The sequence below is a fragment of the Tauraco erythrolophus genome, chromosome 6, assembly GCF_009769465.1.
Source record: "Tauraco erythrolophus isolate bTauEry1 chromosome 6, bTauEry1.pri, whole genome shotgun sequence".
NCBI lineage: Eukaryota > Metazoa > Chordata > Aves > Musophagiformes > Musophagidae > Tauraco > Tauraco erythrolophus.
In genome coordinates, this window is record NC_141470.1 from 39,511,082 (window position 1) to 39,655,260 (window position 144,179).

A 144,179-nucleotide genomic window follows, 5' to 3' on the forward strand; every position below is an offset into this window, starting at 1 on the left:
CAGCTGCATAATCTGGGTTCAGGCTCTTGAGAAAAGGGTTGTGTAAGAAAGAACCGTAAGAAAAGGGATGGTTGTCCCCACCTTGCTCAAAACCTGCTTTCAGACCTCTGTCCTTGGTCTCTCCCAAGGGTCCCTGTCCATGCCTGGTCATGTTCCCCACTGGTCCAGATCTGACTCTGACCCACTGACTTGACTTCCCACCTTTCTCACAACTACAGATTTTTCTGGAAACCCCTGGACTGTTGGCTGACCCTCGTTACCACCATGAGGCTTGCTCTGCTCTTCTCCTTTGGGTACTACAGGACTGGACCTTTGTCAGTGCAATCACAGCCCTGCGCCTGCCTTGGGTCCTGGCTCACCTTCCCTTACAGGGCATCCTGCTCTAGCTGCTCCCTGACAACAACTTTAAATGCCATAAAAAATCCAGGCCTAACACACCTCCGCCCCTCTCCTCGAAAAAAAAAGAGAGAAAAATTAGAAGAAAAACAGGCCAAAGAATAAAAATCCTTTGCAGGTCACCTTAGGCATTGCTTTTTGACAGAAACCAATTTGAGTATTTATAGCCAAGCTAAAACCTATTGAAAGCACAGGTCAAAATGGAAACACTGACCCTTACCTGCTGCAGGCCAGTGAGTGCCACCCCTGCCTAAGTACTTGTAAGCTGCTTGCAATAAAAAACCCTCTTACCGTCCTCTGTACTGGTTAATATTATCGAGGGAATCCTTGCCCGACAGAAAGTAATTTAGGATCCATTAAATATGATTACTTGGCCTTGAAAATGATGGATATTGAACAGAATTATAGGATCACTTTACAAAAGAAAGGTCTCTTTTACATCCTTTCTTGTGGGGCATTAAATAAAGTCTAAGAAAACTCCTAAGGGATTCCTGGCATTTATAGGTTACATTTTGAAAAGAAGGATTGATATTCATATTAAAAACTCTAAAAATTGAACAGGGTGATGTGGCAAGCATGTGGACACCTGTGACATGTCTAAAAAGTGAGTGACATGTTCACCAACTGCTTTCCTTGCTTCAATTATACTACAGATATGAAAAGTGCCTTTAATTTCAGACTAATCTTTCATGTTCTCTACTGGAATACTAACCCCAAGTGGTTTCCTGGATTGCCCATAATTCTCACTATATCTTCATTTGTAATTGAAGTATTTATGCCAGAGGTTTTTCAAAATTCTCAGGTCACTGTTTTCATCATACCCTTTAGTAGCTATGCGTTGAAAGCGAGTTTATATAGAGACTTTATATGTTTATGCTGCTTTGAACTAATTGAAATCTAATCTTGAGAAGACTGTATTTCAGGTACAGGGGAAGTTTCACTTCTTTATTACCAAAGGATTTTCCCTGAAGTTCAAACATACAATGAAAATTGACAGACAGTTTGATATTGCTCACTTTTCTCCCACTTGAATTTCTGATCAAAATTGATAAATGGAAATGAACTAACATTTCTTTTTATTGCTTTTTCCATGGAGAAGGTGGGTTGGTGTCATGGTTTTAGGCCAATCCGGCAACTAAACTCCACACAGCCGGTCTCTCACTCCAGTAAATGGAGAGGAGGAAAATATAATAAAAGAGCTGAGGGTCGAGACAAGAACAGAGCAGCACCCACCAACCACGGTCCTGGGCAAAAGAGACTCAGTTTCCTTAAAGCAAAACAGTTTATTAACAGCTACCTAAAAAGAAAAAAGCATACAAAAACTGTTACTTGAGAGGATAACAAGAAAAACAAGGCCAAATCTTAAAAACAACACCACTCCCCACCTTTGCCTTTTCTTCCCGGCTCTACCTCCTCCCCCCAGCGGCGCAGGGGGCAGGGAATGGGGGAGTGCAGGTCAGTTCATTCCAAGTTGTTACTGCCGCTTCTCGTAAAGGAGAAGGAGTCCTTACACCATTGTCCCTTGCTCCAGTGGATCTCCTACTCACAAGGAAAATCCACAGACTTCTCCAGCGTGAGTCCTACCCGCAGGATGCAATCCTTACCTCATCGGATTGCTCCAGTGAGGGCTTTACTACAGTCTCGGATTCTTAGGGAGTTGTAGCCACTCGCTCTGGCGTGGGTCGTCATATCGACCTTAAACGCGTCTCCATACAGACTTTAAATGCGTAAATGCGCCTCAGCCTGTGCCCATGATTCACAATAGTCTCAGTCTCAGGCATCTCCTCTAAACAAAACACCTCCCCATCGGCGGGGGTCATCCCACGGACTCTAGATGCGTACCGTGCTCAGGCTCTGGCATCTCTTCTCGACGTGGGTCCTCCACGGGCTGCGAGTGGGTCTCTGCTCCCCCGAGGACCGCCTTTAGCTGCAAGGGGGAGCACTTGCTGTCTCACCACTGGTCTGCAGGGGAAACTCAGCTGCGGCACACATTGTCCCGTTCCATCTTCACTGACCTGGTGTCAGTGTGGCCGTTTCTCTCAGATCTCAGGCCTCTCTGAGTGAACTCGGCCCGGTGGGCACCCTGGGAGCAGGGCTCTCCCCGAGTTCCCCAAGCAGTTCCGACGCTGCCATCCTCAGCGGGTGGCACTGGCCCAGCCCGGGCCGCTGCCCAGCCGGCCGCCGGGGAGCGGGGGGCAGCGCCCCCCTCCCTTCTCCTTGCTCCTGGGCAAAGGCACACCTTTCCGGTTCCTTTGTCCCGACGTAAATAGGGCAATTCGCAGAGGCGCTGATTGGCTCAAGCCCCGAGGAGGATGGGAGTCCGGTCTGATGGGCAGCTCCTGCCATCAGAACCTCCCCCCACACACATCAAACCATGACAGTTGGCTAATTTATCCTATGGAGAAGGCTGTAAATATGGCCCCAAAAATTATAAACGTAACGTTTATGGATGGCTCCCCCTGCAAATGGAGGGAGAAAAGGGAAAAATACAGAAAAGAAAATGAAGAAAAATGAGGTCTTCTGCTTTGATCTTCCTCATCTCACTCTGTTTCCAGATAACAAGCTGTCCTAGTAATCACAGTATCCTGGAACACCCATCTTCACTCTGATCAGTTGAGCACATACTCAGGCAATATAAGATGGCTGATGCATACTTTGAACCATTTGCATACACTGGTACCTAAATCTTAGTAATTTTTAAAATTTTAATATATCATCTCAATGACATTAAATCACCTCTCTGGTTTCTTAGATCTGACTATATGCAGCGCACACCTGAAGCTGGACCACTTCCAGAGGCAGCCTTTCTGCTACTGCACATTATGTGTGATCGTTTGTACCTGTGTAAACATGGCACAATATTTTATGGGACTATAAGGCTTTAATTTATACTGACAACAGCTGCTACATAGCTCAAGAGCTGGGAAGATTTCAGGAAATCTCTGATTCTCCAGAAAAGTAGGTTAACTCTGAGCTGTTTTTTTAAACTAGTAGAACAGCGACACTCAGCAGCCTCATGCCTCAGGCACACATCACATACACACACAGGGGTTTAAATTCCAGTTTTGCCAAATTCAGAGCAGAGATCTTCCCCTATGAACACCTTAGCTCTTTGTTTGTTTGGGAAGAGGGGCAGGCTCACTTTCCAGTTTCAATCAAGAAAACACGTGCTGGACATGAGATAACTCCACTAAAATAGGTTGCATTAAAACTGATAGATGGCTCAAAAACATTACAGTTTTAGTGAATGAGCATTTTCTGATAAAAAAGGTGGTTTCACCAAGCAGTTTTTGACCAGTTCCACCTATGTGAGCTTTGCATTAATTTTAGTGACTTTATAATATGTAAGGAAATGGAAAATAAAGGCCCTACATTGCTAACTAAATTTATATAAAAACATTTCCTGATAGTATCATTATAATTTCATAATCCTTAGCATGCAACCTAATGAAAAAACTTAACCTCTCCTTTTCTTTTAAAGGAATCTATGATTACATGTCTGGGAATATTTAGCAACATATGAAGGTATGTTTGTTTTAATTTTTCTTTTCATTATGTAACTGGAATATTCTTGGAGATAATGATAACTGAAAAGTTATATCAGCCAAGTATAGAAGGAGACGCAGAGAAAAAGAAAGATAGATGTTGTAAACAGAGGACCACTAGGAAGCCTTTCACCTATGTACTAAAAATCTTTATTAACTATGTTCCAATGTATGGAAATGCACATAAAGCTGTATTTTAATTACGCATAATATAATTATTCCTTAGACAGCAATCTTCAGTAGCCAGACTAGGTCAGAAGCACATTTTAATGGTTGTGACATAAACCCTGGCAAACAGGAGCTTATAATGGAAGTGCTAACACAACCTTAGCACTTCAAGGGCAAAGGGTATAATCAAATTTAAAAATAATTGTATCTCATCCCTTAAGTATATTGTAACAAGCTGTCTGTACAACAGGAAAGCAGACAACCACAACATGCAAGCAAAATAAATCCAGATTAACTGATGTTGCTTGTCATATGTATTTGGTAAGTTTTAAGAATAAAATATATGACACAGTTTTCAGTGTTGTATTTTTTTTATAAATGCTGCTAACTATGATGCTGAAGTAGTCCAGCAAGTTGTATTGCAGCATACATCTTTCCTTTGCATTGTTACGATTACACTGATCTACAGTGTTTTTTAAAAAGGTGCTGAACATCGTGGTCATTCATTATACTGCTCTGCTGTGTACTGCAGGTATTGTGGGATTTATCATGTCATGCACTGTTGGATCCCTATCAGAAAACCACACAATTTCAGACCAGGAGCAAAACAAAACAGTTCCTATAACTTCTCTTGTTTCACTCCACCATTCTTTTTTTTTTTTTTTTTTTTTTTTTTCCCCTAAACAGTGCCATTTTCAAAACACTGCTAGGTGGCATGGAGAAAACACTGAAGACTTGTTATTCTTTACTGTGGTTAATATAGACAGGCTCCTGAAAAAATATCCAAAGTTGTACTGTGACATTAAAACATAGAATCATAGAATCATAGAATGGCATAGGCTGGAAGGGACCTTAGAGATCATCTAATCCAACCTCCCTGTCATGGGCAGGGAAGTCTCTCAACTAGATCAGGCTACTCAAGGCTCTGTCCAACCTGGCCTTGAACACCTCCAGGGAGGGGGCATCCACAACCTCTCTGGGCAATTTATTCCAAAGTCTCACCACCCTCATACTGAAGAATTTCTTCCTAAAATCTAATCTAAATCTGTTCTCCTTCAACTTAAACCCATTTTCCCTTGTCCTATCAGTGGACACTCTTGTAAAAAGTCCCTCCCCAGCCTTTCTGTAGGTTCCCTTCAGGTATTGGAAGGCAGCTATTAGGTCCCCCTGAAGTCTTCTCTTTTCAAGGCTGAACAATCCCAGCTCGCGCAACCTGTCCTCGTAGCAGAGGTGCTCCAGCCCCTGGATCATCTTTGTGGCCCTCCTCTGAACACGCTCCAACAAATCTATGTCTCTCTTATGGTGGGGACACCAGAACTGGATGCAGTATTCGAGGTGGGGTCTCACAAGAGCAGAGTAGAGGGGGAGAATCACCTCTCTTGACCTGCTGACCATGCTTCTCTTGATACATCCCAGGATGCGGTTGGCCTTCTGGGCCGCATGAGTGCATTGCCAGCTCATGTTGAGCTTCTCGTCTATAAACACCCCCAAATCCTTCTCTTCAGGGCTACTCTCAACCCACTCTGTGCCCAGTGTGTATTTGTGCCTAGGATTGGCCCGACCCAGGTGTAGGACCTTGCATTTTGACTTGTTGAAGCTCATGCAGTTTGCACTGGCCCATTTCTCAAGCCCATCAAGGTCCCTCTGGATGGCATCTCTTCCCTCAAGTGAGTCCACGGCACCACACAGCTTGGTGTCATCAGCAAACTTACTGAGGGTGCACTCAATGCTGTCATCCATGTCACTGACAAAGATGTTGAACAGCAGTGGACCCAGAACAGACCCCTGAGGGACACCGCTTGACACTGGTCTCCATGTAGACATCGCACCATCGACCACAACTCTTTGAGTGTGACCATCCAGCCAGTTCTTTATCCACTGAGTGGTCCATCTGTCAAATCTGTGTCTCTCCATTTTAGAGACAAGGATGTCATGTGGGACAGTGTCAAACGCCTTGCACAAGTCCAGGAAAATGATATCTGTTGCTTTACCAGCACTGTAGCTTCGTCGTAGAAGGCCACTAAATTAGTCAGGCACAACTTGCCCCTAGTGAAGCCATGTTGGCTGTCACCAACCACTTGGTTATTTTTTATGTGCCTTAGTACAGCTACCAGGAGAATCTGTTCCATGATTTTTCCTGGCACAGAGGTAAGGCTGACTGGTCTGTAGTTTCCCAGGTTGTCCTTGGTCCCTTTTTTAAAGATGGGGGTTATTTTGAAACATGCACTTTAAAAAAAAAACATGAACTTCTAGGTGCTGGGATTGTCTACTTCATCTGTTCATTGGCTTAACTTCTACAGGTTATGAAGTCCTACTATCTTTTTGAAGTTACTGAGTTGTTACTATAGAAAAGAAGGTGGTTTTATAACAAACATCCCATGTAAACTCAGAATTCATCATAGGATGGCAAAATTGTGTCACGCTTTTGCCAGAACAAAGTCAGACTCTGAAGAGTGAAGCACCTTCAGCTTTTGACTTAATGAAACAAGAGTTTGAATCGAAAGTTACCAAACTTAGACCACAGAGCCTAGGAAGTTGTTCATAATATCATTTGCTTTCTGACTAGGAGATAAAGAAGAAGAAATAACAAACTAAGGAATGCATCAGAGTTTTCAGAATTTCTGTGTAAAACCCATACATACCTATAAATCACACTACTGGGCAGAAGCAGTCTCAGTGTCATTTTCGAAGCCAAACATGTCACTTATCCATACTGTTTGACTACTGGAAAGCTTTCAGGGTTAGGTCTGGGCAACCTACTCAGCACTACTAGCAAGAAAGCTGCTTCTTATAGCTGACTTAAGAATGTATTTGATGTGAAGACAGGTCCTGGAACTTCATGCCTAAGCCTGACAGCTTGCTTATGCCATCGATCTGTGCAGTGATGTCAGATGTCTGATGTCAATCAAACATGGTAGTTTGGACTTTGTCCTAGAAAAGCCCCAACATCTTCACTAGGGCAAGGTTAGACAGGGTTTGTGAACAGATGAAGTTCAGATTGCTGAAGAAGGAAATACGACTGCTTCCAGATTTTAAGAGGACCCTGGATCACATGGAGCTCTTAGGATTGACCAGACATCTAAGCTATATCCCTTTGCTTAAAGGGCTTCAAGAATACTGAACTACAAATAGAAAGCTGACAACTTCAATAACATATGGTAAAAGGTATACAATCTGTGGAAGGGAGGGATGGAACCCTGAAGAATTGGCATTTTCTAGCTCTCAAATGCAAAGGGCAGTAGACAGCTGCAGGCTGGTATTTAAGTGGAAAGGTGTTACGCTCTCATGAAAATTCTGGAGTTGTAGAGGACACACAAGTAAATGTGCAAGCTGACATGAGTACCCATAATATATTATGACAACTGGAGGACTTGGAGAGTGTGTAAAATTTACAATTTTTTTTAAAAGTATTTTTGTTACTTATGTTAAGTAAAAGGTAATTTAAAGCTGAAGTGAAGCACAGTGAGATGAAAAATATCTTTTACCTTAATATCCAATCCTACAGACCTTATGCAAGTAAAAAGTTATCCCTAGAAACTAAATGTATATTTTCTCCAAGTTAATGAATTTATGCACCCTGCACTATTACTTTAACTGACATTAAGCACATCTATTAAATTTCAACATATTACTTGATTTATGACATACTTAGGCTACTTGTAACTCGGTGTGAGACTCTAAGTTCTTGATTTTGAGAGCAGATTTATGATAAAAACACTTGCACCTGTGAAGAGCCCTACTGACTTGTAAAGGATCATCTAGTTCCAAATCCCCTGCTAGGGACAAGGACACGTTCCACTACACCAGGTTGCTCAAAACGTCATCCAGCCTGGCCTTCACCACTTCCAGGGCTGAAGCATCCACAACTTCTCTGGGCAACCTGTTCCAGTGCTCCACCACCCACAGAGTAAAGAATTTCTTCCTTAGATCTAATTGAAATCTCCCCTCTTTCGGTTTAAATTCATTGCCCCTTGTCCTATCACTACACGCCCTTGCAAAAGTCCCTCTCCAGCTTTCCTGTAGAACCCCTTTAAGTACTGGAAGGCTGCTATAAGATATCCCCAGAGCCTTCTCTTCTCCAGGCTGAACAAACTTAACTCTCTCAGTCTTTCTTCATAGGAGAAGTGCTCCAGACCTTGGATCATCTTCATGGCCCTTCTTTGGACTTGCTCCAACAGGTCCATGTCCTTCTTGTGTTGGGGACTCCAGAGCTGAATGCAGTACTCCACATGGGGTCTCACAAGAGCAGAGTAGAGGAGCAGAATCACCTCCCTAAAAGTATGATGTCCTTTAGATGTTTAGATGTTTAGAAAGTATGGTGTGTCCATACTTTTTAAATTACAAGATCAAATCTAAACAAAAATATTTATATTACAAATCAAGATAATTTGATTTGTCAAGATTCTCTGCAATGTAGAAAAAACTAACTATTGATGGACAGGAGTTCTTGTGCAAGTCAATACAGGAGCACTGCAGTTTAAGAACAGAAAGCATTTCTTGGCTCATAAAATCCAACTTCCTGCTGTCACAGGTGGCCATATGTTTCATGTACTACTTCCATTGTACTTCTGGAAAAATAAACATATGGCTTTCCTAGCTGACCCACATCAAGCTTTAAAAGTTTTGCTACTACTTCAGATTTTCAGTCCCCCTTTCCTTTCATCTATCTTGTGATCCATATTGAAAACTGAGGCAAAATATTCAAATATATTTTGAATCATGCATAATTTATCCTCTGTTGCTCCTTTGTCTTCAGTGCCAAGAGATCTCACTTACTGTTCTCTTAAATTTACGTGCTATATATTTTTTAAGACTAATAACATTTGACTTTTGGAAATTCTTATTTCACCACTACACTTCTCATCACTGAGGTTTAGCTTTCCTTGCTGACCACTCTTTGATTTAGTTAATTAATTCTCCTAATTTCTTGCAGTTCGTCCTTCCTTTTGAAATTAAGAAACCTTAAAACCAACTTCTATTAATCCTCCAGTTAATCTAAATGTAATCTATATGTGACCACTTAAAAGAAGTTTGTTTTTATGATCAACCATTCTTTAGTGCACTTATCGCTTGCCAAAAACAAATGCAAATCAATTCTAAACTAGAATCAGCTATAATTGATTCAGTAATCATTAAGTATTGTCTACTACATGCAGGAATAACAGGCTCCAAATATTATTGATACTTGTTTCCCAGGGAGTAGCACAGAAACTGGTCTGTCTGTCAGTACTGTTGACTATTGTGTTCTCAGCTCATTTATTTCTCCTTAACCTAAGTTGTGGTCCCGCAGAACTATAAACCAGATTAATTTCTAGCTCCTTTGGGGTTTCAAGGCTCTGTCCGCTCAAACTGTGGATTCTTTTCTTCTCCCTTGTACTAGCTCCAGTGCTTTTCAAACCTGTCATGTTATGAGGTCAGAAGACCAGTCTATCAGTGTCCCAAGTCAGGCAAGACCCTTGGGTCCGACTGCCCCTGCCTTCCCTTTGCAGCCCGCTGAATTGGAGGGTTGTTTGTCTGGCTTATCATGGGACCCAACACTAATAGACGAACAGGAGGTAATTTGACCAGTATACCAGTTTCCCAAGTCAGGCGAGACCCTTGTGTCCGATTCTCCCTGCCTTCCCTTGGCAGCTCAGTGAATCGGAGGGTGATTCATCTACTTATTAGGGACCAACAAGCAGTACTATGGGCCAAATTCCTTATAATAATTCAAAAGTTTCTGGAAACTTATACACAATTTTATTCATGACAGGATATAGATTCGAAGACGGTGATAGTGACTGACTACGAAAACAACTTTGATTAAAATACTGCAGTGATAATACTAAATAGCTAGCAAGATGTTAGTAATTAAATGCGCATAACACAGAGTTCTTACCCAATAGGCGTCCCTAGTGGTGGTGAGAGGAGAGGTTCAGCCCGTTGACTGATCCCAGATGTTTCGATGGGGGTCTTCTCCCTAACATCCCCCTTCTCTTTCAACATTTTATATTATTTCTTTACTTCCAGGTAGAGCTTGAGTGACTTTAGTCATACATACCTTTATTAGGATTGGTGTAAATTTTTCTCGCTTTGATTTAAAGGTCCACAGAACTTTTAACAAAACCACTTCAGAAAAATAAATGACAAATAAAAAGCTCTACTGTGAAAAAAAGTTATAAAAGTTAGTCACTTCCAATGCAGGAAAATTCAAGTCCTGTGGAGACTTAGATCGAGATTCTCAGTGAAATGATAGGCTTACGAAGTGATAACATAATATAGCTGGATTCAGTGTCTTACTCTAAAAGTGCAGTATTAGGTAGGTAGATGCTTATGCTTCCTTGAGTACATAGGCCTCAGAAACCAACTATCTATGAAGATGAGAACCCGCACACTTCATGACTAGAAAGCAGTTTTTAAAATTAAATATTACAACAAGTCCTTTATATGTTAATCGTGTTAACAATATCCACAGAATCACAGAACAGCTGAGGCTGGAAGGCATCTCTGGAGATTATCTAGTCAAAGCCTCTAGCCAAAGCAGGGTCAGCTAGAGCAGATGGCTCAGGGACAGGTTCAGCCAGGTCCTGAATATCTCAGATGATGGAGACTCCACAACCTCTCTGGGCAACCTCTTCCAGTGTTTTACCATTGTCAAAGCAAAAAAGGTTTTTTCCTCATACTTAGGTGAAATTTCCTATCTTTCAATCTGTGCCTCTTGCCTCTTGTCCTTCCAGTGGCCACCGCCGAGACGAATCTGGCTCCAAGTTCTTTACTCCCTCCCATGGTGTATTTATACACATTGATAAGATCACCACTAAGTCTTCTCTTCCTGAGGTTAAACAGTCTCAGCTCTCTCAGCCTCTCCTCATGTAACAGATGCTCCTTAATCATCTTAGTGGCTCTTTGCTGGACTCATTCCAGCATGTCCATCTCTTCTCTTGTACTGGGGAGCTCAGCACTGGACACAGTACTGAGGAAATGTTTGTTTTCTCCAGCTCTGTTTTTGTTTATGTTCATTTTACTGGTTCCATGAAAGGAATTCATTTCCATTTTACTTCAAGTCATTTTCAGCTCCCCTCCTGCATACATACATGTACCTTGGCAGATACTGCACAGTTTAATGTTTCAGTGTTGTGAGGAACGTTTTATCACTCTGAGGCCACCTAGGCTAGCAAATGGCACCAAATGTGCAGAGTCAGAAACAAAAACTTATGTATTATATACAGCACATGCAATTCAATACTTTTGAATTTTTCACTTCTGGATCATCAGAAATTCCATTTAAATTGAAACAAATGGATCTACAGGAAGGAGGTGAAGAGAAGGGGAACTTTCCATGGAGTATGTCAATCTGTAGATTAATTAATACATTGATTCCATTTGAGAGCCTGCACGTACCTGTCTTCCCACTGAGATATCCACTGTGCAATCAGTGGTAATTTAAAAATCAATTGCTCTTCTGTAATTAAATTTGTCCATTTAAACAGATATAATTGATAGAGTCTGCAACTAATTTCAAAGCAGGGATTCTTAAGGGATTCTAGAGATTAAGGGCTGTGAGCCAGAAATTTGTGGAGTTTTAACTCAAGAAATGAACATCTAAATAAACTGGTTTGTGTATCAGTTTTAAATACACTATACCAGATGCAAAATTTATCTTGACATATACTGCTAGACAAAGCAAAATACACTTCTAGACAAAGCCAAAAAGTTAATGGAAGTGATTGTAGTTGGGCACAACTATATCTTAAAGGTATTGAAATATAATTATTCTTGCATTTCACAGAACTAAATGTGTTCCCTGTAAAACTTCATCATATTCTTTCAAAATTTCTCTTTTTTGAGATGATGATCTAGTTTTTTATAAGTCTAGTTGAATAAAGTTTACTTTTCTCAAAAATGTCATTAAAAGTTGCCTCTTGTTTTGAGCATATAGAGTGAATTCATGGAGCTTTTGCCACACATAGTGCTTAATCAAATAAAATAAGATGCTTGCACGTGTAGAATATGTATTGCTGAGATTCATTAAACAACTATCTTCCCTCAAAGCAATTCATTGTTATGCACCAGAGGGCTTTAAGATGGACTGTTTAGGGAAAAAAAGGCAGAAAATAGGACAAGAGAAAGTGAAACCTAAAACTAGCACGAAATGTGTATTCACAGTTTTAAAAGTCTTTGCAATATACTTCAGCCCTGAGGTGGCATTAATTGGCACATTAGGAAGTTATATACTGTGTTATGTGCCTATTTAGCCTAGAAATCAATAAAAATAACACCAGGGAAATTGCTGTAACACGTTGCGTATACAGCATGTGTTTAAAGTACAGAACACCTTACAAAAGCAGACACAAAATTAATGATAACATGTTGCAGTTAACTCAGACTGCACTTGCAACTCATGTAATTGAACTGCCAGCTGTCGATTTGCAGAGGCATTGTTATAATATTTTAAGGGAAATCTTATAGTTCCTAAAAATTAAAGAGAATTTAAATTTATTTGAACAAAATCTGGTTTTCCGTATCAATATACTATAGGGTACACCCACAAGAAGAGCAATCCCTCATTTTTTGTTAACATTAAAACTAAGATGTTAACACCTGCTCCAAAAAGTGTGCCTTCTGTAAGAAGCGGAGTTATATGCATTTAGAATAGTAGGGTAAAAGCGTTACACAGCTTTTGTGTGGTAGCAAGTGGCAAATTAAGTTTACTTTCCGAAATGAAGGGACAATACAGCATTTCAGGATCTTGACATTCAGTTCTAGCCTTGTCCATTTTTTCTTTAAGGAAAGTTTAGGGATTCTTTCATTGTTTAGTCTTTATGCTTTCTTTTCTTTGAAAAAAATGAATTAAAAAAAGAATCTTATATGTAACACTGTGGCTATCTTTAGAACCATATCTGTTTAACCTCTTGAGTGCCAAGTCAGATAACGATAAAGTGGATTGTTTCAGTATGCTCCTTTTTTATTTATCTATTAAATATAACCTAATCTAGATAAATGAAACAGGGATAACGTGTATACCAAAACACACGCATTCTGCACATTCTCAGAATGTAGAGAATTGTTACAGAAATGTTAAGATTAGCATGTATGGAGGATGAACAGCAATATCTGAGTGTGGAAGCATCAGAAGGAAAAAACAGCTGGAGAACAGTTACAAGAATGGCACGTATTCAGAGTGCCTCGATTAGCAGGTCATCAAGATCCCAGCACATCTCTACCTACAGCTTCAAAGGACACTCAGGTGAGGAGGCAAACGGCAGTGAGTAAATCCCAAAGACTTGCCAGTGTGGAACAGGATGGTGAAAATAATCATGGTCAGGTTACAGAAAGGCATATCCAAAACCAAAATATGTGATGAAGATATAAATGAATGATTGAAATCTGTTTAGATTTAAAATATAACCGTTTTCCACTCCTAGGAGGTCTTGCATTGTTGCTACAATGTTGCAACATTATTTCCTACATACTGTGGATATTTTATTCTTTAGCATCATAAAAGCAAATAATTGATTCCCTGTGTTCACAAAGTTCCCTACAAAAACATATTGAATGAATTCACCTGTTTTGTTATAATTGAGCTATAAGATTGAATTCAGTATTTTTGAATTACGCTATCTGCTAACTCCCAGAATTATACAAGCAGATCCTCAGCTGGTATACATTGCTACAGCTTCATTAAAATTAAGGAGCGCTACAACAATCTACATCAGCTGTGTATCTGTGACATTAATTTGTTATTGGGCACAAGCTAAACTCAGCTGTTTGCATTCTTGCTTCAGACCAGACCAGAGGTTGCATGAAGAACAGAATGCTAAGACTGGATATACTTTAAAATCAAAGAGATGCTTTAAAAACAACAACAAAAAAAATAGATAATTGGGTGATCTGCAATTATTAAATGATTAATTAATGTTCTGAATAGCTTTATAAGAACAATGTGTCAAATATTATGCACTTTTTATAGCTGGAAAACTGAAACGTAGAAGACTAAGTGACTTGCCTGTGGTCATACGGTGTTTCCAAGCTTTCAGCTACAGGCTGTCCCAATCCCCATTTTAACTACACGACTTCGCTGTCTTTTAATGAGGTTAATAAATGGCTGTATGCTATTGAAACAATGACAAACACTATTTAAGCTGTTTCCTTGAGCATGTAAGCTTAACTGCAAATAAATTTTGTCCTGTAGTGTTAAAATCTGGCTTATGTGTTTCAAACTTGGTCAGATATTATTTAGTACCACTGGTGATGAGACTGATGTGATTTCTAATAGTGCTAAACTAACAAGTAGTGACTGTTCTACAGACAGTAGTTTCTAGATATCAAAAATACATCTCAAGGACAGTTCTGCAGAGATACCAGGGCCTGTAAAATTATCTTATTCTTAGGCCTATAAATGCTGTCAACTTCTATAAAAAATTAACAAGTAAACAATTATATTTTTTTAAATATCTCTATCTTTATTCACCAACAGTGAGGCAGAGGTGATTGGGTGTATCTTCTGTCCAAAACCAGAATTACGATTATCAAATTCTATGTTTCATTATTGTTTAACCAGCTGGCATCATACTGCAATGGCTCATACTACATAAGCTGCACATCAGTGAAACCTGGTTCTCAGGTTAATTCATTCCTTTTTAAAAAGCAAGAGACACATATTACTACTCTGATTTTGTCTTTCTCTGTGTTTCACTGCAAGTAGAAAGAGTTCAGCCCCATGAGTGAGGAGCACAGGATTGGGTAAGGATGAGGTCTCCAGCGCAATGTAAGTGACAACTACATTTAGAGTAGCCTGTTAGCACTCTGAAGATAACTTAAAAGCTCAAAACCAAACAAAATATTCCAGAAAAAAAAAACTGGGTGAAAACTTTTCTCTGCTTTAGTGTTGCCAAAAGACAAAATGTGGGTGAATCTTTTCTGAACTATTTTGTGAGTAGTAGGGATTTGGATCATGCACATGTTAGAAAAGAAAGCTGAAATTTCACTTTGTAAGGTAATGGAGCTCCTCGCTGCCGCCTGGTTTTCTTATATCCTTGACTTCCAGCAAGCTTATCCAAATACTTTTGAAACAACCATGCTGTTGGGAGTTTCCTCAGCATACGTGATTGCCTCTTGAATTCCCAATAGGGCTGGAAGAGGGGGCTCAACACACAGAACAGAAATATAATACAAATTACTGCAGCTACCTCTTCTGCTGGACACCAAAGAAATCCAGTGGAGACATATTAGCTGTTCTGTGCCAACGCAGCTGCTCTCCAGGATAGTTTCTAGGGTATTTCTCTCTATTATACCAAAGGGTCCAGCCTTCCACTGATTTGAATCTTTGATTTGTTGTCTGTTCTGTTCTTGCCTCTTCCATTCCTCCAGCTAGGTGTCAGATCCTAACCTCACCCATCACAGAGAGGTGAAATCTTGGAAAAAGGACAGCTGAAGAAAAAGTATAAGTGAGCAGGCACTCCAGTTTTTCTAAGAAAGTAATGCTATACGTGCAAATAGTTATTTTTGTTTAATTCCAGTCTGCATGAACAAAAGAAAGAAAATAAGCAAAGCTCTTAGGAAAATGCATCTATATTAAAAAAATAAACCTTTCCTAAAGTGTTATCTAACAGCTTGACTTATTTTGTCTTCAGTGTTGCAAACTCACAAAGATGGTCTAATCAATTATCTGATTTTTAAAAAGGTGAATTTTTGTGTTTTTCTTGTGATTGGGGTTTTTCGAGGAGAAAGCATAAAAGACATCTGCTGGCCCTCTGTAATTCCTGGGCTAGGGAAGATTTCTTAAAAAAAACATCTACAGCCTGTCTTTATATGAAAAATTTGATAAAGAGTTTAAGATTTTACTAATAGAGTCCATATCGAGCTGTACAAACAGGTGGCTGAGTCAAAACTCTGGTGACTGGAATTTCTCTGTTCCAATGAGGCTACAACCTCACCAGCCTCATCCGTGTCCTTGTATTTTATGAATGAGCTTTTATGGTGAATCTCTTACACTTTGCTCTGCCATCTGCGTGTTCTTTTAAGAGGCAGAATCATAGAATCATAGAGCAGTTTGGGTTGGCAGGGACGTGTAAAGGTCATCTAGTCCAACCCTGTGCTGTGGGCAGGGCCATCTTTCACTAGATTAGGTTGCTCAAAGCCCTGTCCAACCTGACCTTGAACACTTCCAATGATGGGGCATCCACAGCTTCTCTGGTCAACATGTTCCAATGTCTCACCACTCTCCTTGTAAAATATTTCTGTCCTATGTCTGATCTAAATCTACCCTTTTTCAGTTTAAAACTGTTGCCCCTTGTCCTGTCACTATGGGCATTGGTTAGAAGTCTGCCCATGTCTTTATTAATAGCCTCCTTTAAGTACTGGAAGGCTGAAATAAGATCTCCCCAGAGTCTTCTCGTCTTCTCTTCTCCAGGCTGAGCAACTCCAACTCTCTCAGCCCTTCTTCATAGGAGAGGTGTTCCAGTCCTCTGACCATTTTTGTGGCCTTCCTCTGGACCCACTCTAACAGGTCCATGTCTTTCTCATGCTGGGGATGCCAGAGCTGGATGCAGGACTCAACCGTAAACAGTTTCTATCTTTTCCTGGATGTTTTCAGCCCTTTGCCTGGCGTTCCTCTGAGATAACCTCAGCCAGCTGCACTCGCTGCGGGGGCTCTGGCTACCGCAGGGACCTCCGTCTGTCCTTCAGCCCCTGAGCTCCTGCACTTGTTTGAGCCCTGTCTCCTGCAGATGAGGCAAACCTCTGCAAAACCAGCACTTTTGCGTGCACACGTTATTGAAGGTCCTTTTAGGCTTCCCAGGGAAACGTCTCTTTCCTCCTTCCCTTTCCGGCACTACTTCGCAGCCTTTTAGGCCACCGGGTTTGGCCTTAGGGTGCGTTTATCGCACAGCAGGTTAATTCCGCCACCGTGCTTTAGTTGCAAACCCCACCGCCACCAGGAACCAGTTATTTGCACTTAGGACGCTGAGGGGAAAACACATCTTATCTGCAGGGAGCAACGTGTCACCAAGAATCCATGAGCAGAGAACGGCGGCGTTTTCCGCCCGGACAGAAATAAGGTCGGGCGGTGCCTCCCCCGCCCCTCGGCTCGGCCGCAGCCCGGCCCGGCGCCTCGGAGCGGCGGCGAAAGGCGGGGCCGGACTGCGCGGGGGAACGGAAAGCTCCGGCCCGGGTTTCCCGGAGTCCCGACGTCTCGGTGCCATCCGGGGGAAAGAGTTTAGGTGGCAGCTACCCCGGGAGGGAGGAGAAGGGTGGAGGTGCTGTAGCTGCCTTTCCAGGTTGCTCCTTTCTTCTTCTCCCCTGGTCCCCGCTTGCCACCCTGCGCCTCGGCCGGCGGCTCAGCGGCGGCCTCGGAGCGCTGCGCTGGCCGCGGTGCTGCCGGCCGCCGGTGCAGCGTGGCGGGGCAGAGCCCCTGGGCATCGCCGGGCGCCGCGCCCTGCCCTGCGCCGTGCCCTGCCCTGCCCTGCCCTGCCCTGCCCTGCCGCGCCGCGCCCGCCCCGCCGGCCACCGAGGGCGGCGCTGGGGAGAGCGGAGGCGGGCGGCCGCGGGCCGGGCCGGCGCGGCCCCGGCAGGGATCCCGCTTTCCGCTGCGGGAAAGCTGCCCGCGGTTGCGTGTCTGTTCGCGGTCTGCTTTCTGTAAGAGCCGCCTCGTTAATTGCTTTTAAGTTTTTGACTGGGTTTAGGTGTGTCCTGCTGGGGGATGGTGGGGGTGGTGTCAGGCCCGGGAGTGTCGAGGCCCTTCAGCAGAATTTAGGTTTGTTCTTAAACCAGCCCCGCTTCACCGTCATATATGTTTTATTTTGTTTTGCTTCAGAAGATGTTTTGGAAAACTGGGGAGAATGGGAGGTGTTAGCTTTGAGGAGCCGTAATGCGTGATGGTGGTTTCTGTAGAACTACAGGTGAAGGGTACGTTTCTGGTGAAATTTGTTCCCCTGTCGCAGCAGCCTAAGCTTTTCCCTGGGGGAAGCTGGTGAGGAATTCCAGCGTGCAATGAGTCTGTGTCTGTGCTCAGGTTCCTGTCTCTGTTGCAGGCTCTGTGTTTCATAAATCAGCAGATGGATTTTCACTTGTCTGCTCTGTGGTTAATGTTACAAGAGGCATATTGTGTTTCTTCACGTGTTTATTGTTGCAATTAATTTTCTTGTAATTGTGTCTGGAAAGCTATAAGCATTTGCTTCTCTCAAGGGTTTGAAGATGTAGTAATAACAATGCAGAAGAATCCTTTAGTGGCAAATTTGGAAATATATCGAATTTTCAGTTCTTAAGTGGTTTATTTTGAATTATATTAATGAGTCATGGGAAAGCAAGCCAGAATATTCATCTTGTATAGAGTCAACTATATGGATGTGGGAATTTGAGAGATTTTTTATAACCTTTTTTGGACACCTTTGGTGTTGGAGGCAGAGCAGTGTCCCCACACAACTTATTTGTATGCTCATTAAGAAAAACTTTGCAACTGTAAGGACAACGATGTACTTGAATCCTCTCTGCTATAATTTGAATCAATTTCTAGTCACAGCTATAAATGGCTTGAGGAACAGCTTATTTCCATTTTCTTGAAAGCTGGCTCTTATGTTTGGTTTTATTTTGGGGCTTTTGTTCTTTCTAATCAGGTCTTCTGTAGTTTATCGTAAACATTCCCAGTTACTTTAATCTTTTTCTGTATATTATGTATTTAAGCTGTGATCATTCTTGATCCTCTTCTCTGAACTCATTCCAATTAGTTCATATACTTGACTCAATTTGAAGGGCAGTATTCAAAACCGGATAGAGTACTGCAGCTGAATTCTGAGTACTATGGAAGATTTATGTGCTATCATAACTTTGCTGTTGGCATATTCAGCTTCTGTTCCACCTCAGACTCCAGGTCTTTTCTGCACACCTATAACCTAGTAAGTTGTTCCCCTTCCAGTTGATTATTCCTGCCTAAATAGGAAAGCTTGCATTTCTTCTTAAAGTTCCTTTCCATTTTGTTTTTTTTTGTTTATGTTGTTTTTTAAAAAAAAAAAAACTACTCTGATTAGTAAAGACTGGATTAGAATTTAGAATTTTCTTCCATCATGTTTTCATTCTGCAGCTTGCTGCCATCTGTAATATTAATAAACATTTACTTAATCATTAAATAATACTAGACTTAGGATCCTCTGTGGACCTTCAGTGGCCTACATTATTTCTTGACTATTTTTCTGCATGACCTTACAGCCAAGATGAAAAGTAGTGTCAATTTCATAGTGAATTGGACCTATGCCACAAACTAAATCCTTATCACATAGGGAAGTACATTTTCTGACTTTAATTAGGACAAGCCTGTGTACTTCCAAGGCGGGCAGGAGACAATATTCTAAGCTTGTCTTTTGCTCTTTGATCTTTAGCAGCAGCGTGTTTATTCTTTAGATGTGTAAGGCACGGAGCACCCTGAAATAGATGTGGAGAAGTCTGTCCTTAGTAAATAGGATTTGAAAATATATTTGGGCCACACAGTAATGCCCATCTTAGCGCCTTTCTCCTTCCCCTGTATCCCCTAAGCTTACCTCATCTGAGCTTTTAGTCTTTCACAGAGCAAGAAGACCACAGCAAGAAGCTCTACTCTGCTTTTGACACCTTGTACTACAGACCATTTTCCTCATTCACCAAATAGAATCTTTGAAAAATTTATAAGCTAAATACAAAATCCCTTGTGTAATATGCCACAGCTGTCTCTTACTTTGGACTTTTTTTTCTTTGCATGTCACTATACTGTTTGAGCACTTTCCTGATGTGTAAATTAGATCCGTATGACAGTATGTTAACTAAAATTCATCAGTCTTTACAGTTCTTTCTCAGGAGGTTTTCCTTCCCTGCTAAGGAGGTTGCCTAGAGCTGTACAGAAACTTGCAGCACAGCAGAGAAGCTTTTTGCCTTTTCTTAGCCTACCTGTCTCTAGCTTCACAGTAGCACAAACTAGAAAGCATTCGGTGTCACACGCTTACTCTCTCTAAACTCGCTGCCTTCACGTTATGTGACAACAACTGGAAGGAAAAGGGAGTCTGCTAAGAGTGTTGTGTTTTCTTGCATCTTCAAAAGACGACTGAAACTAAGTAGCTGTTAAAATTCTACAGGAAAAGAGAACAGGAAAGGAAAAGTTGAGTTTCTCAATTGCTTTATAGCATTGATAAGTCCTATCCTGAAAAATTTCAGTGAGATTAGATGACTCCTCAGTGTAGTGACAACTGCATCTAAGGCATACATCCAAAACTTATTAAATAGGTCCTACAGTTATGTAGGAACATATCTATTAGAGGTGGAATGATCATACCAGATGACCAGGTTTCTTTCCATTAAGCTTAAGAAAAATCTTGATTCACCAGATATTTTCAGTCTTTTGTGCATATGTCTTGAATCTCATTGTAATTTGCTTTAAATTGCAGTTGGCTTTTATTCTTTGCAATGACGTCGAATAGACTTCATATATTTCTGAATTTTAAAGACTAGGGACATTGACTCTTTTTGAAGAGACAGGGCTTTTAGAGACACTGAATAAATTAATTTTTATTATGTTGGCATGTAGAAAGAATGTACAATTTGTGGGTTGTATCAAAATATCACAAATTATAGTTAGTAGAAAAACTTGCTCCTTCCATCTCTTTTTTTATAAGGACATATGGGTAATACCAAATAGGTATTTTTATTCTGTTGTTCTTACTACTCTTGTGGACTGAAATACTTAATCTGTCTTAGATGCTGCAATTTAGGAAGGATGTGACAAACTGAAATAAGTCCAGAGACGATTAAGAAGACCAATCAGTTCTTTTTTTTTTTTTTAAGAGTACCTAAAAGCAATGCTTTGAAAACTCAGGATTTTCCTAGTTGTGGGTTTTTGTTTTGTTTGGGTTTTTTTTTAAATAATAAATAAATAAAGAGAGAGAGAAAGGAGGCTTTGAATACATAAATTTGGGACAGGGAAAACTTTTTAGTTCTTTTCCAGGTTCACAGGGGAAAAGGCTCAGCCTAGTGCAAGGAAAAGCTTTGTGAGAGGGTGACACATTGGAGTGAGAACACTGCTGAGGTTAAGGAACCTCCTTCAGCAGAAGTTAAGACCACTTTGGAGGCTGTATAGACATGAGTCGGCTTCACAGTGGAAGGGTTGGACTAAATGGTTGCTTGAGCTCCTTTCTAGCTGTTCGTATGAATAGTTTAAAAACTTTTCAGGTGCTTGCAAAGTTACTGTTTCATGTTTGCAAGTAATTTTGTCTTAGCTGAGACACAGTGGCTTTCCCAAGTGTGTTTGGTCTGTTGAAAATTCAAGGAAAATTAAAACTGATTATTTCATGATTTTGGTTCAGACTAAAATATTAATTATGATGAATTATGATAATTATCTCTATATTTATGATGACTTCAGAGTATATGCATGGTTAGGTGTCACAACCCTGATATTCTAGCTCTGTGGTGAGATAGTGAACATAGCCTGTGTTCATTCTTGTTTTGGGGAGTATCCTCATTCTGGTCGAAGTTTATGGTTAGTGTGTTGCTCTTGCTGCCTGGTTCTGGTGTTTGCCATTTTGAGACAAAGCAGAAATGATTACACTACTGTTTTTTTCTGGATACAGTTGTTAAGATGTAGAAATATGAATAGTAATTTTGTACTTAGTTTCAATGTATTGTTAACTTTTACTTCTCTCTAACACTGCGTTCACTTAATTTTTATTTCTGAAGCCTAAGAATCTCTAGTTCTTAGCTCTTTCTTTCATCTTCATAATATTATATCTGGGATTTAGAATTACTCCTGTAGGGGGTAAATTTATTACAGTAAGTTTTGTGTGGATTTTTAAAGAATATGCTTTATTTATATGTAACCTCAATATCATAATATAGCTGAACTGTATACTGTTTGGAAGTAACATGCAGGACTAAGCAATGTCTGCATTACAGCACAGATGACTTAAAGTTGTTTCTTCTGGAAAATAGTCTATTTTTTCATATCATGTAACATAATAAGTGATTACTCTGTTATGAGGAAAGCATTTTAAGCTAAGTTAAATCAGGAGTATTCTAATCTAGATGCTTTGGTCTCTTATGTAGAAAACGAGACAATTTTAGGCAATTATGTATTAACATAGGCTAAAATACTACTCTCTTTCTTATTTTAGGGACCTGTGGGATTTAAGAATATCTCTCCCAAGAAAATTTGCTGCTTCTACAGCCTTCCGTCTTAATGTGCAATTGATGATTTCACTTGAAATACCTATGTGAAGAAATTAAGTAGGCAAGGTGTAATTGCTTTTTAAAATGTTAAAAGTTCAGCAGTGTGTAACAGCTGACAGGATACCCAAGAAAAAGCCATATATTTGTGACATTTGCTATAAACAGTTTGAAACTCCATCAAAACTAGCTAGGCATTATCTGATACATACTGGTCAAAAGCCATTCGAATGTCATGTATGCCATAAAACATTTAGGCAGCTAGTCCACCTGGAGAGGCATCAGTTAACCCATAATCTGCCTTTTAAGTGTATTGTTTGTCATAGAAACTTCAAAAACTTAATTACTTACTTAAAGCATCAGCAGCTTCATAATGAAAATTATCAGAATGATAGCAAGCAAGCAGAAAACTCTGTGAATTTTGAGCAAGACAGAGTCACTTACGGCACATTTCGATGTTCTATGTGCTGGAAGTCTTTTACAACTGAAGAGAGGTGGATGCTGCACCAGTGCTTGAAGGCAGATCATCTACATGGTGCCAGAAGGAGAAAGAAAACTCACACTTGTGAATCGTGTAACAAGACATTTCCATCAAGATCTAAGCTAGAAAGACACTTCCTTATTCACACTGGCCAGAAGCCTTTTAAGTGTTCTTCATGCGGTAAATCTTTCAGACAGTCAACACACTTGAAAATCCATCAGCTCACACACACAGAAGAAAGGCCTTTTCAGTGCTGCTTTTGTCAGAAGAGGTTTAAAATACAGAGCAAACTCATGAAGCACAAACAGCTCCATGCCAGAAATAAGACTTTCCCCAATATTTTATACAAAGCAAAGACTCTTAAATTTACCAGACCGCAGAACCTGTTGGAAGGAAAGAGGGATAGTTTTGAGAATGCTGACAGTTGCAAGTCACAGGAGAATGACCCACATGATGTCCACTCGATTTATATTGTACCCTTTCAGTGCCCAGCATGTGAGCAGTGTTTTGAAACGGAGCAGGTTCAAAGTTTGCACAAATGTTGTTATCTGAGAGATGGCAAACGTCCAAATAATGGTACAACAGCATGCAGCCACACAGCCAGCATGAAAAATAAGATCCTGATGAAGCTGAAGCGTACTGGAGGAAAGGGAACTGATTTTTCTCTGACTGACAGAAAAAAATTAAAATCAGGTCACTTTAAAAGTCCTGACCTGGTTGCAGCTAGAGATCGGTGTTCTGATCAGCGTGCTTCCACTAAACCTTTCAAGGATTGCCATAGCAAGCTTGACGTGCACATGGCACTTGGTAATCGGATGAAAAAAACGTTTGCTGTGCCATTACCTTGGCAAGAGCACTCGCAACCTCACGACTTTGGAATTAATTTAAAAGGTAGGCTTCCTGGTGAAAGCATGTTAAACATCGATGATTCACTGCATAATAAATACGACGCTTTTTGCGGTTCGTCAGAGGACGGTTTCTTTGATAATCCAGAAGTACTTCACTGTGCTTTCTCAGCCTCTGCTAAAAATATACATAACAGGCACAAAGTGTGTAAATGTGACAGATGTGAAAAAACCTTTCCGTCTTCATCCAAACTTCAAAGGCACTATCTTATACACACGGGACAGAAGCCCTTTGGCTGTAATGTTTGCGGGAAGACATTTAGACAGTCAGCTCACTTAAAAAGACATCAGCTCACCCATACTGAAAAGAGACCCTATAAAAGCCCCGTTTGCCAGGTAGAATTTGAAAACCTGAACAAACTCTTCAATCATCAGGGAGATCACGTTGAATTTAAGTCTTCTCAGCCTGTGGGTTATTCAGGTTATTCTCAAACACCTTCACAGGCATCTGGCTTTCAAGAATTTGAGCTGACTCAGTCAAACCAAGCTGCTGAAATCAAAGTTGAAATCGAGTCAGGGGACTCTGTTGTTGACACCAGCAGTAGAAACGCACAGCCCTATTTGTGTAGTAGATTGTTGGGAACGGAACAAAGTTGTTACAGCTATCGGCATGGTTTTTCTGAAGGTACTGAAAAAAGTGAAGTTGTTAACAAATTGTATCGATGCAGTATCTGCTTTAAAACTTTTAAATCACCTTCTAAGCTTGAAAGACATTACCTAATGCATGCTGGACAGAAGCCATTTGAATGTTTGGTTTGTGGTAAAAGTTTCAGACAGGCCCCACATTTGAAAAGACATCACCTTATTCACTTTAAAGAGAGCTTAAAGCTGAGTTCCACTGAGCGACAACCGGAGAATATATTGTTTTTATCAAAACTGGATAATGCCCTATGAAATTATATATAAAATATTTTGGTTGCCTAATTACTTAAAGGCTTATGTTAGACCAAACAATTAACTGAAGGGGGTTATCTTTTTTTTTTTTCCTGTTACGGTGGAGATGACCTGATGAAGAGTTAATTTACTGTCTTCAAAACTGTCTACTTGATATAATTTGAGATGAATGTGAGAAGATGTTTAAAACAAAAAAATGCAACAAAAAAAAGCCACTTTGCATTTCTTTTCCTAAATTAATTTATAAATAAACATTCTTACTGTATTAATAGTGTTGCAGCAGTATGCAGTCGGGAATCGGATATTTTAAAAGTTGTACCTTTTCCTGTATAGTATGTTATGACATTATGCTCTCCAATGGTAACTATCAGAAAAGTAAAGATAGAAAGGTTATTTCCAGAATATAGAAAAGATGGTCCTTTTACTTTCTTCTGGCTCCCCATATGTTGCAAATAACAGATACTTGATGTATTTATTTTGTACTTTAAAAAAAGCCAAACAGTTGTTTTTAGATAAAAGTCGCAAAAAAAGAAAAAAGTAGAAAAAGGGGAGAAAGTTTAATGAGGAAAAAATGTTGATGCGACATTATAGAACAGTTAATAGAAAAAATGTAACTGCTTTGTAATGTGCTTGGAGATCTATGGATAAGGAATTAGATCTTTTCCCTTTTAATCATAAAACATACGTAGACAGTTACCTAAAAGGAGGTTGTAGCAAGGTGGGTGTCAGTCTCTTCTGCCAAGTAATAAGTGACAGGACAAGAGGAAACGGCCTGAGGTTGCACCAGGGGAGGTTTAGATTGGATATGGGGAAAATGTATTCGCTGAAAGGGTTATCAAGCATTGGAACAGGCTGCCCAGGGAAGTGGTTGAGTCACTGTTCCTGGAGGTATTTAAAAGACATGTGGCTGTGGTGCTTAGGGACATGGTTTAGTGGTGGACTTGGCATTGCTGGGTTGACGGTTGGACTCAATGATCTTCAAGGTCTCTTCCAACCTAAATGATCTATGAATGCTAAAATAGCAAGGTTTATATCAATTAATCCATTTCAGCACTTCATTATCTCCACTTCTTTGTATATTCCTTGCCTTTTCTAGCTTTTTTTTTGGCCAATTCATACAATACTGAATGATTTTTCTGCAAGAAAAGAGGACAAGAATTTATCATTAATATCAAAACCAGGCTTACTATCGGTTCCAGGCTCCTTTCCTTCTAGTGTACGTATTGCACCAGTAAAAGAAATGTTCTCTAAGATGTGATAATAAGTCAGATGAGCAGTTTTGTTGGGAATTCATGTTCTTGTTACATTAAATATAAGACACTGAAAATGACTTTTAGCTCAAATTAAGTAATTCTGATTTTGTATTCATAGAATCTGTAGTTACACTTCTGGTAAGTAGAGCGCTTTGCCCATTGTGCCTGTGGGGCTGGCAAAAAGTGTAAGTGCAGTGGAGCTTTATTTATTATGAACAAGAATGAAGTTTGTTTCTTTTTTTTTCCCTCTGCAAAAACTACCTTTTAAGATATTTTTCTTTGTTATGCAACTTCTGAATAGTTGAAACCTGAAGTTTTTAATCCCATTTCTAAATTAACATATCTTTTAGATACATGGCATTCTTTTCACTATTTAAATAGATCCATATTTATTTAAGTAAAATGGTTTTGATATTTTTTTTTTCAATTTTTGAAGTGATTTATCTAGGTTTTGCTGTGGCATGAGCTTTGTAGTATTTGGTATAAATGAAGTGAAGGGAGTATTTATTTTATTTCGTACATGTTATTCTTTCCCATTTTCAGAGAGAATAAAACTGGGAAAGACACTCGGAAACAGTGTGTAGTTTCTATGATTTTTGTATGACAGACGAATTCAGTACGTTAACAATGACTATAGTTCTATATTGAGATTTTTTTCTCCCTATGTGAATTGTTTCATATTGAAAGACAGAGTACTGTATAAAATGTTGAGAAAGTGTATTGTAGAGCTCTTTTAAAATACTTGTAATAAACTATTTTATTTATATTGTACTTTTGTCGTAGACTTTATGTGCAAACTGGAGTTTTGAAACTACATGATACTCAATAAGCAGAAAAGTTTAAGACTACATATCAAAATAACTAACTTTGCCTGTTAGAACAATAGGTTTTGTTTCAAATATCTTTTGTAATAAAATAGAAATATCTTTAAAAATAAGATGACCTTTCTTAAGGAATTACAGTCATTTTAAAAAATGCGAGGTTTGAGAGTAATGTTTAGAGAACACTAATCTTGGTATGTTTTGAAAATTTCAATTTGAGTAAAATGAGAAGGTAATACAGAAAGCTACTTTTCAGGGATGAATAGACATATGTGGGAAGTGTTACTGCCTGATTAATTTGGAAACTAATGTAATCTTTGGGCTCCATGGGATTTCAAAAGGGCAGTAAGGGCCGCTTTACCTGGCTCTCTACCCCATTATGAAAAGTTTTGTGTTAGTATAAATGGAGAATTTTAGGGGGATTATAGCATAAACTAGCTAGAAAAGGGGTAAAGTGGTTTCTAAGAGTCAGGAGAAAAAAAATCTGAGGTTGAAATCCTGTCTCTTTTGAAGTTAACAGTAAAATTCTCCAAGTACCTTTGAGAATTTCATCTAGAATTGTTTTCCCAGTGTTAACAATAACACTTTGTGGTGTTCATTAGTATGTTAGTCATTTCCTATAATGCTTCAAGGCAAGTTCAAGCCATCAATCCTTGAAGTACCTTTGGTGGCAGAGACACTACCTGTGGTTTTGTTAGTATGAGCTCATGGCTAATAGTAATAATCTCATGGTACTGAAGCAGTGGATTTTTTTTTTTTAATATGCAGAACTAAAGCATATTGTAAACAGGAAAACAGTGGGTCCTCCAGTGTTAATGTTGAGCTCCTCTCAAGGAGGACTTCTCAAACTGCATAGATTCAGCTTTGAGGTGGTTCTATGTAGAATAAAAGAAGGATCAAATATTTTAAAACAAGCAGAAAAAGTTAAAAGATTATTTTTTTTTAAAGACAAAGTATGCAGTAGTAAATTCACTGGAACTGCAGTACTAACTTTGACCATTTTCTATCTAGGAAATGTGGCCATGGATAACTTTAAAACATTTATGATTTTGATTGCTGTGCTATCCTTGCAATGTTTGCAGAAAGTCAAAACTTGCAAAATAGGTATTCCTGTATATGTCTAGGGAAAATTTTAAAAAGGAAAAGAAGCCATCATAAACCACAGAAAAACTGTTTAATCCCTTTTTTAGCTGCTTTTCACTGAGCGTTTGGTTACTCACTTGACTATGATCTGTTCTCACTATTATAGCCAGAACCAAAAAGAAAAGTTAGTGAGGCAAATGAGAGAGAGACACAAAAGAAACTTAATTGAAGTGAGTGAGACCTTAGGATTCAAATTGAGATGCTGGATCTAACGTTTAGTTTTCCTAGCTGCTTTCTAGTATCAATGTAAAACTCTGAAAGTCATAACCTCACAACAGTAGCTCACTCGAGTAACACCTAGATAAGTACAGTTGGATGACTCTTAAATCAATAAAGACTATGGAATTGGACCTTCTAATGACCCCTTATACTAATGTTGAAAATGCCTAGATCTCCTAAATAACTGAAGGGGTCATGGTTCACATTCCTAGCACAAGGTTTTGTGGATTTTTAAAGTGCAAGTTTTAACCTAATAGCCTAGTTTTATGGTCTGATGGCTATGGATGAGATGTGTCTGAGAGGCAGTTATCATAACGAAAAATGGAATTGCAGAAGTGATTTTTCTATGCTCTCGTATACCTTACTTTCTCCAGGTTGAGCAAATGAACTGTACTGCTTCATATAATGACTAGTTCTGCCAAGCAGCTTTTAAACAGCATCTTTTTTAGCATTTTTTTTTTTTTAATGAATGTTCAAAGTCCATGCAAGTGAAGGAGAAATCAGCCTTATGCCAACAAAATCACTCGCAAGTAGAACTGATCATTTCCTTGTTTGGAAACTGCTGTTCTAACACAGAAGTGTCATTATGTCTGCCCTGAGTTACCGCAAGTCTTTGAATGCTGTTTTACTTAGGAGCTGGAGTGGCAGAGTACACCTCTGCTTCCTGGATATGCTAGTGTGTGACTTGGTTCTATTATAAACCTGACATAGTTTGGATATGCGGCTGAAATTTTTCCTTTTCATTAGAATCCTTCCAGTGTCCCTGGTCCCGATTTGTAGGGATCTGTGAAACCCCATATGTGACTTATGGAGAGTCCTGGAGCTGGTTGTTGCATGTGTGCTGCTGTGACATGCAAAACGGTGCCTGGGGATGTGAGAATTTGACTGGCTGTGATGTAGACTGCAGCCTGGCATTCTCCACTGAAATTGGTCTGGGTGTGCAGGGTAGTAAGAGCATATGGAAATGGTGGCTATCCAGCTGTGCCTATGCTGCTTCACCAGATATGGCACTGGAATCAATGTGCCTTGCGGACATCGTGAAGGAGGGGAATACAGAGATTTATGTGGCCACTGCTATATAACATGTAAAATTCTACTCCGAAGCTAAAGAAACCAACTACACATGCGGTCTCCCGTTTGTACTGCTAATCCACTGACCTCAATTGCTAGTGACATCAAGGAAAAACCCTATCTTCCCGGTACGCGGATTTGCATTATTTTATTTGTACATTTCTTTTAAAGAGTGTAGCTTTTAATGCTAGTATGCGTTTGCAAAAGTAGCTTGCTGAGCTACAGAAACTCAGATGATTTCCTCAATTTCTACTTTCTTTTGATTCTAAGAGGATCCTGAAAATACAGCCGAGGAGAGAGATTCCTGTTAGTGACAATGCAGTCCTACTAAACTGAGTAGAAATTTGCTAAGCCAGCTAGACACCGGAAGTGTCTCAGTCAATTTGAGGATAATTTTTAAGATTGAAACATGAATGATTTTTTCATGACATTGAGAGCAACCTTGGATTAGTGTCTTGGCAACCTTGTTTGTCGTAGTGCACTTTCTCTTGTATTTTATTCTCTGGGTTTTAATAATAGCAAGTACTTGGGTAGTGAGAATAGCTTCGTAAGAATTCCCTCAGGCATCAAATAGTGTGTCTGATGCTAGTGCAATTAGCAGAGGAAAAATGCCCGCTTGCCAATAAGCTAAAATGATTTGTTGTATAATATTGTCATTTATGCCACAGTAGAAGGGTTTTTTCAGTAAAAGAAATTATTACAAGTTAATAAATTATTTTTTGGTATTACACCAGTGTGAATTTTGCTGGTTTCAGTAGGTATTCTGTTTTATTCCCATTTTATCCTCTCTTAAAATCCTGACGTGCTAATGGAAGTGTCTACCCAAAGCCTAGAAAACGTGGAGAAAGGCAAGGATGAAAGCTTTAGGAGACTGGAGCCAGCTCTCAGCATTTAGAATTGTTCTCTCTTGATTAAATTTTATGCTGTATATTAGGTATGCTTCAGTTTTGGCTGCAATCTATATTTTTTTTCTATATTGTGAGAAAGGATATGTGATTGAGAATCTACTTTTACAATGATTCCGCAAATAGACTCAACTTTCTGTAACCTTTCTCATGCTAGCAATAGCAGAAAGGAAATTATTTGCCTTAGAATCTCATTTCAGTGATGAAGGCCTCATGTTCCTCCATCAGATTTCTCTCACATTAATTTTTTTGCCTCATAGAAATTTTATCACGTAACAGCCTCTCACAGGATTTCTAGCAAATATTTCTAGAACTTTACTGGCCATTGGCCTCGTATCTTCATACCACTGTTCTGCTCCAGTTGGTAGGAACCTCGCTGAAAGTCTCTGAAGAGAATTGGAATCGCCCAGAGTCTGCTCTAACTTGAGCTGTTACCCAAACATGTGCCCAACAACAGAAAGCTAAGAATAACAGAAACTCCCGTATTTCCCCACCTCCTTCACTAGAGGCACTGCTTGCTATTCTGGGATATAAAAGCAGCTGCGTTGCTGAATTAACCATATTTTTCTCTAGTCATGAGCTCAGAATTTCCATTGAAGTTACTGTAAGTTTTGCACAAAAATCAAGGGCAGTACATTGGCCAGAACGTGTGCTAAATAAATATTTATACACAAATCAGAATGCTACTGACGGCTTCTTTACACTTTAAAATTCTAAATATTTTAAGAAGCATCTGTTACTAAACTGAGGCATCACTTTTGAAAGTACCCATATTTACTGAGTGGAAGTATGCATATTTACTGAGCGAGTACCCATATTTAATGAGATTAACACAGTGACAATCTCTTGGACTAGAAGAATGCACATTAATAAAATAGTAAAAGCAATGTGCTGTGATTGAACTAAAACTATAATGAACAGGCTGAACGTTTAGTTTATGTGAATATTAACTGCTTTGAAGAACAAACTATAACCAAACAAATAGCCCCTATCATTGTGTCTAAGCTTTTTTCATGTCGAAAGATTCCTCTAATCTTTTTGACAAGCTTCTCCAAATTTTACTTACCTGAAAGCAAGTTATATCAATGTTTCCTCTATTGTTTCAACAGGTAAGAGACACAGGAGGTTTTTGGTCTTCTTGGCATAATGTACATATTATTCCATTTCTATGCCAATCATCCCATCACTTTCAAAAACTATAAGTTTTATTTCATATAACTTTGCAAGTAATATTTCAAATGCTGCATATTCATAGTCACTTTCCTTCTTTGGTTAGAAGAAAAGCTGTATGTGCAAGTTTGTAAGTAAACACGATGAATTTTGAAATTCTCATGTTTGGAGCTTTCTGTTTCAGAGCTTCTCGGAGGTATGCCTCTCAAAAAAACTTGTGTTTATGCATAAAAGTCAACGATCCAGAGATAAAAGCTGATTTTAAAGAGATGCAGTCTCCTAAGCTTTACAGCCTTGCTTTGCAGAAAGCTTGCCCAACACATGGCTTAATGTCACTGGGGCTGGGATTCATCTGCCTTAAGGTACCCAGTGTGCAGTTAGGCATTTCCCCAAAGCCAAGCTTATGCATTTCGTATAATGCAGTTACATTAGGACAGATAACAAATTCCTGTGCTGCAGTCAGATGCACCCCAGATACCCAGACCTCCATCCTGAGAAACACAGTTCTATTAAAAATCACCTGGACCACCTCAGTATAAGTTGTGCACAGGGAAAGCACAATTCAGCCATCTCCCTCTAAGACTTACCTGGTTTTGACTTTCTACATACAGAACATTACTGTTGGAACAATCACAGCTCATGTTTGAAAATAGTAATGTACACTTCCCTTCACCTCTGAGTTAGGTACCACAAGGTGCAAGAAAGATGAAAGGTATTTGACAGACATAGAAAAGAGTAAAAACTACTGTCATAAGCAGAAGTACAGCCACATTCAAAAATTTTGGAAGAAAGAAGAGGTGTCTCTATCAAGAAGTAATTCAGGCCAAAGTCTGAACAGCCTTGATCATGCACTGGAGCTTTAGGCTTAGCTTGGGCTTACACTGATGGACCAGCAGGAAAACAACTCCTGGGTGGAAAGCATGGAGCAGCAGAAAACGCTGCCAGTGAGCTGCTTTCTGTTTCATCAGAGACGTGCTAGCACACCTTCAGCTGCCAGCGAACAGAGTCCCATCCCGGCAAGAAGGTTTCAATATCTTCAGTTCTGTCTTATGTTAGGGGAACCTCTGCTCCCCTGGTGACTGGGAGTTCAGGTGATGTAGAGTTGGGATAGTGGCCACCCCATCGTTGCAGATCAAACAGCCATGAGAAATTGCTGCTGCTCTACTGCAGTGACCAGGCTGAGGCACATGGGGAATCATCTGTCCCTTACACAATGCTTGCACAGAGCAGGATGAGTCCACTGATGCCTGTTCATAATTTTGAAGCAATCTGACGACTGGAAGGGGTAAGGAAATGCTGCTTTGCAATTTGAGTGCAGTGCCGGTATTCGTTACCTGCTTCGGAACAAAGCTTTCCCATCAGAGTTTACGGAAGTGCAACATGGTATCCATACTGTGTCTGCTTCTCTCAGTGCAAGGTTTATTTATGTCTAGAAGCTGAAAGAGAAAAGATTCAAAGGATAAATCTCTATGCTAAAGAGAAACAGTAAAAAGTGAAACAACTTTTATATTAGATGTAGCCGCTGAATCTAATTTCACTGGAGACTCTAAAACAATAACAAACCTTAAAATCAATTATATTAGAAGTCTGTATAGGTTAATTGTTTGGAGTTTTCATTGCTAGAAATTAATCGTTTCTGCGACTTTAGGTAGAACCTAAAATAATTTAAAGGGTAGATGGGACAGAACATAGAGTCAGCCCCTGCTGATTATCACTAGATGCTTCCTGACCCACTGATACTGTATTTGGGAGAGTATGACTGAGATGAAAGCAATGGCCAGCTTATTGATGACCTTGGCTTGTATAGTTTACAAGGAAGAGGAGAAAAGCATATTTTTCCTGGCTACAATAATATAGAAGGGCAGGCATCCAAAATGAAAAGAGCTAATTAAGCAAGAAAGCAGCATTGAATATAAATTGACCAGGACTGTATGCAACCTAGAAATTAACAATAGTCTTGAAAACTGCATCTACTCAAATGTGTGACTTTTTAAATAATACATGTCTTCATGAATGAATGAACAGATTTTTGAAGAGAAAGAATATTTGATTTTCTTGACATGTTAAGTCAATGAGTACAGAAAGATGGAGAACTTCACAGAAGGCTGTGGGGACGACGGGGTGCAGGGTTTTATTTTTCCCCTGACTACAAAGCAGTTTGGGGTGGAAAGTGACAGACGTGCCTCCGCTCTGGGGGAAACAAAGCGTAGCGTTCGAGAGATGAGTCTTAATAGACAGACGCAAGCTGGGGTGAGAGTCACAGATGGGGACACAGGTACAACACTAAGTGTCATTATGCCTGGTCTCACCACAGCTTCTCTTTAAAGGTTCAGCTGCTCTTGAGGCTTGAAAGTGATGTATTTTGCCAATGCATTAATTTATGCTTTTCCTATTCATTTGTAGTCCTACTGTGATAGCACTCTGTAACTAAACAATACCCCTCATGGAAAAATATTTAGTGCATTATTTATAGGAAGCAGATCTTTATCACTTTATTTGACATTGCCGCTGAGGGATGTAATCATATTGCCTAACATTAGGCATCTAATGTTAGTTTCCAATATCAGAAGCTTCTTCAGAAAATGAGCCAGAGCTCTTGAATTAGTTTTGATTTGCCCTCTGGAAGGGCCTCTGTTGCCACATTGACCGTAGGGAGGTTTAAGACAATTAATCTCCTTGCTGGGACGCCCAAATGCCAAAAGTTAGGTAAACATGGACTCCTCCTTGAGGTTTCACAGCTTTGATACCATACAGAAATTTGTGGGGTTTGACACATGCCTGATGACCTATCATGAGCAGAGGTCAGAAGGTTTAAGATAGACTTGCAAGGCTGTTCTAGAAAATCTACCAAGTCCAAAATCTATTTGCTTCCCTACTTTTTGGCATGGTAATAATTAAAAAAAAAAAAAAGTCACTTTGTGGATAACAGTTGAGCATGTGCTTAGAAAAGAAATCTAAGGTCATTGATTACTGTTACCTCTGATCCCAAGAAATCCTTATAGCCTCTCCTGAGTGTCCCATGGTCCATCTTAAACACAAGTCAAACTTTTGGCTCTCATCTGAAAGCCAAATTTAGAAGCTTTCCTATTTTCAGCCTATATTTATAGGTAATGAACTTCTATTCCTTTGTCCTTTTACACCACTGATTTGTAGCTTCCGTAGTTCTTTCCCTTCCTGTCATTTATCCCTCTAGTCTACTTATGGATAGTAAGGGTACTCTCTTCTATTTTTTGCCAAACCGACAAGCTGTTACATTTCCCCTTGTTCTGATACATGCAAACATAAACTATGTATGTTGATTTCTAAGGTAGTCAAATATCATAGAATCCTAGAATACTCTGGGTTGGAAGGAACCCTTAAAGGTCATCTAGTCCAATCCCCCAGCAGTGAGCAGGGACATCTTCAACTAGATCAGGTTTCTCAGAGCCCTGTCCAACCTGACCTTGAATGTTTCCAGGAATGGGGCATCTACCACCAATACGGGCAACCTGTTGCAGTGTTTCACCACCCTCATCGTAAAAACCTTCTTCCTTATATCTAGTCTAAATCTACCCTCTTTTAGTTTAAAACCATTACCCCTCATCCTATCGCAACATGCCCTGCTAGAAAGTTTGTCCTCATCTTTCTTACAGGGCCCCTTTAAGTACTGAAAGGCTGCAATAAGGTCTCCCCAGAACCTCTCTTCTGCAGGCTGAACAACCCCAACTCTTTCAGCCTGTCTTCATAGAAGACCTGTTCCATTCCTGTGATCATTTTTGTGGCCCTCCTGTGGACCTGCTCCAACAGCTTCATGTCTTTCCTGTGCTAGGCACCCCAGAGCTGAACACAGTACTCCAGGTGGGGTCTCACCAGAGAGGAGTAGAGGGGCAGAATCACCTCCCTTGACCTGCTGGCCACGCTTCTTTGGATGCAGCTCAGGATACGGTTGGCTTTCTGGACTGTGAGCACACATTGTTGTCTCATGTCCAGCTTTTCATCCACCAGTAGCCCCAAGACCTTCTCTACAGGGCTACTCTCAATTCCAGCCCTCAGCCTGTATTGACACCAGGGGTTTCCCTGACTCAGGTACAGGACCTTGTTCTTGGCCTTATTGAACCTCATGAGGTTCACATGGGCCTACTTCTCGAGCTTGTCCAGTTCCTCTGGATGGCATCCCATCCCTCAGGTATGTCAATTGCACCAATCAGCTTGGAGTCATTTGTATACTTGCTGAGGGTGCACTCGGTCTCACTGGACATTGAGCTGTTGACCACTATCCTCTGGATGCGACCATCCAATCAATTCCTCATCCACTGAACAGTCCACCCATCAAATCCATATCTCTCCAATTCAGAGAGAAGGATGTTGTGGGGATCGTGTCAAAGGCCTTATAGAAGTCCAGATAGAAAACATCCATAGCTCTTCCCTTGTCCACCGATGTAGTCACTCCATCACAGAAGACCACTAAGTTGGTCAGGCAGGACATGCCCTTGGTCAAGTCATGCTGGCTGTCTCGAATCACCTCCATGTGCCTTAGCATAGCTTCTAGGAGGATCTGTTCCATGATCTTCCCAGGCATAGAGGTGAGGCTGACAGGTTGGTAGTTCCCAGGGTCCTCCTTTCTATCCTTTTTAAAAATAGGTATGATGTTTCCCTTTTTCCAGTCACCAGGGACTTCACCTGACTGCCATGACTTCAAATGTCGTGTAAAGTGGCTTAGCAACTACATCAATCAATTCCCTCAGGACTCTAAGATGCATCTCATAGGTCCTCTAGGCTTATGTATGTTCAGGTTCCTCAGGCGGTCATGAGCCCGATGTTCTCCTACAGTGGCAGGGACTTTGCTCCCCCAGTCTCCTTCTTGTGGTTCATCGACTCCAGAGGTGTGGGAAGAGAGGTTGCCAGTGAAGACTGAGGGAAAAATGTTGTTGAGTACCTCAGCCTTCTCCTTGTCCATTGTTATCAGTTTGCCAGTCTTGCTTATCGGGAGGGTATGCTTTCTTTGACCTTCCTTTCCTGGCTGACACACCTGTAGAAGCCCTTACTATTATTCTTTGCATCCCTGCCAAGTTCAGCTCCATCCACGCATCGGCCTTCCTGACCCCATCCCTACACAACTGGCTAGCCTCCCTATACTCTTCCCAGGATACCTGTCCCTGCTTCCACTGCCTGTGTGTTTCCTTCTTGCCCTTTAGTTTGATCAGCAGGTCTTGACTCATCCATGCTGGTCTCTTGCCTTCCTGGCCTGACTTATTACACGTGGGGATCCAGAGATCTTGTGCTACGACGGAAAATGTCCTTAAAGATTTGCCAGCTCTGTTCTGCTCCCTTGTCCTGGAGGGCAGTTTCCCAGGGGGTCCTGTTGACTAGCTCCTTGAACAGCTGGAAGGTTGCTTTCCTAAAATTCAGGGTCCTGACTTTACTATTCACCTGACCCGTATCCCTCAGGTCTGTGAACTCCACCAGTGCGTGATCACTGCAGCCCAGGCTGCCTCCAGTCTTGATGTCACCAATTAGCTCACTGGCGTTGGTGACCACCAGGTCCAGTATCACATCACCTCTGGTAGGGCTGTCTGTTACTTTGCTTAAGAAGTTACCTTTGATGCACTCCAGGAGTCTCCTGGATTGCTTACAGCTCACCGTGCTACTTTTCCAGCAGATGCCAGGGTGGCTGAAGTCTCTCAGCAGGATGAGAGCCTGTGAGTGCAATGCCTCCTGTAGCGGGGGTAAGAAGGCTTTGTCAATAAGGGTCCCCTTGATCGGGCAGCCTGTAGCAGACACCAACCACAAGGTTCCCTTTGTTGCCTTGGTCTCAATTCTTACCCATAAGATAGAACAACCTAATTGTGGAAGGTAAGTTGGAGAGGACACTGTAGGAAGTATAATCAGCTACGGTGTGGCTATCTGGCATGCTAATCTGGCTCAGCCAGCCAGCTCACAGTTTAGGTAAATTTTACTTGTATTTTCTACACCTGTCCATGGGTGCAAGTGCTAGCAGTCTACCAAGGGACAGAGAAAAGACAGGTACCAAAAGGGGTAGTTATATTTACATAGATTTCGATAACCCCAAGTAAATCACAAAGATACAACCTCTAGGTTGATTAATTTAAATTGAAGCATCTTAATATGCTGATTTTTATCACAATTTAAGTGTCAGAAGGGGTACATTGGTTTAAGTGTATTTTAACTGCTTTACATTTGCATATTTTTCATCAAATACATAGCTCTCTGAAGGTTTCAATCATTAGGCAAGACAATGTTCAATCCTTGTTATTTACAGAATTTGTTAGTGGTACTTTTATTATAACTTTTTTATTTTACTAGCTTTCATAAAGGAAACTTAAATTTTCTGAATCATTTACTGCAAAGGCACGCAGTAGGCATATTTATTTGAATGCAGCCATTGTCTGATCCTATTCGAGGTGCTGTCATTATTTTTTCCACTCCCATTGTACATTCTAATTCAACTTCAGAAAGAATATTTAGTTTAACCTCTGCTTGAAGAAATGCGATGGAGATCACCTTGATATCAAAACAAAGGAGGTCATATTCAAACAGACTTCAATAGTATCTGCCTGGAAGTTTAAAGCGCTCGAGTGGCAGGTGCTGGATAATGAGCACAGAAACAAAGCGCTGTAACTTCTCTAGGGAGCCTGTTAATTTCCTCCTTAATTAATCTGTTTACCAAATAGGAGTTGTTAATTGCGAACCATTCTAAATGGTTACCAAACCGACGACTTCTGTGAGCGCATAGTTTTCCCCCTTCTACCTTTGCCTCTCCTCCCCAGATTTCCCGAATTGTGGGGCCATGTGCCATCTCGGTGGCGTTTGTTTCGTGTTAATAACAGCGGGGCTCTTCCACCTGGGACGGACGGAAACTTCTGCTCTAGGCAATAAATAAATAACAAGATGGAAGGAGCCGCTTCAAGTGCGTGCACGGAGCGTCTGAAGGGTGCGTGTGAAAGCCACCCGGTGCGTCAGCTGCCTCCCTCTTCTTTCGCCGCGGCCTTTCGGCTTTGCAGGCGTCTGAGCGGCGCGGTGAGGGGCTCCTCGGTGCGGGCGGCCGCGCCCAGCAGGCGGCCGGTCAGCGGCTGCCCCGGGACAGGCCCTGACAGCGGCGGGCCCGTCGCACCGCCTGGGGATAGGGACGAGAAGCGCCGCCGCCGCGGCTCCGCGCTCGGCGGCGGCAGTGCCGGGGAAGGCGCGGCAGATGGCGCAGCCGTCCCGTTCCCGCTCCCGCCCCCTCCCCGCGGCCGCTCTAGCGCTCCTCGCCCCGGAAGCGCTCTGTCCTCCGCTTCCGCTCGGCCTCCGTGGCGGGAGCCGGTGCGCTGGGCCCGGCCCAGCTGAGAGCGGCGAGGGGCAGCGGCGCTGCCCGGCGGGTGTTGGGCAGCTGGTGCCGGCGTCACCATGGCGGCGTCGGCGTCCTCGGCCCCGCCGAAGAAGATCGTGGCGCCCACCGTGTCGCAGATCAACGCGGAGTACGTGACCCAGGTAGGGCCGGCGGCGGGGGCAGCCCGGGGGGGGGGGGTGTCTTTGGGCGCCTCTCCCACAGCTGGAGAATTTCCAGGTGCGGGAAAGGCGCCTCGGTGTGTGAATGGTCTTTGTAGTGGGTGGGTGTTGGGGAAAGGGCCCTGGTTTGTCGGGAGGAGAGGCCGAGTGCCTGCGTTACGTGTGGGAGAGTGTACGCCCCCATCGCTTCCAAACCAGGGAGATTTACAGGAGCAGCACTACAATATAAACGAGGTTTGTTATAATACGTGGAAAAGGGGCTGACAGCTTTTTCTAGCTGAACATCTTAAGTGGTTTTATACAAGCGTCCATTTTTTGTGCTGGAAACGCTGCTTTCCTTCCTTTTCTACTGGATGCAAACGTTTGAGTGAAGTTGGTTAGGCAGCTCTTGCCACCATAGCCAGCAGTTGAAGTGGTGACTATAGCAAATAGCCTTAAAATGTTAAACTGTTTTATGTAACCTCTAGTTCTTTGTGAAATTCTTCGATGGGAGCGTAATCATTTGCAGTCTGGGGTTTGCAGTCCTAGAGAGATCATGGTATTTTTATTTCGCTAGAAGTAACTTAGGAAAAAAATAGCAGTCTCTGTATCTGAAACTTTTACAGGGAATCGCACATCTGTTGGAAAAGGTTTAGACATAAACACTTAAATGATTAAAAAACATTGTTGCTGGAAACCATAATTTTGTTACCTGTAGTTGCCGTAAGCTGAAATTAAGATACTAGAAAAATAAAATTTGGGGATGAGATGTGTTGCGGAGTTATTGTATCACTGCAATTGAAAATACATGTATTTAACCTTTTTTTTTTTCATTTCCCCCCCATACAGTTAGCAAATAATACTGGGCTCCACATGTGAAGAAAAAATTGTCTTTTGATTCAAAGGTAAATACTTCTACTGGAATTGTGTTGGGGTGTAAAGGAATGAGGATCAACCCTTTTCTGACGTGCCAACCTCCAACGGTGTTTATTTTATATAAGAGTATATGAGACTGCTTGTAAGGTCTTAACACACTGTAATTATAGATTGTTTGTTATGTATTTGTAGTTTATAAATGGAGGCACTATTGTGAAGTTGTGCTAGAGCAGCGCAGTTCTTTCGTGTGCTATTTGTTTAGTTTATTTTGGCCAAGAACTTATGAGAGTAAAAGGTATTTGAGCATCTCCTTTGAGATTAAAAGATGTTTGAGGAGAGGCTACTCTTAGAAATCGAAGACGAGTGAAACATGCAGGTTTTACTGAACTGTATGCTTCTTTCTAAAACTTATTCAGAGAGTTTTGATCAGACAACTTTAGTGTGGTTCTGGTGGATAGATGTGTTTTGAATGTTTAAAATTTGGCCTGATGTGTTTAGTTTTATGTTTAGTTTTCTGTAGTGTGGGGTTCTTAGATTTCCTTCCCTTGTGAGTATTTGGCTAAATCTCTCTTTCCAGCCTCAGGTTTACTCACTCTCTTTGTAGTATTTGTAATAGTATTTGTCCGTGATTGTTAGAACGAGGATATACATAAGCAGCTGGATTGCATCCCTGTGTCATGTCAGAATGTGCCTATTGCAACAGATAGTGCAGATTCTTCATTGCTGATGGAAAAACCTAGGTAGATGTGTCTGGATTTGGTTAAACGTCAGCTAAAAGAAACAGTGGCAACAGATGACTGAGTTGATGCAGGCTTGACTCTTGAAAACTGTTCTTTAAATTCAACAGTAAACCAAAAATGAACAATAAAGAGTTTGTGTATCTGTTTGACTTTTACATAAAATTCTCGGTGAGATGTAGGTTATTCCTTCAGAATAACTTGAATGAAGGTCTTACAAATTTTCCATCATTGTGTGCTTTCCGCTGAGCCGATTCGCTTTGAGAGTGTAAGTCTATGAAGCTTTTGGACTATTCACAGCTGAGTCGTAATTGTTATGACATTTTTGATCAAATAGCGGTAATTCAGAGTAATTTTGAGTGCATAAGATATCTTAATGCATTTTTAATCACTTTATGAAGTATATAAAATTCTTAACCCTTTTTCTGAAATATTCTTTCCCATAGGTTATTGAAGATGTGTATACAAAAGAAATTGTCAGGTCGAAGTAAGTACAGCAGTCACTTTCACTTGTAGACAAGCATTCCAGTATTATCTGTATTGAAGTGGTTTCTAATGTTTTGTAGAATATTTTAAAATGCATTAACATGTTGAAAGCAGATGAAAATTGCTCAAGTGCATTTGAGCAGTTTAATCATTGGTATTTAATCAATGGTGTTTCAAAGTCTGAATGTAGCAAAAAGAAAGTTCATGAGCTCATAATCCTTAAATATGATGATTGTTTGTTTCCCTGATCTGATAGTCTGTTATGTTTCATGTTGATTTTGTTGTGATGGTTATAAAAAGCTGGTTCCTTCTTTTGTCTCTAAGGTATGTAAAGAAAATAATCAGTTGAGGAGGTTGCAGCCTCTAGCGTTTTGCTCTTTCCCTAATTATTGTTACCAGGTTTATAAAGGGCAAGTCTCGTTTCAATGAATTGTACTGTTAGATGGGAGAGACAAAGAATTCAAGATAAACTGCATTCTACAGCTGTGTATCGAGAAGAGTTGTAACTGTAGCTGTTTGGAACTCTTTAGGGGAAGTCTGAGCTCTGGAGAGAATTCTGTTTAAGAATCCTTTGTGAAAGTAATCTAAGAATTGTCATACAAGATCAGAGCCAGATTCCATTTCTGGTCACTAAGAAGAGATACCATTAAAAACCAATTAAATTGATAGTTGTAGTTTTCCAGAAGACACCTTCAGCTTCTAGCAGTTTATATCTTCAAGGCTGTTGCAAGCAGTGTTTTCACATTTATAAGATCTAGATGGACTGTTTTTTTTTTTTTTAACGTGAATGTGTTTGCTTAATGAACTGCATGAACTTTAGCTTCCACAGTATTACAGAAGTTGCTCTTGCATGGAAATGAGGGGGTGGGGAGACAGAAATAATTCCTAGATGTTTCTACAGGTTTTGTTACGTAACAAAAATAAGGGAAAAAAATAGCCATTTGCCATGCAGCTAAGATCTGCATGAGAGGCTTTCCTTCCTGTGTTAATTGATTACTTTTTCCTCTTTAGGTTTGCTATTAGAAAGATAATGCTTCTTGAATTCAGGTAAGCTAATTGAAGTGACATTTTAAGGGTTTTTTTTATATGAACCTGTACAGAGAAGAAGCAAATACAGGGTAGTAAATCAGTTTGAAGGTAGTATACTCAGGTGTTCCTGCTTACTAAAGCCTTGAATTATGTACCTAGGAAGATTAAGTGAGGAGAGCTTATATTATGAAAGTATGTGACATTCTTTAGACAAGTGAAATATTTTTCTTTTTTTCTCCTTTTGGAAAATCAGCATAAATTCATGTTGTGACTTTGTATTGAGCTGTGGCTGCTTGTTACATTTGAAAATGTGCAAAGGCAGAGTACACCAAAGGCAGATCGTGCCTGACCAAAGGCAGATCGTGCCTGATGAACTTGGTGGCCTTTTACGATGGGGTGACAGCATTGGTGGACAAGGGTCGACCAACGGATGTCATCTACCTGGACTTGTGCAAAGCTTTTGACACTGTCCCGCACGACATTCTTCTCTCTAAACTAGAGAGGCATGGGTTTGATGGATGGACCACTCGGTGGATAAGGAATTGGCTCAATGGCCGCACTCAGAGAGTAGTGGTCAACGGCTCGATGTCCAAGCGGAGACCGGTCACGAGTGGTGTCCCTCAGGGGTCCGTGTTGGGCCCGGCCCTCTTCAACATCTTTGTCGGTGACATGGACAGTGGCATAGAGTGCACCCTCAGCAAGTTCGCTGATGACACCAAGCTGTGTGGTGCTGTCGACACGCTGGAAGGGAGGGATGCCATCCAGAGGGACCTCGACAGGCTGGAGAGGTGGGCCCGTGTCAACCTCATGAAGTTCAACCAGGCCAAATGCAAGGTCCTACATCTGGGTCGTGGCAATCCCAGGCACAAATACAGACTGGGTGGTGAATGGATCGAGAGCAGCCCTGAGGAGAAGGACTTGGGAGTACTGGTGGACGAGAAGCTCAATATGAGCCGGCAATGTGCTCTTGCAGCCCAGAAGGCCAACCGTATCCTGGGCTGCATCAAGAGGAGCGTGGCCAGCAGATCGAGAGAGGTGATTCTTCCCCTCTACTCTGCCCTCGTGAGACCTCACCTGGAGTACGGCGTCCAGTTCTGGAGCCCCCAACATAAGAAGGACATGGACCAGTTGGAGAGGGTCCAGAGGAGGGCCACGAAGATGATAAGAGGGCTGGAGCACCTTTCCTATGAGGACAGGCTGAAAGAGTTGGGGCTGTTCAGCCTGGAGAAGAGGAGGCTCCGGGGTGACCTTATAGCGGTCTTCCAGTACCTCAAGGGGGCCTACAGGAAAGATGGGGAGAGGCTGTTCAGGAGGGCCTGTTGTGATAGGACAAGGGGTAATGGTTTTAAAATAGAGGGAGGTAGATTCAGGTTGGATATTAGGAAAAAGTTTTATACCATGAGAGTTGTAGAACACTGGAACAGGTTGCCCAGAGAGGTGGTGGATGCTCCATCCCTGGAGACGTTCAAGGCCAGGTTGGATGAGGCCCTGAGCAACCTGATCTAGTTGGAGATATCCCTGTTCCTTGCAGGGGGGTTGGACTAGATGACCTTTGAAGGTCCCTTCCAGCCCTAACGATTCTATGATTCTAAAACTCTCTGGTGAATGTGCCTTCCTGATAAGAAACACCCTGTCTCTTGCAGCAGTTACTGAGTCTAACAAGTTTTGCTGCAGTGACCTAAGATGAGAGGTAACTTCAGGAAATACTCACAAACTATAAAGATGGCTTTAAGGAGAAGGAGAAAAAAAACCCTGTGGATAACTGCTCTTTCAAATGAGTGACAGATTATGTGGGTGGCAGCAACTAATGAAATATTCTTTGTCTCTTCACAGCCAGTACCTTGAAAATTACCTATGGATGAATTATTCTCCAGAGGTGTCCAGTAAGGCATATTTAATGTCAATCTGCTGTATGGTGAATGAGAAGTTCAGAGAGAATGTCCCTGCGTGGGAGGTAACCAATTTCAATTACAGCTAGAATTGACTTTGATCCGCAAGTTGCAGCTTTTGCAGCTTGCTCACTTATACTGACAGAAGGTAGCAAAGCTTATAGTGTTAAAAGTAAATGGTACCTCAGCTGGAATGTCTCATGGTGTTTTAAAGTGTGTGTTCTTTTTGGAGGAAGCAATGGATGGATGAAAAAAATCACCTGATTCCTCTGGTGTGTGTGTCTTTTGTTCTGCTCTGTGATGCCTTTACGTTATCATCAGCATTGCTTTTTTGGCACTTGACAAAAGTCGGGCATTTGCAGAGAAGTCCTTGCTCTGATACTGAAAGAAAAAAGGATTTTTGTATCTGTGGATATAAGAAGGCACCACTGGAAGTCTGACGTATTATCCAATAATGTCTTGCATAAAACCTGTGAATATGATTTTGTAGCTTTGTTGCATGAAGTTTTATACTAATACAATCTCTTGTTCTGCTTCTATATGTGCTGTTTTTTGTAATAATAGGTTTAGAAATGATTTAGTCCTTCTACAAACAGCCCAGTTCTCACAGGCCATCTCAACAACATGAGCCTAGTTAGAAGTTCTATGCAAGTGTTATTTCAGAAGCACACTTACTCTGATAGTAATGCCATTACTTCAGTGCTGGCAAAGCACAAAGGATTAATAACTTATGTGATATCTGTGCCTTCTTTGTTCTGGCATATGTACTAGATGCAAAATGACAGGTGCATGTTTCTTTCCAAACAGCTTAGGTAAATTTGTTATTTGATACATGACCACCCTTGTAAAGAAACCATTTTGTCTCCACGATGATTTGGTTTATCTTTTTCTGTCTGAGATAGTTGAATGGGAGTTCCACAACTATAGTTGATCTCTGTTTTTTTACCTGCTTGCTTTTGCAGATCACTAAACAACTGCCATAGTTTCGGCCAAAATCTACCAATTCTCTTGTAACCTGTGTCATTTTACAGTAATTCTATGTGATCACCAGTTGAACTCTCCCACAGCACAATCTACTCCACTCGTGCTTCTTGTTCAGTTTTTCCCGGGCATCCCCTGTCTTAGACTACACAGAAGGCAGTAGTCCCACTACAAGTGTTCCCGTAGTCTGAGGATCCCTGGTCAGGAGGATATCATTAATCTGTTTTGTTTGTGCTGCTCGGTCAGAATAAATGAAACAGAGAAAACAATAATCCTTCCTTTTGTAGATTTAAGTGGATTTAGAGAACTTAAGCTATGTTATGTGAATGAAGATTGAAATTATTTATATCAACCTGACTCAAAATCAACTTCCTCATCTATTCCTAGACATTCAAAAAAAAGCCAGAACATTTTCCCTTCTTTTTCAAACGCATACTGGAAGCATCGCTGGTTGAAAATGACAGTGAATACTCTCTGCATGAACAGACTGTCCTGCTGCTTTTCCTTGATCACTGCTTCAATAGTTTGGTATGTTAAAAGTAACTGTAATATTTCCAGTGTGTTTATGCTGTTCTGTGTTAATAGCAGTTTAGTTTGAGCAATTTCTTCTTGCGAGACAGATGAGGCAAAATTCCCATGTAAGGAAGACGGTACTGGAGGGCTTTTATCCCTCTTTTTGACTCTTGCTCTCTCTCTCTCATCACGTTTGCTTTTCTCTGACACAGGGTCATAAAAGATACTCAAAATCAGAGGATTGGCACTTACTGCAATTTAAAGGCATATATTCAGACTTACCATTAAAATGGTGCTTAAAAAACGTGTTTATATTTGAAAAGGTGCTTTGCACTTAAAAGCAGATTACTTACTCTATGGTGCTCTTTTTAGTTTGGCTGGGAAATTGCACAAAATTATTTCCATTAACTGTTGAGAAAGAAATATTACCCAAAGCTGGTTTTGAAAGTGAAAAAATTTCTCTATCTGCACTTCTCTTGAGTTAGTTTTAAGAGAGCATTGGACCGAGTTGTGTTCTCCATCTATAGTAAAAACACAGTTATAGATCCTAAGTAGCAAGTATGGAGAATAATTTACAATTATCTGTTATACGAAAACAGTACTGTTACCTCTCTTGCTACTGGGCTTTTTCTTTACTTACGTTGCAGACAAGATGTATCAGTCAAAATCAGGGTCCGCACAAGTAATGAACAAAATCATGTCTCACAGACAAAACAATTTAGAAAGTGTATGGTTTGATTTTAGAATTAGGAATGATTATGGGAGCCAGTCAGCATCCTGAACCTTGTATGTATAGTTTATTGAGGTGGTATTTTTCTTTAGTGGCCATGCTACAGCGGATCTTCGTTTTAAGGAAGGGTTTGATAGTGACTATATGGAATCCTGCTTGCAGAGCGTGTTTCTCATATAATATGATATGGAAACCAGTGAAAAGGTGCTTGTAAAAACATACTGCTATTAGAAGCTGCACTTCTATGTGAAATGCAGAACAAGGTAGTCACAGGAGTGTTTTAAGTAAGGAGCACTGAAGTGTGAAGTTTCAGAATGCTGAGAATGGAGTATTTGTCTGTGAAGACACATTTAAGGTGTTGGTGGAAGTTTTTCAGTAGTTTAGGAAAGAAAGAAAACTTTGGAGATCCAGATCACAGGCATAGGTGGAGAGAGAACGTCTGAAACAGCAGTTGAAGTTACATAAATTATAGAGAAAATTAGTTATTTCAGATAATGGGAAGAGCGCAGATGAAGTGGGAGAAACTTGATAAATAGATGAAGGGCTTCAGGAGAGAAAGAATAGAGTAAAAACAAATAGAAAAAGCACAGTAAGAAAATTCAGTTCAAGAACGAGAAATGACTGAAGAAGGAACATCAGTTCTCATCAGCTTCTGTGCTGTGAATACGTAGATGGGGTGTCTGCTGAAGTATTAAGAACTGACAGAATCCGTGAAAAGTACCTAAAATGCAAAAGCCATCAACCTTTTAAAGTATTACTGGATAGGGCTTTTGTGCAATTTCCTCTTAGCAAACTGTGAAATCTAATAAAACAACGTATATATTTTTGTCAAATAGTAATGTGCATTGATGTGTTTTATAAGACAGACACACCAGAAAACGTAAGAATTTAAAAAACAAAACAAAACATTTTCTGTCTGTAACTTTCTAACAGGAAGTGGATTTGATCAGAAGTCAGGTGCAGCAGCTCATTTCCTTACCAATGTGGATGGCTCTACAACCTGTAAGCATAACACTGTAAACTGACAAAGCAATCTTCTAGTCATTATCCAAGTCCTGTAAAGTGAATTCTTGTGGAATGCTGTTACAGAAGTCTAATATTTAAAGCTGCCTTCATTGCTGGGGAATTATATTTTTGTGTCCTTGATAAAATTCTCTTTCTTGTTTGTTGCGAATTTCCACGTAATTTTAATTATTAATTGATTATGCAATTTTTCGTAAAACTAAACTTTGTTTCTTATAGTTTCTTCAAGCTATAGTTTGTAGACAAGGCCAAGAGATCACAGGGACTGGGGAATGGAGCTGACATCTAGCCCTGGCTAGATTCTCTCTAGCAGTATTACATTCTTGTTTTACAGTAATACTTGTTGAGATTAGTCTGAGGCAGCTGTTTATTTCCGTTTGTTATATATTTTTTCTTTTTTAATAAGAAGACTGCATTGTATTTTTGTCTCTCGTGAAGACAAGGATTCTTAGTAACTGAGTAACATTTCAACTTTTCAGAAACGACTGGAACAAGAGCTGAAAAAGACACCAAAACTAAGAAAATTCTGGAATCTAATTAAGAAAAATGATGAGAAAATGGATGAGGAGGCAAGAATGCGGTATGTTACAGGAACCATTTTTCCTGTTAAATCCAAATCCCTTAATGCATTCATTGTGTTTCAGCTGAAATACATTGTTTCAATAAAATACACGTTTTTTTAAAAAAATAAAACCAAAAAACAAAATGGAAGGATGGCAAATAAAGATTGATCATATGTGTTCTCCTGGAAACTGTTTTGTTTTCCAGTTGTATATATGCAAAATACTGCTATGGAACTTAGTATTTTACTTGATCAGTGAGTTTTTGATACCAAATGTTAAAGCTATAGACAAATCTTAAAGACAATATTCATGTATTTTTTTCGTTACCTTTAACAAATATTTAGCTCTTAAGCAAATAGCTTAGACAAGTATTTGAATAAACTTGTGTGTATCTCACCAAAGTTAAATGTTCCAATATTTTTGTGTTGCAACATGATAAGGTATATAGGTGGTGACATGCTTCTTTGACTTAGTAGAAACATGGATTGTTCATCAGTTCTGTGCCTAGAAACATAGACTGCTAATCTGTCTGCCTGCATACAGAGAAAAAAGTTATCATGTAAGCAGCTTAGGTGTGTTTCAAAGCAACCTGCTAGCATTATATAAATTTTAAAGCAGCTAACTTTGTATTAGTGAAAGACATGATGTACTTCTATTCTGCGTTTAAGGAATACTAATGCTTTTGTCATATGTCTGATTTTAGAGCATATCAGGAGAGAAGATTTCTTTCTCAGCTCATTCAGAAATTCATTTCTGTGCTGAAATCAATACCTGTCTCAGGTAACTGTGATTCTTATGTTAGTTTGTTATCTGGTAATCTGTTTTAAACTCTTTTCCTTTACTGAAGCAACTACTCTTTGGGCTACTAACCTGAGGTTGAAGACCTTACCTGGATGGGATTTTAGTGAAATCCATATCTGTCTGCATGAATTTCATGTCAAAATTAGTATTCAAATTTGTATATGCTTTGAAAATGAAATAGCAGAAAGCTACTTTAAACCTCTTCTTCTGTTCAGTGTGTACTTAATAAAAATAATGTTTCTGGGTACTGATATTCTTTGTTGTGTGCTTAAAGCCTTCTTACAGCATTAAAGCATTTCATACATGCTTAGGTGCCTTGTTAAACAGGTGGTATAAATGCATATCATAAGGCTCTATTCTGTCAGTACTGTTGATTTATGGTAAGAACAAAAGCCTAAGTGAAGTGAAATTCTCTAAGATTTGACTGCACTTGATTTATAAGTCATTGTGACAAGGAAAATTATATGCTTGCCTGATTTAGAAAGGAAAAGTGTTTGCACAGGAAGGTTTTAGCCTTTTGACAAAAAAAGGCTTATTGTGCTCTAAGTACAGCACAGTTTGAGTGAAATTGCTCCCCAGAGTTCTGCTTTTGCTTTTAAACTCTTAGCAAACTTCAGCTCTTAACTGAGCTGTAAGGAGAAATTCTGTGTATTGTGGCTTCCTCAGAAATGATACCAATCCCTTCTGTTTTCCCAATTATGCAAGACCTGTTTTAGGAAGATGTACATTAACAGTTCTTCAGAGGCTTTAGGAAATAGATATTAATTAAAGCAGACTTGATGTTTTGTTTCGACACAGCAAGCCTACAGGCTCCTTAGTAGTCACCACTGAGTACCTTTAAATATTGTCAAGACCTTTTGCACACACCTTGATTGCAGCATTTAAATAGGTATTTTTGAGTACCCAGAGTTAAAAGTTCTTGAGAAACTTAGCGGGCCATTGGTATCTTGTGGAAGTGTGCCTTTTTGTATGTCACGTTGATAGTTTTTTTCAGAGTGGATAAAATCACTTCTGAAACTCTAGTTCTATTACTTTCTTATATCCAAAAAATTTCTGGGTTGCAATGAAAGAAATTATTGTTTCACAAAAAGAGAAGAATGTGCTAGTCAACTTTTAAATCTTGTTAAAAGCTAATATTGGTATATTAGTAGCATTTATTACATTTTTAAAGAATAGTTCAAATACAAATATGTTGTGGTATGGATGAATTGCAAAAAATTTTACCTTTTTGTCTAGGTCCTGTTTCTATGGACAAAGTTCATTATTGCGAAAGATTCATTGAACTCATGCTAGATCTTGAGGTATGTTATTAAATTGTTTCAGCCTGTTTCCAGGTGTACTGTTCTAGGTTTTAAATGCATAAAGACACTATTACAGCCTTATTTCAATTAGCAGGTGATTATGTCACAGTTGTGCATATGATTGCTTAATAGTGGTTTTCCATTTGTAAATAGGAGGTTGTAGAAGTGCTCCCACATTGGGATCTGACTAGTAATGTTTATAAACTGTTACAGAAAGCTAGGATCCTAAATTGCTCAGTGAAGAAGAGTTTGTTAATTGGACTAGTGGTAATAGTTCTGGCAGATGATGAAAACGTGTGAATCTTTGATGTGCTAGGAATAACCCAGGAGTGATCTTCCCAAAGCATAACAGGTCACTTAAAATATCTTTTGTGTTATAGGGTATGGTCCCAGAAAGTGTCAGTAGTTCTGAAATGCAAAATATTTCTGTTTGACTAGCATTCGTTATTTAGAAGTAACAGTTCTGGTGCTCTAGGTTTACTACAGAATAATAGGAGGCTAAGCAAGGTTTTGTGCAATTGTTTCAGAAGGTACTGAGAGAGTGGTACGATTTTAAGCTTCACAGTACCAGAATTAGAAATAAAAGACATCGATGCAGAATTTCTTGCATGAGTAGCAAATTATTTAAAATAAATTCAGGTTTAGAAGACGTTCTGAAATAAGACAGTTTTCTGAAACAGTAAGCACAGGGACCTTTTAAATGGCTCCATCTTGAACTCATACAGGCCAACTGTCCTCTTGTTGTCTTATGGATATAATATCCTCTCATAAGAGAAAATACGCATTTGAAGTTAAGTCTGGCTGTTAACTGAAATGCTTATAGGCAGTGCATTTAGTGTTGGTTCTCGCTAGGTATTATGGGAAGGTTAGAATTCACACTGTTTATGAAGCCTGATTAGATGACTGGAACAAGCCAATGAGAAATTAGCTGTAAATTCCAGTCTTTTTGCCTCTGTAGCATGTACTGTGTTAATGGGCCTTTTTCAGAATATTCGTTTCATGTTCAAGTATATAGACTGCCATCGTAACTTGGTCATTTGATAATTTGAGAGGAATGACTCAATGGAAAGTTCTTACATTTTTCTGAGTTTGTTTTTTTGTGATTATTGTGCAGGGAAATTAACATTTTCTGCCACAGGTTCTTTTATTTTCTTCGTCTTGGTTCCAAGCACTATGTTGATGCTTTTTTGGCTTTCTAAATTCAGTCCATAGATTCCATTGAGAACAACTCATTTTTCTTTTGAATTGTTGAGGTGTTTTACTGTATACTGTTGAATAGTTGCTCCATGTAGCAGCTGCAGCTGTTTACGTTGAGAAGAAATAATCTCTGTTTTGTTTGCAAAAAGCTTTTATAGATTTTTAACGAAGATTTAAAAAATTCTTAGATCTGAGTGTCTTACAATGAATAGAAGATACCATACCATATTTAGAAGAAACGCAGTTTGCAGTCTTGAAAAAGATAACCTTAAAATTAAAGAAATTAATATAGAAAACAAACATTTAAAACAACGTTGCAGCAGTTTCATGTACCTTTTGTAGTATACAGTCATTATGTAGACACTTAGGAGTAGAACAATTGCTTTATTTAATTTACTTTTGTTACTGGCAGGATGCAATCTCACTAATGACAAGTTTGTCATATAGTCCTGTAAAAGGCTGTGTTCATAGCAGTCTACCTGCATAAAACCAGTGTCTCGATGTACATAAATGCTGCTTTAATATGAGAACCTCTGTTAGGGTATTAGATATGTAAATAACTGTGTAGCAATCTATCTTGATATGCCTTCTTGAAGTGCAAAATTATGATAAATCAGCATTTCTTACATTTTGAAGAATTGCTTATACTAACATGAGGTTGTTTGCCACAGGCTTTGCTTCCCACGCGGCGCTGGTTTAATACGGTGTTGGATGACTCCCATCTTGTTGTTCACTGTTACCTGTCCAGTCTTGCTAAAAGAGAGAAGGAGGGTCATCTCTTCTGCCAGGTGAGATACAAAGTTGCTGAATATAACTTTGTGATTCTGATGCAGCTCTGAATACAGCAATTGTATTTTTAGGAGTGTTTCTTATGGATGCAAACTACATGTTCATTTAAATGGGAAGAATGTTGAAGGGATCGGGGGCCCAAGTAATATTCTCTTCTATCATACCGACTCTAGGACATGACACAGGATGGAAAACAAAGATCGAGGATTTAAATAATTGGCTACAAAAGTGGTGTGAGGAAAACAACCTAGGCTTCTTTAACCACAGGCTGACCTTAATGCCAGATCTTCTATCTAGGGACGGGGCGGGTTTGTCTCCACGGGGGAAAAGGCTGCTCGCTACAGAACTAGCTGGGATCATCAACAGGGCTTTAAACTAGATGTGAAGGGGGTGGGGGGTATTATCAGACTTAGAGGATTAACAGCCGAGGATGGCCCTCCATTGTCTGATGAAGGGAGTGTAGGCAGGTGCCTTCGGCCTGCTGCCTCAGTGATACTAGGGGGTGATATGTGTAGTCAAGAGCAACACACAAGTTGCCTAGAGGTTAAAGAGAATCCCAAAAATAACAGCTCAGGTAATAAAACTTCCCCCCCTAGGGGTGCCGTGGGGTCGAAAGCCCAACTTACGTGCTTCTATACGAACGCACGCAGTATGGGCAATAAACAAGAGGAACTGGAAGCTCTTGCTATCCGGGGAAACTACGACATAGTTGCCATCACTGAAACATGGTGGGATGACTCGTATAACTGGAGTGCTACCATGGATGGCTACAAACTCTTCAGGAGGGATAGGAGAGGTAGAAGGGGTGGTGGGGTTGCCCTGTATGTAAGGGAAGATCTAAACTGTTTAGAGTTAAATGTTGGGGATGACCTAGTAGAATGTCTATGGGTGAAAATCAAAGAGGGGCCTATGAAGGCGGATATTGTAGTGGGTATCTGCTACAGGCCACCCTATCAGGACAGTGAGACTGATGAGCTATTCTTTAAACAACTGGGGGAAGTCTCGCGCTCACTAGCCCTTGTCCTTATGGGTGACTTTAACCTGCCTGATGTCTGTTGGAAGTATAACATGGCAGTCAGGAAACAGTCTAGGCGGTTCCTGCAGAGTGTGGAGGACAACTTCCTCTCACAACTGGTTAGTGAACCGACTAGAGAAGGAGCTCCCCTAGACCTGCTGTTTGTGAACAGAGAAGGTCTTGTGGGAGATGTGAAGGCTGGAGGACGCCTGGGGCTTAGTGACCACGAGATAATAGAATTCTCAATTCTAGGGGAAGTTAGGAGAGGGAACACTAAAACGGCCAAGCTGGACTTTGGGCGAGCTGACTTTGGGCTGTTTAGAAGTCTGGTTAACAAAGTCCAATGGGAGACAGCTCTCAAGGGTAAGGGGGCGCAGGAGGGATGGTTACTATTCAAAAAGGAAATTCTGGAGGCACAGGAGCGAGCTGTCCCTGTGTGCCGGAAGTCGAGCCGCCGGGGTAGAAAACCAGCTTGGATAACAAAGGAGATTTGGGAACATCTCAAAAGAAAAAGGGATGTCTACAAGTCTTGGAAGAATGGGCAGGCATCCAGGAATCAATACAGGGAGGAAGTTAGGGCATGTAGGGAGATAATCAGGGAGGCAAAAGCCCAATTGGAACTTAGACTAGCCTGCTCCGTAAGGGACAACAAAAAGTCTTTCTATAAATATATTAATAACAAAAGGAGGGCTAAAGATCACCTCCAGCCCCTACTGGACTCAGGGGGTACGTTAGTCACTAGGGATGAAGACAAGGCTGAGGTCCTTAATGCCTTCTTTGCCTCAGTCTTTAATAATAAGGTCAGCAGTTCCCAGGTGAGCTGGCCTTCGGTGTCTGAGTGCAGGGAGGGAGAGCAGATTGAAGCTCCTGTGATCCAAGAGGAACGGGTCAAGGATCTGCTCCTTCGGCTGGATGCCCACAAGTCTATGGGGCCTGATGGTATCCACCCGAGAGTCCTGAGAGAGCTGGCGGATGTCATTGCCAAACCCCTGTCCATTATCTTTGGGCAGTCTTGGCTCACTGGGGAAGTTCCGCTGGACTGGAGGCTGGCGGATGTTACCCCCATTTACAAAAAAGGGCGGAAGGAGGATCCGGGGAACTACAGGCCTGTCAGTCTGACCTCGGTGACGGGCAAAGTCATGGAACAGGTTATCTTGAGTGCTATTAATGAGCACATACAGGTTAACCGGGTGATCAGGCCCAGTCAACATGGGTTTATGAAAGGCAGGTCTTGCCAATCAAACCTGATCACCTTCTATGACAGGGTGACCCGCCTGGTTGACGAGGGAAGGGCTGTGGATGTAGTTTTCCTGGACCTCAGTAAAGCCTTTGATACAGTTTCTCATAGTGTTCTGGTGGAGAAACTGGTAACTGCTGGCCTGGATAGGCACACCCTCCTTTGGGTTAAAAACTGGCTGGATGGCCGGGCCCAAAGAGTGGTGGTAAATGGGGGCTAAATCCGGCTGGAGGCCGGTCACCAGTGGGGTTCCCCAGGGCTCAGTGCTGGGTCCAGTTCTGTTTAACATCTTTATCAATGACCTGGATGAGGGGATTGAATGTACCCTCAGTAAATTTGCGGACGACACCAAGCTGGGAGGCTGTGTCGATCTGCTCGAGGGTAGGGAGGCCCTTCAGAGGGATTTGAACAGACTGGATCGTTGGGCTGAGGCCAATGGCATGAGCTTTAATAAGGCCAAGTGCAGAGTCCTTCACTTGGGGTATAAAAACCCCAAGCATCGCTATAGGCTCGGGGAGGAGTGGCTGGAGAGCTGCCTGGCGGAAAAGGACCTGGGGGTGTTGGTTGACTACCGGCTTGATATGAGCCAGCAGTGTGCCCAGGTGGCCAAAAAGGCCAATGGGATACTGGCATGTATCAAGAATAGTGTGACCAGCAGGAGCAGGGAAGTGATCCTGCCCCTGTACTCGGCACTGGTGAGGCCGCACCTGGAATATTGTGTCCAGTTTTGGGCCCCTCGCTTTAAGAGAGATATTGAGCTCCTGGAGCGAGTCCAAAGAAGGGCGACTAAACTGGTCAAGGGGCTGGAAAATAAAACTTATGAGGAGCGGCTGAGGGAGTTGGGGCTGTTTAGCCTGGAGAAGAGGAGGCTGAGGGGAGACCTGATTACGGCCTATAAATACTTGAGAAAAGATGGTGGGGAGGTAGGGGAAGGGCTCTTTACATTAGTGATGGGCGATAGGACAAGAGGAAATGGGTATAAGCTTAGTCAGGGGAGATTCAGGTTGGATGTTAGGAAGTATTTCTTCTCTGAAAGGGTTGTCAGCCACTGGAATAAGCTGCCCAGGGAAGTGGTTGAGTCCCCATCCCTGGATGTGTTTAAGAATAGGGTGGATGAGCTACTTGAGGATATGGTTTAATGGGGATTAGGGATGGTTGGACTCGATGATCTCTAAGGTCTTTTCCAACCTAGAAATCTATGAATCTATGAATCTATGAAATCCTTCAGACAGTAGTTCTTTCTTGCCTATATCTATTTGTGTGACTGCTCTTACATTCCTGGCTCTGTTTTTGAACAGTTTTTAAAAATACTACCTAGAAAACAGTGCAGCTTCTGCCATGCTTTACCCCACATATAGCAGAAGTTGTCACCAATGAATTCTTCTGCTTAGTTTTGACCTCAGACTGTTCTACAGTGCACCTATTTTTCACTACTGTCCTTCAGTTTATTCAGTCATAGGCAGTATATTTATTTCTTTTTGTGGCAGGATCTGAAGATCTCTCCCCTTTCCTGCATCTCAGCTGCTTTTCCTGCTGCTTACGGTCCCCCATCTCTGGCATTTTTTTCAATTTCTCTGAGGGTCACTATTGATGGAACACAAAGCCAGCAGCACATGTAAATAATTTTCTTCTTCTGAGTAAAATAATCTCATTGAAAGGCAGGATGAATTCTGGAGCTGGCACCAGAGAGGGCAGGAGGGAGCAAGACCTCTCCCTTTCGGTAGCAGCAAGCCGTAAGTTGGGTTCGGTGTCTCAATGAACCTCTGGCTAGGTCAACTTAGTGCAATTAGTTTCAGTTTCAAGTCCTAGTATGTAAAAGAAACCACACTGGTTGTGGACTGTGCTGTAATTTCTATGGCTTGTAGGTGAGATACACAAAATAATTTTGTTTAGGTATCAGCCAAGTATAAAATCTAGATACCACTCCTTGGTCTACTTCTTCAGGAACCTTGAGGAGCCCTTGTTTGTACATAGTGCCCAGATTTGTCCTCTTAAATTATGTTTTTGTTTGTAGTAGAGTGTCTAATTGTTAATCCACTAATTTATATGCGTGATGTCTCAGCTTTTAGATATGCTTAAATTCTACACTGGCTTTGAAATCAATGATCAGACTGGAAATGCTTTGACAGAGAATGAGATGACAACAATTCACTATGACAGAATTACTTCTTTACAGGTAGGTAGACGGCAAGGTGCTTATGGAAGGGAAAGGATTTGATTTGCTATTTTAGTCTAATTTCCATTAATTAGTCTTAATTACATTAAGTAATTTCCCAAAGCAAACCTCTTATTTTTCCTATTGAGTTACAGGAGTAGTTTTGACTTTCTGTACCACATGGAAGACACTATTGCTTCAGTGTTATGAATGTGGCTATGACTAAATAATATGCTTTAGCAAAACACTACCATTTTTCATTTGATATTGTCAAGATGAACTGTTTCCATTAAATCTATTCAGAAGGGAAAGCTAAGTGCTGTAGGAGCTTAACTTATGATGGTGCAGTAGGTGGCACCATTTCTTCAAGATCAGTACACAGATATGGTAACAATGGTGGTCCCTTATACGCAAGAGACAAATGAAAAAGCCATGTTACTTTTAGCCATATAAAGATAGTTACACTTTTCAGAATTTTTCCCATCAGTTTTAACAGCAAAATCCAAGGAAGCGTGGTTAAATTAAACTTGGTCCTTTTTTTTTTTTAGTTTTCTGTAAGGCTAGATGTCTGCCCCCTTATGTTTTACTTTAATGACAGAACAAATGCTGATAGGAGGATGTCTAAAAAAGACACTGCCTTGGAAGCACAGGAGTAACAAATAGGTGGTACTAAAGAAGAAAAATGGAGTTTTCACTTGTTTTTTATTTCTGTCCTGGTAGTGTCCACAGGGTGCTATGTATTATGAATCAGAAGCAGCTATACTGTTGTACAAATACTTAGATTAAATTAATTATTAAATTGTTTCATTAATATGCTTAAATTCCATTTTTGGGCTTGGGTCTTTTGTAGAGAGCAGCATTTGCACATTTCCCAGAGTTATATGACTTTGCACTCTCAAACGTAGCTGCAGTAGATACTCGTGATTCACTGGTGAAGTTATTTGAACCTCTTAGGTAAGTTATCAAATGAAACTTGGCATGAAATTCAAGTTCTTTGTTCTCAGTATGTTTTATTTTAACAAATTTCTAGCCTTTTTCTTTCTGACTTTTCATGTGCCTTTTCAGGTCTTTCTGACTTATTATGGTGCCTTTACATCTACTGAAATAGGGAGACAGGAAGAGTTTGCGTCCACTAGTAGAGAAGCACTAGAATTCCAGTAGAAGAAAAATACCTTTATTTTCCTTTTTTCTAATGAATGTGAGAAAGTACTAATTTTCTGGAAAATGGATAGCTGCTTAAAGTATTTGTAGCAGTAATTAACTTATAGTAGTTAACCTCTTAACTTTTTTAACTTAGCTTTTTTTACTCTGTTCTGTACAAAAACTATAACAGAAATCGTGAAAGTACACCACTGTATTTACTGCATTGTAAATGCTGTGATTAAAAGGATAATAGTCTGTATTTTGACAAAGGCAATGTGCAGTCTGTTTTCAGGTACATGTCTTGGAACAATAAAAAATATTCACGCCATATTTATTGCAGATAAGTGGTTCCGCTTACACCTGTGGCTGAACACAGTTCACCCATGGAAGTGCTCTAGAGCACTTTATAACTGTTTCAAAAATAAATATTTTCAATCTCTCAAACTTCACTTAAAATACTACGGTTTCGGTGTAAGTGACTCAAGCTTCTGTTTTTTCCTTCTGCTGTGCAGCTCAAATGTTCTCCACCAGGTGGCTTCATACCTCTGCCTGCTGCCGCCCCTTCCCGACGGGGAGGACTCGAGCTACGAGAAGGCGTTTCTGCTGGAGTTGCTGGTAAAAACATAAATAAGATTGCTTGTGTCTTTTCATTGCAAACTCAAGATATGGCTTAATCTAGCAGCTGTGCTGTAGTAAAGTAGCCATTTAAGACCTTTTGCTGAACCACCTGTGAACCACAGCAGTGTTGTAGCAGTAAACTGCATGCTAAGGTGGAATTTAACACCATTTAAGTGTTTGAAAACATTTGTTTATAAATGTAGTTTCCCTGAGAAACTAGTATATATGTGTGTGTAGTATAACTGTAGATGTCAATAAGCAGAGTCTTGGCAAGAGTTTTGAGCTCTTCTGGAAGAGTTGTTGCTCATAATGTAGTAACCTGTTTGTTCCCTTTAAAACCAAAAAATCTGCTAAAGTAGATCTAAATATTCAGTACCCATTTGGTTCCTCAAGCCCATTTGAAATACTGTTTGATGCACATAGTGTTTTTTTCATTATTCAGTGTATAATGATATTACTGTAGGTTTCTAATCTGATACCAGTATTAGAATGGTATATCTAGTTTTTTATGTGTTTTTCATAGGCTTATTTTGTGGTTGTTGATATCTTTAAAAATCATTGATGTAGTTTTCTAAGGTTTATGTGGTCGTAATATGCTTATGGGTGCCATGGAGAGATATTTATTCCGATGACATATTGTAGTATTGGGTGGGGTTTTTTTTCTCTCAAAGAGGGAATTAAGACTAGCTGCTCTTGAATGAGCAGTGTTAGCTATTGACTGTATGTTTTATGGAAAGCAAAATAAGTTTCATTTGAAGTTCATTCGCTGCTAAGCCTTAACTGAATGTTTTCAGTTCTGTTGTGCCATTTTTGGTCTGCTGAGTAGCCTGATGATTGTTTGACTCTAGTACTATGACTGATAGTTGGACTATGTGGTTGTCTGTGTTTTGATGTCACTGTGTGCATTTAGTTATATTTAATTAAGAAAAAAAAACGCAAAACAAAACCAGAACTTATTAAAAGAGAGAAAATGGCAAGTGACCACCAGCAGTCTTATGGATTGATGTGTATGTTCCAAAGATAGCTTTATTGTACCTTTTTGACTTAAAGAATTTTAGAACGCATCCTTTCTTTAGGTTTCCCGTCATGAGCGACGAATATCTCAAATTCAACAACTCAACCAGATGCCTCTTTATCCCACTGAGAAGATTATTTGGGATGAAAATATTGTACCAACTGAATATTATTCTGGAGAAGGTATGATTAGTAGTTCAATAAATGCTGAAAAGGACAGTAAACGCTGAAAAAAAAAAAAGCAGTTCTGATGTCTAAGTTCATTCTCTCTTTGGAACTTATAGTTGGTCCTTTGGCCTCTTCCAGTGTCCTAAAGTAAGGTCAGATTTTTTGAGTTGTGAATTAGGAACTCTTAAGATGAAATTGTTAGCAAATTTATAGTGAATTTAAAGAAAAATGCAAAGGCCTGTGTTTACACAGAATTGTTTATTTGCTTCTAATCTGGGTAACAGATGTGCTACACCACCAGCTGTGGCACAGGTAGTTACTGTAAGGTGAAACAGGTTGTAAACATGCAGCAGAAAAACTGCTGTCTGTGCTTTTCTCTTAAGTGTGTTCAAGAAAGCCTTTTGAAAAACGGGGGGAAAAAAAGGGTGGTGATGGGAGGAAATTAACACTAATTATTTTACTCTTTTATTCCAAGGTAGAAGTGTAGGCATAGTCACTGAAAGGCAGTGTATGCACTCTAAATGTAGAACCTTGTGTTCTTGCTCGATGCGCTCATGGTGCTCATGATCAAGGAAGCAGACGGCAGGTACTGCAAACAAGGAATTACGGAATTTTAGGCTTTGCAGTAGACAGCATGTGTATTTTTGTCTAGTTACTTTAAAAAACTGTTGTACGTTTTGAAATCTCATGCTGAAAATTTTAATGTGGATCATGAGAATTTTCATTAGGAATGTGAAAGTTTTGATTTGGAACATGGAAATTCCAAATAACTTATCTCTACAAAGACCAGTCTAAAGCATGTTTCTGGTTTCAGCAGTGAGTATTCTGTACCCTCCTCCCTGTAATTTTGTTTCCGAGGCTTTTTTTGTGTAGGTGTAAGCCTTAAGTTCAGCTGCTTAGCACAAATCATTTTTTTTGGATAAATTGTCTGCAAAGAAGTATTAATCAGAAGAAAGAAATTTTTGACATTTGACCCTTTTAGGTCAAAACGCTGCCGTATAAGGCAGGGTTATAGGCAGCAAAGGATATTTTTTTCAAGCAAATATGATATAAATGCCCTCTAGAGATCTGCCCAAGACGAGATAAATTACTCGTTTGTACTTTTAAAATACAATGCGTGGTATGATGCAAGTAGTTGAAAGCTGATTCAGATTCTTCTAAATAATAGGTCTCCTGATGGAGTTGATCCTTTAAGAAAAACAAACCCCAAAACCAAAGAACAAAAAAGCCCAAAATAAAACATAACCCCAAAACAGAGTGATTGCGGCATTTTTCTAGGAAATTAATATATGAACCGAGATTATTATTTTTTTTAATTTTATTTTTTATTTCAGTGAACAACACGTAGGTTGTTCTAATGCTCTGGAACATTAAAATTTTTAAGTACAAGTCAAGGCGGCTTTACTGTCATTCAGACTGTATTGGAACGCTGACTTTACAGAACTTGTGCATGCACTGTATGCATGTTTTGTGTTTTATTATCATAATATATTCACAATATATGAGTTATTGCTTGGGGTGTGAGGGGAACAGAGAGAAAGCAGCTCATCACACCTGTTTCTGTACTGTTTTGTGAATTTTTAATAATGCATGAAAGAAATTTTATTAATGGTGAAATATAATTTTGGCAAGTAACAGTGGTTACTAGTGCAAACATTTTCTCCTTCTGTGGTGAACTCTTTTGCAGTTACTATCTGTGTATTGATAGCACAGTTGTGAAGCATTTCTGTTGCTGTCAGACTGTTACAAGTATTTTTCTATTTTGCTTCTCTGAGTTTCAGTTTACAGTTTCTCTTTTTAATCTCCCTATATTCTCCAGCCCTGATTTCAAACAAGACAGTTTTATTTTTGTTGTCTTTTTTTTTTTGCGTGTTCTTAAAAGTAGCTGTGTTCTTTTGGTCTGAAACATAAATAAGAGTAATTTAGCCCAAGAAAGAGAAGTGAGTGTTGGTTCTGTTTTCTTTTAAAAAATGAGGGAAGAAGAATATTTGTCTAGTAAATGCTGTGCAGCCTTAAAGAGATGTTGCTTCAGGCCCTGCCCTTTGTGCATGTAGCTAACTTTACAGTGCAGGGTTTGTTACTTGGTGTTGGGAAACGTGCTAAAGTATTTTATCACCATGAGGCTTTCCAGAATAGAAATTACTGTGTTCTGTTGCTTTTCTTCACTGCCCTTGTATATCAGTGTGTATGAAAGCCAATACTTATTACATATACCAGTGAAAGGTTTCAAGGACAATATTGCAAGTTACAAAAGCCCGGTGCTTTCACAGGTGTTAAGCAAACTGGAACGTTAGTCCAGTAATGTTAAATGGGTAAAATGTAAGAATTTTTAGTATGGAAAATTTTCATCTAAAGCTCTGCAAGCTTTAGGACCTGTCTAGAAGTTTTAATGCTCCTTGTTTAGTTAGATCTAATCTTCCCATGTATTTCATTCTCATTAAAAAAAAAAAAATCTATATAGAAACTTGTGAAGAAAGTTGTGTATTAAAATTTGATTTCTTGGCTTAAAACTTTTTTCTACATTAATGGTTTTTGTGGCTTCTAGTAAACATAAAAGATTGGAATTGGCGGGTTCTTGGAGAATGCATTTTTTTTTATTAGTTAATGAACCTTTTTAATGATCATTTAATGGTGGCTTAATTGTTGAATTGCCAAAGTACCATTATTTTGCCCTATGTTTGATTTTTATAAAATCAACTTTGTTGTAGTCTGAATACAGGGAAGGATTCAGTCTTTAAATAGTTCACTGTATTACTGCCAGAAGGATGAAAATTTCTTTATCATTGTGCTAGTTCATTTAGATAAAACCTGAAAATTTGGCAGAAGGAGGAATAAAAATGTGTATTTTTTAGCGATGTATATTTACAAAAGGAATAGTTCTTAGGATCTCCCAGGATAACAGCTATGCCAGTTACAGAATGGTGTGTGTATGTATTTATAAATTTGTAGAACCAGTATATTAATTCATCTTTTTTTATTTATCCATTGAATAACTCTTCCCTTCCACCGTTTACCCCCTTAGGCTGCCTTGCGCTTCTCAAATTGAATCTACAGTTTCTGACTCTTCACGACTACCTTCTGAGGAACTTCAATCTCTTCCGCTTAGAGTCTACCTATGAGATCAGACAAGATATTGAAGATAGTGTCAGTAGGATGAAACCATGGTAATATTTATTAACTGATGTAAATCAGTCAGTTCGACTTCAGTTGTAATCAAAGTGCATTTGAGAATGAGTTATTGATATTATGTATATACAAATACATAGTAAAAAATGTATTTTAAATTATTACATAGCTACTATGTTTTTTACTAACTTCTTCCATGAGGTGTTGCCATCTCGTGGAATGATTTTGTAAGAGTGTGTTGATATGTATCCCTATAGATGTGTTAAGACAGTATGTTGGATGCTAACAACCTGCCTTTGTTGTGTTAAGACAGATGAGTTAGTTTTTCAAAAGTACTAAGCCTTGGCTGACATTATGAAATCTGGAAACTTTACCAGCAGCTCTTCTAGTTCATGAAAGGTGTTACTAGGTATTCTTAAATTCACTATCTGCCACATTCTCATCCTCTTTCGATTTCAAGGGGTAATTTGGTGTGATACCTCTTATACTTAGTAGGTTCATTATCTTCCGTTTTTCTTCTCTCTCTGAGGTGTTGTTTTGGTTTTTTTTTAATGCCAGCATAAGTTGCCATTGTTTCTTGAAATATAAGAATAAGTCAGTTCATGTTATGCTTCAGTTCTAAAATGCAGGATTATGTGAATCTACTTTAGAAGCATGTAAAATTAAGACTTCTACTTTTGTCTTAGAGCTGGCTGTGCGGTAAATTGGTTCAAGTTTAAAAAAGAACTGAATCTCTTGCCACGTAATGACTAACAAAACTTTGGTGTTTGGGTTTTTTTTGTTGGTTTGTTTTTTTTTTTTTAGGTTGTCAGAATATGGAGGTGTGGTCTTTGGTGGATGGGCTAGGATGGCACAACCCATTGTCTCTTTCACAGTGGTGGAGGTGGCAAAGCCCAATATTGGTGAAAACTGGCCCATGAGAGTACGAGCAGATGTTACAATTAATTTGAATGTCCGAGATAACATCAAAGATGAATGGGAAGGTACTTACATTCTTTGAAATAAAGTGCTCAAAATAAGTGCAAATACACTTTAATGTAATCTTATTTGTAAGAAAGGGGTTTTGTTTGAAGATACAGTTTTGCCAATCTTAATACACTGTTTAAAAGTCAGTTACTCAAATTTCAAGTCGAAAAAGTTTATACTTTCCTAAAATGAAGATTGAAATTGTTCAAGTATTTACACATCCATTGGGAACAGAATGTTTATTATTTCAGACTGATGTCATTCAATTTGTAACTGTAAAATTCTATCCTTTACAGGGAATATGGAAAAGTAACTTAGCATTTTCAATTAATGTGCATGCTAATAATGTCATATTGCAAAAGTAGTGGGGAATGTTATATCTGTCTCATATACAAGTGGGGAGGACAGGTTTTGATTTAATTCAAACCAGTGGTTTTTAGTAGTTTTCAGTATGTTTGAATGTTGTTAGGAAGTGCTGACTGCACCAAATATGTTTCCTGTAAGTGTCCATAGGCGACACTTCTTTTGCTCGGGGTATTGAACTTTAGTTGACCGTGTTGGCAAGTGACATAGAAGGCATGTACTTGTACTTGGATTATCAGTAAATGTCACTCTCTTCTTTTCTGTTAGACAAATCTGTTAAATGTGCAGGAGCTGCATAGTGTGATTACAGGTCACGTAGCACAAATGCTAAAGCTGGAGCATGTGATAAATAAGCAAATACAGGTTTGAGAATGTAGATTTCTATTAAAGAAGGAAAGCTAGGAGGATGGCAACAGTCTTCACTATACTGAAGGTAGCTATATAGTGGTGCATCTAGTTTGTTAAATACTAGAACAGTCTCTGATTTCAAAAGCAGTAATGCTTTAACTTAATCAAAACTGAGACGAAGAATTGCTGAATTGTTGCCTGATGTAACAGAGTCTTGAGGAAACTCATATGAAAAATACAGCATGTGTTTACTAAATTTTGAAGGTGTCTTAGATCTGTGAGAATCTGTAGGTATACCGAAGAAAAGGATTAGTGTTCAAAATTATAGTAGTGACTTGAAGAAATTGCATTTTAAAAATAGAGTGTAGTCCCACAGGAATGAACATTAAGATGCTAAACTTAAGCAAGAACAAGTCGCTGCACAAATGCATGTTGAGGGAATAACTTGTTAGGCACTAGCTCTGGAGAATGAAAAGAGTCGAGGTCATCATTGCTCAAAAGTAAATGTAACTCCACAACAATATGTTACTGCTGAGGGAAAAAGAAAAAACACTCAACCAAGTCATACTGGTGTTTATAAACTGGAATGTAGCATGGAAGACAAGTAACTTAGTTAAGTGGTCTTTTACCCTATTAATTAGATAACTAAAGTAACTTTGTTTAGGATTTAGTGCCTAGTTCTAGGCACTGCACTTAAATTGTTGTAAATAGAAAATTGGAGGCTGGTCCAGAAAAAAGCAATGAGAATAAGAGATTAATGACACGCTACTTTTGAGATAAAACTAAAAACATCTAGATGGTGTAACCTAAGATTAATGGGAGAAGAAATATCTTGAAATAAATACATTTCTTATCATGAAAAGAGAAGTCAATTTCTTCTTTTCATATCTGAAGTCCTAGCAGATACTGGTGTGCAAATTAAAAGAAAATATATCAATATCCTATGATTCTGTGTCTTCTAAGTTAAAGGCATATTTTGAAACAGAATACATTATTCTCTGAACAGGCTGGGTTTTATTTAAAAAAATTTTTTGGGTATTCTATTGTGTATATATATATTAAAGAACAGAAAAAGAAAATTACATTCAATCGAATCACTGAATGTTCCTTTTTGGAATCAGGTCTGCGTAAGCATGATGTCTGCTTTTTGATTACGGTACGTCCCACACAACCTTACGGCACCAAGTTTGACCGACGACGACCTTTTGTTGAGCAAACTGGCCTGGTGTATGTCAGAGGCTGTGAAATCCAGGGCATGTTGGATGAGAAAGGACGTGTTATTGAAGAAGGTATGGTATATCAAAACTCTTGTGAAAGATTTTGTTTGTTTGTTAACAGCCTAATTGTTGACTTGCTTCTCCTTTTAGCAATGCTAATTGAATTCATTACCTACTTGAAAGAACAAACCTATTCCATAAGCAGCCTGAGAAAGGTTAACTAGTTTTCCTCTGGTAAAACATGGTGTAATTAGATTAATTAAATAAATCCAGGACGTTTTGGTTTTAGGAATAAAATGGCTTGTATTCAAGAACTCTTACTAGAAATAGGATGAACACATGAAATAGAATATTTGTAATACCATGCAGAAATTATTTTCATGATATGAATTTGTCTAAATTTCATTTCAGGAATGATTATAAGATCATTCAACTTATTTGAATGATAATCTGCTTTTAGCACTACTTCAAATTCTAATCTTACTGTTTCACTATGGGCAGGACCTGAACCCAAACCAAGACTTAGAGGGGACTGCAGAACATACAGAGTATTTCTGGACCCAAACCAGTATCAACAAGACATGACCAATACAATCCAAAATGGAGCAGAAGATGTTTATGAGACATTTAATATAATAATGAGAAGAAAACCAAAAGAAAACAATTTCAAGGTAGGGTACTGCTCCTTAACTCTTAGGATACGAGTTTGTCTGAACGTGTCAGCAGTACTGAGATATGTTCATTTTAGATGCACATAGTTAAGCTTTTTAGGTGGTGTTGGATCACTTCAGGAAGTTAGATCATGTCAGCTGATGATAACTTCCCCCTGCAGCTAAATGTTGAAGTAACTGAAAGATCAGAACACTACTTCACTTGAGTATATAGTAAAACATTAGTTTATAATTTCAGTCTTTTAACAGGTAGCCTACAAATTGATTGTATTCAGCCTTTTGGGTCAAGGGAATACGTGGGACATTTTTGTTACCTGATGTAATAGTGGACTGTAGGAAAAGGAGTAACTCGTCGAAAGGTGAAAATCAGATAAACCTGTTAGCTTTTTGGAGCATCACTGGATCACTTTCTTACTGGGCTTTGGAGGATTTCAGACAAGATTTTTGGCAGTGATATATTTGATAGTCCTTATAGACATTATATGCTAACTGGAGCCTTGTAGATTGAATGGTGCTTTTTTTCCTACCCTGACAGTTTTTACAGAGTTGCAGTGCATGATTCTTTGGCGTTTCACTTCCTTGTGTATTAGGGGTACTGGTGAATGAAAAGCTGGACATGAGCCAGCAATATGCGCTCACAGCTCAGAAAGCCAACTGTATCCTGGGCTGCATCCAAAGAAGCGTGGCCAGCAGGTCGAGGGAGGTGATTCTGCCCCTCTGCTCTCGTGAGACCCCACCTGCAGTACTGCATCCAGCTCTGGGGTGCCCAGCACAGGAAAGACATGGACCTGTTGAAGCAGATCCAGTGAAGGTTCACAAAAATGATCACAGGAATGGGACAGGTCTCCTATGAGGACAGGCTGAGAGAGATCAGGTTGTTCAGCCTGGAGAGATCTGAGGAGATCTTCCTGTGGCCTTTCAGTACTTAAAGTGAGCTTGTAAGAAAGATGGGGACAGACTTTTTAATAGGGCCTGTAGTGATGGGACAAGGGGCAATGGATTTAGACTAAAAGAGTAGATGCAGACTAGATATAAGGAAGACATTTTTTACAATGAGGGTGGTGAAACACTGGAACAGGTTGCCCATATTAATGGTAGATGCCCCATTCCTGGAAACATTCAAGGTCAGGTTGGGTGGGGCTCTGAGCAACCTGATCTAGTTGAACCTGTCCCTGCTCACTGCAGGGGTGGTTGGACTAGATGACCTTTAAAGGTTCCTTCCAACCCAAACTGTTCTATGATTCAGTCTCAACAGTGCTTTGCAGAGAGGAAGGACCTGCTGGCAACTTTCTAATGCAGCACGAGGTACTGTCGGCCTTTTTTCCTGTGACAGTGCATAATTTTGTATACCTGAAGATACTTCTTGCATACATGCTTATTTCCTTTGCTGTTGGATCGTTTAGACCTTTGAATCTTTAATTTTCCTTTAGTTTTCCATTATGAAAATGACATGAATGAAAAACTGCATTTCTTTTGGTGCCTGTCGTGGTTTAGCCCAACCGACAGCTAAGCTACCATGTGGTCACTTGCTCACTCCTCCTTCTCAGTAGGTTGGAGAGGAGAGAAATGTAACAAAAAGGCCTGGGGCTCAAGATAAGAACAGGGAGGGATCACCCACCAAGCATGGCCCTTGGCAAAACAGACTTGGCTTCAGGACTAATCAGTTTTGCTTGGGGACAAATCAATTTAATTTGTTAACAGTTAATTCAGAGAGGATATCGAGAAACAAAGCCAGATCTTAAAACAGCTTCCTCCTACCCCTCCCTTCTTCCTGACTCTACCTCTTCCTCCTCAGTGACATGGGGGAATGGCATGGGGGTTGCAGTTCAGTTCATCACTTGTTATTTCAGCCGCTCCTTTCCTAAAGCGAGAGGGCTCCTTACACTCTTTCCCCTGCTCCACTGGCACCCCTTCTCATGGAAAAAATAGTCCACAGGCATTCTGCAACGTGAGTCCTTCCCACAGGATGCAATTGTTACCCATCAGATTGCGGGAAAAAACCCGTGCTGGAGCGGAGTCACTGCTTCTTAGGACGCAGCCACCTGCTCTGGTGTGGGGTTCTCCACGGGCTTCAGATGCATCTCAGCTTGTCGTCAGTCTCCATTAGCATGGGGGATCCTTCCCATGGAGACAAATCTCTACACACTCCTGGAAGTATCTCTGCTCCAGCTTGGGCTTCTCCACAGGCTGCGAGAGGATCTCTGCTCTACCATTTCTCTCGTGAGCTGCAGGGGGGCTGCCTGCTGTCTCACCACGGGCTGCAGGGGAATCACAGCTCTGGCACACCTCCTCGTGCTCCATCTTCACTGACTTTGGTGTCTGTGTAGTCATTTTCTCTCAGATCTCAGTCCTCTGCTGCAGCTGTGCCGGGCCCAACTGGCCCAGTGAACCTCAACAGTCCCAGCAGGATGAGCTCTGCCCAGTGGATGCCCTGGGAGCGGGACGCTTCAGACCTCTCCAAGCTGCACTGCTGCGGCCATCTCCAGTCGAGTGTCGGCAGCCCAACATGGGCAGTTGCCCACCTGGGAGGCTGGGAGGCCAGCCCCCTGCCTCCCCCCTCTCTTCACTGTAAGTCCAGCCCAGTTCGCATTGCTTTGTCCCCTTCTTAAACACAGCATTCACAGAGGCACTGATTGGTTCGACCCTGGCCAGAGAGGAGGGTGGTCTGACCTGGTGAAAGACCATCTGACCGGTTTTGGAGTTGGAGAAGCGTTCTTGTAGCTCCTTACAGGGTCTATCTCTGCAGCCCCTCCTCTGCTACCAAAACCCCATCACAAAAACCCAGCACAGTGCCTTAAAATCACGCATTTCATAATTGAAGTGATTTTTATTTTAAAGGATTCTGCAGCAAGTTCTGTGCAGGTGGATAAAGAGGGAGACAGCAAGACTTTGGCTTTTTATTTTCTATATCTGGAAAGATGCCTCTGGTGTGGAAGGTAGCTTGTGGTCTGCACAGAGCATTCTGATGCTATCCAGCTGTGGATTGGTATACTGGAAATACTTCATAGAGAGTCCTTTATAACTTTACATAAGTAAATAAAAAAAAAAACCAAACCAAACACCAAAAACAAACAAAAAAAAACACCCAACCAAAAACCTAGAACTGATTGTTAATGTTATATGTCTGTGACTGGTTCATTTTACATTTATAAGCATAAGTGCTCTCTGCCAAAGCCTGTTGGTGTGCCGGCACTATAGATGTGGTTTTTGTTCACAGATATGTGCACTTTTGTGTAGTCAGTGGAAGGTGCGGCAGTGAATGCTTAAGTTTGCTCAGAATGGCTGTTAGACGTGAGCGTAGCTTTTAAATTCGTACTGTGTACTTGCAGCTAGTTTCCAGGCAAATCACCATGTAAACCATTCTGTGCTGGTTTTTACTTAAGTCTCATACATTGATTTGTCAAGGCAACTAAGATATTTCCAGATTTATCACATGACTGCCAGTTTGGATTCAAGCATTCCATGTCATCTGCAAACCTTTCTAACGTTGGCTGGATAAAAGAAAACAGGGTATCACTGTGATGAGTGTTGGTAGCATATTGAGCAGATAGAAGGCAGCTTGAAGTTTTAAGATGAGCTTGTAGGAGAGAAGACAAGAGAACACTTGTGCAGTCTTAGTAAATTAAGTAGATGAGACAACCGTGGAAATGCAAATACAATGTGTTTGCTGGAGGTGACACCACTACGTCACTTCAGTTGGTCAGCAATGTTAGTTCTTACAAGAACTAATGTTACTATTTTCACATGTATAGAAGTTACTTTTGAAAAGCCGAAGCAAAGTTTTTGTGATGTAAAACCAGCACATTAGCTGTTAGGGATGTATTTCTTAAACTTTCCTTTGAGAAATTGATCATCTAGATTTAGAAATGCTACCTGAAGAAGCCACATTTTCCAATTTATTTATGCTTTTCTTAACACAAATGTATTTTGCTATGCTTAATATACATTTAAGCCAGAGAAACTTCTTCTATATTTGCAACAAAAATATAAATATTCTTAGTTTATATGGGACATGTCCATCAGTATATCTTGGACTTGGGAGTAATTGCACAACCTTCAGGCTTCAGAAGTTAAATTCAGGACCTCTCTGGTCTTGCAGGTCACATACTAAAATGTTCATAAGAGCAAGAGCATCAGGGAAGACTCTTTGAGCCATCCCCTTTATTATAAGATGGGGCCGAGCTGAGAGTATACTTTGTGTCACAGTGATATTTGATGCCAGCTGTATTAACCTATGCACATTCACTTCTTCCAACAGCTGGGAATTTGACTATCCAGAGGTTCCTGTACAAGGACAGACCTGCTACGACATGTTTCCTGAGTATGATAATTAAATTTGAAACAGTAGGAGCCATTCTGCTGCTAGACAATCAAGCAGCCTTTTTTAGATAAAGAAAGGACAGAGCATATAACTTAACATCAGTCTTAAATTTTATAGCATTAAGTTGCCTTTGAGTTAATAACTTTACAGAGCTATCACAGAATCCACAGCGTGGTTGAGATTGGAAGAAACAGAATCGCATATTCACGAAATGGTTGAGGTTGGAGGGGCCTCTGAAGATGATCTTGTCTAAGCCCTGCTTAAAGCAGAGTCAATTAGAGCAAGTTGCTCAAGATCTTGTGACTTTTTACAGTTGGAATTGGATATCTCCAGTGATGGAAACTGCATAATGTGTCTAGACAACCTGTTCCAGTGTTCAATTACCTGTACAGTAAAAACTTTTTCATATATTTAAGTGGAATTTCCTGTATCTCAATTTGTGTCCATTGCCTCTTGTCCTTTCACAGGGCACTACTGAGAGAAGTCTCATTCCATTGTCCTTACTTCCTCCCTTTTTTTGTTTTGTTTTTTTTTTTTTGTTTTTGTTTTTTTATACAGACTGATAAAATTCCCCAGCACCCCTTGAGTCTTCTCTTCTTGAGGCTAAACAATCCCAACTTTCTCAGCCTCTCGTGTAACAGATTCTCTAATCCCTTAATCATCTTCCTAGCCCTTTGCTGGACTCTTTCCAGTATGTCTGTTATCTCTTGTCCTGAGAAGCCCAGCAGTATGTTTGCCATCCGTTTGTGTCCATGTTTGATGATATGGTAAGTTGGAGGATCTGGAAATCAGCACTGGCTTCATATCCTGTGTTTCTTCTGCTGAAGAGCAGGTGCATGATATCCTAATACCAAGTTTCAACTAAGGCAGTTGTTGAAGACTTACCACTAAAGTAGCCCTTTAACAGGAAGACCGAAGTTCAGCTACCTCTTAGTTAAAATGCACACTGACTGTCAAAGTCCAGGGTCTGAAGCATTGGTGTTTTCATGGAAAGGGGAAAGGAGAGAAAATCTGACATAACCACAGATGAGTAGAGAAATTAATTTTGGGGTGAAGAGCAAGCTTTTGGAGGGAAACTTAAGCTGGCTTCAGGGATTAAATTTATAGGGTTGAAGGAGAAACCTTAAGCTGCATGAGGGTGTTCTTGAATTTATTAGATTTCTGATAAGACCTGGGTCTAGGTTTTAGGGTGGCTGAGGCATTCGTTTGCCATAAAGTTGAGCGTTACACTAAATATGACTTACACTGATCAAAGTAGAGAGTAATTGTTTTAAAATGCCCTGTGTCTGTCGTCTTTAGAAGGCCTGACATAAGGCTTACCATTTGCTCCTTCCAGAAGTTGATAGCTCAATCAATATCCACAAAACCGAAATATTTTATAAGAATATGGGTGTGGAAACATGTTGGCGACTCTGTGGAGTCATCAGTTGTATTAGTGAATTTAAGTGGGGAAAGAAAGGGTTGAGAAGGAAGGAAGGAAGGTGCACTCTAAGATTATGCTTAGAAGGCCAATGTGCACCAGGACTATAACCACGTAGAAGTTTTAATGCGTTTTTGGTACAAACAATATGGTCTTACGAAAGTCCTGCACAAGAACCTCAAGCAGAAATATGTGTAGCTATTTAAAAAATGTGAATTATTCACTCATTGTAAAACCAGGACAATAAGCGAGGGCCATAGCAGGTACTTTATTCTCTTTATAGGTTGTTTTGAAGTATGCCTTTTTTTCTCCTCTGAGTGTTCTGGAATGAAAACTGTACTGATGATTGTGGTCCTCTTCACTAGCTCCTTACTAACAGGATAGTTTAAGAATTACATGGTTTGATACCGGTGTTAGCTGCATATATATTGACTCAGTCTAACCAAACACCTGTCAATTAAAGACTGTTATATGCTAGCATCTTACAATAGACTTGATTAGTCTTCAGTATGTCACATTTTCTTGGTAAAAAGTCAATCTCTCCAATCATATTTTTTTCTGTTTTCTAATTTGCAGGCTGTTCTGGAGACTATTAGGAATTTGATGAACACAGATTGTGTAGTTCCTGACTGGCTGCATGACATCATTCTCGGCTATGGAGACCCAAGTAGTGCACACTATTCAAAAATGCCAAATCAGATTGCAACTCTGGATTTTAATGACACTTTCCTGTCCATTGATCACTTAAAAGCTAGCTTTCCTGGATACGATATTAAAGTGACCATTGATGATCCAGTTCTGCAGATACCACCCTTCAGGTGATCTCAGCATTTCAAGTACTCCTGGTCTGTTATTCTTGCTGAAGTGCATTGTCAGGTGGAGTTGAGTTCAGTGGTTGAAGGGAGGTGCTCTTTCTTTTAAGAAAAGATATTAATATGTTAATACTAAGATTTAGATAGTTGTACAACAGAGTTAACTATTCTGCAGTTAGACTCGTTTTCTGTACAAAAATGCATCAGAACATTGCTTGTAGATCAGCCTATTGAATATATGGGAAAAGCAACAGTATGAGATGGAATCAAGACACGTAGTATTCACTGCTGCATTATGGTGTCTAGTCTCCTCAAGTTCAGCCTGAAGATTTTTAATGACATAGTTTCCTTTTGTGTCTCATTAAAGCAAGCTAAGAACAGCAATTTCAACATCAGTTAAAATTTAAGTTTTCGGAAACACCAACCAAAATAAAGGGTAGATTTAGATTAGATATAAGGAAGAAATTTTTCACTCAGAGGGCGGTGAGGCACTGAAACAGGTTGCCCAGAGAAGTTGTAGATGCTCCATTGCTGGAGGTGTTCAGGGCCAGGTTGGATGAGGCTTTGGGCAACCTGGTGTAGTGGAGGGTTTCCCTGCCCATGGCAGGGGGATTGGAACTAGATGATCTTTGAGGTCCCTTCTAACCCTAACCATTCTATGATTTAAGTCTGAAATCCCATTTTGCTTATTTTATTTTAGCAATGGTTTCTGAAATAGAATGCCTACCTTTGTGACTGCTAAATGAGATTTACATGTTTTGTTTCAGTGGTGCTGTTGTGCAGCAGTTTTAGGCTTGACTGTTCTGTCCCTCCTGGTAGACCTCCTTGGACTTTGGCAACTGCATTTCACAGTTCATAGTGTTGGAGAATATTTTCTTCAGCTGGACTGAAGAAACTATATCTTTTTTCCCATATAAGTTAATGATAATTGAAATATTTTCTTTTGAAGGAATAGATTTGACTGAGGAGGGAAAAGATGGGTTTAGCTGCACAGCAGTCAGCTCTTACCGTGGCTAAACTGAATCTTGAAAAGCAGGGAGGTGATCTTCCATGCTTTTTTTTTTTTTTTAAGCACTGCATGGAGAATACATGTGGAGAAGGCACTACCACTATATAATGATACAAAAATAGTCTTAAGGTATCAACACAAGATACCACACATAATTTCCCTCAATGAACTAGTGTTCATTTTCAGTTCATAGATTAAAATACAGATAGCTCTTTATGAAGAGCTTTTGCTACTGCTACATATGTCCTGTAAAGAGACTGAGAGACTAGTGCTGTTAAAGATGTCTCTGCTGTTGTCTCAAGAGAATTAGATATCCATTGAAATTCCTTTGCTGTGATTTGTTTCTGAATTAGAGAAGCTTACTAACATGATATAGACGGCTATAAAAAAATTAAAACGAGAGGATAAAAGGCTTCATGTGTTGAAGCAGTTTAGAACATTGACATATGTGTGTTTAAAAAAAAGCATGCATCAGTTCTAGAACAAAATCAGGTTATTACTGCTGAACAGACAGTGCCGGTGGCTTTCTGTTATAACTTTACTCCTGTCCCTTCAATTTTTATTTATGAACTCTTTGCCTTCAGTGTTTTTCCAGCTGACTGTCAGCACTGCTCCTGGCTTTTCAAGCTTTGTAAAGAGCACTTGTGACACACGTTTTGTCAAATATGCTTTCTTAAAATCAGCTTCATAAATTTGTCATTCCTTTTCCTTCTCCTTGTTAATACTTTGTCATCTGCAACTCTTTTTTCTGTATTGTGTGAAAGTTTATCTTAATGATGACAAAAAAAATCCTTCTGTATGAACTTCTAAGATAGTCTGGTATCACAGGGAACTTGTTAGAAGTGTAGTGTTAAATTATGTGTTTCAGGATAACTTTCCCAATAAAAGGAGGTAAAGGAAAGAAAAGAAAAGAGGAGGATCGGAATGAAGAAAAACCTGAAGAAGCTAAAACACTGATTGTAGAGCCTCATGTCATTCCAAACAGGGGACCATATCCATATAATCAACCAAAACGGTAATAAATGGGGGAGAACTTACTTACAAATGGTAACACATGTATAGCAGTTCATTTTCAGAAATACTTAAAAAATAATATTGTTCATTGTAAACAAAATGTCATTTTGATTTCATTGCCAAAACAAGATGGGATTTGTGAGGCTGTTTCATTTTATATTTTAATCAAACTATTCTATTGTCCCCTCTCTGTTAAAAAATTCCCTCGAAGAGCAATGAGAAATACTGTCTTTTAGTGTTGTGTCAGGACTTTGAATATTGGGAGAATTGTACCTAAAAAATTTTATATCATTCTCAGTGAATAATAACTAAAGACAGACAGTTTTTTAGATGGGATGATTTTGTTACATGGGCAATGTGATTTACTGTCTTGCTGAGAAATTGCAAGATTGTCATATCTATAAAGCAAGTGATGACACTAAACTAGGAGGAGTGGCTGACACACCTGAGGGCTGTGCTGCCATTCAGAGAGACCCGGATAGGCTGGAGAGTTGGGCGGGGAGAAATTTAATGAAATACAACAAGGGCAAGGGTAGAGTCTTGCATTTGGGTAAGAACAACCCCATGTACCAGTACAAGTTGGGGACTGAACTGTCGGGGAGCAGCACAGGGGAAAGGGACCTGGGGGTCCTGGTGGACGGCAGGATGACCATGAGCCAGCAATGTGGTCTTGTGGTCAAGAAGGCCAATGGCATCCTGGGGTGTATTAGAAAGGGTGTGGTTAGTTGGTCGAGAGAGATTCTCCTCACCCTCTACTCTGCCCTGGTGAGACCGCATCTGGAATATTGTGTCCAGTTCTGGGCCCCTCTGTTCAAGAAGGACGAGGAACTGCTTGAGAGAGTCCAGCGCAGGGCCACAGAGATGATTAAGGGAGTGGAGCATCTCCCTGATGAGGAAAGGCCGAGGGAGCTGGGTCTCTTTAGCTTGGAGAAGAGGAGACTGAGGGGGGACCTCATTAATGTTTATAAATATGTAAAGGGTGACTGTCATGAGGATGGAGCCAGGCTCTTCTCACTGGCATCCAATGATAGGACAAGGGAAATGGATATAAGCTGGAACATAGGAGGTTCTGCTTAAACATGAGGAAGAACTTCTTCCCAGTAAGGGTAACAGAACACTGGAACAGGCTGCCCAGAGAGGTTGTGGAGTCTCCTTCTCTGGAGATGTTCAAAACCCGCCTGGACGCGTTCTTGTGTGATCTAATCTAGGTGGTCCTGCTCCAGCAGGGGGATTGGACTAGATGATCCTTTGAGGTCCCTTCCAATCCCTAACATTCTGTGATTCTGTAAAGAAGTTAGTTGTAATGATGATTTTAACTTATTTAAAAGTTTGAGAGCGTGAAGTTCTGGCAAAACATGTAGCCAATTAATCAAAATCAAACTTGTTAAAATAATTGCTTTTATCAAAACTGTTGGCAAAATCTATCAATTCTCTGATCTCGTTTTGCTATGTTACAGCAATACTATTCAATTTACCCATACTCAGATTGAAGCTATACGTGCAGGAATGCAGCCCGGCCTAACTATGGTAAGAATATTTTTAAGGATTTTATGCACTTAGTTATTTGATTCTGACTTTAGGTACATTCAGTGAAATACCAGTAATGTCCATTTCTGTAGCCTTGCTAAGGTCATTTCTACTAATGGTTTAAAAATATGAAAAGCTAACATGCAAAGGTTCAACATCCTGCCATCTTCACGAAATCATACAGAAACACATTTGATCTTGTATAACTGTATCCTGTGTTTCAGTGGCTGAAGACTTTCCACAGCAACTGAATTTAGTTTTTCAGTGGTTGGATTGCTAGTTTTAGACTGTAAAGCTTTTGCCTTATCTGTCATTTTTGGCTGTTTTAAATTACTTGCATCAATTTTTAAGTTTGATCTAACTGCGTTAAAGGAAATGAAAGTCATTTGACTTGTCTTCAGGGAGCATTTTTCTGCTGTCTTGTGACGTGTAATGTGCAATCCTTTATATACTGCTGGCTTCTGGAACTAAGAAGTTACAAACAAAACCAAAGCTGTGGATTTGTTATGAAAATAATTTTTGATCAATGAATTTCTGCAAAGGTCTTTCAAGGTTTACCACTCTCAGTTAGACTTTGACTACAAGTACCTGTCTCCCAATGAAGTATAGTCTATCGTGGTAGTGACTCAGTGGAATATTTGAATGACTATTCTCTGATACTCTTAATTTCTTCTTTGTCTGTAGAGCCTATAATGCTAATTTTTAGGGTTTTGTATTGGTATTCATTAGTACCAATAATATATCTTCCTCCTCCCCTTCTTCCTCATGTGTTACCACTCCTCATACACTGTAGCTAGCACACAGAAAATACGTGACAAAGGATAAAACAACTTCAGTGAAATCGTATGCTTTTTGTCCCTGCCTGACTAAGTGTGCTGAAGTTAGTAGTCTCGTAGAAGCATATACAAATTACCCGAGTTCTTGGCAGTGTTTTTGAGTGTGGTATGTTTTCCGGTGGAGCACAGCAGAACTTTCTGGCATTGGTAAGAGTATCAACTCTACGGTCTATTTAGAAATTAAAGCTTTTTTTTGAATGCTGTGAAAATGCCGCAGTCATAGATGCTTCAAATTTGGTTATTAAACAACATTGGAAGAGGTTTTTTGGAATGATTTGAACTACTGGGTTTTACATAATTAGAACGTTTGTCTAAGAATACCCATGCCAGTGTATAGGACTATTGTTTTCTATCAGTAGTATTGTCAGTAGGAAAGAAGATTGGGAAATGAAAATCTTTATTACCCTTTTGTAGTATATAATTAACACACAAAATACTAGAGAGGGGGTTTCTAAGTCATCTAGGTTTTATTTTTGTCTTTTAAATAGCATTGCATACTGTTTGTTAGTATCATTTAGTATTTGTTGAACTATTAACAACCTTAAAATGTAAGTGAACTATTAACAACCTTAAAATTATAAGCTATCATCTACCTTGCTTTTGGAGAGCTTTAAAGATGAAAGGTAGCTTCCTGTGCCTGGTACTCCATCAGCTTTCGTAAATATTTGAGAAGATGGTTGTTATGTAATTTGAACTTTTATACTAAAACCACATTTGTTGATTTTTAAGAGGTATTAGAGAATGAGTATGTTAGGTCAAAAGGGAAAAACAATGAAAAAGTCAGCTTTTTGGTTTTGAGGACGTATTTCAGTTTTGGGGTTTGTTTTTTTTTTCACTACATCACCCACTTTTTTTGCAGAGAAGGCAGACTAAGAAAACAGTTACATAGTATAGGCCTGTTTTATTTTCTGTCATTATGTTATGTATTTCTGTCAAATATTTTGGAGAAGTAGAATCCTACTTGTTTTGGAATCCAGTGATCAATGAGATTCTTTAAAGCATGATTTCATAGCAATTTGTAATTTTATGTGTAGATACATATGAAAGCTGCTATTCTGTGTTTCTTAATGCTGAATGAATTACTTTGACATGCTTTATAATACTTGGATACTTTAAAATGTCTCAGGTGTTGCTTTTTGAATGTTGTTGGTATAATTGAGCCTATAAAAACATTAATTGTTGGTATTACTTCTATATCATCAGTTGTAGATTTTTGAGTAAAGAAAAAGAATGGACTCTTTTCTCTGTTTTTTATATCTGCTTCACCTTATTCTTTTTCGATTATGTATTTCGATGCTTTTTTCACCATTTCCTCTATGTTTAGCCTGTCCTGAGGCTAACACAGCCTTTTTTGTCTGAGGAGGTCTGTTTTCATGGGTTGTGAAACAGAGTAGTATTTCATATGCTGGATTACCGTATTCCTTTTAGGCAGGAATCTGCCTAACTAATCTAAATTAGTCTTTCATGATACGTTATATTTGTTCTTGAAGTTTACAAGAACCAGCCCATAACTGCTGGGTTACTGTATTCCTCTTAGGCAAGAATCTGCCTTCACATTGGACTAAGGCTTTCATGGTGTATGTACGTGTTCTTGAAGTTCACAGAAGCCAAGCAATTGTACATGAAACAGAAGATGATGTTGTTGTTGTTAATGTATGATTTCAGTGTCTTGTGAGATTGTTCTGCTTTTTTCCCAATGGACTATATTTCTGTATTTTGCTGTGTTGTGCAATATTCTGATAAGTTGTGTGTTGATTTTTTGTTTTAATTCTTTATTTGTTTTTAGGTAGTTGGTCCACCTGGTACTGGAAAAACTGATGTAGCAGTCCAGATAATATCCAATCTTTATCATAATTTCCCAGAACAACGAACTCTTATAGTTACCCACTCTAATCAGGTAAAGTGTCAGTCATGTATGAAATTTTCCTGTAAATAAAACCAAGAAGAACAGTAGGTACTGAGATGGTTAGATTTGGGATTGCAGTTGTCTCTTCACAATAAAAGTATGAGGTGGCTTGTGTGCAGTTTTGCCTGTTTCATAACGAGAAATTAAAGTTCTGAATTTCAGGTTTGTAGTTGTGAGCTATTTATCAGAGATTTCTGATACATTTAACTGGTTGAGGGTTGAAATTAGGAAGTATTTTGAAAAAGTGTCTGCACAGTTCTTACATTCACTACATGCATGCCAGATTTTTGCGAACTAGCTTTCTTGGACACTGGTTGATCTGTGCTTCATGCTTCTAAGGGAAGGCATGAAAGGTACCATGGCTGGTGTTCTTCGGCTGAATGCTGGCTTCCCATTCGTAAGAGATGGAGCCTAGCTGCTAATTCTCAAGCATATATAGTATAACAGTACTAACAATGATGATGATGATAAAGATCTTGAAGGTTTTTACTCTAAATTTGCGTTTGATTTGGAAGGATTTGCTTGGAAACCAGGGTCATCAGTTACCTGGTCTCCCTAATTAGCCTCTCCTATCTCAGATATGAATTATTTTAACTGAACAAACTACTTTGAAAACATTTCTTCTTTGTCCATCAAAGCAAGATCAGGCACTTACGTTGTTGATCAAAGAATGGTGGATAAGACTTCATTTTAGTAAGGAGTTGCATACCTGGAATAGTATAGGACAGTCTTTGAGTTACAGGAGAGTTAACAGGTAGTGATGTGGAAAGGGAACGTTCTCTTCTCAAAGAGAACATGTCTGTTGGGGAGAAAAAGAAGAAAGCAATTTGAGGCAGATAGAAGACGCTTCTTAGCTGACAAGACTTATATGAGAGCATGAACTTGAAATTGTACTTCAGGAAACGAATTCAGCAAGGTTCATTCCCTGTGCCTTGACACTGTACTTTAACATGTTTGCATGACTTCCAGCTGACTTGCAGTACAAGTGGAGCTTGCTCATCGTTAATGTTAGTGTTATAACTTGATGATCCAGTGCTTACGAACTTACTTCTTTGAAAAACACTGAATTGAGCAGTTGATATTAAGCTGTTGGAAAATTGAAGAGTTTAAGGCAGGAGACACAGCACATCTTGAGGTTTATTCAGCAAAATTTATTCATCCATGTAGAATAGAGTCACAGCACCTGCCAGTCAATAAGAGATCACACTCTTGTAAAGTAAAAGTTAAAAGGTTTAAAATCTAACAAAATCGATGTTTGCTAAGTGTGCTTCTTGAGACAGTTTTATAAACTGATAGCTTTATCAACTAAATTAACTGATTGAATCAAATTTTAAAATTGTTTTAAAATTGTAAAATAAAATTTTAATTGTTGTGTAAAGTATGCAAATACAAGAGTTTTAGTAGGCTAATTTCCCTGTTGTCAAGATTAAGAGCTCTGTTTCAGTATTAGCTTCACATTTGCTTTGGCTTCCATTTATATCAAAATAGCATAATTTTCTAGCTGGCTTACCAGTAATTCTTTAGTTTTCCTCTGCAAGAGCCTCTGAACTTCTAAAAACTGCCTTTTCTCCTGTGCTTGTCAATCTTTAGGCCTTGAACCAGCTGTTTGAAAAAATCATGGCTCTAGACATTGATGAGCGTCACCTCCTGCGTCTGGGTCACGGAGAAGAGGAATTAGAGACAGAGAAAGATTTCAGCAGGTGAGAAAGGAGATGCTAATCATAAACTTGCTTGCATAAACATCATAGCAAGTTCTATGTGTTGAATCCCATCTGTCTGTCTTGTAAATGAGCAAGGGGCTGTGTTTGACAAGTTTTACCTTTCTCATATTATTGAATCCCAGTAACGCAGAGTGAGCTTGTTTTCAATACAGGGTTAAATAATTTTGGTTCATATTCAGTAGGGAAACTGTGTTCTCTCGAGAGTCCAAAAGCAGACTCAGACAGTTGCTTGTTCACAAACTCAACTACTTGAATAAAAGTAGTTTGTTATATTCTGGGCCTGTGTACGTTTTAGAGAATTGATCTGTTTTGTGAGAGGAAGTTGAATAATAAAGGAAGTTTTTTGCAGTTAGGAATTTTTTGTGCAAATATGATGTTCCTTCTGCTGGCATGGTGAATATTGCATACATAAACATAAACATGAAATTAAACTTTCTGCTTTTAATTCTTCAGAACATGCTTGATTACAAAGTTGCTTATTTCATTGGTAAATGACGCATTTTGAGTAATGCATACGTAAGGAAAACTATCAAGTCTATATCAGTACAAAGACTTAAGAACTTGTTCTTGCAAATAGTTACACGTTTGTTACACATTAGTCTGATTGACGTCAGTAGGATTACACACATTCATAAATGTAAGCAGGGGCATAAGGGTCGTGCACTGGAAATAACTGAACTGTCCAGTGCTGGATTGTTATAGCAATACTTTGACTTCAAAAGCTGCAGTAAAAATTATATATAGTCAATAGAAATTACCCACATATGCATAGCTGAGTTTCATTTAGCAAAATAAATACCTTGTGTGTTTTTTTTAAATTTGAATGCTTTGACTTAGTCAAATTATTCCAGAAATTTGACAGCCAAAACCTCAGAGAAAGATGCCATGGCAGATATTTATTTAGCATATCCACAGTTTAGTGTATTCCTTGAACATAATTAAAAGGAGTTTTCTTTGAGACACTCTACGTTGTCTATTTTCATTCTTTTTCAAGGTAACTCCAGATCTAAAGGGCATTACTGCAAAGTCCTATGGGTTCTGGCAGTTTGGGAGGGAGGGTTAAGGGTTGAGGAATATATTTGAAGGTGAGCTGCACCACTATGAGAAGAGAAGTTTATTTCCCATATGCTTTATGTTTGTTTTTAGCTTGCTTCTGAGTTTGTGGTTTTTCTGTGTCAAACTGCTTCCGAGGGCACAGTACTGCTTAAGGAATTTCTGCTGCCTGCAATCTTAGTGTCCCTTTTGTGCTCCCTCTGCAGGCACAGCAAAGCGGGGCAGGGGGTATGAGAAAATAAGGTGGAGAGGAACTGATTAAGCTGATACTGTCACTTAAATACAAAGCGAATGACAGCTAAAGAAACTTTTTCTATTGCTAAATGAATACATAAAAGAGGGCATGTGACTTGAATTGTGAGAAATCAGAGGACATTGGAAGTGTGAGAAAAAAACCCCAAAGAACTAGTTTCAGTCACTTGTAATTATAATGGATTTGTTTTGTTGAAGAAGAAAGCACTATTTAATATTCCAGGGATCTTAACTGCCATAGTTCCTGAGGAACTTGTTTTTTCCAGTTGTGAGCAATATCTTATTCAGCTGTGTCTTAGTAAATTCAAATCTCCAGCTTTAACCCCTTCTAAATAAGACAATAGAACCTGTTGTGATTACCAGGGATTCAGATTTTTTTTTTCTATGCAGAAAGCATATTTTATGAATAGTAAGTTTAATAAGAACTTGAGATTTACCTTCATTCATATTTGAGCTTTTAACTGTGTATGCATTTTTGAAAGAAAGTATCATGTTCCTCTCACTTCTTTTATTCCACCCATTTATCCACTTTTTAATTTGTTTTCTTTTTTAGAAAATGTGATACATTGATTTTTATTTTTTTTCTTGTACTGCTTCTGGGAGGGGGGCAGTGCACGGATTAAGAAAGTCATAAAGGAAAAAAATTGGCCTTGAATTGGGTAATAGGAAGAAGAATGGAAGGAGCAGGTTACAAGCTAATCAGTCATAAAAGTTACTGAACAGGCAGCTGTGAGTGCAGGACCTCCTGTGTGTGGGTGTAGACCTGTCTGTTGTGGTGGGCTAGGCATTATTGCAAGACATTTTGTGTATTACTGAATGAAGTCAACTTCATCGTATTCAAACTTCGGGTATAGGTTCTATTTGTGATGGTCCATAGACGTGTATAACTTGCTTGTATTTGTGTCACATATAGTGTACTATAGTTTCCAAACAGTACATTGGAAGTAGTGCTTTTCTGCTTTACAGGTACATCATGAGAACGTTTTACTAACATTTTGTGAAACTTTTGTTAAAGTGGTAGGAATAAAGGAGCTTTTTCTACAGTAATGGCTCTAGCGTGGCTTTGTAAATTATTAGGGTTCAACTGATAGAAATGGTCAACATGTAACAAATTCTTGGTTTTTGGAACCTGGTAGGTTTTTTTCAGGGAGGGGAGAGTGTTTGGGTTTTTGTGATCTCTCCATGTGATGCTTAGATAAAATAATTTGGAATTAGATACATTTAAATACAAATGTTATTATATTTAATCCAACTTGTAGGTATGGAAGAGTTAATTATGTGCTGGCTCGGAGACTTGAACTTCTGCGAGAAGTTGGGCGATTGCAAGAAAGTCTTGGAGTCCCAGGAGATGTTTCTTACACTTGTGAAACAGCTGGCCACTTTTTCTTATACCAAGTAAGGACTGAAATACTTCTACAGAGGCTATTATGACCTCAATATGTTATGAAACACTTTGTGAAAATGAATTGAATTTTTCAGAATTGAGTCTTAAAAAAACGCATTTTCTTTGGTGGTTCAAAATACAATAACAGCTAAAGCTATAATTGCAACATTGCTTATTTGTGTTGCTATTGTTTTAAATTCCACCTGATGACTTGCCAATTGGAAGGCTAGCATTTCTGCTCTTCATGACTGCTGGCAGAGATTCTAGCCTGAAGTTTCTCCTTCAGAAAGGAAAATCTGTGAGCTGCTTTACATTTTGGACACGCATTAGAGCAGCTACTTGATGATCCTGCTAGAAAGCTTTTATGATGTTAAATCAGTGTGAAATCGGATTCATAGCGTACAAAACGGTGTTTTTCTGTGCAATAGTATATCCCTCATTTCCCTTCCATGTGTTTTTTGGTGACATGGTGTACATTAGCCATTAATGTGGCTTAAGCAGACTTGTAGAGTGCTACAAATGCATACACTGTATATGTTTTTATAGCAGTTATCTGGGCTATCTGTAGTGTGGGCATAAACATTAAATGTCTATTAGGTGTTCAAGAGTACTAGGAGCAGTGCCTAGAGCTCATATTCTGGTTCGGTTTCCTCCTGAAGGAATCCAACTTGGTATTTAAACCAAAGTGCTGTAAGTGGAGCTAGTCAAGAGATTTGCTTCTGTATTGGGTTTATTTGGTAAAGTTTTGGTAGCAGGGGACTGCAGGGGTGACCTCTGTGAGAAGATGCCAGGGACTGCCTCGTTCTGGACACGGCCAGCTCCAGTGGATCCACTGGTGTCCAGAGCTGAGCCCATCAGTGACACTGGTGGCATCACTGTGAAAACATCTTTGAGGAAAGCTCAAAAAACACTGCACAGCACCTGGGGGCAGAGCATGAGAAACAATGCCACACACCAAGGTCAGAAGGAAAAAGAGAGGCCGGAGGTGCTCCAGACACCAGAGCAGAGATACCCCCATAGCTCATGGAGAGGACCATGGTGAAGCAAGTTGTCCCCCTGCAGCCCATGGAGGACTGTGTCAGAGCAGATATCCACACTGCAGCCCATGGAGTACCCCATGCTGGAGCAGGTGGATATGCCCTGAAGGAAGCTGCAGCCTGTGGAAAGTCTATGCTGGAGCAGGGGAGAAGCGTGAGGAGGAAGGGGTGGCAGAGATGTGTTATGAACTTGAATGACAAGCCCCATTCCTTCTGCACTGTCCAGGGTGGAGAGGAGGTAAAAGAGTTGAGAATGGAGGATTTAAATTGAGTCTGAGAAGAAGAGGAGGATGGAGAAGAACAGTGGGTTTGTTTTTGTCTTTGTTTCTCACCATCCTAGTCTATTTTTAATTGGCAAGAAATTAAATAAGTTTTCCCCAAGTCAAGTCTGTTCTCCCTGTGGTGGTACTTGCAAAGTGATCTCTCTGTCTTATCTCAACCTGTAAGCTTTTCCATCTTATTTTCTCCCCTTGTCCTGTTGAGGAGGGGGAGTGAGAGATGCCGGGTGGGAGTCTGGCAGCCAGCCAAGGTCAACTCACCACAGCTTCAAAAATGTCGTTCTCACACAAGATCAAATGCTAATTTAGACATACCTTGCTTTCGTGATGATTTTTTTTTTATATATACTATTTGTGCAAGGCTGTACCTTGCCAATGACTTTATGATATAAACACATGTCCGTATGACACTTTTGTTTGCCATAGGTAATGTCTCGTTGGGAGGAGTATATCAGCAAAGTGAAAGTTAAAGGTGGGAAACTGCCAAATGTTACAGATGTCTCCAGTTTATTTCCTTTTCACCAGTATTTTGCAAATGCTCCTCAACCAATTTTCAAAGGCAAGTCCTATGAAGAAGATATGGAAATTGCTGAAGGATGTTTTAGACATGTTAAGAAAATATTCACTCAGCTTGAGGTAAGACATGTAACTATTAAAGATAAGTGAATCTGACTAATTCTATAAAAAACTTTACACAGTTCCAAAATTCTCCTTTGCCCGGCATCCTAAAAGGATTGTATACCTCTAGGCAGCTTCATTAGCTTGCAAGGCATTCAGGTGAGAATTTCTATCTTTGAGTAATGTTTCACAATAGGGATCTGTTTTATTTTGATCTTAGGAAGCAGCCGTTCTGCGTGTTTCCAGACCTGCGTGATGAGGTTACTAGGTTTGGTGCACCTATCACTGCTGCTCCTCTGATCCTCACAGAGTCTTTGTGTGTGCAGTGAATTGGCTTTAATCAGATAACCTAGAAGTAACTTAAACGTATTATCTTCTATTTTTCCCGGAATTGCTCGAGAGGCTTTTTAAAGTTAGGGTGATCTGTGTGTCATTTGGTCATATTAACTGTATTTGTCTTTCTAATACTGAATTTGGTGTGAAGTTATGATGTGGTAAAGCAGGAAACAAGAAGATGTAGTAAAACAAAATTTTTGAGTTTTCTGAGAGAGTCTCTCAACCAATTGAACAATGTCTGCAAATTTATATATTCACATATATAAGCAGCATTCTTGAATGTGTTTTTAAAATACTGTTTTTTTGAAATACGTTGTTTCCAGATTTAGTGTAAAAAAAAAAAATTACTCAAGATTGTTAACAATAGATGCCGTCATAACTTTATTGTCTAACTATATTAAGAAGATGCCCTGATAGTTTGACTGAAATCGTTTTATAAGCAATAATTTTTCATATTCTGACTTTCAAGACTTTTTTTCTCTACCACAGGAATTCAGAGCATTTGAACTTCTCCGCAGTGGCCTGGATAGATCCAAATACCTGTTGGTGAAAGAAGCAAAAATCATTGCCATGACTTGTACTCATGCTGCTCTGAAACGACATGACCTGGTTGAATTAGGTTTCAAGGTAATGATTATACTATGTTACTACACTAATTGTTTTTTGGGTTTGGTTCCCCCAGTCTGCCCCTTGTATAAACCTTTTTATCTGTCCTCAATCTAGGCAACTGGGTTATTTTGAGTTGCATTTTTTACCAGTGTGTTTCAAATCGTAATTTTACTGAAGAAAAATTTAACTTCTGTCATTAAAGGATGAGATCACTTTTAAGTTACTGTACGTACAGAAATGCTTAATAGTGCATCTCTATTAAAAAAATTTAGTTTTGCCATATTAGATGATGAACAGCAGTGATATGATTAATAAAATAAAGGCAGAACTGGGCAAAAAACATGGCCTTTATAACTTTATTTCCCTGAAACATGAAAAATTTGATGCAAACGAACTTTGATGCAATGCTGTTTTCACTCTGCAGTGTTAACTCTAGGTATTCATTTAGTACAAACTTTTCTCAGACAAAAACAAAACAAAAATCCACCACCAATAATTCTTTCAGTGTTATTTTTCTCTGATTAATGGACTGTACTGGATCGCAAAAGTGCTTCTTTTCTGCTTCAGTGCAAAAGTACCAAATTAGTTTGCTCTACTGCAGAAAGCTGTTCTCTTGTGAATGGGTTATGGCATATGAGTAGCATGTCATGTAGTTTAGTCATGGATTCCTTCTAAATATAAGCTCTGATTGGTACGGATAGATCTGCCATTGATGTGGTAGGATTTCACCTTCTGACATGGATTTTTAGTAATGCCGATATTTTGCCTAAAAGGTAAAATCCTACTGTAACTGGCTTACCCATCAAAAACTAAGTGAGTAATTAATGCGTTCTTGTGGTAGGCTAAATAACAGCATTAATTTGTACTACTTGGTTGATAGACATCTCTACTTTTTCTTCCTCAGTATGACAACATCTTAATGGAAGAGTCTGCTCAGATTCTGGAGATAGAAACCTTTATACCTCTCCTGTTGCAGGTTAGACATGAATTATAAAACATACTACAAAAAATGATAAATGATTGAGTCTGTGTTCTTGAACAATATAGGATATTAAAAGGAAAATATCTTAGGCAGAAAGTAACCTGGATCTGGTATTTGCCATTTGAATGAACAGTTACAACTTTCACATTGTTCTACATTAGTTGTTTATCCTTGGTTTTTATTGTTATGGAGTAAGCTAATAGGTTCTAAATATGTTGCTTTTATTGACTAAATAGTAGTATTAGCAGGCTTTCATTTTGAAAGTAAAAAGCAAAGATGTTTATGTAAACTAGGTTCTGGCTTTGTTACTTTTATTCTTTGTCATTTAATAGTGATTATCGCTAACTTTAAAAATTGTAAAAATTAATGCTTCATATTAAATAATGATTTTATTTCCCAAGAACTTATTTTTTATGTAATTGCTCTGTGTCATCCTGTCTGCTTGTGGTGTTTGGTCAGTTTCAGACAAGATTGAGAGAGACATACCAAGCACCGACAACGTTCAGGAAAACTGGAGCCAAGTAGAGAAAAGACATTCTAATTAATGTTACAACTCTGCAGAAATGAAAGAAAAGGTTACTAGTTCTACTTTTTCTTTTGCCCGATAATTATGCACCTTTTATCTAGCTAACTGGTAAATGTTTAGCATGGAATAAACTGCAGCTGGTACTGTGTTTGCCAAACCAACAATTGATAGATAAAGGAGTGCAGATGTGTTACACTTGAATGGAAGTCTTGCAGCTGAAAAGCTGCTGCTAACACAGGGAGGGAAAGAAGGAAACTGAAACTAATGTGGCACAGGGGATATTTGTAATTTTAGCAAGCCAGGAAGCAATGGCTCTGTAAAAATAAGAGATTGTTGTAATAGACACTGATACTTTTAAAATAGAGTATCTTTCCCTAAAATTGTTTACTCTGATCATTCTACACTCAACACATTCGCTCAGACTGTCTTTAAATTTTTTGTGCCTCCAGTGAAGATTATCTGTGGTTGCTTTTAGCAACCTGAGCTTGAGATGTATCACTTCTGTCTTTTAAGAGCTAGAGGATTTTGTAAGGAAGCAAAACGTGCTTCTCGCACATCCGTGGCTCTTTTGTCTCTCTAATCTCAGATTACCATAAGATAAAATGTCATCTCTGGAAGTGAAGTATGGAATCCCTCAGGAACTCTATGCAGACTCTTTAGCTATGGGAAGTCAGTAAAACTGAAGACAGTCTGTACTGTTGACTTGATTCTTAACTCTAGCAGCTTTCTGAAAAATACACAGTCTGCATTTGGTTATATTCTAAAACTAAGTTTCATTTCCAAAGTTTTGACTGGAGCAGATATTTTCATTCAAAAGCTGTAGTTTTAAGTCTTTTAGAAAACTGCATCCAAGCTTTTGAATATTCGGTCTAAAAGAAAATTAATTTCAGTTGAAAAAAGTGTGATAGAAACTCCATTAAATATTTGATATATTTGTAATTGCAGTTCATAATTTTCCACTTTACTCTTTAACAATGGAGAGTAGAACACAATTGCAGGAAAGTAACTCAGTATGGGCTTAGTGCACAAAAGACTATGCAAGTCCAAGTTAACCATATTGCTATTAAAGCCCAAGTCCTATTCTCAGTTGCTGTTTAACTCTGTAGGTTTTGAAGTTCTTTACCACCTTCTTGATGTGTTAAAGACCGATGAGTTTTAATAATTCTGAGCAGGTAGGCAAGTAATTCACCCTCTAAACATCAAATACTGCCTGAACCCTAAACAAGAGCATGGGTTTGTCTGTCTTGTTTGGCATGTTTATAGAGCAAACCTCTACTGGGTGAGGCTTCTCACAAGTTGTAAAACAGTGACAGTCAAGCTCTCTTTCCCTTTCACTTATTAGTTCAGCAGTTATAATAATACAGCGAAATAGACTTGGTACTTCTCTGTCCTGCAGGCTTAATGAATCCTGATTGTAGTTTCTAGAGCAAGATTCAATTTAGTTAAACTTGAAATACAAGATTTCTTCTTGCTGCTTAGTTAGGTTCCCCTAACCGTCAGAAAGGTATGGATGCATAAGTTGTCGTTTAGGTGGCTTCTCCTGCAATTAGGTGTTTAAATATCTGTACGTAAAGACACATACAGTACTTTAGGTTGTTGCTTTTACATTTTAACAGTCTTGAATTTAGTGCTACAACATTGTACTGTAGTGCTGTGCAATGAATAAATCCTGCATGGCTTTAGCATGCTTTTCATTGATAATGAACAGCATCTTAGAGTGTTTTTCAAGTGCTTGGATGAGCATTGAATAACCAGGTGCATCAGGCTGGTGAGCGTAAATAAGTATGTATGATAAATAAATAAATAAGTATGATGAGGAACTGGAAAGGGATGTACCAAATATAATGAAGAGCATTCAGTCCAAGAGCCAGGGTTTAGTTAGAGGCACATCCTAGTCATGAAAGAAGCCACGCGGGAATTCCAGAGGTAAACAGGTGAAGCACATGAACCACAGAGACACTTGACAAGCAGGCTCAGTTTGTGCTCCAGACATATGAGCACTAAAATTGTTTCAGATCCTACAGACTTTTCATATTCACTATATCAGAATCCAAAAAATAATGTTCAGAAGACTATTCTAGAGTAACAGTACTGTGTAGAAATCAGGTTTGTTACTACTGTAACTTCTATAATTGGTTCTTCCTTTTGTCTTCTGATAATATGTACATTTGGCCTTTAAAACAATGTAATATGATATTTAGCCTGGTGTTTCTCTAATGATTTTAATAGATAAACTTGCTTGTTGCTTTATAAGAAACAAGACTATTTAAAATACTACTCCCTTTTTCTGGTAGTAGATTGCAAAAAAACTAGTAGTGGTCTTTAAAATGACCACAGTTCAGTGTAGCTTAAGAACAAATATTTAAATTTAGGGCTTAGACTAAGACAGCCAATTTGACTATCTGTGTGTTATGATTGAGTGCCTCGGTTATATTGTAATAGTTTTAGTTGTGTAATTGTTTAATTCTAGAATCCCCAGGATGGATTCAGTCGTTTGAAGCGGTGGATTATGATTGGTGACCATCATCAGTTGCCACCAGTCATTAAGAACATGGCTTTTCAAAAATACTCCAACATGGAGCAGTCTCTTTTTACACGGTTTGTTCGTGTTGGAGTGCCAACTGTTGATTTGGATGCACAAGGACGAGCAAGAGCAAGGTGAGATGGAAAAAGTGGCATGTCTAGCTTGTAAGAAAATACTACGTTAAAAATTGGAAAAGGACACATAGTATTGGAAACTTTTTATCCTATTGTTAGGACAAGAGTTTGCAAAACTGTAATTTAGTTGTTGTGTTCCATTTGTTTCAGCTTAGACTAGGAAGTCAGATTTTATTTCGCTGAAGCGCCATCAGTTTTATTTTCTTTTTTTTTATATGTATAGTGATACTCTGCTACCGTATGAATACTTTAATGAAAATGCTATTTAAAGGAATTTTAATAGACTTAAGTGTTTGGTTTTTTACAACTGAGCTTTTTTTGCAGAAGCTTCCTTTTCTAAACTAATATACTTAATATATTCGAGGCTAAATAAAGAAAATCTTTATTTTCTTTATTTAGCCTTGAATATATAGTATTTCCCTTATGGTCTGCAAAAGGGTACTTTTTTTGTAGTGTAGCTTCAGCTTTGATTGATTTGAGACGACGAGTCTGTCCACACATGAGCATAATGTCTTTTTTTTTTTTCATATTAAGAGAGATACTGCTTCTCTGTAGGAAGGTAACTTTGTTTTTATCCACGTATTTGTCATTTCGTTGTGGTAATTTAGATGTCAAATTTATTTGTTGTGTAAAGTGCATGTTTGTGGTGTCATATTAACAAGAAAAAATAAAATAAGAGAAAATGACTTCATATAAAATCTTGCTACTTTAAGCTTAGTTTTAAATCCTATTTTTTTTATGCATGAAGTGGAATGAGCAATGTCAAGGAGAACTTTTTTACATGTAAGAAACATTAGAAGTGGTAGAATTTCTAGTCATATGAATAAGTTACTTTCAGTATGATTTTAAAAACAAAAAATTTATCTGAGTATGATTATAAATGAAGTTTGTTTTTCCATCTACTATTTTGCAACAGCTCAGAGAACTTAGAGATAAGAGAGGAGAAGAATTCCTTCACTTTGCAAGGAATTTCTTGATCAAGGATTTTTTTCATACCTTCCTGTGCTTTGTCTTTTCTGATCATAGGTAGCTTTCCATGAACTATCTGCTGCTTTATCTGGTCTGGATGATATTATGCATTTCTGATGGAGGCATTTTGGTTAATTTCTGTCCCTATAAATACCAGATATGATTCAGAATGGTGTAGATTTTGGTTGCTCCCCTTCATGTCTCGTATTAATACATGGTAATACACAAAATAAGAAAATAAATTTCTTTTTGCAGTCTGAGGCTTTACAGTAGATAATGCAGAAAATCCTTTTTCCCTTACTCCTTCCTTTTTGTAAAGAAGCATTAATATTCCTCAAGTTTTGTTTCTTGTGAGAATTCCTACTAGATTTCTTTGCAAAATTTGTACCCTTCAAGTGTAGAGCTGATCGAGTATAACAGGCTTAAGAGTAAGTGTGCTGCATTGACCTTTCTAAAAAGAAATGAAATCTGAAGTTTTCTGTGACAACCAAGCAGGATCAAAACTTAAAAAATAATTATTGGGTAGCTTGTACAAGTTATCCAGCAATATTTTTTTAATTGAAAACATACAGAAACATTCATCTTTGAAGCGAGAGGTTGTGTGTATCTGAACTATTTTGAATGAGTTCAAGAACCCACTTTAACTGTTTGGGGTTTGTCTCTGGTTTTGGACAGTTTATGTAACCTCTACAACTGGCGTTACAAGAATCTGGGTAACCTGCCTCACGTGCAGCTTCTGCCAGAGTTCAGAACAGCCAATGCTGGGTTTTTGTACGACTTCCAGCTTATAAACGTAGAAGACTTCAATGGTGTGGGAGAGTCTGAACCTAATCCTTATTTCTATCAGGTAAGAGAAATATTACACATATACTTTACTTAATCCGGATGTTGCTTATAAAACCTGCAATGAAGACAGACTATCAAAATACAGTAAACCGATGTTTAATTCATGTTCTCAGATAATTGAGTCATGTGTATACGTGATTTTTTTTTCCTTTTAATCAATTTTTAATATTGAAAATGGTAACATTGTGCATTTTGCTCAAAGTGAATGACTCTGCTTAATATCTGTATTTTCTCAATGTTATGAGAGGGGTGAGATTTGGTGTATGTTTCATTCTGAAACATTGTTTTGGCCTGTGGCAAAAGTCCATTGTAATTCAGGTGTACTGCCAAGATAGTGAAATAAATGGTCGTGTTTCCCCTATACATGAAGAATCAAAGTTTGCTCTGTAGCACATATTTGAGTTTGAGGAATCACTGTTTTGATTTGATCTATATGTAAGAATTTTAAAAAACCTATTTGTAAAAGAATGAAACAGTGCTGCAAGAAATATACATGAGAGAGAGAGACATTGAGGCTGAAATAAATTGCCAAAAAAAACTTAGCCTTGGAATTTCTCAACTAAAATTTCAAATTAATGCAGCAACAACAGCCTCCATCTATTTCTCTTAAATATAGGAAAAGTTTTTATGCTTGTAATGAGGTACTTATATTTTCAGTCTTCTTATTTTTCTTGTTTCAAAAGCTATGATGGAAACAAACTGGTGCCTAAATTACCAGTTTGGATTTTGGCAAAGTTAGAGGCTGGAACTATGTGCAAGTTCATGAGTTTAATTCAAACATGGAATTAACATCTTATATTTTGTGAAATATTATGGAAAGCAAACAATATACTTTAAGATGATAACATTTGTGCTCATTTCTTCCCTGTGAAGATCATTGAGAGTTAAATTAATCTATTTTTTAAAGGTATGAAAGACATTCGTAGTTTATGCTTGGATTTCTCTCGCTTTTTTTGTTTTTTAAATACAAAGTAGTGTGCTGTTAATGAACAAAGCCAAGGCAATTCATAATCCACTACATCTCATTCCTAGTTAGAGGACAGGGTTGTCTGGAGGGAAGAGTTGCTTATGATTTTATTTTTTAAGCTGTAACACTGTAGTGTACAAGTACTAAAAATTTGTTCAGTGGAACAGCTGGAAGTAGTGCCTTAAGAGGAGGATTCTGGTAACTGAGAATCGGAGCCCTGCTTTAGTCTGCCCCTGGGCCAAAGATGACTGAGAACCCTCACGCAAGGACACCCAACACCTTTATCATTAAAACAGTGCTTTCATGAGCAAACTTGTACTATGTCTTACATTTAATTTTTTCATGATCTTGAGATTGGAGAGATATTAGCAAAGCACGTTGGTGACTTTGCATGGTTTTTCATGAGACAACAAATTCCTGCCATGTTTTATTTCTCTCTTTATGAATTTGGGCATTTCTTTCCAGATTTAAGGAGGATTAAGATTTGTAGAATAGCTTTACGCCCACAGGTGTTTGGTATGTGTAGCAACTGCATTTTCCAAGCAATGCAGAGCCCACTAAATAAGAAGAAATAAAGGAGGCTGGTATGTCTAGCCTAGTCAAACATACACCAAGTGGAGATAAGATTCCCGGTATAAATAGAGCAGCAATAAATATCAGCAATTGAGAATAACTTTTTAGCCTGAAAGATAATTTTTGTTGATGGAAAAGAGATTTAAACAGACTATGAATAGCTTCAGTCTGGAAATAGGACAAAACTTCCTACAGCCAGAAGAGTGATGCTTTGGGACAGACGTTTATTATTAGTAATGGCACAGAAAAAAATTATGAAATACAAAATAACAGGTGGTCATTTGAAATTGAATAGGTACAGCCTCGTAAATAACTGGATTTAATAATCCAGATGTCTCTCTCCTAGTTAATAGTTGAAAGGAGTTTAGTTATTCTGCTTCAACTAGTTCTTACTTTCAGCTTACTGGAGTGTGAGTCATTGCAACTTTTTTGCATGCTTATTTGGAACCATGTTAAATTGATGCTAAGTGCTTTTTAAACCCTTGTATTTAAATACAGGTATCTGTAGACTATCTGTAATACTTTTTAACCAATAATAATTCCACAGTTTTACATAACAGTTGATTTTTTTTTTTGACATGTGACCTTTAAGAAGGAAAAACAAAATACTATATTGATTGAGTTCTTTAATAATACAGTTAAGGCGGCAGTTTCATTGGGCAGACAGCTATAAGCATTTCAATGCATTTATATACAAATTTGTAAGTATTTAATAGCTTAAAAATATAATTTAAATGGACTATTAAATAGTTAGATTTTAGTCTTTTATTGAAATAAAACTAGGAGCTTCTGCGTAGATACTGGAAAGTGTCAATCAATGACTAACAATAATATTGATGTAGAGATTTCGGCAATTATCTGAAGAGGAATCAGAATGAAGTGGTTTAACTTGTGGTTCTTCAAAGCCTCTTTCAAAATGGCTTTTAAGTGAGCAAAGTAAGATCAGATCTACAGATGTTTTTCAGCACAGAGATTTTTGTCTAAATACATGATAATGTCACAGATGTTATTCTTTCCAACCTTACAAGTTGAGTAACGTCATCTTTTCTTTTTTCTTTTTTTTTTTTTTCTTCTCCCCTGTCCCCCTCCTCTTTTAAACTGAAGAATCTTGGTGAAGCAGAGTATGTTGTAGCACTCTTCATGTATATGTGCCTGCTTGGTTATCCTGCAGACAAGATAAGTATCCTGACAACTTACAATGGACAGAAACACCTAATCCGTGATGTCATTAATCAGCGGTGTGGAAATAATCCACTGATTGGACGGCCAAACAAGGTGACTTTGAAAATACATCAGTCATTGAAGTGGTTCTGGTTTGTTTGGTTTTAAATTGTCAATAATATAAATTTTATATACAGGCTAATTGAATAGATTCACAGATTTCTGTGCAAGCATTCTCTGGTTAACTACACATTCCTTAATCTGTGTTCTATGAAATTTCATACAGTAGTGCCCTCATTTCTGCCTGTTGGTAATTTGACATACAAACAAACTGAAGTCAGTGAAGCTGGAAAGGCTACAGGTTACATGGGACAGAATAACCCTGTTCTTTGTAATTTATTTTTGTCCTAAAAAAAAAAAAAACACCACCCCAAAACCCACACCTTTGGAAAGATCCACCCAGAGTGGAAATTATTTGATAAAACATATGATGACAAATGTGACGAAACAAACAAAAAACATAGTTATAAAAGGTTAGTGCTACTTCTGCATGTTAAAACTCTTCATTATAAAACTGATGGCTTTCCACAGTCTTTTGGTGTTGGCATCCCACTGTTAGCTGTCTGAATTGAATAAAAATGTAAAGGAATCAGTATACATTTAGACAAAAGCTCCTCCCAACATCTCCCCAAAAGAACAGGCTGATGATTTTCTGTTAGAGGTCAACTAAACCAGAGTTAAAGCATTTTCTTTTCCCATTTATTGCCATCTCGATCCAAAGTTGATGTTAAAATTTTGGTGTCATGTTTTAATTGGAATGGCAGAGATTAACCCATGGAGTTTTTTTCTTGGTTTTGATTCTCTAGGTAACAACTGTGGACAGATTTCAAGGTCAACAAAATGATTATATTCTACTTTCATTAGTGCGTACCAAAGCTGTGGGCCACCTTAGGTATGTAAGAAGAAATTTGTAGTGTCATTAAGCTACGTGTTTTCTGTATCAGAAGTATGAAAGTGTTCAATTATTTGAGTATGTAGTAGAAAGTTTAATGCTATCTATTGAATGAAGTTCAGACATACTTCCTTTTATAACTGTCTGGTACCCTCTTCACGACCACTTTATCCTTTAGTAATGGCTGTTATACTATAGTTAGTTTATATTACTGCAGATAGACTGAACTTGGTTTCGCCCTAATAGAACGATAGGATTGTAATGCTTGTTGAACAAATGCAGGCTTAAACTTTCTCATAGATTCTTTCCTATAAGTGAGCTTTTTACTTGTTTTGTATCAGAAGTGTTTGATTGCTGCAGAAGTTGCATTATGATGCATAGTTTAAAACACTTGTGCTTCAGTTTCAGGGTGGGGTGGAGGAAGACTTGTCTGTTCAGCAGTAGTTAGATCAATTATCACACTCATGTTTACTTATTCAGGGATACAGAAATGCTATTGTGATTTGTTCTTAATGTAAATCTTTACCTCTGAAGTCTGGGAAAATAGTAAAGGGTGATTTTTCGTATCATTATCGGTACAGTGAACCCTCTTTTATATAATATTTCTGGGATTTGGTGGTTGTTGAAACAGTATGTTAGGAAGAAACCTAAAGACAAAATAGTATTCTAGCAGATGATTCTGTATTTCCTTTAGTTAAGACTTCTATATACTTCTAGTTATTTTTATTGGAACTATGTCATCAGTGAAAAGAACATGATGGATTTTGTTTGTTTTCTGAAGGGATGTCCGACGATTAGTTGTTGCCATGTCAAGAGCCAGGCTTGGGCTTTATATCTTTGCAAGGGTATCCCTGTTTCAGAACTGTTTTGAGCTAACTCCAGCTTTCAGCCAACTCACAGCTCGACCACTTCACCTCCATATCGTTCCCACAGAACGTTTTCCAACAGCAAGACAGGTAGGAACAGCTGCTCTGAATTTTACTATCTCTAATGAGTATGTGTTTGCCCACCTCTTTTGAGTAGGCTATAAGTGAGACTGTCTTCTCTGCTAAACCAGTGCCTCTTGGATAATTACATCTCTAGAGTTAACTTTTATCATAATAACACACTAGCTGTTTTTAACTGATTTTTCCTCAAAACTTAATTGTCAACGTAACGGTTGTGCCTGCTTTTTCCTAAGTTCTGCTGTGTAAGTGATTCAGTATTTTTATATCTTTTATTTAGCTTTCCAGTACTTAAAGGGGGCCTACAAGAAAGCTGGAGAGGGACTTTTTACAAGAGCGTGTAGTGATAGGACAAGGGGCAATGGCTTTAAACTGAAAGAGGGCACATTTAGATTAGATATAAGAAAAAACTTTTTCACTCTGAGAGTGGTGAGACACTGGAACAGGTTGCCTAGAGAAGTTGTAGATGCCCCATCCCTGGAAGTGTTCAAGGCCAGGTTGGATGAAGCTTTGGGCAACCTGGTGTAGTGGAGGGTTTCCCTGCCTATGGCAGGGGGATTGGAACTAGATGATCTTTGAGGTCCCTTCCAACCCAAACCATTCTATGATTCTATTTTGTGATAAATAGGTAAGTTTTTAGTGTGTTGTATATTTTTGGCCTTGTTATGAAACAAAACAAAATTACAGGATAACCAGTTAACTTTTTTTTTTATTTTAAATTGAGTCCAGAATCACAAAAGAGTTTTGTTGCTGAGCTAGGTTCATAAGTACGAAAACATAATTTGAAATACTACATTTGATCTTTAGGGAAAGGTTTGTATTAAGCATCTAAGCCCACGACATGCAGAGTAGGATGCTAAACAAAGAAACAGAGGAGCCTATCTGCTTTGCCTCCTTGAGCTTTGGGAAGCGGTGCCTACGTGAAGTCAAAATTCAGTTGCAGATCTTACCCTGGTCTCAAGTGCTTTGACAAGTTTGGGAGGGAGCCATTCAGTTGAAACTTTCAGGTCCACTGTGCAACAAAGAACGCAGTGTGTATGGTCAGCAAATGTGAGCCAGAAGGAGCTGGACAGAGGTGGAAAAGTAGGCTAAGTCCCAGTCTAACCCTACACTATTTGTGCCTTTATGTTAAATGACTTAAGTCCAAAGTGTACTTTATGGAGTAAGCAAAAGAACCCAGCCTTCCCCTTTGAAATTTCTTTGTTGGACTGCAGTATCATTATTAATCCAGCTCCTCAAAGTGGAAGACCTGCACTTCCTATCTTTATGAGGAGTTTAGGTATTTTTTCTTTAAAAAGCATTATTTAATTTGTTGGAGTTTGTTTTCTAATATAGTTAAATAACCTTTGAATAATGGTTGTTTTGCTTTGCTTGCTGAATGTCTATTTTTTTCCCCTTCCTTAGAGTGGAGAAAGACCATCTCACCAAATACATGTTATTAAGAACATGCCTCAAATGGCTAACTTTGTGTACAATATGTACATGCACATGATACAGAGTACACGCCACTATCAACAGGTAAGGACCTTCTAACTTCTGGAAACTGTACATTTAAAATAAAATTGTTTTTTAGTAGGTGACACAAGATGCTGTTGAGATTTGAGGCTGTTCCCGTTATATTTAAAATTCAACAAGGTTTTATGACTAGGAGTGAGAATATTGATGTCTTTAAAATCTTGCAGTAGCAAGATCTGTATCTTTTAGTAATTTAAGCTCCAATTTAAAGCCTCAAAACCAGCAGTAATTGATGCCGAATGCTAGACATGGCTCTGTCTGGTGCAAAAAATTCCTCGTTAATACTGAAGAACTAGCCTGTCCAGCATCTACTTGCAGTCAGCTTGTGTGTTATGTTTCAGGTAAGTGCAGCTAGTGGTATTATAGCATCACTGCGTGGTGCAATAATGTTTTGTAATAGAGATTTTCATGACAAGCCTGCAGTGTATAGAAAGACAAGACCATGTTTTGGACTAATTTTAATCACGTTAGCTCCCTGCGTTATCCAGGCTGCTTAGCAGCTGTAGCATTTTTATTCTGAAGCAATTTTTTTAGCACTAGTTCATGCAAAATAGCATAGGATCGGAAGCAATTGTGTTTCTCACTTCTGTACCTAATTTTGTCAGTATTTAATCCCCACAGCAGAATTCAGAACCCAGCAGAAACACTTTATCTTATATATGTGAGCAGAGCTTTAAGGTAGTTTAGATAGTATACCGAGCAGAAAGTTGCCTTTAATCAGCATACTTGGATCTGTAGATGCCTAGAAGTAGTTTATAGCAAACAGAAAGGGAGAGGTCTTAAATGCTACCTCAACTGCATCAGCTTCCATGTAATGTCTGCGATGTATCATGGTTATATTACATATTGCTTATTTTTTCATGATACTCTGAAGTTCCTGTGTTGGTTTTTGCTCTTCTGAGGGCTTTCCAAAACTGGAAAAAAATAATGTCAAAGGATACTACTTACTCACTCTGTATTAGCTGACTGTGGGAAGAGAGTGTGAGCATGGCTCTGTATCCTTGAACAGATTGGTCCAAGGTTCTTGTCTGTGAGATCTAGATTCTGTTCTTTAAGGCAGGGATGTTTCTCTGTCACTTCCTTTTCCTGCTTCCAGTGACTGTTGTCATCTACTGTGGGACAGTGTAGTCAGTAAAGATCAGAACCCAAAACTACTTCTTTAAATGAATGTCAGACTTTCAGATAGAGAATTTCTTTTCTTTTGCAGTTCTTATCCAGTGGATTGTTTTTTTTTTTCTTCTGGGAGGTGCAGCTTCAGCCAAATTGGAAGCATTTTTCTACCCAGAAAAAGCTTTTTCTAGGTGGACAAGATATTTTCTTACTGTTTTGGGGAAGTGATCTAATTATCTGTCTCCTGTAAAGAAAAGACAATACAGAAAGAGGAGTGACGCTACTAAAATCTCTTCTTCGAACTTTATTTTTTTTAAAGTACTGAAAACTCACACTGTTTTATTAGAAACCCAGTCCTATAAGCACATGATGAGATGTTTTCAAGCTAGTTTGTCTAATGTAGTTGGAGATCGCTAAACTGTGCAGATTTTATGTGATGAAGACTCAGTGGACTGTGCAGCTGGTCATATTCAGATGCAAATGAATAGCCCTGTCAAAACTGAGAATTGTATACATCCTGAAAAGCAGATGGTAGCATCTAAATTTTACCAAAAGATGGGTTTGCTTGACATCTTAATCAAATATAGACCTGATCCTTCTGCTAATATCAGTTATTCTTCTTAGCATCCTAATCTTACCCATTGCTAGCTAAAACTATTTACAAAACTGCTGGTTTCCTACTGTGGCGATGAATCACATTCTTCTTGCAGGAGAAGCCAAAAAGTGAGCCACAAAAAAAAAAGGCAGCATTGCATTAAATTTATTTTACCCTATTTAGTACATTGTATTTTTTCTTTTCTTTTACACTAGTCTTAACAGTAGTAGTCACGAAACACAACATGAAATCGCAGTAGTAGTCTGAATTTGTCTCATGCATTAAGAATATATTTTTGTAATTAAAGGATCTCTGGTTTCGCAATACACTTTTTCCGTGAACAGATGGATTATAGGGACCAGTATGATAACTTCTAAGTCTATGGAAAATGCTTCTCATATCTCTGCTGGTAGTCATAATTGCTTCACGGGATTTGCCTATGCTTGTCAGAAATTTGTAATATTAGTGTCATCTAATTGAAGATAAGTCTTTGCTGTAATTAGACACTGAATTTGTCATGTGAAGCCAACTTGCCTTTAAGCAAAACAAAGCCAAACAATCATCCATGGGAGGTTTATCGAGCTTTCATTTCATTAAAATGCTTCACAATATTTCAAGGAAATACCTATCATGTCATTAAATAACGTCATGCTGCAAGAAGTCTGAGTGTTTCTGTACAGCCTGGAGTTGTATAGCATTCACCCATACTCTTCAGCTCACTGTATTCTTGGTATTTTTTTTCCAAAGTGTGTAATATGGCTACCATTGCTGCTTATAGCATCTGGCAAACTACTGTTCTAGTTGTGAGCAAAACACTTTGAATATACTAAATTACTTTTCCAGAAGTATTATGTGAAAAATATCTAAGCATTGCTTCAACTGTTACTGGAACTTGCATTGTTCTACACTTAGAGCTGTGAGTGAAACTTGTGTAAGTACAGATAACATTCACATAACATTTTATAAGACTTTTCAAGGAGAAATAACTGGAATGAGTTGTTAAAGACAAGCCTGTTAAAGACCTCATAAAGCAAGTTAAATGTATCTAGGAGTTTGAAATTATAATAGATGAGATTATGGTAGGAATGTGCTTGTTGCTCCAGGTGGGGATTTACTGTAGCTCTATTACTTGTCTGGCTGTTTAGAATAATGAAATATGTTTGATATCCATGAATAGAAAGTACTGTGTTTTTAACACCCTCTTCTCAGGCAAAAAATATGTCTAATAAGACCATTGTGTGAGCCAAGGTTATTCTTCATTTATTTTTTTTATCTATAGCAGTTAAGTGCCTACAAACAATTAGGACTTCTAAATTTTAAGTCTCTGTTGTTAACTTGTTATCTAGTGCAAAATCCTAAATATAAGGTGAACAGTTCAAGCTAAAATAGGATTGGATGCCCAAATTTGTTGTAAAAACTGACAATTCTTTCTTTTTTAATCATCTAGCGTTTACTGCCCCCACCTGTCATGATGGAAGAAACTGAAACCACTCAAACTCAAGAGACTGAAGTAGAAGGTGAAGTGCAAGGCATACAGGAGGATGCAGAAGAAGAAGAAAATAAGGTAGGGGAAGAAATGATAAAGGAAGGAGAATTGAAAGTGGCCGAAGTGGATGAACATCGAACCATGCCAGAGCACCCCGGAAGAGACAGTGACAGTGGAGACAGTGAACCTGAGAATGAGACTGAAAAGTGATCCACGTGGTGTTTGTCACCTACATGTTTTGGAAAACAGATGGGGAAAAAACAGTTAGATACATAATTGCTATTTTTACATTGACTTTTTTAAATGGTTGCTTGTGTAATGTGTCCTGTTTCATTTATTTTTCTCTGAATACTTTGTGGACAAGCAAAATGTTTGGCAAACGTTTTACTGAGTTCTTGTCAGGATCAGTAATGTAATTTGTTTAATGGCTTCAAATGATACGTTATTTCCTTTTCATAAGTTGTTGAGTAAAGATGCTTTTTATACCAGTTTTGAATATTTGACCTTTCATTCAGTCACTGAGTTAGCCATTAAACTTCACCGAATAACTGTATTCGATATCGGACACTTTATAGTTTCCTTAATATTTTGCAATGGAGAATCCCTCACGCAAAGCTGTGCTCCTATACGCTGAGATGGTGTTTTAGGTGTAGGCTCAAGTTCAGTAAGATATTTAATTGTATGTCTGAGAAATGTGAATTACCACGGAACTTAGGAATGTTTAAAAGCTTTATTGAATTGGGACCTTAGCAGGTTCTCAGGATTTCATAAAGCCCAGGTACTTGTAGCAATTTCTCATTGTTGACTTCTGCCACTGTTTTTAATTGATCATTATTTACAGAAGACGTAAGGATGTAGCTTTTCAACAGCACTGTTTTTTAAATTAGTGTTTTGAAATAAATTTATTCTGCTTTAAAAGGACACAGTAATTGCCCAGGATAAAGCCACATGAGGAAGAAAAATGAAAGTAGTTCCCTGAATGCAGGATTTGCAAAACGTACAATATTGATATTAATGACATAATGGTTGAGTGGGTTTTCTAGGGTAACTTTCAAGTGTACATCTTTCATAAAATGATCAGATAAAGGTTTTTCCCTGGTTCATTAAGAATACCTGCCAACTAGGCAAATTATTCATTTCAAAAGACTTAAGAATTTCCAAGTAGATTTTTAAACAGGGCAATAGCCATAGGAACACCTTTTATTGCTGGCAAAGGGAAAAACACTTGATTTTCAAGTGCTGCTGTTGTGAAGCTGCAGAAGGACTTCCTCACTGAATTGACTAGAGAATAAGCAAGCTCTTTTTAATAGCATTGACATGAAACACGTCTATGGTGTACTTGTGTGTGTGTGGTGAGATCTCATCTTGCCCTCTCCCTGAAATCATTCTGCCCCCTCATTAGTTAAGAGGGGAGCTTAGGAGTAACAAATCTTCAATACTTTTGCTATTGGTACACAGTGTCCTTTTATGTTTTTTTGTTTGCTGAAATGGAGTTTTCTCAAACAAGAAAACTAATCATTTGGGCAGAATGTGTGTTCTTTTGTTGCTTGTTTTGATTGGAAGAGAGTGTACTGTTTATTACCAAATTGTCTGCTTTGGAAGAACAAATATTACAGTGGTGAGCATTGGGTGATAAGTTTCATGCAGAAGCATTCATGTGTTCATGCAGGGTCAAATAATACAGGGCCTTCAGGGCACAAGCAACCAGCTCAGCTGGGGGTTGTTGTCTTTGTTTTCCAGCCTGTTTTCTATAAATATTTCAGCCTGACAATCATTTATTGTGCTTTAGTATTTTAGGTGTTGGAAGGGGATTCTGGAGGCTTTTTTCTAAAATGGATAATTTAACTGACAGAAGGTCTATCAATAACGAGGACAGAATGACTGTTTGCAAGCACCCAAAGCTGAAAGGAGCTGCCAAGACCTTTTTTGAGTTGCGCACGGTTTGCAGCACACTGTGACCACACCTGCGTGTGCGTGATCCTGGTGGGTTCCATGTGCAGGCCTCGGGTGTGCGTGGTCACTTCTGGCTTGATGAAGTATAGAGTGGTCCAAGACTTCAGTGTTGCCCTAAAGTGTTGAGTGGAGTTGTAATGAAGGTTGTTTCTGGCTAAGGTGCAGGAAGAGACAACTGAACTGCAAACAACTGCAAAAGTGTGAACAGCCTTAATATGCAGTTGAACTTTTACTTTTGTCAGGGACATGATAGCATTAGGAGAATGTGTCTTCCAAAGTCTGGAAAATCCTGTTTTTCTTGTAGCAGTTGTTGGAAAGTTCTTGAGGTTTTTATTTGAAGGACGAGGTTAGGGATTTGGGGCTTTTTTTCCCCCAAAGCTTTCCAGTTCAGTTTTTGTTTTTGGTAAAGGATGAACTTTGTCTTTTCCACAAAAATAAATTTTTTGTTCTATTTATGTTTTCTTACAAGACAGAGTAGGTGGGAGAAGTGAAGCAGTCTAAAACTGTAATTTTGATCTACATGGTTTGATTTCCAATGGCAGTATTTACTTGGGATTTAGCCTCCCTTTCTGATGTCCCTATTTTTATTCTAGTGAACAACAAGATCCAGTTGTTAAACTAAATGTATTGAAACTAAAAAAAAAAGATATATACATATTTAATTATTTTTAAAAGGTGGAATCTCTAAGTAAGTGAACAAAACCATTGTTAAAATAGCTTTAAAAATTACATTTAAGCATTATTGCGAATAATTATTGTAGTACTGCATGAAAACCTAGCAAACAAAATGTTTGTGAAAACAAGGTTCTTTAAGGGTATAAACAAGGAAAAGATACAAAATTACTTTCCTTTATTCTTTAGAAGCCATGTAATTAAAAAAAACACTGAGGACTTTTTGAGTGAGATTAAAGAACTACTGGTGGCTTTTCTTCATATTTATTTAGACAATGCTTCCATGAATTGCTTAATTTTCCTTTGTTACACTGAGCCTGTAAAACAACTTATGCATTACTTTCCAGATTTATTTAAATGGAGGCTAGTTTAGAAATAGCTCAACCCTTAAACACTAATATGCTGGTATAAAAATGATACTATAATTCAGTGTACTGTTCATTTCTGTAATAGCCAGAAAAACAAGGGCAAAGAGCAATTTACTTAGGGTTCTGCCATCCATACCTAGCTGAGATAGTACTATGTCAGTACAGGCAGCTTTCCGTCTGTGGCTCTGAAATAACACCGTAAGTGCAGGTTTAGGTATAATCAAAGAAAACGCCTTAGTAACACTCTCAGAGCATGGCTTGCTTTTGCTTTTGAAACGGCTTGGCAGGGTGGCCAAGACGGTGGATAAGTTGGTTCTAAAAAGTTCGGGACACAGTTTGCCAAAGGGAAAAGAAGAGACAAGCTGGAGGTCTCAATAAGCAGTTTGCAGTAATGAGTGTGTCCATGAACTCCTAAAGGTAAGGCCATTACGTTTTCCTAGCCTACCTTGCGTTTGCTTTAATAATGGATACCAAATACCGCTCTGCGTTGTTGGATAAGGTAGCTTCTGACTTCCTTCAAAAGGGAAGCAAACATCTGACCCCTTCTCCCTCTTGGAATGGATCTCTGCAGTTTCTTGGGACATAAAAGGATATGAATCCTGAAGTGAAGTATTCTCAGGAGGAGTAGAAGTTAAGTTTTCCTGACAGAATGGCTTTCACAGGACAAGAGAGACCAGTTTTATTGTCTGAAATTACAGAATTCTTTTTTAAGAGACAACCTAGAGGCAATGTTGATCACATACTGGATAAACATGATGACATACAATTCTATTGAAACAAGAATTAGGTAACACTTGAAGAGCAAGCAGACAAAAGCGAATGTCCTAGCCAACAAATGAATCACAACCCACAGCAGGCAAGAAGCTGTGAATGCCATTAAGAGGCAGTGTCCTTTCCTTTGCCAAACATGGTAATCCTCCCAGTAGAACCAATCAATAGAAAATTAACATTTTCGGGGGAGATTTGGAGTCTGTTTTTATGGCCATTAGTGCTTCCTTTGCTATGTGGTTTCTCAAGTGTAGTTCTCTTACAATCCTACTTCTCAGAGGATCTGAGAAAAACTGTGATGTTTATGTACTATAGTACTGACAAACACATTGCAAAAGAATGCTGTTTCCATTGCAAATTGAAAAAGAACTTTCTTTAAAGACTTTCAGTTAAGCATCCTCTATAAGTCCGTATGTTTTCCTGACTTTTGGAGGTTTCTAAAACAGTACAGTACTCAAACTTCCAGAACAAAATTCCTCCTTGCCAATGCAGGCATCTACAAAATTACTACAGTGAAGAGAATGCCAGAAAAGAGAGAGAAACAATACCTGTAATACTACTCCCTCTCAGTTTATAATAAGTAGTATTTCAGGAGACTAATTATTACTATTGTAATGAGAAAATTATCTTTCCCACTCCTATGGTAGGTAACAAGGACAGATTATTTCTCTGTGCCTTGCACTGACAGGGCTTCAATCAGCTTAATCTAGCCCATAGCAGGGATAATGCAATATGTTGCTATTAAGAAAAGTAGTTACGTTTCATTTAGCTTCCATTGTGATTTCCTCTCACCTTGAAAAAAGAGCAAGGACAAAGATCTTTGAATCGAGCAATAGCATTATTTAATCGTAACGCAGCGAAGCCTGTTGCTGTACTGTTATATCTGGAAAACAAGATAGAAGCTGCAGAAGAGTTATTTCAGCTACAGGTAAGAAACTTTCCAGAGTTCAGGCATTATCTCTCTGCTTGAGAAACACTATCAGAGCAAACAAAGAGTATGTTTCTGTGTGAGTCTTTTAAAAAAATGTAGACTCAAGCTTAAAAAGTTAGGCCAGCTGCTGTCAATTACATAGTTGTAATATAGATGTCAGTGAAAAAGCGTATACAACTACAGGGCATGTTTGCCTAATGGAACATCAGAATTTTAAGATTCCAGGGAACAGCGTAAAAGGATAAGCTGGAGACCCAAATAAGGGTCAGGAATATATCAGTCCTGGCACCGTTTGCAAGAGATAAAAAGAAGCCGCCCTCATTGCATTTATCAAGTGTGAATTCCTAAATTGCTGCAACCCAGTGTAAGAGAAGCCCTGCTACGCATCTAGAGACGCTTCAGCATCCTGCTGTGCTAGCCTGATGTCCCCTGTGTGTCAAGAGCACTTATTTTTAGATGGGACAGTCATTAGGGACATAATGTATCTCAACTACTGTAAAGGAAGTATTTGGGGGCAGCAGAAGTGGATAGGGAGAAGCTCAGTACGGAGGCCAGAAGATTCTGTTTCTGACCTTAATCCACAGCAGTACAGACTCGCCCTTTTTTTTTTTAGAGTGATTTTTGGCAGCAGCAGTCATGTCATTGGGCGGTACCATGTTTTCTAAAGTCGGACATACCACATGTTTTGCATGCTGAGTCAGAGAGGGGAGAAGGCGCCGTACCAATAATACAAGAGGACACATGAGAGCACTGAAACAAGACTAACTGGGCAAAAGAAAAGCCCAGTTGCAGAAGAGTTGTCTTACTGTCTGTCACTGACCACCTCTGGAGACATGAGCAGCGTTAAATAAATAATTGCTGCAATGCAGTGCACTTAGATATGACCCAAACTTGAACAGAACTCGTATATATCCAAATATTGCCTCTGTATGGCTCTAAATTAAAATCTAATAACAGCTAAAGTTGGGTATCCATGACTTTCATTGTTACCGAACTGTTGTCCTTAGAGACAAAGACAGGAGTTCAGTCACATGTGTCTTGTTTGTTTTACCTGTTGAAAATATTCTTCAAGAAACTTCAAGTCTATTTTCCCTTACACACTATTGTGCCCAAGTTTCATGATAGTCTTCTGTTTCTATCAGTTGTTTTTTGTGTATACAAAGTATATATGTATGTATAACCTTTAGCTATAAATATTGCCTCAGTTTCATTTAAGTCTTTTTAAAATGAAATTTTTAAACAGCTACTGAAGAGATAATGGTTTTGTTTACCAGAAGGGTATATTGAAAATTACTGTTCTTTGACTGATAAAAATCTTCACTGAAAATAAAGTCTTTATTTGCAGTTTTGTGATTTCATACTTATGCTAAAGCAGTACGTTACATATTCATCTTCGAGAAAACGTTGAGTTCTTATTTTTTGGACTGGCTTTTACTCATACCCAACTGCGATTTGGTCTGGAGTTTTACTTTTTTTTCTCATCTCTCTCACTGTGTAGTAGGGAAAATTCATGTTGAGCAAAAGGCCAGAATGCATGGTACTGGACTTCTGACATTTTATCTAAACTGTTGTGATGAATGTGATTTACATAAACCTTAAGTGATAAACTAGGGATTTTCAGAACACAAAACTTTTGTGGGGCATTGTTTTAGGAAATAACATGATTGTAGAGTTGATCACAAGTTTTGCAAGGCAATACATTTCCCAAAATGTTAGTTCAGCTAAATGTTGCATTTCATTTGTTTTTTAAATATGGTGCCAAGCAAAAACTATTCAAGCACTTGGCTTTAGTAGTGCACTTTCCCTCACATGAATCATATATTATCAGAAAGTCAAAACGAGTGATAAAATAGGAAGTAGAAAACAGTATTCCAAATTCCAGAAAAACACAAAAACATTTCACAGTGTTTAAAAAAATCTAATTTTTCGGTCCGATTAGCACTGAAAGGAAATTTTAAAATTTGGAATTTTGCACAGAATGAAAACTGGAAACACTGACCAGTTCTGATCAAATACATTTGGATGCTGAACCCTTCCTGTGGTACCACTCGAGTTCCAGTTTTGAAAACTGACCGACCTTGACACTGAAATCAATGATTCACTGTAATCTTCATGAAGTTCAAGGTATGAAAATTGTCCTCAACGCCCTGCTTTCCTATCTTGGTACAGGACATAGTAACATACTATTTCTTTCCTTGTTCGGACTGACCGTGTTTCAGGCACCTGCTCGTTTTACTCAGAGCTAAGAAACGCTTCCCAAGTAGCTCATTATTTTTACAGGCTCTGTCCTTTATCTCATTTCATCTCTAATGTGCTATGAACTAATCTTGCTCCTGCGTACACAGATACTTCAGTGATGGGGCAGTTGTCCTAGATTGCTCCCTGCTCCTGCAATGTTCACCCACTGGCGTTCTGTCAGCCCGAGCTGCGCAGTGAGACGGGGCACTGAGGACAGCTGCTGCTCCTGACTCATCTTAGTGCTCAGTCCTATGCATGGTGCCTTCCTGTAACTCTAAGCTGAAACGATTATCATTATAAATTGGTAAGAAAAACTGAAAACAAAAAATGTAGTGAGGATGGTGGGTTTAGTGTTTTAAATTTTATTGATTGAAACACAAATATTAGTGGAAATACACGTGCATGTCTTGTGTAGCGGTAAATTTATGTAGACACAGTTGATTCTTAAGAGAATTTCTTACTATAATCACAAATGTGAAACGCTTAATTGTGTCAGTATGAAACCTGATATTTTACTTAATATAAGATAAAGCCTGTTCTGTAAACTACTAGTTAAAACCAGGACTTTAAATCATTTAGGTATTATTTCAATATATGGAACTATGAATGAATATAGACTCTATATACTCTCTCCCTCTATGGGAATATATGAAAAGCCTTTCAATTTAAACAATGCAACGCCCTTTTAAATGGTGTTTTGGCATCTCATTTTCCTAAAAAGGATTTGTCCTGCAAATGTAAAGTTTTTCTATTTGGATTTATTTTACTATATTTAGAAATGATGCTTTACAGTGCTCCAAGATCAATACAGTAGAATAAAGAGCCAATATAAGTTATTGCTGATACTCCTGTATCATGGAGGAGGAGGTGTGGGGAAGGCAATCCCTCTCCTAGGCTTCTGAATTCTATCAGCAAAGAAGAGCACTAGAGGAGAGCATGTTCCACTCAAGCTGCTGAGGGTTTGGGTTAAGAATTCTTGTCTTAATCTTCCTAGACCTTAGCTAAAGATGCTAAGTTTACATACATGCGAACATAAAGCTGTCCTGCAAACTGCTTTCCAAACTTCTGTGAGAGGGATTGTACGACTGTGAGTAACTGAGACCAGGAGTGCGATAGGTAGAAACTGGTGGAGGCATTTGATCAGAGATGCAATAAGCATAATACGCAATAAACATCCTACAAGGAGATGCCCAGTAATGCATAGCAATAGAGCTAAATATATACCTCAGTATTTTAGCTTTAATTTATGAATCTAACAGTTCCATGTTTGTTCTAGCAAGATCTTTTAAATGAACTATAAATACAATTTCAAAAAACAAATTAAAAAATACATGCACTAGCAGGGAAAAGGTTTTAGTGACTTTAAACACTGGGATAGATGTGCAGCTGGCTAAAGATTAGCTTGTTTTATTTCTTTCCAAGGCCAAACTTCAGGAGAAATGTGTGTGTGTGTGCCTGAAGTTTTTGCACCACCTTTCACCACATGTCTAATGGATCGTGGTCTTCTGTATGGTGCTGTTTAGACTAAAACTGTACTTCATTTCATTGAGGCACCAAACTTTTTGAAGAGAGAACCATCACAATACCTTCAGGGCGCTGACTTTGATTGTATCCTGGTACACAACTCCCACTCCTTCCCAGAATAACTGTTTTTATTCTGTGGGAGTTCATCTCTTTCGGGAAAGAATTAAAACCTTCCTTTGGAGCACATGGTAAGGAGACAAACTAGTAACAAAGCGACATCCATGTGCAGGTAAAGTTGAAATACTGTGGGTTAGAAATTAACTCTACCAGACTTGTAGAATTGTGGAACCAGTACCTTAAAACAATGTCCCATTGTATATATGTCTAAAGCAGAAGTTTAAAGCGATGAATTACTAGCTTCATCAGCAACCCATGAAGAACTGCTTAGATTTGCCAAAAGAAGGTAGTAGGTAGGGGAAAGGTAGTTTCGGCCGGGGGAGATCGCAACCACCAACTCCTTGACTTCCTCCCAAATGTTACCACCTACTCAAAAGAGAACAATAGAAGTATGAAACTGAGCATGTGTTCTAATTTGCATTCTAGGCAAAGAAATCTTAACCAATCATTTAACAGAATAACAATGTATATGTATTAGAAAGGTAAATATGTTAATGTTTTGTATATAAATAACCGTCAATTTGGAACTTCAGTGTGCTGTTTTGGGGCACACTGTATACATATATATGTAAAAAAGGGAAATACGTCCACCCCGTGTGTGGATTGGCTCGTTGCACACCAGGTGACGATCCCAAGTTTTGGGACAACACAGGTGGGTTGGCCATTACCAGATATAAAGATGATTGCTGTGTGTCAAGATTTCTGTTCTGAAGTCTGGAAATTTCCTCTCTGAGAACGAAGTCACTGTTCAACTCACTGAGCTTGCTCTCCACACTTTCCTTTCATGTTGTCCCAAAGAATTCAAACAAAAAGTTTAGATAACCAAGAGCCCAGTTGGAGCATTTATAATTGATTTCTGGGTTTGGGCACTCTCAAATGCTGATTTCAGGGTAGCGCTGTTCGAATAGAATTAGCAGACAATAGTGAGTCCATGAGAGTATTGAAGGGGCCCAAAGCTAAAAACCATGACAAGAATCTTGGAATCAGACGTCGCTGTCAGATACACTTGTCATGGATATCCTTAGCCTTTGCTTCATCTGCTTTGATTAAATATTATCCTAATTGGCACCTGTCTCCACCTTAGGCTACCTTTCTCCTTTGAGAAGATAGGGAACTGACTGGTGCTCATGATTCTCCTCACACTTGCAGAGAAAACCTCTCTTCCTCAAGTCAACCAGAAAATCCTAGGTGGGAATCTGCCCCTACCCTCCACCTTCTGACATGGGTTCACTGGCTCAGTTTGCTGGTGACGGGACCTTTTTTCCCTTACTTGGTAACTGTTAGCTAGCTGAATTTTGCTGCTTTTTGCTGCGGCTTTTTGTGATCTGGATATTGTCACATTAGACACACAGTTGAGAGAAAGACATAAGCCTTGCTTGTGTTCTGAACTGGATATAGTATGCCTGTGAAGGATGTAATGTGAAAAAGAATGAATATGCTCATAAGCAGAAATTTGTATTAGGGTAATTGGCCTAAATTGCCAAACTGCCAGTTAGCTAATTTGCCTCTGCCCGACTCTGAATTTAGGCCACATACATCAAGGTCTCTCGTGAGCCATACAATCCTTTGGGATTAAGGAGGAGCTCTGTGCAGATTTTCAGGTTACAATTTTAGATTATGATGTTTACATGCCATCACAGTCACAAAAATATTTTTGGTGGGTTTTTTTGTTGTTTTAGTTTGGATTTTTTGTTTGTTTTATTGTTTGGGTTTGTTGTTGTTCCCCCCTCCCCCCCCACAGGTCTAGCTCTAGGCTGTATAAATATCAATAGATGGAGACGAAACAGTGAGTTTTGCAGTATTCTTTGCAAATCAGCAATCTTGGAGACGAGGAACAATCTTTCTTGTAATTCTGAGAAAAGAATTGAACATATTCATAGTGTTTTCATTAAATTTTGTGGACTACCAACATTTCAGATACCCTAGTAAAATCTGCTTGAAATGCAGAGGTCATTCAATAGAACAACAAAGATTGTACTTTCTTTTCTTGTTCTAGCTTGAAGCCAAATTTAGGACATCTCGAATATATTGGCAACTGAGATGTTTGAAGACAGTTTTAATTAGCTATTTAACTAGTTTGTTGATGAAAGGCAATCAGAAATTGAGCACTAATTTGCAACATTTCAATGAGTACACGTTCAGAGTGAAGATTAGCCTGTTTGTTTTCTAATGGAAGAAAAAAAAAAAAAACACATCTGCAACTGAATTTTAAGGGCCTGAGCTGCGAAGAGAAGACTGAGGATGTAGTACCGACGTTTTGCTATGTCCTGTGCAGTTGCTTTATTTGAATTCATTCTCCTGTTTAAGTTGGCTGGGTGTTTAAAGCTTCAGCTGGCAAGCTGTCAGGCTTGCCAGCAGCGTTATAACTATGAATATCATGACATCCATATACTTACATTTTCAACCAAAATATTTGTTTAGCAACTGTTTAGCTGAAAAAATTTATGAAAAAAACTCCCTCTCTTCATATACACTGTGAAAAAAAGTTGACATAATTCAGACATAGTTTTGACATAATTCACATCACCATGTATTTACCGTGACTGTAAGACGTTTTGTTGAACTAAATGCTCAAATCATTTTGTGGCTAAGACTTCCTTAGAGATAACTAGGTAACGAAAGTTACTTATAATATCTTACAGCATTGTACTCTGATGTGATTTAATACAGCCTAAGTGGATTTTACCAGATTTTTCTGAAGCATAAGCATAGTTGAATTATAAAAAGCAGCCTATTCAACAGCATTTGTAAGCTGTCTTTTAAAAAATTACCCAATGTGGTAACAGAAATAGACACTGAAAATTCTTTGGAAATTATAGAATGTTCTTGATATCTAACAAAAAGACGGAAAAGACATAATGAAGGAAATTGGAGTATTTGAGGAATATCTGAAGTGCTCATGTAACTGATACAAACAGAAACATTCCCATAGAGTTTTTGGGACGCACGTTTTCCGCCTTGTTTCTTTGCTCTTTCTACTGTACGTCCATACCAAAATGGACTCTTTTCCACTGGGCACAGAGGAGTTTTCTGTAAGATTGCTGCAAAACTTTTTTAGCCATCCTTATTTCTCTATCCCTGTCATGGAAGGACGAGGGAGATACGTTATTAATATCTCTAGGGTAGGCCACGTCTCTCCTCCAAAAGTTTTCAATAATCAAAACATGACATGCACATGTATTAGTATCTATCTTTAGTTTCCCTACCTCATGCTTTTTGTGGTTGAGATCAGAAGATACTTACTGTATCAACTAAAATGCAGCTGCCTAAACCATGTTTAAGGCTGGAAGATGCTTCTTCAGCTCTGTGGCACAGGTGACGTATCACGGCTTTGACAGGGCAGCCGGCAGTTTCCCTTGGGATGTGCAGTCTCCAACTGATGGTGGTGATCTCAACACACTTCCGTCCTTGCCTGGCAGCTCCAGCCAGCCCAGCCACCCTGTTGAGATTACACGAGCCAGTGCAAACATAATTTCTCCCGAGGTTGCAGATTTACTGGTGTGAATGTTGAGGAACGCCAGGTTCAGGGGTGCCTCAATTCCTGAGACAGGTTTGCTGTTTGCGGTTATCCCTCTGTTCCTTGCAGCCCACCCAAGGCCTGAGCCACCTGCTGAGGCCATGTCTGTTGCTGTGGGCACGTCCATGTTTTGGTACAGTGCAGTTGGTCGTGTTCAGGTGACAAAAGAGGAGACAAGGGCTTTTGTCGATCAAGGTATTCACCTTGCTTTCCTGCTTTGGTGAATGCCTGGCAGAGCAAATTTGATCTTCTAAAAAGCCAAAGACTTATGTTATAAAGGTAAGGCTGTTTTCCATATATTTTTCTGCTTTTACTGATAATTGAACAATTTGCATACTACTTCTCAGTACGATATCATAAAGCAGCATAAATTCAGCTAATAAATCTACGCTATCCTTTCCCCGAGCCCTGCTATAGTCTCTTTTTCTAAACAGGAACAATGAAAGCAGCGTTAGCATGTCAGTACAGAATATTAGTGTGATTGGTATGAAATTAGTCCATGAGCAACATTATCTTGGTAGAGTTATATTGTTTGAGAAAACATTCTTTGTGGTCATATTTTAAATGTTTTGTAAACAGAACTTGGCTAAAGAAATGGAACTGTTTAACCTTTCCATAGATCCAAAGTTACTGTTATTTTTCAAGACACCCACATTAGGCTGAGTATCACTGCTTTTTACTACCCTAACTTTTTCTTCTGTCTCTCTCTCCTTGATGTTTAGCCACTTTACGGCCTTACGTATGAGGCTGGTTAACAGCAGTCCTATGATAATCGATGTGCACATAGTAAATCCTTGGGTTTTAATTTTGAAAGAATTTCCTGAGCAGTTTGTATTTTTACCATGAAATCTCAATTATGAATTATTAACAACAAAACACCGAGAAAATGTGCTAGTGTTTTGGGTAGGTCAATTTGTTTTTCCGTTTTTTGATTTTTCTTTGTTTATTTAGCTGCTGGACATCTCACAAGACTAGCAGAAAATGCCAGGTTGTGTTTTGGACTGTGTAGCATTTTCATACATATAAATATATCTGCAATTTTCCAGACTGCTGAAAGAATGAACAAGGCAGAAATAAAATGCTCTGACAGCTCACAACACATCTCAGTCATTGGGGAGATAACTGTTAATAGACTTGGTGGATAATAGGCTTGATGGATCTGTTAAATAAAGCTCATTGTCTCAAAGCTCAGCACAGGGAGTAGGTGATAATGAAAAGGACCAGCAGATATGTAAACTCAATTAACCTGGCACTAGTTGTGTGCAACCTGTTTCTCATTAAGTCAGAGAATAAGCAATGGGAGGTGTCCTTCTTAGGTTGCCTGTTGACAAACTGAGAAGTTCTGCAGCTTTATGCACTAGCCATAGTCTGGATCTTGGGATTTTCTTAACATTTTATATTCCAAATCTATGATATTCCAGACATTAATTGTGTTCTTCATCTGTAGCCATATTTTCTCATGCATTGAAGGAACATGGCAACTTATGTCTGTAGAGCTATGTTAAAAATTTGCATCCATTTGTGTCTCACTCAATGTACTCTGGGTATGATGCTTTGGATTTTAATATCATCAAATCTATTCTATAGCTTCTCTTAGGTGGATATTAATGTATCATCTTATTCTGCAAGATCTTTGAAAAACTCTGTGGTAAAGAAGGGTATAGCAAAATCCCTGAGGAAATCAGCGAGTCCATCTTCTCTAGCCTACTGCTTAGAGAACCAACTCCAAGGCCAGTTTAGAGAATCTATATACAAGTTACTTGACACTGAAGGGGAACAAAAGTAGCCTCAAAATATCTCTCATTTCCTCTTTTTGAGTAAGCACCTAATCATTAAGGTATAGCAAGAGATTCGATCTTGTGTATATTTAGCCATAATTATTCTTGTAATAACTCCTGCCTAGAAACGCCTGTATCTTGCTTCTGGGAGGTACGGATAGGTAGTTCTGCCACAGTAGGAACACAAGAGGATTACATATGCTATATGCCAATAAGCTACTACAATTAAAAAGCCACTGTGAAATCAAGTTGGCTGTAAGAGAAGTATGTTTTGTTTCTTTCAACGAAAATAGCAAGTGGCTTGAGCCCTTAGAAAGCGGTTTCAGGATATGAATCTAGACTGGTAAAAAAGAACATCTAAGCTTTGGACGAATGATATTTCAGAAAGACCCTTCTTCTCATTTAGTCTCAATCATCAAGCATCATCTTATGCTGAATTAGGTGATGATACATATGAGAAGTTTTTAGAATATTGGATCAGGGAAACCACAATGTTGACTGAGGTGATTCACTGAGGTGGGTTTTTTTTTTGTTATTCTGTTCTCTGAAACGTTTAACTTCTGTGAACACAGGAGCTGTGGAATCTGCTATGGCAGAGCAGACAGCTAAAACCTAGGCATTAAACATTCACCTAACATGCATGTTAATATAAAGGTGGAAGTATGAGATTTAGATTGACCACAGTATGTGTTCTGGATATGGAACATGAGAGAAATAAACCCACCCAAACTTGAACCCTAAAACTAGTATGTGGTTCATGAGATGGACTCCCTGTAGGGAGCTTTCTAAGGGAGCTGGAACAAAAGATTTTTTGTTGTCGTTGTTTGACTTATTCAGTACAAATAGAATTACTTGGATATTTTCTCTTTTCTCCCTCTTTTGTAGCTCCACAATAATTAAACGGAATTGAAACAAACTTCTGAAAAATCAGATTTTTGTTGAAAGCTGCTTTTGAAATATCTGTCTGTGGTAACTTTTTCTTCTGCATAGAAATAAGCTTTCTGAAATCAATGTTATAATTAGATTACCTTCTCAATCATAAATGTTACTGTATGACTTCCAACAGCAATTGTACTAGCTGGTAAAATGGAACCTGAAAACGTACAAACATTTTGAAGTTACTGCTGAAGCCTAGCAGCTACATTCTGGGAGTACTGGAGCATTAGTAGTTTTGCTCTTCATTTTGCTTCTATTACACATCTGGTTGGTACCACAACCAGAGGACCTGTTGTGTCAAGGCCATGTCTATTTTTTCCATATCTGATAAAGGAAGTAGATTTTGTAACAGCTACAGAATAGCTAACACAGCAGCAGCGTTAGTTGAAACAATAATTCCTCACGTTCATCTTCCTCTTCTCCATTTCCATTCCTTTCTTGTGTATTTTTTTGCCCGTCCTTTTAATGCAAACAATGAAACAGATTTACAAACTGCTTATCCTTTTACTCAAGGTCATATACGATTCTGCTACTAGGTTAGAAAGAATTCCTGTTAGTGTCTAAACAGGTCCGCACTTCCTTCATTATTAATGGTGTAACAAAACTTTTTTTAACTTCAAACTAACAGAACTTCTCATGCAGTTCTACACTAGTGTTAGAAACTATCTAGGTCCACATTATTAGTGTATAATTACACAGTGAGAAATTATCTCCCCTTTGTTATAGGAGGACTTGATTCTGAATGATGACGGGTACTTTAGAATGAGCAGCACCGCTGCTTTTATTACTTTACTAATTTTGTTCTGTCCTTTAATGATAGGAACAGAAAAAATAGCTAGAATCTCCCACAATGAATCTAGAGAATCTAGAACTAAGCAAGCTGTGTTTTTTGTAATACTTCAAAATTTATTTCTTTCATTTTCTCTAAGAGTAATGATATATGATAGATAGATAAGAACTGATGGAGCCTAATGCATAAATATGCTATATATAATCTTTTAAATGAATATGCATTACAAATAAAAGGCCGTTCAAACTCATGAATATTCAAAAGCAATAGCCTCGTGTTTAGCATTATTGAAATTTTACTTGCAGACATATCTATCCAACACTTGCCTTTTGTAACATCCTTTTCCCTGACTCAAATTTCTTTTCTACTATGTAGAACCAGTACTTTTTCTTCCTTTACTTTTCCTTTTAGTTTTCTTTTTAGAGTTCATCTATCTCACGTGACTTTTTCCCAGGTTAAGAGATTAATCTGCTCATGACATCATATTACTGCTTTAGCAGCAGTGACATTTTGATATCCAACTGCATTTTCATAGCAGTTCAGATGCAGGAGGCAAACCAAGAGTTTATGTAAAGTTGTGATTTTCAGCCACTTGTGTTTCTATGCTCATTTGAATTCCAAGATTGTCTTCTTCCTTTTCATTTGAATACTGTAGAGATATTTTTCCTAAAGGTAAGCCCTTCAGTATTTCATTTCCTTGTTGTTAATAATGGAACTCAGAATCTCACTCCTCTGTGGTTTCAGCTGGGTGTAACTTTGCTGAAGCCAGCAGAACTTTCTACGGCTTTCAAGCAGATCACCTAGGAGAACCTGGCTGAGCAAAGCAATTTCTTCATCATGACAACTATTTGATCTTGCTATAGTCATCTGTAAAATCGCATGCCCCAAAACACTAGTAGAAATGGGGTGGTAAGTGGAAAATTTGATGACTACTGGACTGATGCTTAAAACACTAAAGTGATACTTCTAAGATTGATTTTTCTTTTTCAGATTGATCAACAATTTCATGTTTAGCATTAAGTCAATTAATCTGTACCTCCTTGCCTTATGTATAAAAACATAATATATGAGATGATTTAGGCACTGGAACGAGCCATAAAAAGCTAAAGTAATGGAAAGACATTTAGAATTAACATATTGGAAGCACTAAATCCTAGGATGTAGCTGGAACACCCTTTCTTTCTGGAGTTAGTGTGCTTGAATGGGAGAAGCTAGCAGACAGCTACCCTGTTTGCTCTGGAGCCAGAATCTGAAATCCTTGTAGAAATTGTCAGCATCTTTTCTTCCTGAGACTCTAAACTGGACTTAACCGTTATTGTTTCTTCTGTCAGGTTCCTTTTTAAGTGTCACCTGGGCTTGGAAAAGGAGGTGGAGGTAGAGAGGAGGCTATTCTTTCTCTCTTTTATTACGGATTAGAGGTCAGAGCACTCTGCTGGGATGTGAGATACAAGTTCAATGCTCTCTTCAGCTTTTAGGTTAGCATCCTAAGCACCATAATGCCTTTGAAGCCTAACAGATAAAATTCTGCAGCGTTCTACTTCACAGGGGCCTCTGGGTATGAAAAAGCAAGGGAGAGAAAACAAGAGAAGAAACATGACTCTGCAATCTCTTAGCTATACCTGGTTGAAGGCGTCCTGGATATCTGCTTTTCTGTTTTCAACCCAACGTCTATGTAAAACCTCCATGAATGGTGGCGAGTGAAGCAGCAGCAAGTAATATATTGGGTAGAAAATGTGAGCGGTGACATGGCTAGCAAAGAGCAAATATGGATGGGTTGTGCAGCCAGCCAGATCAGTAGCAAGGTTTTTGGTGTGGTCTCTCAACCACAGATGAGAGATCCCATGGTGGGATAACACAGCAGGGCAGAGCAGGGCAAGGTAGGGGTCTTGCCAGCCAGGTCCCCATCCCACAGTGTCTAAGCAGGGCAAGCAGGGCAGGCCTGGAGATGGCAAGATGGCAGGTTCAAACGAGTTCAGATCATAAGGCAACATCATGGTGGTGAAGCAGGTCTGAGGTCAATCCAGGAAGTCAATCTACAGGACAGCATTCATATCCACTGGTGGCCAGCAGGCCCATAGCAAGAAGGCTGGGCTGAGACGTCAAGGTTCAGATGGGGATCAGGAATAGAGCTGGTGAGGGGAAACAGGCTCAGACATGGCCCCAAGATGGGTGGGCAGGGCCTTGGGGATGGGGACAGGCTGACCTCAGCCCATGGAGAGCTGGAGGCTGGCCCTGCTGCAGCATTGCTGGGGCAGGGGCTGATGGTCCTGGGGGTCTGACGTGGGGTCCTGGGCTGTAGGGGAGGAGGGGAGAGCCCTGGGTCAAGGAGGTGAGCAGAGACAGTCAGGGCTGTGAGTACCCTCAGGGCCATGGCAGATACAATCTCCAAATGTCATGTGGTTAAACAAAGTTAGATAAACATACATTTTTTCCCTTTACAGTATCGGTCAGCCTGAATATAGTTTATATCCTTAGAAACCTCAGTCCTCACTATCTCTGTTGGAGGATAATGTCAATGCCAGCCCATCTGTGCACCTATGTTCTCTGTAGAGTATGGTTGATTTAAGACTTGGCAACCTCACTCAGCAAGTGACTTTTGTTTTTTACTGTTTTTTACTGAGTTCCTTTTCTTAGGGCTGTTTTTTCTCGTTTTGACGAGCAGTATGCAATATTTGAATTTTTCTGTGCATCAAGCTTTGTCAAATGTCTATCCAATACCTTGGTCTACTCAAGACATTTTGCACTGGGAAACAATTGCTTGTCATGAGAGTCCTTCCTCTGAGGGCAACCATGTGGCCTGATAGTTCTGATACTGTTTTGCAAAGTAGGAAAATATCTAGATTTTCTTTGTGGTGACAGCCTTTGGTTGTGTTTTGTCTATTATTTTAGAAGATATTTTATGGGAAAATAATTGCTTTATGAACCATCAAGTTGACCTTTTTTTTCCCTGAATATGTACTGTGCTTAAGGCAACGGATTAAAATTGTTTTTTCAGCACATTTTCCCCAGTTGACTTAAATGATGAACCTTTGCCAATGAGATTTTACAGATGCCATCTGGTACTTCCTCTGGTTGTGAATCATTGAGATTTTAGGTAGATTACCTGTTCCTTAAATATGCATTTAACCTTTCCATTTTAACCTTCTTTTTCAGAAGTCTTCCAGTTTTTGTAATGGTTCAAACCTCCACTTGCAATGGATTGTTGTTCCCAAGCTCAGGCCAGTTTCTGTCTGGCCGTTCTTTACAGGAAGAATGACAATAAATGAAATTTTAACTATGTCTTAGAGATATTTTAAATGGAAGACTATATTGCTGCTCTCTTTATTTATCTGCAGGACATATTGAACAGCTTTGTACAAAATGCTAACTTAAATTTGACTTTTAAACATCTTTGCATCAAGCATAAATAATTACCAAGTTGGCTGAGCCAATAACACATCTTTGTATATTAAGGATGAGAGTAACTACAATAAAGTATTCCAATACATTGGAAGTCAAGCATTCTGTTGTACTGGTAACTCAGAAAACCCTCTGCGACATTTTTCTGTGGTATTAATGAAGCACGTTGAGTGAAGTTCGAAATGCAGTGATTATTTACAGAATACGTACAGAAGAGACAGTACGAACTTATTACTAAAGCCTTGGTAAATGCATAGTCTTGTCTAAAACAGAGCTTTCTAACAAGAAATAAGAGAGAGACCCTAATTTATTTTTTCTGTAGTTAGGACTTTGGATAGGTAAGTGACAAAATAAGTACTGGTAGAAAACTTTCCCCACTGTCATTCTAGAATACTATTTTAAAAATTATTAAACCCTAGAAGCAATATCCTTTTAGTTCCCCAAAATTGTTTCCATCATCAAGCATTCTATAATAGCTCAAAATATGGTTTTGCGATTTTCATTTCAGTTGAACTTTGCTGTGGTGTTTTTTTTACTCTGTATGCACATAATAGGAGGAGCTTAGTAAACAGTCTCTGAGATCTGAAAAATCTCTCAGTACTGTTATTGTGTTACACGTGTATTTCACTGATAAAAAAAACAGTCTCGTATGGATTCTTTTGAATTGTACTGAATATATTATGGGAATGCTGGACTGAAATGAAGACTACTTTACTGAAGATAAGTCACTGAAAGATACTGAATTTGGAAAATTTGAATATTCTTTATTGCAATTAACTGTTCATAAAAGCTAGTGAAAAATGTACCTAGGCTATACCTGCACAAAAAAAATGTACTCACATTTGATGTAATTTTTCCATCTTTTGAAAGATGAGATAAAAATATTTTTCTACTAAATTTGACAAGGAGTAAAAAACCTGAAAATACTCAGACAAAACATTTGGGGAAAAAAAAAATAATTTCTGTCAATTAAAATATTTTGTTTGTAATTCATATAGTGTATTTTTCTGCAAAATAAATCTGTAGGTTTCTGTTTGGTTTTGTTTTCTTTTTAACCTGTAAGAAAATGAAACGAGCTAACTTGAAATCATTCTCTGAAAATGGAGTACAAAACTTCTGGGGTGAAATGTATTTTGAAGAACCTCTGTTTTTTTGTCAAGAGAGATAATTTTGCCAGAAAGTTCCAAAACCATCTTGACATCCTGCAGTTCTGCTCTTGAATTCACTTTCTGCGATGTTTTCTCCAGATATCATGGTCCAGATACATTCTTTGTTACTAACTGAGACGCTTTTATCTAAATCATCTTACAACTTTGCAAAATCATAGGCTGGAATCATCACATTTTTGTCTGTGTGACTAATAGCAGCAGTAGAATCCATCGGTCTTGTAAAATTATATTTCTTGGGAAGGATCTATCTATTATGGCAAAGCAAACTGTTTCGGTGTACACCACAGATTCCGTGAGCCTTCTGTACTCATATTTGAAAAAAAATTACGCGCTTTGTTTTCAGAAGTAGGATTCAATTCTTACGTAAACTACTAATTTCCAGTGTGACTTCAGTAAAGTCGCTTCATCCTGCTAAACCTTGGCTTCTCATCTGTAAAGCAATGCTTCCTTCTCTCCTTAGTCCATACGGATTAAAAAATGTAGGTCCTCCCGCTTTAACACGCAGTACAAGAGAATGCATGTAGAGAGGTTAACAGAAAAGCCAACATTTGATGGTTTCCCTTATTAAAAGTTAATTCCTTAGCTAGAATGCAATTAGAATAGAGTGCTTCATAGTTGTTTTTCTTATAATTATGAGACATCTGCCTCTGATTCTGGAAAACAAAAGACAGCTGAGAAACAATCTGGAAACTCACACGGTGCTTTGTAGCAGCTGGTAGATTCAGGTTCCTTTTGTTTCAGATTACTGAACCCTGCTCGTTTCAATGAACTTCAAATCCGCTCATGCAGGTTGGTGGGTTATAAGATAACAGGCCTATGTGACATGCCAGGAAAGGCAAGATATGCACATTAGATTTCATCTTCCTACAACTGTATGCTAGTTAGGGAAGAAAATGGGTATGTTCCTTGTTTCTCTGGAAAAATTTTCCTTGGCTATTTGAATCCTCCTCTGTTTTCACAGAGTCATTGTGTGCTCATTTTACATATAGGTGGCTGCACACAACAATCTATGCGTACTGGAGAACATAAAGCTGGAAAAGTTACAAATACGTAGTGAAGGAAACAAAGACGGGCATTACAAGAGAAGGAAGGTGATGAAATAGAGGATCATGGGAAAGTGACAAAAACATAAAAGTGAGGGAACTTGATGAAGAGAGGAACATTAGCAGCAGTGAAGAAGGGAAAAGGTCAACTCCTACTATGAAACATTCTGAACAGTTCTTAGAAACTGGCTTTGACATGAGTTACCCACCACAGGTGGCTGTGACTCAGAGACCTTGCATAAGGACTTACAGTAGAGAGCTAGACTAAATGGAAAGGTTACAACAGTGTGCTAGAAATGCCACCAGAAGGGGTCATTGATAGTGTATTTGCACCCGCGTGGCACCGGTCTGGTAGCAGTTGTGATGCTAAATTTGAAAAGCAACACAGAGATAGGCTATGAAGTCCTGATCACGTTCTATAGAACATGACAGGTGCAGAATCTATGGCAAAGAAACAGGAGACTGAAGGTGGAGTGAGACACAAATCAGGGTCAGGAAGTGCATTTAGCTGCAGATTTCTGAGCCTATTCCTTGCTTTCCCTCTCTCTTTCTCTGCTCTCCTTTGTCATCTTTAAGTATCTAGATATTAATCTATGTAATTTATATACTAATGGAACATCCACTAACGTCCCATGTCATTTCATTACAATTCTTGGGTGCCCATTCTGCAAATCTGAGCTTTTTACAGTCATGTATAAGAAATAAATATAATTTAAATAGAAATAATCACAAATTTCAGTTAACTGGGCAGAATTTAGCCTTAAGCATTGGTGGGTGTTGGAAATATTCCGAAGACAAGATATTGTCAAAGCTGCTTTGGTACATCTAGCAATTACCCATTGCCTTTGGAATTGTTGTTTATTGACACTGCACTAGCAACCAGAAACTCATCAAGTATCAAATAATGATTGTGTGATACTGAACGAACATGCACAAAGGCATTTTTCATGGTCTATCTTTTCTGGTGTTTAGGTCAGATGTGTTTTCTAACTGAAAAAAAAAAAGAACAACAACAGTTGAAATGAGACTTAGAAACACTGTTAGAAATACTGCCCATCAGCTTTCTAATGTAGGACAGGTATCTTTCAGAGACACTGCACAGGACTGGCAACCAAAATACATGCTGGCAACAGCTGAAGCGTTCAGGACGTATTTCTGTCCTCTTGAACGGCTCCATGTCCCTCAGTGCATAGGACAGCCTGAGGAGCCTACATTATAGCAGTTTCCCTGGGCTGCGTTTTATTTCAGAGCAGCCTGCAGTCTTGGCAGCACGAAACACTGGAGTCCTACCCTGTCACGCCTGCCGTGCTCTGGCTTGTGAGAGAAGCACAGCGCTTCTGGAAGCACGGCATTCCTACGGTGCAGGCACAGCGCTTTTAGGATCTCCCTGCACTCTCCAAGGCCTCTTTCTGCTGCATAAGAGGGTGTAATGGGAGTGAGAGTCCAGGCCTTTCTTCGTAAGTGGCACATGGCAAATAATGATTCTTGAGAGTCAGAGACTCAGAAGCACAATTCCTTCCCCTTGCACTCACCTCCACTTATGCTGCCGGTGCCTAATTCCCTCAGCTTCAGAACAAGATGTTTCAGCTGCATCTCTAACTCCCAGTGCCCACCTCGCTGTTCTATCATTTCAGTGCACACTTAAGATGTTTTAGGTTAATTATAGATGTGCAGCAATACATGAGTGAGTGAGAAAGAGAGACACGGAGAGATGATAACAGCCTGCAACTATGCAAAGGGTTTAAATGCTGTGAAGACAGGGAATGTATTAAGTATGAAACATGAGCTATTACTAGGGTGAATGAGACATAACTAAGAAAGGGAAATACCTGATGAATTCTCTGGAGAAGTCTGCTTGACAGCGTGGTTATTAAACTGGGAGACCCTCCTCTTGCAGAACAGGAGAAAGACTTCTTACTTGAGAGGTCCAAATTCTAATTGAAAGTGTAGTACAGCTTTTCATAGGCAACAACTTCAGGTTGGTGCTGGCTGCAGAGTTGTCTTCTCGGGTGTCTCTTCGTATGTTTGCATATACAGACAGATTGGTAACTACATGGATGTAGATAACCACATATGACTCCTTCGTGACAGTGAATCATTCATGACGGTGATATTCATTATACGTTGTATGTTTGGCATTCTCATCTCATCAGGACTCCTGCCTATCAATAAGACTCTATTGAAATGCTTTTTGTGTTTCTAAAGCCCATATAGCTCCGAACAACTGTCATGGGGCAAAAGGAAACCTGTCAGAGTGGCATTTGCTTCTTATTCTTGAAAAAGTAACATTTCTTCCAAAGATTATGCTGGCCTGAGGCTCAAGAGAGGTAGCATTCGGCTCTGTGCTAGGACAGATTTTATATGTCATCATTCATTGGCTTTAGAAATAGCAGATTTTAAATGAGAAGCTGTTTGCTCTAAGACATTCTAGGTCAGGGTATACTGTACATGCAATAGTTAGGTGTATTACGAAAAGTTTATTTTTTTAATTGGAACACGTACAGATAATAAAAAAGTAATCTGAAAGACTAAAAAAAACCACAAAGAGCGTCTGATCCTACACGTTTTCAATTTCTGAATGCAATGTTACTTACTGTAAATAATCCGAAATCTGTGGTAATAGGTGTTCTATACTTTGAAGTGTTTGAAGAATCGAGGCTTTATTTTTAAGCTAAATGTGGTTTTTTTTCATTCAAAAGCTGATAAGCAGTTGTGAGGACTTCTGGACATCATAAGACTGCAGTGTGATTTTTTTATTCATATTTTTACCATGCAGAGGTTAGAACTTATGTTCTAATTTTGGCTGCAGTTACAACCATGTCTTGCTGGTTGAATAACATATTCAATTTTGCCCATGTGCATGTGTCATATATAGATATTATTTTGCTACTCCATTAACATTGTGTACACATCGAGGCTTCATGCTCCTGTCTGCTCAGGCTGTTTTAGGGTACCTGCAGATCACGTCCACTGCAGGTCTGTCTGCTCTCCCGATGATCCATACTGGCAGTATTTCCTTTGTCTCTGGGGTCACTCCCAACAGCTAAGTCATGAGAAATGTACACAGCATGTGGGGACCCTGGTCGGGCAGACACTAGAGTGTTTTTCCTCTAGATGACATTGCATAACACAGTTCAGTAGGTTTTTCCTTCTTTGTTTGCTTGTTTGGCTTATTTGAGGCTGCAATATCACTTTACTGCAGAAAGCAGAATGACTTTGGCCAAAAGAGTAAGTTTTTTAGCTGGATATTTTTCGAATGGCTACAATGAAGCAGATGCGATTTTGGATTTATATACATTGAATGGTGCCCTTTTCATTTGACCTTGCAATACACAGTAAGGAGAGGAGGGAGAGGAGAGAGAGAGATTGATGAGCTCTCAACTGCATCAGGATCTTTTATGTGAGTCTGGCTGGATTAGAAATTTAAAACTTGAGGAAAGGGTAGAGAAAGCTGTATTTCGTATAAAGGAAACAAGAAAAGACTGTTTTGCATAGATTTTACAGCGAATGCCGTTTCTGTCTCAGCTTCAATGGAGTCTGCCTCTCTCTCCAGCCGAAGGGAATGAAGGATGTGACAGGGCGGGTCTGATGGGGGAGGAATTCAATGCAGCTATCAGCAGTGGGCTTCTATGTAAATACTGTAACACCTCTGAACGGAGGAACAGCTGAGATAACACTGTAAACTAATCTCTAGTGCTGGAGAAACCGGCCAATCCCTCACATTATACGGTTTCTGTAGAAAAGATGGGCTAGGGAAGAAAAGAAGCGGATTTAAATTATATCTGGCAAATTCCCATGGAGTGAAATACGCTGACTTTTTAAAATTGAAAGCAGCATATGGTAAAGTATTTTTTCTTTGAAGTGGTACTCTGTGCCAAGCTGTATATACTTACACATCCTTGCATATATATGTATTCTTACACAAGGAGGCATCGCTATCACTAAAATGTTTCAACTCTCTCTGTTACCTGTGCTTAATCAGTTTAGAGAAATATGTACTAATTTGGGGTCTTTATCCCACCAGTATTTATTTTGGTTGATTTTTCATTAATAACAGGAAAACTAAGAGCCAAAATCTGTCCAGAGCAGAGGCACTGAAGCACAGTCTTTCCCTGCTTTGACCTTTTGAAGTCACTGTATTTCACTGTCCTACACCGTCCTTTCTTAGGTAGCTAAGAACAAAAATGTATATACATATGTAGATATACATATATACATACATGCATATCTAATGTATACATGCATATTTGTTTATATACACCCATGTATGAAATAATACACATACACACACCTTTATACACAAATAGTGTCTCACCCGAAACAGATTGCCTTTCCCCAAGGCATTTAGAGAAAAGCAGGAGCTATCAACGGCCAAGAAGTTTGTGGCTACATCTGCTTCAGAGTTGTGCTCATAAATGGGCACAACCTCAAGACAAACTGGAGTTAGCGTGGAGCTAACCACCTCATTAATTGTTCTAGAAGTGAGGAAACTGATTCCACTATCTTCGATTTCAGAAGAAATTAAAGTCTAAGTGTCTCAGACGCCCCCCTTGGAAACAGATCAGAAACGAGTAGTCGGCGATTTCCAGTTCTCGCACTCTTTGTCAGAGTGCAAAGAGCTCTTACACCAACATCCACCATCAAAGCCCCCAAATTGCAGGTTGGGTTGCACTCACAAGATCTTTCCCTCCATCTCATGTAAGATGTATACAACCATGTGACAGCTGTCAGCCCTTGTATGGCATCTGATAAACTGGACCTGTGTTTAAGCAGCTGATTGAGTTTACTGAGTGTTCCCCTCTAGACTTTTACATCCCACCCTTCCTTCTGTCCCAAACCTCAATTCTTTTTTCCCCTGTTGTGTTTTAGGCAGGCAAGCATTGGGCAGTTCATAAGCTGAGCTCCCAAAGGACACTGTATTCTGCATCATAATGCAGTTCCTCAGGGACACACGTTACAATCTCTGCCTTCGCATACCAGGCCAAACCCACTCAAGGGATGCCTCTCCAGTCTTTCTATTTTTAACTAAAAAAAAAAAAAATCCTGAAGATACATGGATTTTCTAGGTTCCACCGCTGGAACAAATTATCGATGTGGATGTTTCAACAACTGAGCAGGAAAACAACTGTCACATTATATTAATACCATAGCTGTTTTTTTGCCCAAGCTATTCCCATCTCTCATCCTCTGCCCTATACATATCACAAAGCGTTACTGAGCTGGTGTGCATTAAAAGAGCAAAAATGGGGAGTTTAAGTATATGCATATTAATGTAAACGAGCAGATCCCATTTCGTGCTATAGATGTCAGCCAAAAGCAGAGAAAACCACGATTTTCTGCTGCATGCTGCTCATCAAAGTTTAAGAGATATCGAGTGCGCGCTGCTCCTTCCTAAGGCAATAGTGGCAGCAGATGCTGCCTCCATGCAGTAAGGAGCCTCAGTCGCTGACACCAAAGTAGCCTCATGGGTCGTCGATTAAATAGGAGCTCGACTGGCTTTTTTTTTTTTTTTTTTTCCCGTGGAAAAATGAAAAGCCGGGGGAGAAGACACCCGCGCAGCTTCCCCCGCGCCCTCCGCCAAGGCTGAGCATCTCGCCGCCTTTCTGCGCCCACCTGGGCCGGCAGCCGGCGAGTGTTGACACCTCGGGGTGCCGGAGCCGAGCCGAGCCGAGCCCCGGGGGAGGCGGCCCGGGAGCCACCTTTCCACCCCGCTCCCTGGAAGCGCTGGCCCCCGGGGGGCTGCGCGGGGCTCCCTATTTGGCCATGCGGCGGGCCGGGGGCGCGCTGCCCCGCGCCTGCCTTACATGGGCCGGGCGGCCGGGCCGCGCCGGGGCCGTCCGGGCGCCATTCATGGCTGCGCGGCCGCTCAATGGCGCGGAGCCGACCAAATAAGGAGAAGGTGGCTGCCCCGTCCCGCGGCGGCCCTGGCCGACGCTGCCCCTCGCGGGGGTATAAATTGGGGCGTCTCCGCCGAGCCGGCACCCAGGCTCTCCTCCGCAGCCCCCCCGCCGCCGGTGCTGGTGTGGTGAGTAGCGCGGCGGCGCCCGCAGCCCCGCGGGGACGGATCGGGGCGGGCAGGGAGGGGTGGGACGGGACGGGACGGGACGGGACGGGACGGGACGGGATGGGAGCGATGGATGGAGGCACCGGCGGGCGGCCCGCCGTGCAGGTACAGCCTCTGCTCTGCCTGCGCACCTCTCGCTTTACCGTTCTTTCTGCCGGGGACACCGCCCCCGTCCCCCCTCCGCCCCCCGCGCAGCGCCAGCCTCCGCGGCCCGACGGGGCGCGACGCCCCGCCGCCGGTGAAGCGCTCTCCGGTCTCTCCGATTTCAAACGCTCTCCCTCCCATTTCGATCTGCGGCCTGAGGGTACCGCTAATGATGCCCGAAAGAGCGCCCAGCCAGCCGGGGCGCCTTTTGAAGCGCGGAGAAGAAAGCGGCTTGACGGATCCTATTTAAAGCCCTGCCCACGAGCGTGGCTGAGCCATCGAGCATCCTCCCGGGACGAGTCAAATTTCCCGCTCCCGCCGACAGCTGTCGGTGTGCCGCCGCCGCCCGTGCCCTCCGCGATGGCGGGCGGGAGGGCGCGGAGGAGCCGCCCGGGGGGCTCGGCGGGCCCGGCGGCAGCGCCGCGCTGTCCGCGGGGGTCTGGACGCGCCGCCGCGCTGTTTTTCAGGTCCGTGCTTCCTACTGAAGATGTGTGACGACGAGGAGACCACCGCACTGGTGTGCGACAACGGCTCGGGGCTCGTCAAGGCTGGCTTTGCCGGAGACGATGCCCCCAGGGCCGTTTTCCCATCCATCGTCGGCCGCCCGAGGCACCAGGTAACTACGGCGGGCAGGACCGGGGCAGGACCGAGCCTTCCCCCCCTCTCCCGAAGTCGCCTCCACTCGCCTCTTCCCTCCTTAGTTCTTCTGTCCTGTCCCAAACGCTCTGTCCTTCCCTCTGCTCGCTTCTTGCGGTGGCACTAGCGATGCCTTTCCAGTTCTTTCCAGTGCTTCCCTCAACAACCCTGTCTGACTGTCCCTTATCTCCTTTCTCCCAGCTATTTCTAATTCACCAGCTTTTGTCTTGACTCTCTCCCTGATCTTTCTCCTGATGAGCCCAAATCCAGCTTCCTACAAAGCTGCTGCCCACTCCATCCCCTAGGCCAGATCTGCTGCTGGTGCTAGTTCAAAGGCATCTCCACTGGCCGAATTTGTGCACAGTGCAGTTTGTTTAAGACCCTTCTCACTCATCCTGTCCAATATTTCACATACCAAACACCTTTCAATTTCCTCTACTTCTGTCTGTCTCTAATCTTACCTTCTTACTGCTGTCAGCCTCGTTTTCTCTGTTCCCATGTCATTCTCCTTCTCTTTTGTCACAATTCAAACAGCACACAGAAAATACAGTACTTTTTCTCCTACAATTTTCTTGGTAAAAAGTTTGTAAGACTTTTTAAAAAAAAACCCAAAACATTTGCAGTTTGTATATTGTTATTGCAAATCCATTACTGCTGAGGCACCATGCCAATAGTCATTTTGGCAGTATATTCCTTCAGTAGAAGGCTTATTTGTCTCCATATCTGCTTGTTTATAAACTCTCTTTGCACGTGTCTTTGTATCGTTTCCTGCTCACAATATTGCAACAATATTGCAAAGTTTATTTTCAGTCAAACTTTTGGACCAGAAAGAAGTAATTGAAAATAAAAGGTGTATTAAAAAAAGGGGGGGAGGGAATCCTTTCATCTGATTAAAGGAAAAAGGATTTTATGAGAAAACTCAGTTTCTTATTTTTCTTCTTAAGTTCTGTTGACTTAATATTTCAATAATGCTAATTTATTTTCCTAAACAACGTTTTAGTGGTGTGACCTTTCTTGAAAACAGCATAGTTGTCTGTGGTGTAATTGTTTGGGCTCTGCAATGTTGTCTTCCTCAAATAATGCTTTTCTGTATTTTCTTCTCTTAGGGTGTTATGGTCGGTATGGGTCAAAAAGATTCCTATGTGGGTGATGAAGCTCAGAGCAAAAGAGGTATCCTTACTTTGAAATATCCCATTGAACATGGCATCATCACCAACTGGGATGATATGGAAAAGATCTGGCACCACACTTTCTACAATGAACTCCGTGTGGCCCCTGAGGAACACCCTACCTTGCTCACAGAAGCCCCTTTGAACCCTAAAGCTAACCGTGAGAAGATGACCCAGATAATGTTTGAGACCTTCAACGTGCCTGCTATGTATGTGGCGATCCAGGCTGTCCTGTCCCTGTATGCCTCTGGTCGTACAACAGGTAAAATAAAAAAATAAACACTATTTATCAGGAACCCTTCTTCCTTCTCACTCCAAACAGGAAAAAAAAAACCTCATTCAAATTTACAGAAAGCTAGGTATTTTTAGTTTATAGTGATTGATGACAACAGTAGCGGGAAAGCCAGGACAAAATAGTGTGTGGAAAGATCAATGTGGACTTGCCTGCATTGCTTTCAGAGGGGCACTGTGGAACTGACTCTCCTGGTGCTTGTCATAACGCAAACGAGATGACGTTCCTGTGACGATACTGCAGTCACACAAGTATTTCACCAGTTTAAGGGTTTAAACTCACCCAAAAGATGCCCATTATTGGGTCAGGACAATCACTATTGCAAATATACTTACTGCTCAGTGTAGTAGTAGTGGAAGGCTGCTTGTATGGATTAGCTTAAAATAGGTACAGGACAACTGTTTTATGGGAAGGTTCTCACCAAACAGGAATGTCCAGGAAAGCAAAGGTAGGAGGAACGAGCAAGATCTTTATGGCTAAAATAGAACAATGATACATTGTACTGCCTGAAAGATCCTATATCTTGTTGTGTTTGGTGTTGCTTACTGTGGCTAAGGGCTCTAAGCATTTGCTAGGTGATTCCAGCTGCTCTCCAACGTTTCTCTCCCAGGTATTGTTCTTGACTCTGGAGATGGTGTCACCCACAACGTACCTATTTATGAAGGTTATGCTTTGCCTCACGCTATCATGCGTCTGGATCTGGCTGGCAGGGATCTGACTGACTACCTCATGAAGATCCTCACGGAGCGTGGCTATTCCTTTGTGACAACAGGTCAGTCCTTCAGCTTTGCCCTCCTGTGAAAATCCTCATGTCTCTCTTGGCCCATGTTCTTCCTCTAGTATTTTGCTTATCCAAACTTTGATATGATTCCCATATATCTGCAGCTGAACGTGAGATTGTTCGTGATATCAAAGAGAAATTGTGCTATGTTGCACTGGACTTTGAGAATGAAATGGCCACTGCTGCCTCTTCTTCCTCTTTGGAAAAGAGCTATGAATTGCCCGATGGTCAAGTGATTACGATTGGTAATGAACGTTTCCGCTGCCCTGAAACATTATTCCAGCCATCCTTTATTGGTAAGTATTCCCAGGAAATTCTCTTTTCTGTAGGAGGTATGAATGAATCAGATGATCTAGAAGGTGTCCCACTCCCCTTCCTGCTTATCTAAATTTGGCACAAAATCAAACATAAATAATGAATTAGATCCTCAGGCCCTGTAACTGTGCTTAATGTGATCTCAACTGGTAATTAGCTGAGCTTCAGGCTCTTCTTGCAAGTTTTAGGTCAGGTTTTAGGGTCAGAATTTTTTGGTGACAAAATATACTGTTAGAATATCATCATGTCATTGACGGCAAGAATAACTTGCCGTGCTGTATTTGTAAGGCTTACACTTACAACAGGATCTGACTCCATGAAGTAAATTGTCTGGGAGGGGGAAAAAATGGAATGAAGGTATGTGTATATGTATATGCACTGTAATTAAACATTGCCATGGTCAAGAAGGTAAGCTTGGCTGTTTGTGAGTGCAGCTGACAGATATAGCAAATGCTTAGACTCTAAGTCCTCAGCAATAAATGCAGTTGTTCATCAGCTGACATCTTACTGTGGATCTGGTGTCAGCCCTTTCAGGAAGCACCTGTTAAAATGAATAAATTGGAATGCAACCTACAGACACTTGCTTCTGGTTTATTTTTCCTTACCACCAAGTACTAATATCTTGGTCCATACCTTGGTTACGTCTTGCCTTGATGTTTGTGAATGGTATAGACTATCTTTTCAGTAGGCTGAAAAATAAATGAGGTTACTATTGTCTTCTTTAGTTCTGCTTCAGCTGCTTTCGTTGTCTTTATTGCTGTCTTTTCTATATTCAGCTAGTGATGTTTTGAGACTCTGACATAACCTAATACATGTTTCTATTCTATATCACTTTCTCCAATTGCCATATACTAAATGAGTTTATCTTGTGTGTCTACCTCTTTTCTTACTGTATATTTTGAGTATCTTTCCTTTGTACATACATTATGATTCTTACCCTTTCTAACAAATAATTTTTATTTTCTTAGCTAGTTCTGTAATTCTGGTGGGGGATTTTTGTGTTTTTCTATAACATTTAATAATCAGTAAGTAATTTTACAACAAAAATGTCATAGCAGTTCATATCATTGATGAGGAGAAATGCTGAGAGTTCTCTTCGCAAAGACTTCTTGTATAATTTACTGATCTACTTCTTTCTCCTCAAGGTATGGAATCTGCTGGTATTCACGAAACTACCTACAACAGTATCATGAAGTGTGATATTGATATTCGTAAAGACCTGTATGCTAACAACGTCCTCTCAGGTGGAACGACGATGTACCCTGGCATCGCTGATCGCATGCAGAAGGAAATCACTGCACTTGCTCCTAGCACTATGAAGATCAAGGTGAGGAATTTGGCTCTGTACTATAAAGTGTGCGTAAGGATGGGAAAAAGGTCCACATCATTAAACTAGGATATAGGAACAACTCAAAAGTGAGATACACAGCCTATGGACAAACGAGAAGAAATTCCATTTAATCAGCATAATTATGTGATTAGAAGCAAGTGTTAGAAAGGAGGAAAATATGATTATAGATTTTCTTAAGGAATATTACATCTATTGTACCAGCTGCTGAAGATCAATGCTGTTATTATAGAAAAGTTCTTTATTTACTTAAGAAGATATCTAGTGGGCTTTTTACAGTGGTGATGTGGGTTGGTTGTTCAGAAATGTAACTGTTAAATGAGGATTTTGTTGCTTTTCTTTATCCTAGATCATTGCCCCACCTGAGCGCAAGTACTCTGTCTGGATTGGTGGCTCCATTCTAGCATCTCTGTCCACCTTCCAGCAAATGTGGATCAGTAAACAGGAGTATGATGAAGCTGGGCCATCCATCGTCCACCGCAAGTGCTTCTAAGCACTTTTCCCTCAATTTACTTCCCACTCAGGATGACGACAATATGCTTCTTGGAGTCTTCTGGCAACCCTTCCTGAACTCTTCAGTCATTGTACAGTTTGTTTACACACCCGTGCAATTTATTTGTGCTTCTAATATTTATTGCTTTATAAATAAACAAGATCTGGGACTTGCAACCTACAAATGATTGTTTGTTTTTTTTTTTTTTAATTATAAGTATTCTTTGGTTAAAAAAGTGAGACTAAATGCTCTGGGATTTAGAAACTCTCTTCAAACCTATCAATGCCTTCACTGCATGCATGTCGTTCTAAGTGATGTAGGTGTGTTAGGTCATGGTTTTCTTTTAGTAAGAATTTATAGTTTTCATTTTGAAACTTGAAACAAAAGAAGCATCATATATCCAGACTTAAAAAGAAATAGCCTTGAGGGTAGACTCAGTAAGTGGAACAGATTGAAGGAAACCTCCCATAGTTACTCAATGGGTTTAGAAATGTTTCTTCTGTTGCATTTATTATAACCCAAATATTTTGATATTGATTTTTTGAAAGCCAAAGTTTCTGTAAAAGAATTATGTTAATACATTTAGAATGTGATTTATAATGAATTAGCTCAATCCTAAGGAGTTATACAATTGTTTTCTGTGGGCTATAAATATTCATGACAAAACATTAATTCAAACTGACAGTTTACTCATCTTTCCTCATCTCTTCAAAGCCAGAGATAAAGAAGTGAAGCCTTTATTGTGCTAATGCACAAGAATCAAGCTTTTGCTATATAAACATACAATTGTTATAATCGTGACTATTTTCACATCATCATTCATACTTCTTAGGCAATTTTTAATCCTTAATCTTTGCTATTCTTTGTTGCTATTTGACCCAGATACTACAATCCTAAACTGCATACTTTCTGTCGGCTTTTGTGTTCCTCACCATGGCTTTTTATAACAGTGGTCTGCATTTTTCTTTTTTAAAAAGTAGTATCTAAAAGGTGAAGTACAGAATGATCTGGGAGGTTTTCATTAAAATAATGGAACCGTCAGTATCATGATTTCAACTATGTAAAGATTGCAGTTTGCCTAAACTTGATGTAAGCTGTGCCTGTAGTTAGTTAGGTGTATGCTCTGCTGAGAGTCATTAAAGGTGTTTGAAAAGATTAAATTTCATGCTAATTTTATACTCAAATTCTAATTAAAAAAAAAAACAAACAATAATAATAATAGGCAGTTTACACAGTTGCAGGGAAACTTTTCCTGTTTCACCTTATTTTCTGGAAAGGCATTAAAACTGGCTATCAGATGTGATCTGCAGTTAAGCAGAAGTGATTTTACTCTTTGAATATATGAAGATGTCTTTAGTATCCGTCTTCAATTTACTTACCATTCAAAGACATTTTACTGAGGTGCCATTCTAATTGCCTACTATCAGCTTGCAATTGAGATTTTCAAATATTTCTAGATATTTTGCTTTTGGGCAGAGAAAGTGGATGAAGGTATTAAATATAAATAAAATTTAAACATAAATGGGAAATTTTAAAACTTTGTTTGCATTTTGAACATAAATTTAAATATTTAAAATAAAAATGGAATTTTAACATAAATATTACAAATTAAACATAAACACGAAATACTTATCCTCACACTGCACATAGTATTACAGAAATGCTGCTACAAATAGGCCCTCTGACAATACAATACAAATTAATTAACCTGTGAGTCTGTTAAGGCAGAGTCAACAGCTTCCACTGTTCTCAAGAAGGTTTCCAGAGTAAGGAACCACTCTAAAGTTCACACCATGGAGAAACTATGCATGTTTTGAAAACATGGGAGTATTTCCAGATTTCTGGCTGACACAAATTTAATTATTCAAACACAAATTACATTTGCCAACAAAGTTTTCATATTGTTCAGAACCATGGCACTTTTCTTGCTTGGTCTTGCTTGCTAATTTGAAAGTTTTGGCTGTCAAAAAGGTCATCTCAGGTATTAGGGTGAATTAACAGGGTGACACAGGACATAAATTGCAACTAATTGGAGCTTAAAATGTTAAGCAAGTATGCGAAGGGCATGCTAAGTCAGACCCAGCGGATGCCTGGCTGACTGGCTCTGACTGACAGGTCAGGAATGGCAGGCGTACAGCTGGCACCACGTTCAGGGCTGTGATCAGGAGTTCACCCTTGAGCGTGTGGGCATGAGGAGGGAACCAAAGGAAGCCGCTGATTGCATGACTGATGGAAAAATTTCTTCCATAGACATTTTGGGGTTTGTAATTTACAGTTTATGGAAATGGACATAAGCAGCAAGGATAGTGCAAAATAGTGATATGCTTGCATATATGTAGGATATGACTAAAAGGTAGCAACGCCTTACCCTTTTTCTCTTATTACATGTTTCCAGATGTATTCAGTTTTAATGCAATGATCCCATATTTTTCCATTAAAAAAATATGTATTCACACTCAGTGCAGTGAAAACTTCAATAATTCAATGAGATAGGAATTAAGATAAATATTTATGGGAGCAAAACTAGATCTGTTAAATATGTATAATGCCACTGATCAATTTGATTCAGAGATATTTGAGTGTTAAGCCACATAAGCTAGGATTCAAAACACCTATAAGAGATGCCACTGTTAAAGTTTATCCTCTGTTTACACTTTACGAAAAGCCCGTTACAGTGGTATACATTTTGTATGGCAAAGGAAGATGGTGGAATGGGATCCACCTGGATAGCACCTATACGATAACCTGTAAAATTATTGCAGATGTTTGCTTTAAAAAGGCAAATTAAAAAACAAACCAACCCAAACCCTGCTATGATCATCTATAGGCTATCAACCTACAATCTTCATCTCTGAAACATCTCAGTTGATGAAGTCATTGACATAAATTGATAGGCTTTTACTCTCTGCATTGACCATCCCTGGGCATGGAGATACACATGGACATATGTCACTCAGTCTTCTAGCGCCTTAGGGTTCTTCCCTCCCTTCTTCTCCAGCTGCAATTGTTGCCCCTCTGCTCCATGCTGCGGTCCCTATAGGGCACAAGCGGGAAGCACTCACAGTTTTATTGCAGACCTCACTTCTGGCTGGTTACATTAAAGAAACTGTTCGGGAGAACAGCATCTTTTCCTGCTATATATTCTACTGCAAATCAGTCACCCTTGGTTTTCAAGCTGATGGCAAAATTTGCTGAAAGTTGACCTCCAAGCGCCTGTGGAGGCCTTGGCTTGACAGCAGAGTTTTGAAACTAAAGGATCGGAGCTAACCTTCATTGCTCTTGCTGAGATTGTCTTTGGCTGGACAGGAGAAACTTGTGTTTAGCCAAACTTATAGATTCAACACATGCATTTTGAAAAGCATGTGGATGCATGGCAAAGCATCTATCTGCCACATCTTTTTGTGTCCTGTCATTTGACTTTGCAACTCCTTGTTACTTTATATGTAAAATGGTGTGGAAGTCATTCTGTGGAAGTCAGTCTGATGTGATTTTTAAGCTTGATAAGGAGGATTTATTGAGTAATAAGAGCTAAAAAATGGTAAGAAATACTAAAATGTATCAGCAGCTGAGACAAAATGTTAAGGTCTTTTCTGGCAGCCAGAACAACACAGCGGCTCTTGAGTTAAGGGTGTCGAGGTTTGGCCAGTCCTGCCTGACTCATAGATCTTACAGAAAACTTTCATTGTAGATCGAGGAACATGTTGGTAATGAGGGAGTATTGAGGGATAGGATTATGATCAGAACAGAAAGCTTGTAACATCTCTATGAAATATATGCTAAGAATCTGAAAATCCTGTGATTCTGCTTAAAAAGATGGGGTTTTTGACAGGAAATAAGGAGATGTTTCAGAAGTCACTTGTTAGTACTTCAAGGCTCTTTCAAAAAAATTGGTAGGACAGTCATTATAAATCTGATAGAGTTGTCTACTTTGCACTAATCTTCTCTAAAAAGGCTGTTTTATCTAAAGCTTTAAAAAAGTCAGCCTGAGGCAAAGCACTAATATGAAAATTTTTATCTTGAATAATTGAGTTCTGTAGAGTGATAATTTTTAAAATGTAGAATAAGAGGGTTTTATACTTAAAAACATTAGGTGACTCTAAATATATGTGACAGTCAGATTAATGTACAATAATAACACAACAATAAAAAAAAATAGAGAAAAAAACAAACATGAGATCCAGGCAGAGATTGTCGCTTTCTTCCAGTAATAGCTAAACTCAGTCACACCCTGAAGCATCCTATGTGACAGAAGCCTCTGTCATTATCAAGATTCAAGAAAAAGGAAAAAAAAATCCTTTGTAAAATTGAGTGATTAGTAAATCTCACTCATTACACTCTAGAAAGAAGCAATTCAGGCAGTTTAATATACTACCCATTACCTTTGCTTTTTCTCCTGCAGATGACTATCATTGCTGAAACTTGCAAATTCAGCATACAGAAATGTTAATTATTGGAAAAAAAATATTGTACTGATATATAATTAAAGGACGGATTTAATTTGTGATTAATCTGTCCTGTGTGAATAATGTTGGATGAAATTAATTTAGCAGGCATGAGCAAAAGTTAATGTACCTGGTGGCAATCTTATTTTTCATCATAAAGAAATTCACAAAATACAGTATATCTGAGGTCTACCAAATACAAGGCAATATGTTCTCACAGAGGAAATTAATTATATTTTATTTTAGAAACCTATTTTAACCTTTTGATATATATATATGCAGGAGAAAAGATGGATATGAAATAGCATAAAGCTTTACTGACATAGTTTTACATAACACGTAAATGGTATACTAAGTCCGGGAAGGTAACCAATAAAATTTAGGTAGCAAGGCAGTAAGAAAGAGCTTAAAGATTAGTTTTGAGTCATTAAGCCCCTCAGGTTTAGATCACCAGAAAGGGTGTCTTCAGTGATAACGAGTACTGCACGAGCTTTCTTTCCAAAGGATCTCAAATGCCTTATGAACTATATTGGCTTCTGGACATGATTTTGCAAAAAGGTGATGCTCAAAGGGAAATCGAGTTGCTCCCAGGTGTTAGACAGGGCCTGCAACTCCAGCTCTTTTAGAGAGCATGGAGATAGTTGGCTGTAGCAGCACAGCAACTCCTGTCACGTATTCCTTCCTCTCCCCTGGCTCTCTGTAGCTGGCTGTGTCTGCCTCAGCTGAGATGGGAAAGAAGGTGAAAAATCTGGCTCGTTTCATTCTGGGTAGGAAAGGGTCTGGGAGGCACATATTGCTGGGCCAGTCAGGGTGGGGGGATCTTCCACAGCATCCAGAAGTACAAGGGGTTTACAGTAGCTGCTATCAAGGAAAAAAGATAAGTTTAGGAAATTCAAGCCATATCCTTATTTTTATGTAATAGTTGAGTTTTGAGACTGAATTTCATGCTAATTCTTCTTTGGTTTTTATTTTGATTATATGAATTATTTTCAGGACACAAGCTTCTGCCTTCAAAAGCAATCTTAAGCAAGAAAATAATCTGCCTTGGGTCTTTTTTTTAAGTAAGCTTTTTTGGTTACTAAAAATATTTTAAAGTTAACTATTTATGTGTGTGTGTTTGCAATGCTCTAATTCTCTGGTAAGATAGAGGAGAGAAGAATTCTTGCAGAAATAGAAATCTCAGCAGATTTTAAAGACAAACCACTGAACACGTCATAAGAAAAAAAAACCACTTTGCTTCTTTAGCATTAGTTATGTCTTGAATTTAGTACCTAAACTGGGACATCCTTCCCTGTTAAAAAAATCCACTACCTACAAGAAAACATTGTTTTCCACCAGTTAAATCCAGGCCATTTCTGTGGCTGTAACTTTACTTTGCATAAAGATTAAAGGGAATCATCTTCTATTACAAGGCTAAACAGAAAACATCTTTTTTTGTGCTAAAATAGTGACTTCATTATCTGATGTGTTAGTTTGACAGTTGGAGTAACCAATTATCTAAATTAGTACCATTAATCATTTGAGTTACTAGTTCAGCATTGGTTGTGAATTCAACTTCACTTCCACACTTTCGTTCGTAAGTAAAACACTGAACTCATAACAGACAGTCTGTTTGTATATGTAGAAATGTGAGCTACAAAAAATACAATCTGTGGTTTTATTCTTACAAATATTTAATGATTTCTTTGATTTATATTTAAAAAGCCATATATATATATATTTTCAGGAATGAATATATATTATTTAATGTATATTATGGCTTACTAAATGTCACAATCCATTATGAGATACTACAAAATGCCCAGATATGCTTTCAAATTGTAATGCAGTGTATTGTAAAACCCAAAACCTTTAATATGTGACAAAACCTTTAATATGTGATGAACAGGTTTACAAAAATGGTCTTAGGCCTTGCTAGTCTTACTGGTGTGGAAATGATTTTAGATTTACTTTTAATTCAATTGGAGCTCTCTTGTGCAGCCCAACTCTGTATGGCAACCCGACAAACCGCAGTAATGCAGTGGCTTTTGATCTTTTGCCCATATATTTTGGCAGCTAAATCTAATGGACTTTGAAAGAAGCTCACATGGAACCGATATCCTCGCTGTACACAGGAAAATGAGTGATTATGTTGTTGCTCGTGATAGTCACTCTTGCATTTAGTTCTGGGTTCTCCAAAGTGTTTGCTGTAACTATATATATATATCTATATACACACTTATAGGTACATTTATACATATGTGTGTATACACATACATATGCATACAAATATTTTCCCTAAGTCTTCTCCTTAACTTTATGATGGAAGGTCATCCCTGACTTGGTAACAAGTTTCAGACACCACGTCTGTATGACATAGCATATGAGCACCCCCCGCTGAAAATCCACATAGTTGAAGTTGGAAGGACAAATAGTTCATGTCAGAAACATCACAGAGATATTTGACTAAGACAAAACTGTGGATATTTTGTAGCCTGGTTCGTAAGACAGAAGTTAACTCTTGATTTAATTTTCTGCTCAAGGGAAAACCTCAGAATTTTTGAATTTTGAGAAAAGATCAGAACTGAAGTGTTTTTAGTGATAACGTGAAATACTCGTTCCTTTCTACAACCTACAGTCAAAGTGCCACAGAGTCTGAACATGTCATGTACTGCTGAAAGTGTAAAAAGTACCCAGAGTCATGGAGACGATAAGTTTACACTGTCTGGTGTCACATTTTGTATTTTAATGGCGCAGCAATAGTTTAGTGTACTCTTCCTTTCTGATCAAACATAGTGCCAGCTGTTGTCATCAGCTGAGTGGACGAATTTGTTGCCTTTTCACTTCAACTGAAACTACAAATTCTGCTCTTTGTATTGGCACCTAACAGAAACAGGAACTACCTTATGACCTTGTTTTTGTAAATAAACAGCATATGAAATCATCAGGAATGGTATCCTGCAGGCTCTTCCTTCTGCTGAAAGACATGCAAAGGGTTCCTTTGCTCAGTCTGTCTATATATATTACACAAAGCAAACATATTGCCATTTAAAATACTAAGACGACTATTTTTTTTTATAAGGAATAATACAGACATGGTGATAGCGCAATCTCCAAATAGGGTTGTGTGGTGACAGGGAGACAGTTGCTGCTATTAAAAGCTTGACATTTATCACTCACAGTGGTTAAATTTATCATGGTATTTGTGGCATTTGCCAATCTAAGTATAGAGAATGCCACAAATGCTACAGAACAGATAAATACTGCTGTGCAAAACCCAGCAAACTGCTGGTGGTGCTTTGCTAAACCTATAGCACTCTATGTTCTGGAAATACATTGCAGGTGCTACTGGCTGGGAATTTCTCAGTATGGAAAAGAAAAAAGGTTGTTATGCTTTCCTTTTCCTTTATCTTGCCTATTTAGACCAAAAGGTCTTTTGTATAGCAAATATTTCTGTGTGTCTCTTTGTACCCTCCAGAGCAACGGTGACCCTATCAGAGTCTGAGTGTCCTAAAGCTAACAAAAACCAGATTACAGGATATCATTTACACAGAAAAAATGGGGTCTGTTCAGTACCTGAAAGTTACGAAGTGTTCCACTGGAATATAAGGTTAGGAAGTGTTCCACTGAAATATATGCCATGTACCTTGTGACGAACAACCCACTGTGCAAGTCTAGTTGGAAAAAATGGCTTTTCAAGCAGAAAGTTGTCGTCTAGGACATAATTTAAGAGCCCTAGAGCTCCTTTTAAATCCTGAAGAACAGAATCCATCACATTGTACATTTACTCTAAGACACACAGAAAAATCATCTTTATTTTCTTTGCAATACCTACAAAAAAGGCATTAAGATAACAAAATGCACAATGGAACTATTTTTTCTTCACCTAATAAAGCAACTTTAATTGTGGTATAGAAGATAAAGGTTTGCCATTGTCTAACAGTGTTGGGGTTTTGGAGTCTAGGCACCTAAATCCCGTTTCTGTCTTGGAAAAATATTGTTTCTTGACTTCTCCAGGTTCACAAGGTGAAAAGGAAGTGGACAGCTGCTCTCAAGTCTTATCCACAGGTGCAGTTCTGTCCCTGCTTGACTGGAGGAGATGCTGTGGTGCTTCAGCACCAATTCTCATGAGTATTCAGTTGTGTAAAGGTTTTTTGCTACACCTTAAAAAAGAGTTGCAAAAAGTTGAATGTGGCCATAGTTGTGACAAAAGTCTCCCATCTTTGGCCATTAAACACTGCCATTTCTCTGGGAGATGAAGTACTCTTGATTCCTTAATGGGATTCTACCCTTGTAGGACAGACCTAAACCTGGAGTTAGATAAGTTCCCTGCCATGGAGCTGTTGAGACTGGCTATTTGATTCTTTCTTAAGATTTTGAACAGACTCAGAAGAGTATATAGTGAAATTTCTGGGCTATTGACAAAACCTGTTGTTACAAGTCAGTCCTGCTGTCAGTCCTTGACATGAATTCTTCATATTTTTCAACATTGTCTCCCAGATTCCCTGCTCTTTCCATGAACAGTTTGCATGGTGAAAGCAACGGAGGGAAGTATGGTAGGGAAAGAGGGTGCTGTATCCAACTTCAATCATTTCATTTTATCATTTAAAATTTACCCAAATCATAGGTAATTTGACTTCTTTAAAAATGTCCTGAAGAGTGAAATGTATTTTGCTTCATTATTTTGGAAGACTATAACTTCAGGTATGAGTTAAATGTAGAACAAAAATGCTGTGCTATATTCTTAGGTCCATGAAAAATATGTAAAGGCCAAATTCTCAGCTCAGGTAAATCGAAACACTGCTCTTGTTTTGAAGCCAACAATACTAGTAGGAGTGTCTAAAGTAGGTGAGGGTATGGCTATTTTCCTGAATAGCTTTTTCCTTTTCATGCTGTAAATCTCCAGTACATGCTTCTAATTAACCACTATATATAGTGGCTAAAAAGAGTCATGAAGACACTCTTGAAGTTTGTCTTTGTGAAAGGGCGTTTAGTGTGGTTTTTTTAAACTCTGTGTCTTGATCCCGAACTTGCTGCAGGCACTGAGAATTAACTTAAATGCTGCTACGTGCAACTTCTGAATTGTTTATTATACCCACCAAAATACTGGAGGTTTTATGTGTAAAAAGCAGCTGTATATCTCTGAACATGCTTTTGGCTTCTGAGAAGATGATTTTCGTAATAAATATCAAACAAAAGGAACACTTCTGTGTTCTCTTAAGTAAGAATGCAATGCTACACAGTCAAAGACCACTTAGACTTTAAGTGAAATACTACTTTAACTTTTTCTTTTCTATGCATATTGCGATTTGCTTTTCCCATTTACACATTCACTTAATTAAAAATAACAATATTTTAACAAGTTATTCATAGACTTTGTAGCAATATGCTTGATTTGTTCTGGAGCCAGCTGTGATAGGTCATACCCTCTCTGCAGGGCAATCACCACTGTCCTGTGATACAAGTATATTGACCCTTTCTAGTTCTGGAAAGATTGAATTTCCCTACTGCCAGAGAAAAGAAAAATTAAATATCTTTTGTTTAATTCTTTTGATATATTCACTTCATATATTTCTCTGATCAGCCCTTCCAGTGAAAAGGATAGCTCTTATTTATCATGTCAAAAACAATGTCTTACTTTACATTATACTTTTTTTTCCTGAAGTCTTCTTAAAAACTAAAGAAAACTGCCTTTTTGGGAAGGGCTAATCACAAGAGGAGAGACCTTACAGAAGTGAAAACTCAGTCATTGTTCTCTGCTTGAGGATGTTTCTATCATCATGGCACAGGTAGGAGGCTTGCCACCCAAATTAGTTTACCTTGTTGGCCGCGTTGTCTTGCGCAGTGAAACACGCTCTATTGAGTGTATTTTCCATTCAACAGGAACTCTGCCCACACGGTGTGTATGACTCATCCACCTGTCTAGTTGGTGTTCTTTGGATTAATTGATTTATCTTCGAGCTCATGTTTTCTCTCATGCCTTGTTTGTCTTCGTAGCAGTCATATTTGGGTTTCACACATTCATTTTTCCTGTATGTCCTGCCTTCAAGCCCAAGGAACAGTTTGCACTGACATTTCAGGTAGCATGACACTGGACTTTGATAACTAGTTGGTGTAATTAAACTAAATACGTTTCACAAATTTATTAAAACCCTATGGGGACTTGGCTATCATTTATTTTCTCTCTTCCCCTGCACTAGCTGTCCTGTAAGTCTTTTCTCTTTATAACACAATTTCTGCCCAAGGCAGACCCTTCACTCTGGAGAAATGTATGGACTAATGAAATGTATCAGATAGCATTAATGAAACAAATTAGATCATAATTTATCCACGTCTTTTTGAC

General features: G+C 39.1%; 3 protein-coding genes across 6 annotated transcripts; all 3 read left to right on the forward strand.

Annotated features, from left to right (window-relative positions):
- The first annotated feature begins 22,355 nt into the window (after positions 1-22,355).
- ZNF770 (zinc finger protein 770) lies at positions 22,356-24,564 on the forward strand. The gene has a single exon (XM_009987398.2). The coding sequence runs from the start codon at positions 22,356-22,358 to the stop codon at positions 24,546-24,548; it is 2,193 nt and encodes a 730-aa protein (XP_009985700.2). The 3' UTR covers positions 24,549-24,564.
- Positions 24,565-38,510: 13,946 nt separating this feature from the next.
- AQR (aquarius intron-binding spliceosomal factor) lies at positions 38,511-101,836 on the forward strand. The gene is given in 35 exon segments (XM_086613410.1): positions 38,511-38,605; positions 39,451-39,502; positions 40,657-40,697; positions 41,708-41,743; positions 43,559-43,679; positions 44,983-45,123; positions 46,772-46,840; positions 47,341-47,441; positions 48,128-48,204; positions 49,462-49,526; positions 51,395-51,511; positions 55,827-55,940; positions 56,770-56,873; positions 57,575-57,677; positions 58,757-58,877; positions 61,885-62,026; positions 62,793-62,971; positions 64,787-64,954; positions 65,384-65,553; positions 71,871-72,112; positions 73,984-74,130; positions 75,587-75,656; positions 78,279-78,389; positions 79,989-80,098; positions 82,684-82,819; positions 84,550-84,759; positions 85,567-85,704; positions 86,591-86,662; positions 89,665-89,852; positions 91,497-91,668; positions 94,312-94,482; positions 95,235-95,320; positions 96,102-96,276; positions 97,669-97,782; positions 100,932-101,836. Coding segments are annotated over 35 exon segments (4,401 nt in total). The 5' UTR covers positions 38,511-38,516; the 3' UTR covers positions 101,181-101,836.
- Positions 101,837-128,042: 26,206 nt separating this feature from the next.
- Positions 128,043-133,415, forward strand: ACTC1 (actin alpha cardiac muscle 1). 4 transcript variants are annotated; one of them, XM_086613414.1, is made up of 7 exons: positions 128,043-128,183; positions 128,800-128,997; positions 130,124-130,448; positions 131,089-131,250; positions 131,364-131,555; positions 132,720-132,901; positions 133,272-133,415. In XM_086613414.1, the coding sequence occupies exons 1-7, from the start codon at positions 128,043-128,045 to the stop codon at positions 133,413-133,415; spliced, it is 1,344 nt and encodes a 447-aa protein (XP_086469540.1). The 4 variants fall into 4 exon arrangements, with proteins under 4 accessions (XP_086469540.1, XP_086469541.1, XP_086469542.1 ...); XM_086613415.1 differs by lacking the exon at positions 128,043-128,183 and having other exon boundaries at positions 128,869-128,997; positions 130,124-130,250; positions 130,362-130,448; XM_086613416.1 differs by lacking the exon at positions 128,043-128,183 and having other exon boundaries at positions 128,869-128,997; positions 130,253-130,448.
- Positions 133,416-144,179: the final 10,764 nt, after the last annotated feature.

Coding starts and splice junctions, on each gene's coding strand:
- ZNF770 (XM_009987398.2), top strand. CDS start 22,356: ATGTTAAAAGTTCAGCAGTGTGTAACAGCTGACAGGATACCCAAGAAA.
- ACTC1 (XM_086613414.1), top strand. CDS start 128,043: ATGGCGCGGAGCCGACCAAATAAGGAGAAGGTGGCTGCCCCGTCCCGC. Junction 128,998..130,123: donor TCGGCCGCCCGAGGCACCAG/GTAACTACGGCG, acceptor TTCTTCTCTTAG/GGTGTTATGGTCGGTATGGG. Junction 131,556..132,719: donor ATTCCAGCCATCCTTTATTG/GTAAGTATTCCC, acceptor TTTCTCCTCAAG/GTATGGAATCTGCTGGTATT.